The sequence below is a fragment of the Pinus tabuliformis genome, chromosome 3_2 (assembly GCF_031772625.1).
Source record: "Pinus tabuliformis cultivar Carrire ecotype Pingquan chromosome 3_2, CPIR1, whole genome shotgun sequence".
Classification (NCBI taxonomy): Eukaryota; Viridiplantae; Streptophyta; class Pinopsida; order Pinales; family Pinaceae; genus Pinus; species Pinus tabuliformis.
In genome coordinates, this window is record NC_142302.1 from 1,155,071,212 (window position 1) to 1,155,215,390 (window position 144,179).

A 144,179-nucleotide genomic window follows, 5' to 3' on the forward strand; every position below is an offset into this window, starting at 1 on the left:
GTCCAAACTGTTTAATCTTGGCAGACAAGTAGCTTAGGTAGAGAATTAAGGTTCCCAACTGCTTAATCTGGGACCTTGGAAGCAATAAGGGCAGAATTAGATAGAAAATCAAAAGGAAAAAGCCAAAGAAAAGAAAAGGCAAATAAGGGTCTGCAAGTCCAAGTGCACCCTCCAAGAAGAAACAAAAAAATGCTAGGCAAGTAGATGGGTAGGCAGTTGGGGTTGCAGAAATATCATTCCTTGCAAATAAATGTGTGCTGAAATGTCCACAAAGGAAAATCAATGGTTGAGAAGCCTCTCTTCTCCATCAGGTTGCAGCAAAGCAAGGAAGCATGTCTAACTTCCCAAATTTCCCCTTTCACTCTCATTACTAACATCCCTTCATCTATTGAGATTGGTGAGAAGATCTGAGGTTTTATGGTGGTTCTTGTTCCTTTAAAAGCCACATTTCTTGTCTAAAAATCTTTTCATTTTGATCTACTCCCTAAACTAAGTGACTTTCAAATACACTTGATGAAATCACTCCTCATTCACTTTCCTCATTCACATTAACCCCTAACTTCTATTATCTAAATCCCCTAAACTGCCCTTTCCCTACTATTATAACACCATGGTGTATAAACCCCAAACATGGTATAAATATCCCTCCCCTTGGCACTATAGCTAAATAAGTTGTTTAGGGAGACTTCAGTCCACCAGGGGCTGTGGTCAACCCTGTAATGGGATTGTTTCAACCTCTGGTCGGAGCAAGAACCTCCTCCTAAGCCCTCACCTTCCCTCTGCTTATAACGCCATAGAAAACCCCTTTCCCCCTGCTAAACCCACTCCTAACCTCTTTTTCCTTACAAAAACCCTTAACCCTAAGGTTCTCCACCTAAAAGTATTTAATTGAATATTTTAATAGGCCAGCGGGACCCCCCCAACCTGCACGATCCGTCGGAGGACCCGCCAGCCGTCCGATCTCCGCCACCCAGATCTGACGGTGGGCGGTCATTTTCGCTCCCCGACCTACCGACCTTTAGCATCCGGGGAAAGTGGTTTTCCGCCCCGTACAAGGGACGCGTGGCAGGCGGTGGGGTTGTTCGGAGCCCCCCTCCCCGATACCGCCTTTGCCCAAAGGTGGTGCGGGGAACCCGCTTACCACCATCCTGTTACCGCCTCGCCCTTGCGTCATCAATACGTCAGCATGACGTAGCGCCCTCCCCCGCCCCCACGCCGTGTGGCCCTCCACGTAACCCTGCCACCTTATCCACCCGCCACCGTGTCCTGCCACCCTGGCCTACACCTCAGCAGCCACGTCATCCTCTGTACCCGGGCCCACCATGATGTCATGCTGACGTCATCGGCGGAAAGGCGCCAATTACCTATTTTTTTCTGAATTTTGTCGTTAAAGTCACGTTTTGGGCAGTTTTTATGTCATTTTCACGTAAAGGAAGAGATAACCATTGCAGCTGCCAAAGCACCTTCAGGCCTCCAAATTCAAATTGCAACCGTTCCAATTCATCAAGTCAACCTTCAGAGTTCGGCCCGCAGGCTGTTTAAGCGTTCTATCCAGGTATTCACCGTAATTCCCCACTTTCGCCCATGCATACCATTTCTCTGTAAATTGCCATTAAAATACCTGTTGAATTCCATATAAACTCTGCACCTACTACCTAAAGTGAACCAAGCTAACCTGCTTACCCCCAGAACCATAAATTCAGCATTTAAACAGTCAATTCGCGGGCCAAAACTGTGAAATTATCTTCGAGGTGCCCGGCATTGTTCCCTTTTGCCGGGTGTAGACCAACAGCATTTTTCCACTAAAGAAAACCTCATACCCTCTGCAATTTACCTCTAAGCAATTCACACCTCTGTGAATTTACAAAAAACTGCAGAAGCAAGCCTGCTTTCCCATTGCAAAAAACACTTCAGACTTCATGTACAATCGATTTGTCATTCAATCTCTTAGTACCTTTGCAAACCATTGCACTCATCTTACTTCAGCATCAAATCATACCATGGCTGCCCCTGCACCCACAGCTCTCAGTGTTGCTCCATTAAATCCACCCAACAAAGACTTACAGTCCTTGCCTCTTGCTGACAAGGACTACCTTATTGAAGACTGTATGGTAGACAGGGACTTTCTGCAGACCTTCAGGCAGTTGAGAGAGGACTACCTGAATGGTCATGATACATATGGCATATGGGAGTCTAACCTGCCATACTATTGTCTCCCCTCTGTAAATGTGTTTCCTGAAATCATTCGCCTATGTGCTGAAAACTATGATGTACAGCACAGAGCCATCAGCACCCCATCTGGGAGGATCCTCTTCTATATCAATCCTGAGTCCATCAACAAAATGCTACATTTTGATCAGACAGAGCTGCTAATCCCATTCTCCATGAACTATCTGCTGGACACTGGTGCCAAGATGACCAGTGAGGAGATTCAAAGGGTCACCAGGACATTCATGAGACCTGAGTGCCAGCCTGCAGGGTCACCTCCTTATTTGGATGTCTACTTCACTGAAGTAGGCAGATTTCTCCTGGACATGATTGCTTATGTGCTGGGATACAAAACCAGTGAACATGTGGATGAGACAATGCTAGTATTACTAGCTGTTTACAGCCCAGGCCAACCCCCTGCCCGCAAATATAACTTTGCCAAGTTCATTGCTAACAAAATCCACGATCAGTTGAGTGCAGTGGATAGGCAGGGGGTCTTCAAGTACTCGGCCTACATCTATCACCTCTTCATGTACTATCAGTCTGAGGCTTTTCCATGCTATATCAAAAAGCTGGATTATAGAGGGGAAAGAAGGTCTGTTATCTTCTGGACCTCTGTCTACCACAAAGTCACAAACTCACCCTATTCCTATTGTGAGTTTGTTGACCAATTTGTGTATCCAGTATCTTGCCTATTGATGAGGTCCCCGCCTCCCAGGATGTCAACTGAGATACAGAAGGCTCTGCAGCTTTCCAAAAAATGTAAAATAGGTGATTGGTACCTATATGAGGAACACACAGTCATCAGGGTCTATGGCTGTGAGCTCTGTCCTTTCAGACTCCCAAAGTATGTGCCCATGAGGATATTTGCCTTGGAATATTATAGGCAATTGATTCAGTCTGACCTCACCCATTTCCACAGCTCCAGAAAGAAGGCCCACCTCAAGTTCAAAGACCAGTTGGGCCCCTTCATCATGAATAAAAAAGAAGGATGGGAAGATGTTGACCTCATCCTCAAGGACAAATATAAACTATCATATAGTTTCCGGTGGGTCCCCTATGACCCTGAGGGCTTCATTACTGCCAGAAGAAACAAATACAGGCTTCTAGGTTATAGGCATTGTCAATACCCACATATTGAGAGATATGCCAACCAACAAGAATGGCTACAGGGTACTTTAGTTGAAAAGCTAATTGAAGAAGAAATAATGCTAAAGAATATGAAGGAGCTTGAAAAAACCATTGACCTAGACTCTGTGCAGCAGGTACCTTTCAAGCGGCCTTATTCAACAGGAGAAGGGACCTCGGCCACATGGACTGCACCAGTCATACAGGCACCTTCCACATCAGCACCAGTGACAGACAAAGGCAAAGGGATAATGGGTGCAGAGGAGGAAGCAGTGAAAGAAAAGCCTGCCCCTGTGAATGAGCAGCAAACAGAGCAACAGCCAGAACAGCAGCAAGGGAAAACTGTCCTGCCACAAACTGGGCTGCCAGAAGCTCCAACAATGAAAACACCACCACCTCAAACTGAGCCATTGATTGCCCCAATTTTGCAGACCCCAGCACATGAGGAAAGGGGTACAAAAAGAGATAGAGAAGAGTCCACTCCTCTTGGTGGATCCTCCCAGCAACCAGAAGCCAAAAGGCAAAGACTAGACTCCCCAGAGGTGGAAGACATCACTGAAGAATTCCTTGACAGCTCAAGGAAAAACAGGGAGGGCAGCCAGCACACAGGAACAAGCTCCTTTCAGCAGGAGCAAGGTTTACAACTTGGCTTAGAGGTGTCCTCCTCTTCCCAGCAGAGCAAGAAGCCCAAGAGCACTAAGGCTTCTTTCAAACAAATAAAGGCTCAGAATGATCTGCTGAGGGTAGAGGTTTATAAACATTTTCTTGATGCAACCCCAGCCCAACAAGAAAGGCTAATGTCGGTATATGACATTCAGGAGGAAAAATTGCTCCTCAGCCATTTTAAGCCCAAAGGGCCGCAGCCTAAGTCAGCTGCAGATTTTGTGAAGACAAGGGTGGAGGTCCTAGCCAGAGATATACATCCCATGGACCAGATTGAACTCCATAAACAAACTGGGGAGATGGTCTATGCAACCTTGGTAGAGAAGGCCACCATGGCACATGAACTGAATGAATCACTCAAAAATACCAACACTCAGTTGGATTTTGAGAGAATGTCCTCTCTGGCCAAAGACAATAGAATAAAGTCTCTTGAGGAGATCATCGTTGATCTAGGACATGATCCTAGTGATCCAAAGGGTGTGAAGGCCCTTATGAAGAAGAAAGATGATGACCTGAATGAATTAAAGAAAAGGTTGAAGCTGCAGCCCACAGAGCACCCTCAAACCGCAGAGCTTCAAAAGCAAAAATAGGTTGATGACCAATTAGACCTCTTAATGCAGCAAGACCAGAGGATCAGGGATTTGGAGAAGGAGCTGGAAGGAGCATTACTAGATAGACAGGGAGAATCCACTTCCCAAGCTCCTCCAACTACTTCAACAACAGCAACAACTTCAGGGGCAGCAGTGGCCCCCACAACAGAAGCAGCAGGAACAACAACAGCTCCAGAAGCCAGCAAAAGTATAGAGGAATTGACCAAGGCCATCAAGGAAATGGAGCTCCAGGCCAATGAAATAAAGAAGGCCAAGGAAAAATTGGTAGAAATAGATGCCAAATATGACAAGTCGAAGGTAACTGTGGCAGAACAGGGCAGAGAGATAAAGGCCCTCAAGGACAAGATAAAGGCCTTAGAAAAAGAGCTGAATCTAGAAACAGCCATGGCCGACATAAAAAGGATTCTATGGGCCAAAATAGGCCAATCCATCACTCAACAATGGAGATCAATAAAAACAATGCATGAACAGATGGACTTGTTGGGCCAAGCACAAACAGAAATCAATAAGGCCAAAACACTGCTGCAAAACAGACTAGAGCAGGCCAACAGAATGATAGACTTCCTGAACAGGCAGGAAAAGGAGGAACTTGCAGCCATAGGCATTCCCAACAGAACAGAGGCTGTCCTCACTGCCAAGAAGGTGCTAACTCTCAGGAACTATGTACAAACTGTGGAGAGGAAGTGCTATGAGATCACAGCAGATGTGGAGGAATTCAAAGTCAAGTTGGCAGTGCTGCAAGCAAAAGGCCTGCCCAGCCTCCTAACTAGTGCAGGAAAACTAGTCTCCTGGGATCAATTTGCCAACAAAATGGCAACATACATTGAGAATCAGATTACTGCATCTGGCAGTACATCTGAACAAACAGGACCTCCCTCAGGACAGAGCTTGTATGACAAATTGGAAGGCCTGTTCTTTATTGAGAATGAAGTGAATCATCTTTTTGATACTCCTCCTAATTTCTATAGATATACAGAGGCCGATGAGACCTTGATAAAGATTAGGAGGCATCAAATGCCAAAAGAGGATTGGTGGCAAGCAATGCTTCAAATTCTGCCACGGTAGCTTCAGCTGTTCGGTCACTGCCAGCTCCAGGTCACTATAAGACAAACAACATGATAAAGTCAGCAGTAAAAGCATCTGAAATGTGACTCAGCACATAGACAACGACGGCTAGCCCAAGAGATAAAGAAAGGCACAAATTTTGACAACGTCTCCTCAGCCGACTCCAACTGCCACCAAGTCAACAGGCTCTGATTATTTTTTGACAGCTAAGGGAACAAAAGTTATTACAGCATTAACTTTCTCAGCTGCTACACTCCAGCGGTTGGCATGCTATTAATGAAGCATTTACTTTCCATTCAGATATTTTCTTATGTAAACTTTGTATATATACTCCCCTTAGTAACGCATAAGGGGTTGGTAATTTTTCACTCTGAGGCATGTATACTGTTTACTTTCAGAATTGTTTAATACAAAGAGCTAGATCAGCTCAGTGATTTCCTGGAACTATGGTGTCTTGCTGATGATTCACGTGTTGATGCAGAATTCCTGTGCTGTCTGATGAAATAACAAGTTTTTTCCTTAATCTATGTTCTTGTCTTTCTTATGTTTATCAAATCATATGCATGTTACACTAAACTAGCAGTAAAGAAAAAGAATAGTGCAGGATTTGTTTTACTACACCTTGTACTCAATTTTTACTGCTGTGAATGTTTGTCTTCAGAATTAACCATGGACATGAATTCTTAATTGCTAATGTAGCTGTTAATTCTATATGTATCAATGTTACCTAGAAATTATTAATTGCTTCTAGGTCAATATTCTCACTGTCTTTCTCTAGCAGTTTACTGTAAGATTCTTGATTGCCTTGCATAACTGGATACAACCCACCCAATCACTTTATGAACGTTTGTTCCTCAGACACTAACCTTGCTCTGCAGCATCACTACAGCATCACACAGCACCTCAAAACAGCTAAAGGACCACTGACTCCATTGCCCAATGACATATAACATTCTAGTGAGAGCATACATATCTTGACTGAAACATTCTCCAACCAAACACAAAAAACAAAAGTTTGAACAACATAGCTAGCCTAAAATACTATCAGAACAGAGACAAATTATAAAGAGAGAGCCCTCTCTGATTACAGTTTGGCTAGAAGCTGTAATCCAAAGATTGGTTAGTGGTTACCCCGGCCGTATTCCCTTGGGAGTCATAGGGAACAACCTGGGTGTTAACAGGTGGGAGGATGAGCTTATCTCCAAGGAAGGTGGCTCAAATGATGAACTGACATGCCATAGAAGGGAGGGCGACACTTACAAGGCCAACAACCAGGTCTGGAGTCATCTGGAAGGCTGGCTGTTAGAACAAACTCGCCGAAACTGTATCAGCACGGGTGTATAACTGCACTGGAGTGCTGACATCGCATCTGAATAATAGAGAAGGTTATGTCAGCACGACTCAAGACAAACAGAGGATGCGCTGGTCCATGAAATTCGACCAGTGCGGAAAACACGTGTGCTTCGGCGCTGGCAGCGCATTCATTGTACTATGAGGCGCCAGTCAGCGCAGTTATTTTGATAACAGTCGCAATGATGGAAAAAACTTTGGCAAAATGGGTCATTTGGCCAGATTAGAGAGCATGAGCATGTTTAATTTGAATTCATGACACAGTAGGGAGACTGACAGGGAGACAGTGACAAATTATTGTGTAACACTCCCTCTCAAAGGAAATGGTACCAATACCGGTCGCACTGTATCTACCATCATCGCCCATCTCGATGTGCACTCCAAGATCTTTGTCCTCCAGATCAGAGAACAAATCTCTATCTCCCGTCATGTGAAAAGACACACCACTGTCCAAGAACCACACCGATCCCATCACACTTGAAACCAAGCATGCGATCAATGAAAAATCAAGCTCAAACTGTGAGGCTAGAGCCTCTCCTACTGAAGATCTAGCACCCTGCTTGTTCTTCTTCTTCTGCGGACAATTAGTAGCATAGTGTCCGTGCTGGTGACAGTGAAAACACTTCACCTTGGACATATCCTGCTTCTTACCTTTCACACCAGACTGAGAAGCTTTCTTGCTCTTCCCCTTCTTTGCTTTGGCAGCCAAAGCACAATTCTCTTCATCAGCTCCCTTTGACGAGGATCCGTCCCTGGTACTCCGCCTGATCTCCTCCTGCACAAGATCTAACCATAGTCTTTCCCATCCTGGCAATTTCTCCCGACCATTGATAGAGTCCTGATAGGAATGCCAAATCTTCGAAAGACCAAGGAGAGCCAAGCTCACCAAGTCCTCATCATCGATAGTAACCCCCACACTTCCCAGCTCATCTCGACACTAAGTGAACTTCGAGAGATACTTGGGTATACTGTCACCCTTCTCACATTTGATGTTTCTGAGTTTATCTTTGAGCGCCAGCTTCCTCTGATCGCTCTTGCTTTAGAATAATTTTGTTAATGATTTCCACATCAAATATGGATTAGCCTTTCCATGGAGGCTGGACACAATGTGATCCTTCATGCCCTCCAACAGAATCCTTCGACATTTTGCGATCTTCTTTTGCCAAGCATCAGCTTGAGTAGAATCAGTAGGCTTTGGGACATCCATCTCTATGAACTCCTTCAGCCCGTTATCATTCAATACTACCTCCATCCTATCCTTCCATGAAATATAGTTTGAGCTGCCCTCAAGAGCATACTCCAATCGCAATCCGTTGAAAGACATTGCTACGTTGTCACCAAGAAAACACTGCTGCAAATTCGAATTCCACCAGCAACCAACTCAACCACCTCGGATCTAAGATTCATGAGAACACAATATTTCTCGTACATATATTGACTGTATGGGCATTCAACGAATATCTCACCTTCCAAAGGAAGGATGAATCCAGAGGCTACCTGGCCCGCTTACAGACTCTACCTGAAGAAATAGAATGTAAACACTTCCTGAATAGTAGATCTGATGATCAACAGCTCTGATACCATGTAGAAATTTTGAATAATTTAACACATATTCAACAGAGATTATCCTGATCATGTACTATTGCGGAATACATACACAATACATAATCTCCTCTATGTTGATCATCAATATAGCAGCATCAATAACAATAAAACATCAAGAGCATTCACACATTAACACAATATGTAACCCGGGGAAAGCATCTCGCTAAAATCCCCACACTATCTGTATATTAATGATTGAGACCATGTAACATTACAAAGTACAATGCTTATCACACGCAATCCAGTACTAGCTCCACCTATTACCGACAATACAACTCAGACTTGATCTCCAAATCTATTCCACTGCTTGCCTACCTCTCTAGCTCAATACCTGCTCAAGAATGAATGAGAATGGTTTACCAAAATTGTATTTCACCTCCAAAGAATCACTCACACTCTGTAAGACGTGAGCAGAGGCTATAATACTGGGAAAATACATGAGAAAACTCATTGGCATACTCAATCCCTTGATTGTGCAAGATCTGATGCACAACTATAGTCACAACTGATAGCAATCTGATTCTCTAACACCTGTCCCTGCTGAACTGAACATGCACTGACATGCAACTAAGTTAATTGATGTATTCTATAGTTGTATTATGAGTTAATAATTAGTTTAACAACTCATCATTAGTCTATTTGCAGTTAGACTATCTACAACTAGTTTAACCAAGTCAAACTGAACACAACTCCATCAACTCCACAATCAACTCCACCAAACTCAAGTGATTGAGTTCTAACTGAAGTCATGCATGCAACAACTCAACTGACTCATAAGAAAAGTGTACTTCCTTCTGACAGCTGCATGGGCCACATTTGTAGCTCAAACTGAAGTGCTCCAAGAGAATAAGACCAAGTTTATAGTCCAAATATTATTATGAGACAATAATATTTGACTTTTCTATTTTTGACAGCCAGTCTAAAAATAGACTTTGATCACTCACACTATGATCACCCACATTGTGGTCACCCACATTGTGATCACCCACACTGTGATCACCCACACTGTGATCACTCACATTGTGGTCACCCAGACTGTGATCATCCACACTGTGATCATCCCTGCTGGGATCAAAAATAGAACTTGCGCCATAATTTTCCTGCGGGCCCACTTAGTGAAGGTGACTCTTTTCACTAAGCTCCATCATCTTGTTGCAATCTCAACACTCCCTCTCGACAAGATATGGATTATCAGCAACCCCTATCCTGCCTCGGTGGTACTCGAATTTGCTCCTGGTAAGAGCCTTCGTCAGAATATCAGCATCCTGATCCTCCATTGGAATGTATGAAAGCAACATGATCCTCCGCTGCACACAATATTTGATATAATGGAACCTGATGTCAATATGCTTAGATCTATCATGAAATATAGGATTAGCCGAGAGTTTAATGCAAGTCTAGTTATCACAGTAAATCACAATAGGATCCAAATGAGAACCGAACAAACCAACCAAGATCTTCCTCATCCATATAGCCTCGCATGCAGCCAAACTTGCTGCCATATACTCGGCCTCCGCTGAACTGAGTGCCACGAATCTCGGCTTCCTGCTATACCAAGAAACTGCTGTTGATCCAATACTGAAGACCCCTCTTGATGTGCTCTTTTTGTCCATTGGGCTCCCTGCCTAATCTGCATCCGTGAAGCCACATAGCTTCACCTCATCCTCCTGTCTGTATCACAAACCATATCCCGATGTGCCTCTCAAGTAGCGCAATACATGCTTGCCTGCCTTCCAAAAGAGCTTGGTAGGCTTAACCATAGCTTGTGAAAGCTGGTTAACTGCATAGCATATATCGGGTCGTGTATTAACCAAATACATCAGTGACCCCACCAACTGTCGATAAACAGTGGCATCCACTTCTTCTCCCGAAGTGGCATCCTCCTTCCTCCAACCTCCAGGAAGAGGAGTATCAACAGGCTTACAACCATGCATGCTGAACTTCTCCAGTATCTCCCAAGCATACTTGCCCTGAGAAACAAACAGTCCACCACTGCGCTGCCATATTTCCAATCCTAGGAAATAGTGAAGGAGGCCCAAGTCCTTCATCTCAAACTCTGTAGCAAGATCCTTCTTGCATGACAGTATCAACAGCTCATCACCCGTTAGAATCAAATCATCAACATACAATACAATGATAAGCAACTTACCCTCCACCACAATCTGGTATAGGTTAGAATTCGCGTCGCTCTTGGAGAATCCAAGTCCTGTGAAATAGCTGTCTATCCATGTGTACCAAGCACGTGGTGCTTGCTTCAACCCATACAACGCTCTCTTGAGCCTGCACACATGCGACTCACTGCTGAAGACCTCAAAGCCTTCGGGCTACTCAATGTACACCTCCTCCTCAATGACTCCATTGAGGAACGCAGTCTTCACATCCATCTGATGAATGTGCCATCCCATCTGCGCTGAGAGAGCAAGAATCATCCGTATGGAAGAATACCTTGCGACAGGTGCAAAGGTCTCTTCATAATCGATCCCCTCTATTTGTGAAAAGCCTCGGGCAACAAATCTTTCCTTGTACTTCTCCACACTCCCATCAGCTGCTTGCTTGACCTTGTAAATTCATCTCAAACCCACCACTGATTTCCCGTCCAGCCTAGGAACAATCTCCCATGCAATGTTTCTGACAATAGAATCATACTCTTCCACCATGTTGTCTACCCATGCAGGATCCTCCACAACTTCCTCGAAAAAGGATGGCTCAGTCACAACACACTTGCTCATCAGAGCCATGTATCCAGTGTACTAATCAGGTGACTATCTCTGCCTGCGTTGGGCTGTAGGTGGTCCTACAACTTTCTCTGCATCATGAGCCAGTTGCTCAGCTTCTGTCAAGCACTTTCGCCCTCTGATGGTTGGCGCTGCATGAGTGGTCTCTTCCACTCCATGAACCTCATCCTGTGGCTGATACACGTCCTGAAGCTCATCCTTAGGAACTAATAGCTCCTCAATTGCATGCAAGTGTAGCTCCCTCTCAAGCGAACACTTCATGGCTTTCTCCTCTTGAAATTTTATATCCCGTCGCACAACAGTTTTACCACTGTCTGGCAAATACACACGATAGTTGTGGGGCGTATTAGTGTACCCCACAAATATCCCAACCTCTGCGGTCGGTTCCAACTTCTTCCTGGCATCCTTTGTCACATGCATGTAAACGTTAGCACCAAAAATCCTCAGATGAGAAAGATCAGGCTTCTTACCAGAATAAGCCTCCTCGGGTGTACTCTTGCCAAGTATATTATGAGGACAACGGTTCTGCACATAAACTGTTGTATTGCATGCTTCCGCCCAGAAGTGAAGGGGTAGACCCTGATCATGCAACATTGCCCGTGCAGCACCCACAATCGTTCTGTTCTTCCGCTCAGCTACCCCGTTCTGCTGTGGGTTATGGGGAGCTATGAGCTCTCTACGAATCCCTTCTGCCTTGAAGAAATCCTTGAACTCATCCGAGATGTAATCACCACCATTATCGCTCCTAAGAGCCTTCATCTTCTTCCCCGACTCCTTCTCGACCAGTGCTTTGAATTCATAGAACTTTTAATATGTCTCGCTCTTCTTCTGCATGAAGAAGATCCAACACTTATGAGAGAAATCATCAACAAAAATCACATAATACCTGTGTTTTGCTGTCTAAGCAACTGATAAAGGTCCACACATGTCTGTGTGAATTCTCTCAAGGATCGTTGTGGCACGAATATCCTTCTCGTGAAAGGTGGATTTCACAAACTTCCCCAAAGTACACCCATTGAACTGATCTAACTGTGCAAGTGTGCCTTTAGGAAGCCCTGTAGTGATCTGCTGCAGTATCTTCAAGGCTCCATGGTGAAGGTGACCCAATCTCCTGTGCCACAACTCGCCATCACCCCGGCTCACCAATTCTTCTGCCTTGCCCGCCATTGTTGTGCATCCATCTACATGCAACTGATAAAGGTTCCTCACTCGAACCCCTATCTTCCGGGTCTCACCAGTTGTCTTGCTGCACAGGAAAGCCTTTCCCTCGCTGAAAACAACATCATACCCCTTGTCTTCTAACATCACCACTGAGATGATATTCTTCGTCAATCCTAGAACATGCATGAATTCCTTCAATACGAAGGGTTTACCAGACTCCCTCTCAAAGGAAATGGTACCGATATCGGTCACATTGTATCTACTATCATCGCCCATCTCGATGTGCACTCCAAGATCTTTGTCCTCCAGATCAGAGAACAAATCTCTATCTCCCGTCATGTGAAAAGACGCACCACTGTCCAAGAACCACACCGATCCCATCACACTTGAAACCAAGCATGCGATCAATGAAAAATCAAGCTCAAACTGTGAGGCCAAAGCCTCTCCTGCTGAAGATCCAGCACCCTGCTTGTTCTTCTTCTTCTGCAGACAATTAGTGGCATAGTGTCCGTGCTGGTGACAATGAAAACACTTCACCTTGGACATATCCTGCTTCTTACCTTTCGCACCAGATTGAGAAGCTTTCTTTCTCTTCCCCTTCTTTGCTTTGGCAGCCGAAGCACAATTCTCTTCATCAGCTCCCTTTGACGAAGATCTGTCCCTGGTACTCCGCCTGGTCTCCTCCTACACAAGATCTGACAATAGTCTTTGCCATCCTGGCAATTTCTCCCGACCATTGACAGAGTCCTGATAGGAATTCCAACTCTTCGAAAGACCAAGGAGAGCCAAGCTCACTAAGTCCTCATCATCGACATTAACCCCCACACTTCCTAGCTCATCTCGACACTGAGTGAACTTCGTGAGATACTTGGGTATACTGTCACCCTTCTCGCATTTGATGTTTCTAAGTTTATCTTTGAGCGCGAACTTCCTCTGATCGCTCTTGCTTTGGAATAATTCTGTTAATGATTTCCACATCAAATATGGAGTAGCCTTTCCATGGAGGCTGGACACAATGTGATCCTTCACGCCCTCCAACAGAATCCTTCGACATTTTGCGATCTTCTTTTTCCAAGCATCAGCTTGAGTAGCATCAGTAGGCTTTGGGACATCTGTCTCTATGAACTCCTTCAGCCCGTTATCATCCAATACTACCTCCATCCTATCCTTCCATGCAATATAGTTTGAGCTGCCCTCAAGAGCATACTCCAATCGCAATCCGTTGAAAGACATTGCTGTGTTGTCACCAAGAAAACACTGCTGCAAATTCGAATTCCACCAGCAACCAACTCAACCGCCTCGGATCTAAGATTCGTGAGAACACTATATTTCTCGTACAGAGATTGACTATATGGACATTCACTGGATATCTCACCTTCCAAAGGAAGGATGAATCTAGAGGCTACCTGGCCCGATTACAGACTCTGCCTGAAGAAATAGAATGTAAACACTTCCTGAATAGTAGATCTGATGATCAGCAGCTCTGATACCATGTAGAAATTTTGAATAATTTAACACATATTCAACAGAGATTATCCTGATCATGTACTATTGCGGAATATATACACAATACATAAGCTCCTCTACGTTGATCATCAATATAGCAGCATCAATAACAATAAAACATCAAGAGAATTCACACATTAACACAGTATGTAACCCGGGGAAAGCATCTCGCTAAAAACCCCACACTATTTGTATATTAATGATTGAGACCATGTAATATTACAAATTAAAATTCTTATCACAAGCAATCCAGTACCAGCTCCACCTGTTACACACAATACAGCTCAGACCTGATCTCCAAATCTATTCCACTGCTTGCCTGCCTCTCCAGCTCAATACTTGCTCAAGAATGAATGAGAATGGTTTACCAAACTCATATTTCACCTCCAAAGAATCACTCACACTCTATAAGACATGAGGAGAGGCTATAATACTGGGCAAATACATGAGAAAACTCATTGGCATACTCAATCCCTTGATTTTGCAAGATTTGATGCACAACTATAGTCACAACTGGTAGCAATCTGATTCTCTAACACCTGTCCCTGTTGAACTGAACATGCACTGACATGCAACTGAGTTAACTGATGTATTCTATAGTTGTATTATGAGTTAATAATTATTTTAACAACTCATCATTAGTCTATTTCCAGTTAGACTAACTACAACTAGTTTAACCAAGTCGAACTGAACACAACTCCATCAACTCCACAATCAACTCCACCAAACTCAACTGATTGAGTTCTAACTAAAGTCATGCATGCAACAACTCAACTGACTCATAAGAAAAGCGTACTTCCTTCTGACAGCTGCATGGGCCACATCTGTAGCTCAAACTGAAGTGCTCCAAGAGAATAAGATCAAGTTTATAGTCCAAATATTATTATGAGACAATAATATTTGACTTTTCTATTTTTGACAGCCAGTCTAAAAATAGACTTTGATCACTCATACTGTGATCACCCACACTGTGGTCACCCACACTATGGTCACCCACACTGTGATCACCCACACTGTGATCACTCACACTGTGGTCACCCACACTGTGATCATCCACACTGTGATCATCCCTGCTGGGATCAAAAATAGAACTTGCGCCATAATTTGCCTGCGGGCCCACTTAGTGAAGGCGACTCTTTTCACTAAGCTCCATCATCTTGTTGCAATCTCAACAAATGTTATTGCTGTTCCTTTAAGTCTTTAATGTAACATTACTCTTCTTTATAGAATGCTATGGCTGTACAATTGCAGAGTAAACGAGCTGTAATATTCTTAAGTTGGTATTACTGTATTCGTCTATGGTTTATACTTCATACGATTGCTGTTCAATTGATATTGCTATTCCATTATAAATTGTGATCATTATCCTTTCTAACTGAGATCAATATTTGTGGTATCAAACTCGGATTACTTTTTCTCTTAATATCCTCGTGTGTTGTTTGTGTTATTCATTTCAGTACTGTATATTCACAATTTTCTCTAAGATTTGTTCTATATTTCATTGGTAATTGGTTGTTGTTCCATTTCTATTTGCTGTCCAATTTATTCTTTAAGTAGAGATTGTAATATGATTTCTGTAAGATAAGATTACTGTACTTGTTCCTGTAGATTAAGGTGTTTTTGTTCATTAGACTTAGATGCTGTTACATTTTCTAGTTGTTGTTCCATTTCTTAGTTGTTGTTCCATTTCCTGTTATTTGTGTTATTGTTGCTTTGGTGTGCAAAATGATCTGAGACTATAGTGGGCATTGGCATTTGTTGTCTAGACCCTAGATTGATTATTTGTTCCTTGGTTACTTTTAGTTACATCAGTTTCCAAAGGGATGAGTTATTGTTACTGGACCCTTGACTGATAAATTGCTTAGTTTTCCGAGTGCATGATTTAGTTTTTAAAGTATTTTGCTGTAAGTAGATCTTGTTTCAAGCATTCGTTTACTCCTGTATTTTCTTGAGCTATACTACTAGCATTACTCTAGCAAATGACAACCTCAAACTGAGTACACTCTTTGAGATAACAAATAATTCCTGGATTGAAAAGTTAATGTGAGGTAATTAGAGGTGAAAAAGACCCTTTTTATGGCTTGACACTATCCATGGCTATAGGCGTGCTTTTAAGACTTCTCCTTTATGCTGAGCGACATCCACCTGTTCCTTGAGTGCCTTTGCCTCTTGTATCCGTGCAAGACTTTGTGTAAGTGCAACCATCTGCACAATTCATTTTACCTCGTCATACCTCTACTTTAGCTTGTGCGTCTATGTCTCTAGGTGCTCTACATTTGGGTCCTCCAGCAGGGTGGTTAGGACCTTCAATGACTATTCGGAAAGCTGTAGGTAGTCTGCCACTGCACTCTCAATCGCCGCTATTGTTATTGTGATAGCGGTGGTATGCTATTCTCTGACCTCTAGCGGAGTTGAAGGTTGGGTCCTCAACTACGATTTGCAGGTTCAGCTCGAGCTGAACCCTGGCCATCTCTGCTCAAGTGTCGCACATCATTGTGGCTAACTTGTAGATGCACGCCTCAACCGGTTCTTCTACCTAAATGGCCAACTCTGGGACCATCTGGTAGGCTTCCTCCACAAACTACATTATCTTCTTATTCTTCTCTACTGCTTCGTTGCGCTGTAGACCCAACTGCTCAATGTTGATGTGTTGCTCGCTCTTTACCTGTAAAGCGTGACTCTCACTAGCCTGAATTTCCGCGGTGACTCCATCCTACAAGAGGTAGAGTGTCTCCCGAGGTAGCATGGCCATATTTAATCCTACCCCTTTGAGATTGCTGACCATAGGCCTATCAACCTCATTCTCTGTAGTGAGCGCTCCATTTGGTAGCACTATTGTGTTGGTCATCCTTGTGTGCGACATCGCCTCAGCAGCTGAAGTGCCAATCACGATGCTGATGGACACTGTGCCAGCCTATGGAGTGTGAACCTGTAACTCTTGTAGTGCTGTTCAAAGAGCCCCCAATACCAGCTGCTGCTATTCTTCAAATTAGTGGAGGGCCTTTGCAGTGACATCCCTCACTGTTTCTCAAATGTCATGAAAATCCCCCTCAGTGAGGGTGATTGGGTTGAAGGACATCTTGTATGCCTTTGTTTTCTTTCGGGGTACTGCCTTCTCTCGTGGTCGTGGATGCTTGATTTGGGTGGACATCGTCTGTAGGTCCACACCACCTTGTTCTATCTCTATCTCTGGTTTAGTGTCATGCGAAGGTGACTTCTGTCCTTCGCGCTCTTCTTCTCCTATGTTCTACTGTTGTTCAACCAATTTCACAGCATCATGCACTTCCTGGGCCTTAGCCTCCACTTCCTCTTTCCCACGCTTCTTAGCCAGCTGTGCCATCTGGATCTTTGTTTCCTCCTTTTTACACTATGCGGCAGACTTGTCTGTTTCCACCGCAGAGCTAGCTGGAGCGCGCCACTCTGGCGGCCAAGACTCAAGGACTACGAAAATTACATCATCAGTCACCAGGTATGGTAGGTTATGCCATGTCTTTGTAGGGTCCTTCTGCGCCCTGATAAAAACATGGTGGAAATCTGCTTTGAACTCTTTAAAGCTCTACAAACTGGCATAGATTGTGGGTGACAACCGCGGCTTGCAATTGATCCCCATCTAGATATTCATCTCCGTTAATACCAAAAAAAACTTTCTTTCTTTTATTTGTTGCATGTCCTTAGTCTCCCATAGTGAAGCGTACATCGCTACCTCTGGATGGTCCGGTGTGACTGAAGGGAATTGGCTGTCTTCGAATAGCTCCCATGCCACTAGTATGACCGAAAGTAGGACCCATGTGTAGTGAAATGTTTTGCCATGCTCCTGTGCCTCGGGATAGTTCGCAAGGAACTCGCTGCATAGATAATTTGCCCAGTTGAACTGGACTCCTTCAACGCGTTGGGCCACTAGTGCAATCACTAGCGCGGGCACCTCATCCGTGTGGCACTTCAGCATCACCTTCCCTGCTAATATTTATGTCACGACCTTGACTATAGGGTTTTTAATGTTGGAGATGGCATACCCTCGATTCTTCTTCTCCATCTTGAATTTCTTCTTCATCACTTCCACAAGGGCCAAATCGCCACCTTTTCCATCTGAAATATTGGCTAGATCCTCCCCTGAGTAAGGCAGACGTGTAATCTAGTGAATCAGATGGGAGGTGAGGGGGATAGGATCCTCTAGCCATAAACACCCATCATGCACCAAGCATAGCAGCTCCCTCATGAAGAAGATGGTCATTGGGGTGTGATGGTAATGCGTCACCCAGAGTAGGTTAAGAAATCTGGATTTCTCTACACCTCTGAGCCATGTCTGTAGCTCCAATTAAATTGTTCCAGCAACTGCGTCAATCCTTTGGTGCATTAGATGCTGAGTTGCTAAATGTGGGAACTTCTCTTGGTTACGAGGTCCCAATATTCAAATTTTAACAAAGGAACCCACCCCAAGTGCGGTCCCTCAAAAAAATATCGTTTGGGAGCAGCAGAGTTTGCAAAGAGCTCTTGCTCTCATCTATGTCATTCAACACCTTGGCTTTACCCTTGAATGGAGGAACATATTCAGGTAACCAAGTAATAGGGTCCACACCTTAGGTTTCAACTTCCATCTCAGCGTCCTCCTCATCCACTAAGATTTCTTCAAATTATTTCTCTTTGGTCTCTAGATTAATGGCCTTTCCCTTTTCCTACAAGGTGAGTTTATTCCTCTATGGGTTTCTGGGCGAGACACGCACCAAGATCATAGCCTGCTTATCCTTCTTAGTCTTAGTGTTCTGGGTGATTTAGGGACCTCAACTAGGTTGGGTTGTGTTATATTCTTTCCACAACTAGCCCACGTAGTTAACTGGGTGGTTAGAAGGGGGTGGAGCCCCCCCTTCATTGCATCGATTGTGTAGGGGTTTGAGGGGTGCAGGTAACCCCACCCTATGGGGTCTGGGGCAGCGCCCTAGATGATTTTGGTTTTGGACCCTATGTTAGGTTGGGTGGACCTACCTATGGTTTTTGCATGATTTTTCACACATGGTTTTGGACGCGATGGTTTTCGGTCCATGGTTTTGGAAACGATGGTTTTTGGTCCATGGTATTGGATGCTCCAGCATGTATAAATATGTATTGTAACATTGAAAGGAACATAATGAAAAATCAAGCAGGTAGTCCCAATTTTGGGATCCAGGGGAAAATCTCTGTGTATATGTGTTTCATGTGTTATGCTCTGCATTGTTTATTTTATGTGTTTTAGAATTTGTATGCAGGTAATTTATGTACGGGGTTAAAACCTAAATTTGGTATCAAAGCTGTTTTGGCTTCAAGGGGACGCCTTTGTTGCTGAGGGGTTTTACTTGGGCCTGTGGTAGACCCTGTTTAGTGGGAGATCTACGGGATCAATTCTGGTGGCAAAAGTAGATGGTGAGCAGTGGAAAGATAGAGATTGAGAAATTTAATGGTCAGAGATTTGATTTGTGGAAACTCAAGATGGAGGGTCTGTTGGTGGATAAAGATCAATGGATCGCAGTAGATCCAGATACTAAACCAACGTGAGTGTCCAATGAAGAATGGAAGAAGTTGGATCGGAAGGCAAATAGCACAATATGATTGTGTGTCTTAGATTCATTATTGTTGAATGTATCATGGGAAGCTACGTCGAAGGCTTTGTGGGATAAGTTAGGGACTTTGTACCAATCTAAGTCTCTGGTGAATAAACTGTTCCTATGGAAAAAGCTATATAGCCTGAGGATGAAAGATGGAGACTCGGTGACAGAGCATCTGAATGCATTTAATACTGTGGTAAGTCAGTTATCATCTGTTGATATTAAAATTTTATATGAAGATAAGTGCATCAGTTTGTTGTGTTCTCTACCAGATTCGTGGGATAGTCTAGTTATTGCAATAGGTAGCAATACAACTGCCTTGCAGTTTGATGAAATAGTCTCATCCTTACTAATGGAAGAGATGAGACAGAAAAATATGGAGAACCAGAATGGTGATGCCTTGTCTGTACAAGGACGGTCCCAGAACAGAAACAAAAATAAGTCATCGGGTGGGAGATCTAAATCTAGAGGGAAATCTAAATCTCCAGGAAAACCTGTAAAGGTGGTGTGCTGGAAATGCGGAAAGGAAGGGCACTACAAAAGGGACTGTAGATCTAAAGCTCCTGATAAAGGAAAGGGATTTGATGATGCTCATTTTGCAGAGGCAAAAACCACCTCAGATGAAGGTGGGGATGTGTACTTGGCTTCTTCAAGTACACATGTAGATCATGAGGTATCGTTGATTGACTCAGGGGCATCCTTTCACTTCACTCCCCATAGAGAGTGGTTCTGCGAGTATGAGAAATACGATGGTGGTGATGTGTTATTAGGGGATGATAGGAAGGCTAGAATCATTGGTCACAGAAAAGTAAAGTTGAGGTTGCAAGGTGGAAGGGTTATAACACTTCCAAGTGTTCTACATATTCCTGCATTGGCCATAAAACTAATTTCTGTAAGCAAGCTAGATGATGCAGGTGTAAAAACAGTGTTTGAGAAGGATACCTGCAAGATGGTTCAAGGGGCACTGGTATTGATGCGGGGACTTCAGATTTGAAATCTATACAAGCTACAAGGTAGCACTGTTGTTGATGGGTGCAACAGTTTTGTGGTTCCTAAAAGTGGAGCAGAAAATCTAGTGGTCTCTGGAGAGAAGACCATGTTGTGGCATCAAAGGCTTAGACATATTGGAGAGAAGGGCCTTCGAATACTTCATGGTAAAGGTATGGTAGAAGGTATGAGTAATAGCTCTCTGTATTTTGATTTCTGTGAAAATTGTGTTTATGGGAAGCAAAATCGGGTGAGTTTCCGCTCTGGTGGTAAGAGGGCGAAACAAATATTAGAGCTTGTGCACAGTGATGTGTTTAGACCTGTGAAGGTTCCATCATTGGGTAAGTCTATGTACTATGTATCATTTATAGATGACTTCTCAAGGAATACATGGATATATTTCCTTAAGAAGAAATTTGAAGTCTTTGATAGGTTTAAAGAATTTAAGGCTCTGGTGGAAAACCAGACAGAGAAGAAGATAAAGGTGCTGAGGATATATAACGGTGGAGAGTTTTGCAGTAAGGAATTTGAAGAATTCTGTAAGAAGTGTGGTATATCACGTTAGAAGACTACTCCATATACACTTCAACAAAATGGTGTTGTAGGAAGAATGAACAAGACGTTGATGGAAAGGGCAAGAAGCATGCTCAGTGGTGTTGGGTTAGGACAAAAATTCTAGGTAGAGGTGGTGGAGACAACATGTTACCTAGTCAATGGATCACCTTCATCAGTGTTGGAGGATAAGACTCCACAAGAGGTCTAGACTAGTAAGAAACCCTCTCTTTCATATCTGAGGATATTTGGGTGTGATGCATATGTACATGTTCGAAAGGAGAAACAAACCAAGTTGGATAGTAAATCTAAAAAGTGCATCTTTATTGGGTATAAGGATGGTTTAAAGGGTTATAAGCTTTGGAACCCAATAATAAGGAAGGTTGTGTACAGTCGAGATGTGGTGTTCAGAGAGGTGAAAGATGTAATTAAACATGAAGTCCAACAAAAGGAACTTGAGAAGATAGAGTTTGAGCTAAAGGAGGAGGAATCAGAAGATGAAGAGCCACAAACTCTGTGTGTGAGAAGATCAGTTTGAGAAAGAAGGAAACCAGAAAGGTATATTCCATCTGCTTTTTGTTCAAATTTTTCTTTATCTATTACTGATATGATCCCAAAACTATGAAGGAAGCAGTAGATTCAAAGGATGGAAAATTTTGGAAAGAGGCCATGGTTGATGAAATGGCATCTTTGCACAAAAATGAGGGTTGGGATCTGGTGGAGTTGTTAGCTGGAAGGAAACCAATTGGCAGTAAAATGGGTGTTCAAGAAGAAGACAAATGCAGAAGGAAAGGTGGAGAAATACAAAGCTTGGTTGGTAGCAAAAGGTCATTCCTAGGTGCTAGGAATTGATTTTGGTGATATTTTTTCTCCTGTTGCCAAGGTAACTTCTATTAGATTACTTTTATCTGTTGTTGCTGCTTTTGATTTTAAGGTAGAACAAATGGATGTGAAGACAAAGTTTCTTCATGGGGATCTGGAAGAGGAGATCTAGATGAAGCAACCTAAAGGTTTTGCGGTGAAGGGTAAGAAAGAACTAGTATGCAAGTTAAAGAAGTCTCTGTATGGGTTAAAACAGTCACCAAGGATGTGGTATCAGAAATTTGATACATTTATACGGGGACTTGGCTTCACCAGAAGCAAAGTAGATCACTGTGTGTATTTTAAATTAATTGGTGACCGTGTTATTTATCTGGTCTTATATGTGGATGATATGTTTCTGGTTGGAAATGACAAAGAAATTATCCAGGATTTGAGGATCCATTTGTCCTCCAAATTTGACATGAAAGATCTTGGTGTTGCAAACTATTTTTTGGGTATGGAAATTAAAAGAGATCAGACAAAGAGGAAGCTTTGGTTAAACTAGAGGAAGTACGTCGAGACAATATTGCAGAGGTTTAATATGCAGGATAGTAAACTAGCGAAGGTTCCTATTCCTGTAGGTGTAAAGTTATCTGCTGAACAGTGTCCCAAGACACAAGAAGAGGAAGAGGACATGTCTCGTGTTCCATATGCAAGTATAGTCAGTAGCCTAAATGTATGCGATGGTTTGAACTAGACCAGACATTGCACATGCAGTGGGAGTATTGAGCAGGTTTATGTCAAAACTAGGGAAGGAGCACTAGACAAAAGTGAAGCGGGTTTTTCAGGTATTTGCGTGGCACTAGTGATTATGGTTTGTGCTACCAAGGAAGACTAGGATTGGACAGAGTGTTGCATATTCTTGGCTTTGTTGATGCAAACTGGGCTAGAGATCTGGATCAAAGAAGATCTACAAGTGGGTATGTGTTTAACCTATTTGGAGGTGCAGTTAGTTGGATGAGTAAGAAACAATATGTAGTGGCACTATCAACTACAGAAGCATAATACATGGTAGCCACTCATGCAAGCAAGGAAGCAATTTGGTTACAGAGATTGTGTTCAAGTATGGGGTTAGTACAGGGAGCTATAAGGATAGACGGTGACAAACCAAGAGAAATTTTATTGGCAAAGAACCTTGCATATCATTCAAAGACAAAGCACATTGATGTTCGGTATCACTTTGTGAGGGATATGATAGAAGACAAAAAGGTGTTGCTGGTAAAGGTGGACACTTTGAAGAATATTGCAGATGCATTGACAAAATCTGTGAGCTTTGAGATGTTCCCTTGGTGTAGAGAAACAATGGGCATTGCAGGGTTGGATAAATGACTAAGCTCTCTTGTGGCCCCCTATGGAAAGAAAAAAACAAGTGGGAGAATGATGGGTTATGTTATATTCATTTCACGACTAGCCCACATAGTTAACTGGGGGGTTAGAAGGGGGGCGGAGCCACCCCTTCGTTGCATCGATTGCATAGCAGGGGGAGTCACAGGGGGTTTGAGGGGTGCAGGTAACCCCACTGTATAGGGTTTTGGACCCTATGTTAGGTTGGGCGGACCTACCTATGGTTTTGTGCATGATTTTTTGCACATGGTTTTGGATGCGATGGTTTCGGTCCATGGTTTTGGACGCGATGGTTTTTGGTCCATGGTATTTGATGCTTCAGCATGTATAAATATGTATTGTAACATTGAAAGGAACATAATGAAAAATCAAGTTGGTAGTCCTGGTTTTGGGATCCAGGGGAAAATCTCTGTGTATATATGTTTTATGTGTTATGCTCTTGCATTGTTTATTTTCTGTGTTTTAGAATTCGTATGCAGGTAATTTATGTATGGAGTTAAAACCTACAAACTATTATTCTAGCGCCCTCTGGGGCTTCTACTACCACAATTTCCTGCGCAGATTCCTCAGCTGTCACTACTCCTATGTCCATGGCTTCTACGGGTGTTGACATAATTCTATTCCACATTTCTTGTAGTGTCTCTTGTAGTTGCTCAAACAATGAATTCACTTTCAGAGTATCGAATACACTCGGTTCATGTATACTTGAGTGCACAACAACTCAGTTCTCAAAATGCCAAGTGTTTTTCATTGGACAACCACTTGTAATTTATAGGGCCTTTTGAATTTGAATTTGACTGTTCCCCCCACATTCAGCCCATTAATGCTAGATTGGCGGCAAATTTTCAAGAATCTAACCCATAAAGTTCGCCTTCAATGCCTGTGTGCTAGAGAAGCTGTCTTCGTGCTGTCGCAGACCTATGACACTTCACTGCTTCACGCAGTCCTTACATTACATAGATCCCCAACTCGGGTAGTGTATTTTATAGTCCCATGCCTCCTTTCAGCTACTTGGAGCACTAAGATTGTGCTTCTGTCGGATAGTTAGATGGCTGGGCCACCTATGTATGCTTCAAATGACTACCATTCACTTTTCCTGGGAAGGGATCTCCATTCAACTTAACAAGTTGGACCGTGCCACCATCGTTAATCTCCTTAATAACATACGGCCCCAACCAATGCATTCTGAGTTTCCCTGGAAATTTATCAAACTTACTGTCATACAAAAACACCAAGTCATTCACCTTAAAGGTGTGTAGCTTAATATGTTAGTCATGCCACGCTTTTTCACGTTGTCTTTGGACCTACTGGTGAAATCCAACCAAAAATCTCTCTTCTTCCATCTCATCCAACTGTGTGTGCCTCTCTTCCAGGGCTCCATGATCTGTCATACCTGTGAGCACTACTATGCGCAGACTAGGCATGATTTATTCCATAGGCATCACCGCTTTGACCCCGTATACCAGCCTAAAGGGTGTCTATCCCGTTAACTTCTTGCACATTGTCCGATAAGCCCACAATATTGCAGGTATGCATAGGTCCCAATCACTTCTATGAGAATTTCAAACCTTGGTTAGCATAGTTTTGAGCACTTCGTTGAATGCCTCCACTGTCCCATTAGCCTGTGGGTGATAAGGTGTGCTCTTCTGGTGATACACCTGAAATTCCTCTGTTAGTTCGTTGATTGTCTCATTCAGGAAGTGTGTACCGCAATCACTCATCAAGATCTTTGGATATCCAAATCGCATCAATACATGTTCAAATAGAAACTTTGTGGCATTCATGGCCATGCAATCCTTCACCGGCTACGCTTCTGCCCAACGAGTCAAGTACTACGGCGCAGTGATAATGTACCTTGTGCCTATCTTCCCTTGAGGCTGAATAGGTCCTACAAAATCTATTGCCCACGTTTCGAAAGGTTGCAATGCCATTTGTTGATTCAAAGGAATTTCATCCCTTCACTATGGCTTACCTATTCTTTGACATACATCGCACGGCCTGTAATATGATTTTGAATCCTGATGAAGGGTTGGCCACCATAACCTTGGATGTAGAATCTTCTGTGCGGTGGCTCTCCCTGCATAATGTCCCCCCTTGGCACCCCCATGAGCATCTGGGAGGATGCTGATTCGTTCAAACTCAAGTACATACCTTCATAGTATGTCATCATTCCCCATCTTGTATAGATTCCCAACAATGACAGAGAAATTTGTCACGCGAAACACTAATTCCTTCTTTTTCTAGATAGAGTATCCTTTCGGCACAATTCCAGTCATTAGGAAGTGTATTATATCCTTTAAATTCCCATCCACGACGCACACAACAAAAAGCTATGTGTCAGGTAATCCTTCCTCCAAATTATTGGTTTCCCCCCTGTCTCAATGCACGATAGGTGGTTAGGTCCCGCGTTCAATCATCCAGTCTTCACAAAAACTTCAAAATCGTACTTCTGGAACAATAAGAGCCACCTGCAAATTCACCCCCTAACACAGGCTTATTGACTAGGTAGTTTAGCATGGAGTACATATGCATCTGCTCAGGTTGGGGATTTTCTCCATAGGCCTGTGTCCATTTGGCTAGATGTGCGCACAGATCATCCTGCCCATCATACTTGTCTGTCAGTCACATCTTAGGCTTCCTAAATCATGCTCACATCATTCTCCTACATTCACACCAATCATCAAAGCTTCCTTTGTGCATACCCCACCATCTTGCAGGCGTAGCATGCAGTACCCAGTCCAAGGCCTGGAAGCATTGCTTTTCTGGCACCTCCCTTTCAAATGCATCCAAGAAGGTATCTACCTCAGTTAGACCATCATAAGTAGGTATATTTCTTACTTCTGATGACACACAACACAGTGACTAGGTCATCATGTTGCAATTCAATGTAGTTACTTCGTGTAACCGATTCTGTCAGCATTCTATTTCTTCGTTGGAATCCGAAGTGCAGGAACTCTCATGCTCCCATGTAATCCACCCATCTGCGGTGGGATTCACCCAGTCTTGGTCTCGCGCTGTTATCTTATAGATGCAGTCCAGATCATCATCACTCTCATAGTCATGGACTGGTTCCGTATAGCACGATCCTTTAGCAGGATCCAAGGGTATTATTACACATAGTGAATTCTTCTCAAAGATCATACTTCACTTCCTCAGATTGATTACCCAATTCATATCAGTAGCCCAGTCAATTCCCAAGAGCACAGGGTAGGGATTGCTGTCATCAAAAATTTCTATTACTTCAAAATCTACGAGCATGCTCACTCCCTCAATATCCATGGTCACTCCCTGCAGCCGCCCCATGGGTATGATTTTTTGCTGATTCATCATCCTTAGCTGAATCAGAGACCATTGCAGTGCAGGTCACCCCATTCGCTCCCAAGTCTACTTTGGTAGTACATTCACATCTGATCACAAATCTAGAGTGACTTGATCCATTTCATATTCTTTGATCTGCGTGATGAGTCCCATTTCACGTCCCGTCCTTGTCTTATGCTTTCTAATTTTGAAGAATACGTGTGGTTCACCTGGCGTAGTCAAAACACATCTATTGATAAGTTCTTGTAACCCTTTCACAGCCTTACTATTGCACAGTAACTTCATACAAGTTTCAAGGAAAGTTGTCAGCATAGAGGGGTCCATCTCCGACTTCAATTTATCCTTGCTTCTTGAAGTGGAGGCCTTAGCGAAGCTCTTTTTAGCTTCCATGAAGGTTTCTCGAGTGTGCTTCAAATCAAACTCAGCCTCTTTCGTAGGGGCTTTGCAAACCTAGGTACTATCTTCTGGCGGTTTAAACTTGTTATCTCCTGTCGCGATTCAACTTCGAAGCAATATATTTATGTTTGGATCTTCCTCGCACGGCACAAACCTCATCATCTACAGGTTTTGAGTCAGGGGAGGTGGTAGTGCTCCTTTGTCACATATCTTGGCTATCAGTGTAGGACAATCTTCTATTTCATGATCAAACAATGTGCAATACTTGGACGACTGGCGTGTTCGATTAGTGCAATTGCAGGCATAGTGTCCTGGTCCTCCACAATTGTAGCAAATCAAATGCCTACGACCTCTACTAGGTCCTCCTCCGCCTTGGCCTCGTCTGCCCCCCTGGAATCCTATCTGTGCCATCCCTGTATCTTGGTCAAGGGGCTGTGTTTTATCCTAAACCTTATAGGTGGGAGTTCTATCCATCATCAATTCATAGCTCCTCTAAGTATGCTCATCATTTCCTACCGATCTACAAAAGTTGCAAAACAACTGTTGTAGAGTTTGTGTATACTTTTGTAACAAGTGGTAGTTATTCGTGGCATGTTTTCTAGCTATTTGACAGATAGCACACCACAAAGCAGGCTCCGCGCTAGGTCCTGCTTGAGCTTTCGGCCTTAGAGGCATCAGCCCTCCTCCTGCAAGGTAATTTGTCAAGATTGTGCAATGGTCTTTATCATGACCTTGACTCTTGCATTTTAAGCACCATAACTCTTCAAATTCCTCGGGTCAAACCGTCTTGTCCTGCTTCAGACTTTGCATCTCAAGACACATATTCTTCAGTTGCGCATGGATCAGAGTCTTGTGTAGTCTCATGGAAATCTCCAGGGCCTTTGCCTAAGTTGTTAACTTCTGCTGCAACAACACACTCCTTAAATGTGGTAGTAGTGAAGCCACAAACCACTCAGAATGTTGTCCATCTGTCAAATTCATGTTGGCTTCATGGATCGTACATTTCAGCTTTTGATCTAGTTCCTAGTAGTCTTTATTGGTAGCATCGTCATCTCTTTGAATCCCACAATTGACCGCGCTTCCAATTTAGGCATACTAAATTCCCTGTTCAGTGCTTCTTAGCTTTCCGCTACTTTAGCATTCGGGTTATCGCTGGAGTACATAATATACCAGGTTAGCACGTGATCTTGTAGAGCACTAACCAGTGTTGCTTTCTTTATATGATAATCTATAACACCTTGAGATTCCCATACAACCCTCACTACGGACTAGAATTGGTCCGGGTCTTGATTTGCCAAGCCTTTGAACAAAGGAACTTCACTGTGTTCGCCATACTGAATCGCGGTGGAGGTGTTACGGGTGAAGTTGGAGGTGATAGCGGTGAAGATGGAGGTGGTGTGGGTAGAGGTGGTATTCATGGAAATCCTTGTCTTATCAAATGAATAACACTTCATGTAGAGACCTTTGGTATCCCTTCTTCATCCCTTCGCGGTGGTGAAATAAAGGGGCAATACTCCAGTCCCTTATTTCCTTCATTTCTGTAACTTTTTCCACTTCACGTAGTCCCAAACATCAAGGTAGCTGCATAACCCATTTTTCACACAACAACATTTTAATCCAAGTATTCAAATATTTTATGTACTTACCTCACGGTCCTTTGAAAAAGCGTCACTCTGCCTTGCTATAGCTGGCTGAGGTATCGATTGCAAACTCAGTAACAAATCCTCCTATAATGCGATCAAGCCAATAATCGACGGCACATGTGATCTTATCCTTTGATGCTTCCAACCTTCGCACTAGCTCTGGGGTCCACACAATAGGACTGTCAATTTTCCACCTTCCTTGGCTATCTGCTAGCTTCACGATCCACTCATATAGCTCAGTAGGGAAGGAGGAAAAAAATATTTTGTGGATCTCTGTATACAGGCATTTGTTCAACCACTATTCTTTTGACAATCGCGGGTTTCTGTTCTCCTGTGGTACAAACTCGTGAATCCTTCTATCCAACCAGCCTTCAATTTCTTTCTTAGTTGGATTCTAGTGATACAACATCACACATCTCTCATGTAGATTCGAGTCCCAGCAACATAACCATTTTTTGGCTTGAGGGGGATTGATCCAGGTTTAGCGTTAGTTAGCCAAACAAATCCCTACACTACTGGCCCTTTCGGTATCAGCCCATGAAGCGCGCACTGAAGTCTCACCTGAAGCAGTATGGGGGGATGCTGGAACCAAGATTTTACACCCTTGAGATGGTTGTGACATCCATTTATTCCAACTATACTTGTCTGCGCGCAGGTTGCATAACCCTCTGCTCATCCTTAAACACCTTCAAGAAATGGTCCAATCAGCTTTTGCGCAGCCCTAACTTGGGGTTGATATGCTTCTGCACTGCTAGGGCAGCGAAATGTGATATTTCCCAAACTACACTAAGTATCTTACTTGATTTATTAACAGATCTTAGTTAGCTTCGCATAAATGAATGTTCTTATTTGCGTTCACTTAACCAATACATTTACATACATTTGTGTATCATATAAGCATTATAAGTGAAATTTATACCCAATATAACAAATGCATAAACAAGAAATAAAGACACAGAACCTGTAGAATACTTCTCTTTATTGATAATTCTGGACTGTTACAGACTCAACCTGCCCTGCGCACTCAGCTGCAGGGGTCTGCGCACTCAGCTTTGTACTTCTAGGCCTCTGCGTACTCAGCTACAGAGCCTCTACCTACGCTATGACCCAAAAATTAGACTTCTACTTCAGAGCTATCTCTCATACATGTTCGATCATTGATTCCATTCTCATCATTCCTTTAAGTACTTAGAGCTTAGCTCTATTTATACAATCCATGGTTTGCGGACCATGGGTAAATCTTCTACAACAAACATTACATTTTCAAAATAAAGGTGGACAACCCTATGACTCTTTAACAACTACGCGCTCTATGACCACAAAATGCGGAGTATTTACACTTGGATTACAAAATTGGACCAAAATATTGGTTTTAAGCCCCAAAAATTCCCTTGGGGGATCCTGCGCCCAACATGTAGCACATGTCTTCATCAGAGATGTAGTGAGGTTGCATGGTGTTTTGAAGAAGATTGTGTTAGATAGGGATGCTAAGTTCACTTCTGAGTTCTGGAAAGAGTTATTTGTAGGTTTGGGCACAATGTTGGCCTTCAACAAATCTTATCATATGCAGATAGATGGACAGACAAAGAGGTTCAACAAGATTTGGAGGACATGTTGAGAATGTACATAATGCATCAAAAATGAAAGTGTGAAGAGTTTCTTCCACTGGTTGAGTTTGCTTACAACAATGCACTAGTAAAAGATAACTAATCAATTACTAAAAAATGACTAAAATTTGCATATACACAATCACTTTTTAGTCGATGACCAATAGTGGCCAATTTATAATATCTTATTACGCGACCAACTTTTAGTCATATTTAGTTTAATCATTAATTGTTTGTCTCAATTTTATCATCTAGTAGTATGTTTAGTAATAAATTTGGTCATAAATTTAGTCATTAATTGGCACAATTAATGACCAAATACACAACAAAATATACTACTACATGATCACCTGATAAAACCAATTAATGACCGAAGAAATATGACCAAATTTTGGTTGCATTATAAGATACTATAAATTAGCTACTAATAGTCACACATATATAAATTGTAGTCATCATTTGAAACCAATTAATGACCAAAGAAATATCACCGAATTTCAGTAATGTAATAAGATACTGTAAATTAGCTACTAATAGTCGTATATATGCAAAATTTAGTCGTGATTTGTAATCACAAATTTATCATTCATAGTAGTCAGTTATCTTTTTTTTTGTAGTTTCATATTCATTATATAAACGACTAATTTAATAGTTTATACTAATTTCAATTATTTTCATTAATAACAATGATAAACGACTAATTTAGTAGCTATATATTCATTTTATTTTTGTTCATTATTAATCAACATAAGTTAATTAGTATGATTTTGCGACTCAATTAAAAAAATGTCATACAATGTGCATGTTCATCTAATATGAAAATCACAAAGTTACATATGTTAATTACAATACTAAATAATATCAAGTACAACTATAAATAATTTCAACCACATAAATTATATTATATAAAATTTCAAGTATTACAAATGTGAGTTTCCAACTTAATATTGGTTGGACTACAATTTACACATGAAATATTGTTTCATCACTTCATAACATTATCATTGTGTTGCCAAGGCATTACAGGTGAATTCACCAACTCTAAACACTTGACCATCAATTTGTATTTGTGTGTCTCATGTGGGATATTGGTTTAAGGGTATCACTAGAAATTCTCTCTTCTCTCTCTATTTTTACATTTGTTGCTCCAATGTTATTGTTCTCATCTTTCTTCAATTCCCGCTTCTCACCATCAATATTGAGTTCCTCTTCTGAAAATGAAAAAAGATAAAATGTAGAGTATAAGACATGAAAAATGATGCATACTGGAATATAAAGTAGAATATAAAGAATTTATATGACATATACCTCAACATCAACAATTCCAGTGCCATCTTTCCCTAGAAAAGAAAGAAACTTTTACAAGATTTCTTCAGTTGGGTGATAGTTTTCTCTAATTGTTTGTTTTATGAAATTTCAAAATCTGTACAACTACCACTTTCACAATTTGCATTGTTGCCACTATTGGGATCACTTGTGGATCTGGTGCATGGATTTTTTTCCCAGTGGGAAGCACCTAGTTATTTTTTATTGAATCACCTCCAGGTCCAGGTAAAACATAACAACCCTCTAAAGCTTGCTTTAATCCCTCAAGTTCATTATCAACCACAACTAGCCTCAAACACTCATAAAGAAATCCAAGGAGAGTGCGAAGCGTCTCTTGATCAACTGAACGAAACCTTGTCTTTTCTAGATACTCAATCCAAGGCTTCTTTCATCCAAATCCAAGAAATGAACCAATTTTCTCTGCAACATTGAAAACTTGACCTCTCTTGTTTGGGTTTCTGTCAACAAATGAAAAGATGCCCCCCTAGGAAGCTTTTGTTATATTCTTTAACAACTATACATAACTTAGGATTCCACTGTCATTACTTTTGTAAATATATTCTATATTTTGGTATACTGCTTCTGCAAGAATCCCTAACAAAGAATATATTTCATCCTCAGGTCTATCTAGGATAGCTATGTTAACTAGAGTAGCTACAAGTTCCATTGCAGAAGGTGGATGTCCAATAACATGTAGGCCATAGGGTAACAATCGATATTCTATCTCCATGATCTTACTATATACTCTACCCACTACAAAATCCCTCTCTTCAGCTAATCGTTCTCTACCTTCCTTAGGCAGGGCAACATCTTTGTCAAGGTTGCTTTGTTTACCAGTACTAATGATACTGTTGACTATCTATGTGACTCTTCCACTATCCTTTGGTGGCTACTATGAAGTTATGATTTCAATTAGCCACTTTAAATCTTTGTATAAGCCAAGATATCTGCTGGAGGTGTCATGTAACCTTTGAATTGACATAATTGTAGTGTTTGGGTATAGTGGCTTCAGAAGGATTGTTTGCAACATAGTAGTATATGATGGGGATATTTCCTATCAAACTGTCTGGGTACACACATCACTCATCCCCACTTCCCTTCCAAGCATAAATTCCAGGGATCCATGAGTTCAAAAATTCAATACAATATCAACCTTAAAGATTTTATCCAAAAATGAGTAATAAGTAGCAAATCCATGGTGTGGACTTGTTGATTTTGTGAAAAGAAGCCTCATTTGATTTCCTTCATATTTGAAAGTTGGTTGCACTCCAATGAAAATATTTCCAAATTGTTTTCCATATAAAAGTAGGTTCTCCCCATTATAATAAGGTTCCTTGAAGACTTGCCCCAATTTTCTTCCAAAGCCTTAGAATAAGGTGTGAACTATTGATACTGTCTCACATTCATTCTGTAAGCAACATTAAGATTTGGGTTGTTGAACTTAGGTTCTTTGTGATGAATTATGTCTTTAATCAATGTTTTAGAAGTATCCTATAAACCTTCTACATTATATCCATCTTTCTTTAGTTCCTGTAATACATTGAAAAATTGAAGAGAATACATTGAGGTAAGCTATAGTGCCACATTGCCTTTGTTAGGTGGGAAGCTAAATACAATTATGTCCATTTTCCTGTCCTCCTGCAGAAAGTAATACTATATTGCATTAGTGAAAACATTTGTTATAGCTAACTTCATTTATCTCAATCAGGTTGTAACATGCAAAACAAATTAAAATGGCATTTTGACATGATCACCTTTTCTATTCACTTTAGTTGAGCCCACTTGATAGCCATTGTACAAAGTTGTTCAACACACTGATGAAGCATATGGGACTCTCCTATACATCAATATAAAGAAGTTAGAGACAATTTTTTACATCCAATTCAAAAGAACCCTACAATGGCTCGAGATAAATTTTGATCCTACATATTTGTATGGTACCATGGCCCAATTTTGGTATTCTAACATCGATGTAATGATAAAAAGAGTTTCAGAACAAGGTTAACAATTTTACATAGATTATATTGTTAACATATTATCTAATTGATGAACTAGCTAAAACAATGTTTAGAAAAACAATAAAACCTACCCATTCTTACATCACGTCCCAAGAAAGCAATCAGCTCCAAACCACCATCAAGCTCAGGAAGAGAAACCTACAATGCAACTTGAATCCTGCCTCTTGGCTTCTGCCTATTGTGATTGTGATTATACCGGACCCGATGGGATTATAAAATCCATTCCATAAATCCCTATGTCTGGAGCTATCGCATTTTCCAAAGTCCATACTCCTGCCGAACGTCGATAGTGATATGTGATAAGGCCCAGACCCACCAGGATTATTCACTGCAATTTATATTAATATCGCGTCTGGGGCTTATATGGAAATCACAAAGTTCTAAAAATCATGCCTCATTCTAATGCCAATTGCAATATGATCCTGATTTCTGATTGTGATATGATGTCAGCAGTGACGTTAGTTCCACGTCACTTGTCACTTACAATGTCACTCGCCATGTCATCTGCCACGTCACCCTGGGACCCTGCAAACACAAGTTTCATAGGGAAACGAATTATAACAATTCCTTGGACCCCAGCCGATTTGGGATTGGAATAGTTGGACCCGACGAGATTATTCACTCCAACTTATAAATCTCCCACATCCGCACAATCGTAAGAATCACAGTCTCAATCCTTCCGATGCCAATTGCAATTTATGATAAGCCCCAAACCCGATAAGAATTACATGTCAATTGATTAAAATATCACGTCCATGGCTATCACAAAATTCATGGAACTTAATCCATTCCTGCCTTCTCCACCCATTCTGATTGTGATTGCAATGTAATTTAAGAAGGATCCCTTTGGATTTTATTTGGAATACTCCCGGTCTAATCTGATTGCGATTTTTCTGAGTTTTGCCACTGACTATAATCCAATTACAATTGTTTTATGATCTGTCCCAAACTCTGATTTCCGATTGTGATAAGTCGTAAAGTCCACCTCCTCACTCTGCATTCATCTCCATGATGTCTATGTCGGGATTTATTGCACTCTACATTTTTCCTGATTTCCTGCAAAACATGATTTGTTTCAAATAAAACTTGCTTAACAGTTTCTTTTATTTCTAGCTTATCGATTTCTGTTTTTCTTGTTTAAGTTCGTGATAGAAGAGGACAGCTGTGCTGAAAAGCAACAATTCATCTCAAACATGCAGATAAGCATCCAGATAATTCGATGGAACTGAACAAAGCTGATAAAGACAACAAATCACATTAAGAAATTTCCACTAAAAAAGCTGTTTTTCGTTAAGCGTTGTTGAAGGGATCTGTTTAAATGCCCTCAATGCTCTACATAATAGATTCAGTTGTTTTCTGCTATTTAAGCTTACTTGTTGTATCAAGTAATGGTATGGGAAGTTTATGAAGAAAGGCTTACGAAAGCTCACACTATTTTACTTTCATCCTTTTCTCAATAAAACAACTAGAACATTTTGAGGAATTTTCATAAAGAATTTTGAGAAGTTGCACTGTTGTACTCCTGGAATCATATTTGTGAGAAAGACTAAACTGCTTCTATTTCTTTTATGAGTTGAGCAACATGCATTTGGTATTTCTATCTTTGTGCTTATGTTTTTTTCATAAATAAATAGTGAATTTATCTTTTCAGATTGCTTATTACATGGTATTTCTACTCTTCTCTGCAATTCACGAATTCTTGAAGGCACTATTGTATAAAGGATTTAGAGTTGTGGGATACAGGAGGAAACTCAGATCTGAAGGATTATTGAGGATTTTTATTTTGCACTTTGAATTATGTTTTGATGAGAAGAGTTCATACTATTACAACTCTAATTTTAAAAGAAAAAGTTCAAGCATAGTAAAACACTGTTGGAGACTAGAGCCTGAGAAATGTATTTAATAAATTGGTATTTTTAACACTATTGTTTTAAATAATAGTTTCATTTTATAATGGCAAGAATGTGTTATTTTATTCATATTTTTGCACTATTTTCGGTATGAGTAATTTGTCTCAATCATATGTTATTATTTATCTCTGCTCTTATGTGTTGAATTTTGATTTCTGAGTAACTATTTACTCATAAATCAGTCTTTTAATATCGATTTGAAAAATAGTGATATGCTATGAACTATTTCCTCATATTCTTGTTTAATTATTCAAATTATTGATTTAACAATCAATATCATTTTGTGAACTACTTCCTAAATGTTATCAGTTGATTATTTCAATTAAGAGGTGTCTGAATATAATATGTTCTGTTATTCATAATGTCAGTTAATTGAACTATTTTGTTAGCTTGAAATTCATTATAAACCAAACATATTTAAATCCCAAATCATTTAAATATCTTGCTCTTGGTTGGGTTAGATCTATATCTTCCTAATTGAGATAGGATTAGGATTTTAGTTCCTTTTTCTTGCATTTTAGAATTAATTTGCATTTATATTGATTTACATTTCTACAAGTCCTCTTTTGAGGCAAAAAATTAGATTGGTTTGGTTGTTCCACAAAAACAAGTTAAGGATCATTCTTCTTACCTGATCAGATCGAAGTATTGATCTGATGGCCCTAACTATTAGTAATTAGAGATATATTTAAAGATGATAGAGGTTGGGAGAAGGTAACTGGACCTAATTGAACTAGTTGGAGTCACTACCCAAAATGGAAAAGGAGTTGTATTAAGGTCCAGAATGGGTGGTTATCCCCAATGTTGTTGCAATTATTTCTGAGGCCTCAACAGTTCCTAACAAGCTTAAGCATTCTTTCCTCAAAGCTAGCTGACTTCTTTCTTTTAAACATTTGAAAGAAATGGCTTTTGGATTGGCCTAACTGAGATATACTAAAAGAACCTAGTTTATTTAGTCTCATTACCTCTAGCATTGAAGGGAAAACCAAGACAACTTCTAGCATTATATTTTTGTCTCCATTTCAGCCTTTATCTTTAGTTCTGTCTACTCTTCACATAGCCAAATTAGCATTTAAAACAATTATATTTCCAACAAAATCTCTTGCATTGTTAAAACTCAGGTTTCTACATTTGGGCTCAACCAGTGACGATTTATCACCTTCATTTCTGCCACCAAAATACCCATCATTCAGATCATGGTCATGATCCTTTTTTTTGGGTCCCTTTAGATTTATATGTAGCCACGCTACCATCAACCAAGCCGAGAGATTGATTGTCCACATTCCAAATACTAATTGCTTCTTCTAAAATCCTTGGAGTCACAACAAGGTCCTCTGCACAACATTATTGTTTTTGAGTTTCCTCATATTTGAAATCATCCTTGATGAAAGAGAAGCTTCCTTTAGCATTGGTCTTCCCCAAATCTTGGAAGCCAACCTACTTGTGTAACTCAACAAAATCAGATGCCAAATGCTTTTTGCATGAACATGCTTTTGGCATTCCAGTTCTAAAAAGGGATATGACTTTTGAAATGGTTCTCAATGAAATATTGTGATTCATGTCAAAAAGAGTAACAGACTCTGCCTCTTTGATATCTACCAACCCCTTCATACCTATAGAAATAGTTGAATATCCATCCACAAATACAAATTTAGCTGTCTCTCTTAAGGATTTTTATGCAATGATATGTGTTGATCTTGTCCCATTTCTTCTTGCATAAGCTTTATTTTTCATTCCGATACGAGCAATATTGGAGTCCTATGATCTTTTATGAGGGTCAACCTGATTTCAATCCACCTACGGTTCCTGTCACATTTGACCGCATTCACTCCCAAAAGTTTCAGTATCCCCTGCAACAAGTAGCAGACTACCTCCTAAGTTTGATCTCTTGCCCAAAAAAGACCCAACCCTTCCACAATCATATCCAAATTTTCCATTTGGCAAGGAATTTGTAGCAATTCTACCTTTAGCTTCACTATCGAGGCATCATTAAACAAACTCTCTGTTACACAGTAATTTGTCATTGTCTTCCTTCCAATCCTTCTATTGTGTCATGTGTCCAAGTCAAACATACTCACATTAGACAAATGCTCTCTGATGCTGCCAAATGAACCACTTTTCCTAAGTTATCTGCCTCATTGTGGCTATGGGCTAAATAAATGCACTGAAGAGCACTCCTAAACAATCCAAATGCACTGTCAGCGCGGAAGTACACCTGATTGCCATGATGGTCTGATTTCATGACCCAACGCGAGGTTGTTTGTAGTCTTTAGCAATGACCTAACTATCTGTGCTACTTAATAGTGATGTCAGCGTTGAAGATTAGTTATGCCCCGACGATGATCCAGATTAGGTGAATTTGTTCCAACAGTCGGCCTTCCAGATGACTCCAGACCTAGTTGTTGGCATAGTTTGTATCGCCCTCCCTTCTCTGGCATGGTTGTTCCGTCATTTGTGTTACCTTCCTTGAAGATAAGCTCACTCTTCCACCTTTAATGGACTCCTTATCCTATTTAAACTCTCACCATTGCCATGCATTGCTAGTTTTTGGATAGTTTCTGATAGTTGGTTAGTTGAGCAGTGCTGTTAGTGTTTGTGAGTTTGCTAGATAGCTGGTGTGAGTGTGACAAGTGTGGGATTGTTGATAGATTGTGGAAGGTTGTGAAGTGTCTTTAATCTTGTGTAAACTTATGAGTGAGAGACTTGCATGGGAGATCCACTTTCAAAGAGTGAATGCTTGAAGAACATGCTGGTTGGACCCTTCTGAGAAGGCTTGTGATGTCAAGACTTTGGTTGTAAGCTTACTCTTATTTCATTTTAATGCAATCAATGATGTTTTCCTATGTCTCGTATGTAATGCACTTGATAGCTCATGACTTCTTGACTTTGTGAGTAAATAGGTCATTATTGTTTCTGGTTACGTGCTTTGTTGCATTTCCTTTGCTTTGTTTAAGGTTGATTACTCATTGAGGAGAAGGAAGCGAAAGTTGGAGTAGCGCAATGGAAATCCATCGACCACCGGTTGAGGTAGGCCTCCAACTATGACTGTTTAAGGAAAGCTATTGTTGATCTGTCCTTGTTTGTGACTAGACCCACTCTAGGGCTAGAGGGGTTGCTTCTGTCCGCAGAGGGAACACTTTCCTGCATCACAAATTGGTGACTCCGCTGGGGAGAGTTGGCCTTTGTTCTTTTCTTGTTTACTCTTGTCTTGATTTTTTGATTTGGTCTCTTTTGAAGTTTGGGGATTAGTTATCAGTTTCCTGAGTTTCCTGGGTTGATCTAGGAAATGCCCCTATTTGACTGAAGGATTGTCTATTTTTGATTTGGGAGTTTTGGTTCTCCTGTCACTGTTTTGAACATCATCGCGATTTTAATTTTAACAGTCGCGCTGTCATCACGCTCACCCTTTTGTAATATCCTATTCATCGTGTAATTACACCTAACAGTTGCGACGGTTCTGAAAATCCGACCATCGTGGGAAAGGCATGTAATTCCGTGCTGACATCGCTCTGTTGTTGCGACATGTTCTTTATCAGCACTTGTTGCTTGTGTATTACCCGCGCTGATTGCTGTAGAATTGATTTTCTCAATTCTGCCTCTTGAGTCCATCAGTCCTGCTAGTCCCTTGCTTTTCTCACTTGTTTGATAACCTGTTTTTCATTTTTTATGTTTGAGGCACTCTTTTCTAAGCTTTGTTGAATGAATCTTGTTTTCTTGCTTTTGTGACCTAGTTTCATTATTTCAAGTCTCTTGGATCAGTTTCGCTTGGTTGCTTGTTTGCTCGAATATTCGTTTGCAGCTTGCTGTTAGTTTGATGGAGCCTTCCCCTTTGCTTGTTCTTGGTTGATTGCTTAGTGACTATTATTGAACCAACCTTTGGCATTGATTCGATTTCTTTCGCTACCAAACATAGATTACAATTGTTTGGATCAACCGTTTTTCACACTTGCTTGTTGCCTACTTGTTTCTTCTAGATTAAAGACATCAAAATCAAAAAGATTTCATTCATTTAGTATACAAAAGTGAAAGTGAATTTTCATTTCAAAGTTTGCATATTGGAAAGTGAATGTTTGAATCTCTCATTAGTAGTATCCGTGCACTTTAGGAATTGATGTCTGTATGCATTGAGTGACTGCCTTGTTGTCTTGGTTTTATTGGTTTGGGAATGATCTCTCTACCCTCCCGTAGGTAGGTGTTCATCAAAGAAAAAGGATATTTTTCATTCATTCTAGCTACATCCTAGGATTTGTTATATACATACAGTAAGGCCTGAAAAATGAAACATAATCCAAGATCAACTCTAAAATGAACTGAATAAATATAACAATGCATTGGAACATAACGCACACTATTTAGAGGTCTAGGCTAGAGATGTGCTCCGGCGTCGTTAAACATAGTCACTTTTGTTTCCACTCAAGGTTGGGTGATTCCTCCTTTTGTGACTCAATAGTGGTCTAGCACGGAATTGCGCTCCCATGTACCGTCAAGTATAGGCTAGGAGACTCCACTAGGTTATCATCCTTTATCCATAGGAAGCCATGTCTGCTGCCTTACAAGCCGTAACACACTGAACACAGCATTCGGGAAGATTGACTGTCATACGGAAGTCCTTGGTTTTCATATGACTACCAAGGTGTATATGCAGTTTTACGGAATTGTCTGGTAAACCTTTTGCCTAGTTCTCCAGAGCAGTCACTTTCATTCCTTTTTGGAATCCCTAAAAGAAAAGGTTCATCTGCGCACTTGTCACTTCAGGCTCATTAAATATTCGAAGGTGACTAGAGTCATCTTTTTGTCCTTTTCTCGACTCTTTAAAGATGAAAAGGGCAAGTTCTGTTCCTGTGTCTTAAAATTTATTTGGCCACGATTCACACTTCCCTTGTTAGATCTTGTTTGCGTTAGCTTGAGTAGGGTTCTTTCTCGTTCTTGATGGCAACATTCCCTGAATCTACTGGCCAAGGTTTTCCCCCAGATGGAAATCCTGGTCCGTTTCCCTCATTTGGAAATGCCGGTGCTCCATTTATGGCAACATTGTCTTTGCCTGGGTTAACCATCGGTTTGCTTGTATGGTTGTTTTCAACCTCGGTGGTCCTGAGTGTCATGAATCCTGCTCCACCATCTCCTTCGTCCGAACCACAACATGTTGATTCCAAGGTTGAGCCTACACCTTCTTCCCCTGTTTCTTCCTCCTCCTCTCCTCCTTCACCTGGTGAAAGTTTCACATCTAGTAACCAGGAGACTAAGAAGAAGAAGAAGAAGAAGAAGAAGACGAAGAAGATGGAGAAGTCCGATAAATGCAAGGCCACCTATGCAATTATTTCTCTGAATACATCTCAGGTCGAACCACCTTCTGCTCCTCCACTAAAGGTTAAGTTTCCTTGCAAATTTTGCAAGGTGACCATATTATTCATGATTGACCTCGCATTCCAAGGATCCTAGAAGTATGGTCTCATGATTTGGCTCATCCCTCATCGTCCTCTGAAGCTCAAGGTGATGCTATCCTCTCAACTGGTCAATAGTAAGAAGGAAGGGAAGATTCGATTCCCCTGTAGACTGTGTGAAAGAAACCATCCCCTTCACCTTTGTTCGCTCATGGATAAAGCTTCCACCATTTTGGAAAGTCTTACACCTTCTTCTCCCCAAATTCCCATTGGTTATCAGAGGCTCTTCAGACCCTCCCTCCATCAACAAAGATATTGACTTAGATTCTTGTCTTGTATGTCCTCCTCCTTCCGAGCCTGGCTATGCTAAGCCTGTTCCACGCTAACCATTGGCCAGGGAGAGTGTCAACTTAGGTTCACCACTTGTTGATCACTCTGTTTCAGAAGAGTGTCATGCTCATGTTCTTCTTGTCTCGTCAGATTCTCTTGAGTCTGAGAACGACCCTCCTATCCCTGTTGATCACGAGAGTCCTTCTTCGGTTCCTGTAGAGCAGGGGGGCAATCATACGATTCCCCCACCAAGTAGTTCGGTCGTTTCCTTCGACTGCATTCCGAATTCCATCCTATGTGCCTTTCCAGATTACAGTACATTCCTATGATAAGGTAGTACCTGGCACTGTCTTGGATGAGGGTGCATCTATGAGTCTTATGCCTTCCACTACTTGGCAAGCTTTGGGCTCCCCACAGCTTGTGCCGATCAAGCAGGATCTATTGGCGTTTGACAGAGGAACCAGTCAACCTTTAGGGATCCTCCCAAAGCTTCCTGTTACTTTGGGGGGCAAAACTATCTATATAGAAATCATGGTTGTCCAAGGTGCTTTAGATTTTAGTCTTCTCCTTGGCCGTGACTATGTTTATGCCATGGGGGCCCTCATCTCTTCACTTTTCCGTGTCATTTGTTTTCCACATGATGGAAGAGTGGTGACCATAGATAAATTATCGTTCTTTAGTCCCCTGGTGCCTTCTGTGCAACCGTCATCCCCTCTCTGTTCTTGCTCGCAAGTAGCTCCTTCCTTGCCACAGGTCAATTATGTGGCTACCCGTTCTGTCCCCGCCTCTGCTGCTGATCATGTAGATGGTCTCATACATCATGTACTGGGGGCATTGGAACCCGATCTGTCATTGGTGCATCATGACATGTATTCCTCCCAGAGTGCATTTCTTTCATCTCGCGAAGACCTCTTGGGAGCCATGTTCTTGTATGGCCCATGAACAGGAGTCTTGAGGAAGGTTCTTGATCTTGTGTCAACCTTGTTAAAAAATGAAACAAGGAGTCCCGAGGATGGTTCGTTTCTTGTGTCAACCTCGTTAAAAAATGAAACAACGATTATGAGATAGTTATTTTACCGTGTCAACCTCATTAAAAAATGAAACAACTCCCCTTTCTAAATCGAGTCTTTGAGTAAGATCTCGTAAAATCCAAATCGAGTCTTTCCAGGGTCTCACACGTGAACCTTCATTCCATCCACCTCATTGAATGCAATGAAGCTTGGGGGTCATGTACCTCGATTTGCGTCATTATGCTGGGGGCATGTGAACTTATAACAAGCATAGTTTTTTGTTTCAAGCTTGTGTAAACATGAAACCGAATCCAAGCAGAGTTCTCCATGGTTCAAGCTTGTGTAAAAATGAACCCATACCTGATTTACACCTCGTGATTGTCATTTTTATCTGCTAAATTCTACTAGATGAGCCTTGTTTGTTTCATTCCATCGCCACCATCTCTTTGGCTGATCATATGCTTTCAATTGATTGTTTATCCTTTCCTCAGGAACCACAACGATGAGTGGTTTTATTAGCTAGCCTCTTGACCATTACATGTTTTGAGCAGTTCCACCATTTCCAGAACCAGTTGCTTCCCTTTATACCACTCGTTCCTCTAGGACGAGTCTAGTTTAAGATCTTTTCTGACTCGTAAAAGATGAAAAGATAGCCGAGTATTTTTCCCTTTTTGACTCGTTAAAGAAAATAAAAATGAAGGTCTACTTTCAGCTCCTTTCCAACCGTTTAAAGACGAAAAGATTGCCGAGTTTTCCCTCTTGACTCATTAAAAGAAATAAGAGGCGGTTGCCTTTAAGCTCTTTTCCGACTGTGTAAACACGAAAATATTGCCGGGCCTTTGTCGTTTCAAGCTTGTTTTTGGTTACGAAACAACGTGATTTCAACCACTTTTCTACTTTTTCGGGTTGAAGTCACTAGTTGCGAAAAGTATTCCTTGATCGTAATGGTCTAGCAGTTCTTTCAAGTATCGTTTTATACTTTTTCGGGCTCGAGAGACACAAATCTACGAAAAGGGACCCCCCTGGATTTTTCATTTCCGTGTCTTTTTCAAACTCCCTAAACATGAAAAAGAATCCAAGTTTTACCTATGTCGGACTCGTTAAACCTTGACAACATTGGACTCGTCACCATGACGAGACCCGAGCTTCTCCTTCCTAGGGCTCGTTAAACTATTACTAGGTTGGATTCAACAACAGGTTTATCATTGATTGTCTATGGCAACTAGTTACTCTTGAACATCGACACTTTTGCTTATTGTCGGGTTGAGATATCCACACATCGTCATTTGGCCTTCCGTGGGTTTGGGTTATCATTCAACCTCATTCCATCTGATTCATGCTGTTTCCATCAAGCCCCTAATCCCTTAGTTCTTGAATGCTGCCCTCCGGAGTTGTGTCGCTGACATGTTCAAGAGTATAATCCTTTTGCTGTTTACACCCTCGCCTTCTCCTCTGATACTCTGTTCCACCATCTACCGCTTGTTCCTTATCTCGTGTCATTGATGGGGGAAACATTATGGCCCTCCTGCGACGGGTCGTCTCCTGTCGACATCATCTCATTATCTAGGAGATTGATCTAGAGATCCCCTTTGGTACCTTAGAGATTGCATGCCTCAATGGAAAGTTCTTCGCACCTGACGGTTGAATTTCATCATTGGTCATCGATTGGGTGATTCCACGAGTGTTCGACTTCAGCTCCTTCTTCTCACTTTGTGGACCATTGGCATTATTGGTGGTTTCTCTCACACTTGTTAATGGTTTTCATCATTGGCTGGTAATCAAGCGATTTTCTATCATGCTCGACCCCAGCATATCTATTCGCATGTTAGGATTTGTACAATGATCGGATGGTTTCATGACCCCGAACTCAGATTACACATGTTCGAGCTATGTGGATTGGTTTATGATTACATGACTCATTGATGGATGGCTGCGACCATACCTGAGTCCTCATGGATGGCTGCAACCATACCTTTATTATTAACATGGTCTTGCTAGCTGGATGGCTATGTCCATACCACAGACCTATCTCGTATGTCTTTTGGTTGGCTGCGCCCATGACTAGACTACATGTAATTCATTATCAAAGATATTAGTTGTACTTGCATACAGGTTCTTCCAGATGGTGTTCTAGCTCAGTCAGTTTCGTAAAGCATTTCACCCCTCCAACTCTCTCGGGCTTCATACTTTAGGGGGCATTTGTTACACAGTAATTTGTCACTGTCTTCCTTCTAGTCCTTCTACTGTGTCATGTGTCCAAGTCAAACGTGCTCACATTAGACAAATGCTCTCTGATGCTGCCAAATGACCCATTTTTCCTAAGTTATCTACCTCATCGCGGCTATGGGCTAAATAAACGTGCTAAAGAGCGCTCCTAAACAATCCAAATGCACTGTCAGCGTGGAAGTACACATGATTCCTGCGATGATCCGATTTCATGACCCAACGCGAGGTTGTTTCTAGTCTTTAGCGATGACTTGACTATCTACACCACTTAATAGTGATGTCAACTTTGAAGATCAGTTATGCCCCCGTGATGATCCAGATTGGGTGAATTTGTTCCAACAGTCGACCTTCCAGATGACTCCATAACTGGTTGTTGGCATAGTTTGTATCGCCCTCCCTTCTCTGGCATGGTTGTTCCATCATTTGTGTTACCTTCCTTGAAGATAAGCTCACTCTTCCACCTTTCATGGAGACTCCTTCTCCTATTTAAACTCTCACCATTACCATGCACTGCTAGTTTTTGGATAGTTTCTGATAGTTGGCTAGTTGAGCAGTGTTGTTAGTGTTTGTGAGTTTGCTAGATAGCTGGTGTGAGTGTGACAAGTGTGGGATTGTTGTTAGCTTGTGGAAGGTTGTGAAGTTCCTTAATCTTCTGTAAAACTTATGAGTGAGAGAGACTTGCATGTTGGGAGATCCACTTTCAAAGAGTGAATGCTTGAAGAACATGTTGGCTGGTCCCTTCTGAGAAGGCTTGTGACATCAAGACTTTGGTTGTAAGCTTACTCTTATTTCATTTTAATGCAATCAATGATGTTTTCCTATGTCTCGTATGTAATGTACTTGATAGCTCATGTCTTCTTGACTTTGTGAGTAAATAGGTCATTGTTGTTTCCGGTTACGTGCTTTGTTGCATTTCCTTTGCTTTGTTTCAGGTTGATTACTCATTGAGGAGAAGGAAGCAAAAGCTGGAGCAGCGCAACGGAACTCCATCGACCATCGGTTGAGGTAGGCCTCCAACTATGACTGTTTAAGGAAAGCTATTGTTGTTCTGTCCTTGTTTGTGATTAGACCCACTCTAGGGCTAGAGGGGTTGCCTCTGTCCATAGAGGGAACACTTTCCCGCATCACACTCTCAACCTTTGGGATCATCAACACATGTTTGGAACTTTGGAGAGAGAGATCTCTGATAACAACTAGTAAATAGAATTCAAATAACTGTACAAAATAAAACACATGAAAATAAAAAAATATGATTGTAATCATTGATTTAAAACTTATAAAAATTTTCTCAACTAATGGATCCATTGGTGAGGTAAAATGAATACCAATATCAGAATTTTCAGTGAGTGTAAAATATAAGGGATTTCCACCCTACATGGGTAAATAAAAATAAGCCATTATATAATCAATAAATGTCATAATTATTCACAATTATTTTGGTACCTGTGGATGCATTGTAGAGGAAACACTATTAAATACTTCTCTTTATTACCTTCTTCAGAAATTCCAGCTCCCTTCTCCAATATTCATGTATAACAAATTCTTTCATGAGTTAATAACTCCCCCATATTAGAAACAAGATCACCAAATTCTTACCAAAATGTTCTAAGTTCTAAGAATAGTGCAGGAATCAAACGATTGCTACCTGAACTTAGATTAGGCTTTCTCAATGGCTACGCAGTGTGGAGAAGGTTCCTTGTTAATAACCACTCCAACATTCAGACCTTTTTTCATGGAAACTTGCTCTGCATTGACTGAGAAATTAAACCCCAGGTTAAGTCTAGGGTGTTTCCTTTCTAGTACACTTTAGATTCCTGTGGCCTTGGAAGACATAATTGTATCGAAAAACTAGATCACCAGTTAGAGACCATAATAGCCATCAAATAAGTATAACTAAATTTCATCACCTTGATAAATGATCTAATATTGTAGCTTTAAAAGAAGGGTTACCGCAAAGGGAACCTATCAAATTTAATATATGGAACATTACTTCCCTTGCATCCCATCAGTCCACCATATTGTTGACATTTTAGTAAAAGGGTAGGGTCCTAAAAAGTTTAAGCATGCTTTCCTCAAAGCCCACTAAATTATTCTTTCTTTTAAACATTTGAAAAAAATGTCTTTTGGATTGGCCCAACTGAGAGATACTAAAAGAACCCAACTTATTTAGTCTAATTACCTCTGGCATTGAAGGGAAAACCAAGACAACATCTAGTCTTCTCTTTCAGTCTCCATTGAAGCCTTTACCTTTAGTTATGTCTTCCATTCACATCAATCAAATTAGCATTTAAAAAAATTAAATTGTCAACAAAATATCTTGTATTGTTATAACTTGGGTTACTGCCTTTGGGCTCAACCAAGGACGATTTCTCACCTTCATTTCTTCCACCAGAATGCCCATCATTTATATCATGGTCATGATCCTTTTCTGTTGTCCCTTTAGATTTATTTTTATCCACACTACCATCAACTAGACCCAGAGCTTAATATTCCACATTCCCAGTTCCAACAACTGCTTCTAAAATCCTTGGAGCCACAACAGAGTCCTCTGCATGAAATTCTTGTTTTTGAGTTTGCTCATATTCGACATCATCCCTGATGAAAGAGAAGTTTCCTTCAACATTGGCCTTCTCCAAATATTGAAAGCCAAGCTTCCTATGCAACTCAAAAGAATCAGATTCCAAATGTTCTTTGTATGAAGATACTTTTGGAATTCCCTTTCTATAAAGGGATATGGATTTTGTAATGGTTATCAATGAAATATTGTGATTCCTATCAGCAAGAGTAACTGAATTTGCCCCTTTGACATATACTAGCACCCTCATACCTGTTATAGCACCATTTACCACTCTTGGTAGATTTGATGCTCTGGTTATGGCCTAGGGCAACCCTTCCTTTCTAGACTTGGTCCAAATTCTAAAAAACAATGTTTTACTTCCCATATGCTATTTTTCCCTGTATAAAAAGTGTGTACACGTGGGTCAACCTATACCCAACTCATGTGTATGTGTTAAAAATCTAAAAAATAAATAATCTCCTTAAATTGGGGTGGATTTTATGGGTTTTACCTGTTACTTACCTACTATAGCTTGTGGCCCAACTGTTTCCCAACTAAAAAAACTAATTTGGAGAAGCATAAATAAAATTCCATGGGAAGGCCTAAGAGGAGGAGAGATGAGATATTGATATTATAGTTGATTACATCCCTGATCAAGTCTAAAGAAATCCCTGTGCCTCCTGCACTCCCAAGTTATAGGAAACCTTTGTTTCCTTCTTTGAGATGTCCTTCATCCCTTTTATGACATCCTTGTGTATATCGATGGAGGAAGATTGCTGAGGCCTGGGCAAGATGAATTTGGAGGATGGTTCTGCTTGGATCTGGAGAAAGACTTAGGTTTTAATTTTCCACATTTCATTTAGCTTACATCAATAAAGAAATGTTGTTATGTTCCTAATATTTATTGTGTTTATGAATTAATCTATGTTATGATTTACATATGAAATCTTATGTTAATGCTAATTTGCTCACTTGCTTATATGATTTAACACCTATATCATGAACATGATTTCTATTACTGCTGTTGTATATGCTTTTCTTGGATAAGTTATAGGTTCTAAAGGCATTGGAAGGAGCAGAGCATTTGGACCCTGTGGGATCGACCTCGAATGTAGGACCTCTGGGTAATACCTCTTCTTCCTACTTCAGTATTTTAAGCATTTATATTGTTTGTATGTGTGTTTCTTTGAGCTGTATGCCCTCCTCTCTGTTGGGATTTTCAACCCAAGACCTTAGGGTGTTTCCACTCACAACAATACCTGTAGAAAGAGTTTAAAATACATCGACTTCCAAATTTATCTGTCTTTGTTAAATATGTCTGTGCATTGGTATGTGTTTATTTCGACCTGTTTCTTCTTGCATAATCTTGATTTTTCATTACTATATGAACAACAATGGAATCCTATAATACTCTTTGAGGGTCAACCTATTCCATTTGACTGCATTCACTCCCCAAAGTTTCAGTATCTCCTGCCACAAGTCGTAGACTACCTCCTGCGTTCGATCCCCTACCCAAAAAAGATCCATCCCTTCCACAACCATTTATATATTTTCCATTTGGCAAGGCAGTTGTACCAATCTTGCCTTTAGCTTCACTATCAACTTTCAGGTCATCATTAAACAAACTCTCAAAATTTGGTATCATCAACACATGTTTGGAACTTTGGAGAGAGAGATCTCCGATAATAACTAGTAAATATCATTCAAACAACTGTACAAAATAATAACACATGAAAAAAATAAAATTAAAAAACTATGGTTGTAATCATGGATTTAGGCCTTGTAAAAATTTTCTCAGTGAATGTATCCGTTGGTGAGAGAAAATGAATACCAATAGCAGAAGTGTCACCAAGTGTAAAATCTAAGGGATTTCCACCTTGCATGGGTAAATAAAAATAATCCATTCTAGAATCAATAAATGTCATATTTATTGAAATAATTTTGGTACCTATGGATGCATTGTAGAGGAAATACTATCAAATAATTATCTTTATTAACTTCTCCAGAAATTCCATCTCCCTTCTTTGATCTTCACAGAAAAAAACTTCCTACTCGAGTTAATAACTCCCCCAGATTAGAAACAAGATCACCAAATTCTTACCAAAACGTTTCAAGTTCTAAGAATGGTGCATGAATCAAATGATTTCTACCTAATGCAGGAGGTTGATCAAAATACGATGGTAGTCTTCCTTTTTAGATCATGTTCAGTCCGGTTGTTCTTATCCCATATCCCATGTGAGAGGAGTCTTAGGAATGTGATGAAGAGTCAGATGTTTGTGCGATCTGCGATATTGCAATGCATTTCTGTGAAGGAAACTTCGGCCACAGGAATGAGATCACTACACTTTGATCAACAGTGGATAGTGATATCAGATGAGTTACTTGCGCAATGTTTAACCGCCCTTATGGAGCCAATAAAGAATATAAACCCTTGATCTATAAACGTTCGGGTCTATTTTTGGAATTAAAGTCTGAGAAATTGATGACCTGATATCCGTTGGATAACAGAGGCCATCAAATCCTATGGCTTGCGAGTCTTCAACTAGTGCACGAGTTAAAAACATGCCTAACCCCCGCAGTTGACTGTGACCTAAAAGTTTGAAATTGAGATTGACGACTAGGAGTGAGTGCGGGGCTTCAACCATGATCAAGAAATTCAATACTCTCCTACCCTCGTAGTTGACTGATCATCGTCGATCTACCAAATTTGTCGATCTGACGATCTAGAGCTATTCCTCCACCCTTCTTCTTCCGCCATTAATACTAAATGACCGTGATTAACACATAAACATTGAGATTTACAATTAAAGTATGAAAATAGAGAAAATACCCGATTAAGTTTCAGAAAGTAGATTCACCGAGGTAAACGAGAGTCTTCACCAGGATTAACTCACAATTACTCACTAAATCAATTTCTTCAATATAATAGTAGTTACAGAGTCTTGGCCCTCTCGGCTCAATTACAACAATTTATCTAACCTCTATCTCAATATCAAAACCATATCTATCACTCAACTCTTGCCTTTCACTCAAATCTCAATCATCTCAGCTAATCCCTTTCCATTACATTTTCTTCTCTTTTATGAGTCAAATCCTATTCTAGTTGTACTAATAACTCGTTCTCTATTTTAATTAGTCTAACAATAAAATCTCTCTTTTTAAGCTCTATTACACACCTATGTTAACAACTTATCCCTTAGTCTAAAATAAGATAATTTTCTAATTATTACAATAATGAAGTAAAGATCATTTTCGAGAGATCCAGTCCTCTCTACCAAAACTGACTTTTGACCACACAGGTCAGTTAAATTCAACTCACTTATCCACAACATGTGAAAAAACCATCACATTGCTGGCTAAGTCCAGATGCTCCTGCATCAGACTCCCAGGGAAGAAAAGAATCATCCCTCAGACTTTCAGGGTTTACTCCATACTTCTGCAACTCTGCTGTTGTCAACCAAATAGAATCCTCCACTGGTCGTCCTTTCCATTTGACTAGATATTGAAAATAATCTTATCCTCTGGTTCTTTTGGATACTCTTTTCTCCAAAACAACTTCCACCTCTTTCTTAACTATCTTTGGCATTTTTTCTTCCCATTTCAAAGTTTTAACTTCATCTTCTGTAGTTCCCTCCTGTAGCTCTGTCTCTGTCTCTTTGTATGGATACAAATCTGCAACATTGAAGATAGGTGATATTCCAATCCCTTCTGGCAATTCAATCTCATAAGCATTAGTTGAAAACTTTCTTACAATTCTATGTTGTCCTATCTTTTTCATTTTTAGTTTATTGTAAGTCTTAGAAGGAAATCTTTATTTTCTCAAATACACCATCACTAATTCTTCCACTTGGAATTCTTTCTCTCTTCTTTTCATATCTACTCTCTATTTGTATTTGCCACTGCTTTCCTGCAATCTACCTTTGACATCTTCTTGTAGTATCTGCATCTGCTTTGAAAACTCTTCAGCTTTTGCACTTCTTGTCTCCTGTTTACCCAAATTTCTGAGCTCATACACACCCCTTGGATTCATCCCAAAAACAATTTAAAATGGACTCATTTGAGTACTTCGGTTTGGAGTGTCATTATAAGCAAACTCAGCCAGAGCTAGTGCTAAATCCGATTGCTTAGGATTTTGATACACTAAACTTCTCAATATGTTTCCCAAGCTTATGTTTACCACTTCAGTCTGTCCATCTATTTGAGGATGGTATGCTGAATTGAAACTGAGGTTAGCACCTAGTTTCTTCCAAAGAGTTCTCTAGAAATGCCCAAAAAACTTTGTATCTCTATCAGACACAATACTTATAGGCAATCCATGTAATCTTACAATTTCTGAAAAAAATAGATTAGCAATATGTGTTGCATCACTAGTCTTCTTACATGCAATGAAATGTGTCATCTTGGAAAATCTATATACCACAACATGAATGGAATCATTCTCCCTTTGAGTTTTAGGTAACCCCAAAACAAAATCCATGCTAATTGCATCCCGTGGTCGTTCTGGTATTGGTAATGGATAGTACAATTCTGTATTCTGGCTTCTCCCTTTAGCAGGCTGACATATCCTACACTTCTCAACAAATATCTTAACATGAGTCTACATCTTTGGCCAATAGTAAAAAGTATTTACCTAAGCAAAGGTTTTTTCTTGTCCAAAGTGACCAGATAATCCTCCACTGTGTTTATCCTTTATTATGTTTTCCATCATAGAACATTTGGGAATGCACAAATTGTTGCCTTTAAACAATAAACCTCCTTGGATAAGATAATCTAACCACTGACTTCTGTTATGAACTATTGGATTTTGTATTGCTGCATAAATATCTTTGAAATCTGCATCATCTTTATACATTTCAACCATTTCTTCAAATCCTACAACACCAACTTTCATTTCTTGCACAATGAAATTTACCTTGCTTAAAGCATCAACAACTTTGTTCAACTTACCACTTATGTGTTTTATCACAAAAGTAAAGCTCTATAAAAACTCTACCCACTTGGCATGTTTCTAGTTCAATTTTGGTTGGTTGTTTATGAACTGTAATGCATGATTGTCAGAATATAATATAAACTCCTTTGGTAGCAAATAATGTCTCCATTTTTTAAGGCTTGTACAATAGCATAAAATTATTTATCATAAGAAGAATACTTCTTCTTATCTCATTTAATTTCTCACTGAAGTATGCTATTGGTCTCTGTTCTTGACTCAAAACCACTCCAATTGCAACTCCACTAGCATCTGCTTCAACATGAAATACTTTTTCAAAATCAAGTAAATCTTAAACTGGTTTCTCTGTGATTTTCCTCTTCAGTAACTTAAAATTCTTGTCTGCTGCTTCTGTTCACTTGAATGGTTGATTAGTCTCCTTGATTGTTTCAAGAATTGGTGCACAAATCTGACTAAAACCTCTAATAAATTTTGTATAAAAACTTGCAAGACCATGAAAAATTCTTACCTCAAATATATTCCTTGGAATAGGCCAATTCCAAATTGCTTGGAATTTCTCTAGAACCATTTTCAACCCTTCTTTAGAAACTACAAATCCCAAGTAAATTAATTCTTCTTTCATGAAACTACATTTCTTCAGATTTATCAGTAGTTTCTCTTTCCGCAGAGTTCTTAAAACCAATTTAAGATGCTCTAGATGTTCTTCTTTACTTCTACTAAAAACTAGAATATCATCAAGATAAACAATAACAAACTTGCCTACATATTCCTTCAAGACTTCATTCATCAATCTCATGAACGTGCTAGGTACATTAGTGAGTCCAAAAGGCATCACTAACCACTCATACAACCCACTGTTTGTTTTAAATGCAGTCTTCCATTCATCTCCTTCTCTAATTCTTATTTGATGATATCCACTCTTCAGATCTATTTTAGTAAAATACTTTGACCCACTCAAACAATCCATCAAATCATCCATGCGTGGTAAAGGAAACCTATACCTGTTAGTGATCTTGTCCATGGCTCTGGAATCTATACACATACGCCATCCACCTTCTTTCTTTGGACTGATTACTATTGGTACAACACATGGACTAAGACTCTCTCTGATTAGTCCCTTATCCATTAGTTCTTGCACTTGTTTTCCAACTTCTGCATTCTCTTGAGGAGTTAATCTGTATGCTGCTTTGTTTGGAAAACTTGCTTCTAGTATTAGATCAATATGATGACTAATACTCCTGATTGGTGGCAATGCATTTGGAAACTCATCCACAATAATATCAGCAAAATCATTCAACAGAGTTTTGATTTCTTTAGGTAAATCATATAAGTTTGTAGAAGTCAAAATTACCTTAGGTCTCCCTATGACAACAAAATGCATTTTTTCACCTTTTCCAACCTCTTGCAACAACTCCTTTCCACTCATCAGCATAACACTATTTCCAGGTGCTCCTTTGTCAGCTTCATCCTTCAATAGTAGCATTGTATGTTTATTTCCATCCTTCTCTAGAGTATAATTATTTTTCCTCCCATCATGAATAGCTTTCTGATCAAACTGCCAAGGTCTTCCCAGCAATACATGGCATAAATCCATTGGCATTACATCACAAAATATCACATCTTTATAAGTACCAATCTGTATCTCTACCTTGCACTGTTTTGTCACAATAATCTGATGTCCTTTCTGCAACCATGACACTTTGTAAGGAGTAGGGTGTACTGTCTTCACTAATCCTAGCTTTTCCACCATCTCTGTAGAAACAAGGTTATCAGTGCTTCCACTGTCAATTATCACTTTACAACATTTACCTTTGGATTTGTATGTAGTTCTGGATAAACTCTTCCTCTGAGCTGGTTCTCTAGTCTCTTTCTCTGCCTTAAGCAATGCCATTTTCAACAACAGGGATTCTACTACTTCAGGGGATTCTTCCTTTTCTATAATTTGAGATGTTTCTTGCTTTGCCTCATCCACATTCACATTCCTTTGACTTGTTGTTCTATTGTGACGACAATCCCATGATCCATGTCCCCATTCTCCACATGTGTAACACCAAATATTTCTTCCTCGACCTCTTCCTTCGGGTGAAAATATTCCTCTATTAAAATCTCCCCTCTGTGGTGGTCCACTACTTGAACTTCCTGTTTCATTCTGATGTTGCTAAAACCTTGGTCTAGTAGTTCCTCTAACCCTTACTAAACATTTCCCTCTATTCCTCTAATTTTGTTTTCTCAACATCTTCTCTTTTGCCTTCAATCTTGCTTGATAGGAATATTCAATGGTCTTTAGACTCAACAATTTGATCTGATCTTGTATGTCATATCTTAAGCCATTGATATATCTGACGACCTTCTCCATGTCATCCTTTGCATGTCCTGCTCTAATACTCAATTTATAAAACTCTTCTGTATATTCTTTAACAGACATTCCTTTTTTCCTTAAATTCTATAATTGTTTGAAAAGATTTAACTGATAATCTTTTGGCATACATTTAGCTTTCATTTTACTCGCCATTTTGTCCCATTGCTTGATCTTGGACTTTCCTTTTCTTGTTCTAGATGTTTGTAGTTCATCCCACCAAATAGCCGCATGACCCTTCAATATGGTAACTACAAATTTCACCTTCTTTTTGTCATCAACCTCCTCATAGTCAAAACATTTGTCCAATGAACTGATCCAATCCATTAGCTCTTCTGCATTGAGACTCCCTTCATACTCAGGAATTTCCACCCTTGGTTTTCTACCTACTTTAGCCAGCATCTTGATAACTTTGGTAGTTTCATTTTCCTCCTATTCTTCTTCCTAAAAAGATTCTTTTGTAGCATTGCAACTCCTACATAAGGTGTTCTCCTCTGAGCAATATCCATTTTGTCCATCCTTGTACGCAGACTCCAAATCTCCTCCACCGGAACTGCATTTGCTTCAGGTCTTCCTCGACCTATGCCAGCTCCCCTCCTTGACAGCATGTTTACTACAGTCAACTCAATCTCTGTGCTCTGATACCAAAAATGACGCAGGAGGTTGATCAAAATAAGGTGGTTGTCTTCCTTTTTATATTGCATTTTGTCTAGTTGTGCTTATCACATATCGCATGCGAGAGGAGTCGTCTTAGGAATGCGATGAAGAGTCACATGTTGGTATGATCTGCGATATTGCGATGGATTTTTGTGAAGGAAACTTCGGCCACGGGAATGAGATCATTGCACATTGATCAATGGTGGATAGTGATATTGGACGACCTACTTGCACAATGTTTAACTGCCCTTACGAAGCCGATAAGGAACATAAACCCTTGATTTATAAAATTTCGGGTCCATTTTTGGAATTAAAGTCCAAGCACTTGATGAACCAATATCCGTTGGATAACAGAGGCCATCAAATCCTACAGCTTGCATGTCCTCAACTAGCGCACAGGTTAAGAACAGGCCTAACCCCCGCAGTTGACTATGACCTAAAAATTTGAAATTGAGATCGAAGGCTAGGAGTGAGTGTTGGGCTTCAACCACAATCAAGAAATTTTGTACTCTCCTACACCCACAGTTGACTGATCATTGTCGATCTACTAGATCTTTCAATTTGACGATCCAAATCTATTCCTCTGCCCTTCTTCTTCGGCCATAAATACTAAATGACCGCGATTAACACATAAACACTGAGATTTACAATTAAATTATGAAAATAGAGAAAACACCTGATTAAGTTTCATAATGCAGATTCACAGAGGTCAACGAGAGTATTCACAAGGATTAACACACAGTTACACACTGAATCAATTTCTTCAATATAATAGTAGTTATAGAGTCTTGGCCCTCTCAGCTCAGTTACAACAATTTATCTGACCTCTGTCTCAATCTCAAAACCCTATCTATCACTCAACTCTCACCTCTCACTCAAATCTCAATCATCTTAGCTAATCCCTTTCAATTACATTTTCTTCTCTTTTATGAATCAAATCCTATTCTAACTGTACTAACAACTCAATCTCTTTTTTAGTCTGTCTAACAATCAAATCTCTCTTTTTAAGCTCTATTACACACATATGCTAAAAAATTATCGCTTAATATAAAATAAGACAATTTTCTAATCATTACAATAATGAAGTAAAGATCATTTCGAGATATCCAAACCTCTCTACCAAAATTAAATTTTGACCACTCAGGTCAGTGAAATTCAACTCATTTAGCCACATCATGTGAAAAAACCATCACATTGCTGGCTAAGTCCAGATGCTCCTACATCACTACCTAAGCTAAGCTTGCATTTTTTCAATTACTGCAGAATGTGGAGAAGGTTCCTTTTCCATAACTACTCCAACATTCACACCTATGCCCATGGAACCTTACTTTGCATTGACTGAGAAATTAAACCCTGGGTCAAGTCCAATCCATGTCCTTTCTAGTACACTATCGATTCTTGTGACCTTGGAAGACATAATTGTATCAACAAACTAGACCATTAGTTAGAGACCATAATAACCATAAAATAAGTACAACTAAATTTCATCACCTTAATAAGCGGTAGAATATTGTAGCTTTAAAAGAAGGGTTACCACAAAGGGAGCCTATCAAATTTAATATATGGAATATTACTTCCCTTGCATCCCACCAATCCACCATATTGTTGACATTTTAGTAAAATGGTAGGGTCCTAACAAGCTTAAGCATGCTTCCCTCAAAGCCTACTGACTTCTTTCTTTTAAGCATTTGAAAGAAATGGATTTTGCATTGGCCCAACTAAGACATACTAAAAGAACCCCGTTTATTTAGTCTCATTACCTCTGATAGTTAAGGGAAAACCAAGACAACATCTACTCTTCTCTTTCAATCTCCATTGCAACCTTTACCATTAGTTATGTTTGCCCTTCAAATCAGCAGAATTAGTATTTGAAACAATTAAATCGCCAACATAATCTCTTATATAGTTAGAACTTGGGTTACTGTCTTTGGGCTATACCAATGATTATTTATCACCTTCATTTCTGCCACTAGAATACCCATCATTTAGATCATGGTCATGATCCTTTTCTATGGTCCCTTTAGATTTATTTGTAGCCACACTACCATCAACTAGGCTGAACGCTTGATTTTCCACATCACTAGTTCTAACTGCTACTTATAAAATCCATGGAGTCACAATAGGGACCTCTGCATGACATTCGTGTTTTTGAGTTTGCTCAATTTGTACATTATCCTTGATGAAAGAACATTTTCCTTCAACAATGGTCTTCCTAAAATATTGATAGCTAACCTACCTGTGCAACTCAATAGAATCATATTCCAACTATTCTTTGCATGAAGATTCTTTTGGCATTCTAGTTCTATAAAGGGATATGGCTTTTACAATGGTTATCAAAGAAATAGTGTGATTCCTATAAGCAAGAGTCACTGACTCTGCCTCTTTGACATCTACCATCCCCCTTGTACCTGTAGAAACATTTTAATATCCATCCATAGTTCCAAATTTATCTGTCTCTCTTAAATATGTTTGTGCATTGATATGTGTTGATCCTCACCTGTTTCCTCTCACATAAGCTTGATTTTTCATTCCTATAAGAAAAAAACTGGAGTCCTCTGATATTTTATGAGGGTCAACATGATTTCCATCCACCTATGGTGCATGTTCCATTTGAATTCATTAACTCTCCAAATTTTCAATATCCCTTGCCACAAGTAGCAGACTACCTTATGACTTTGATCCCCTGCCCAAAATAGACCCAACCATTGGGCATGGCCCAACTTGGTCCAAATTTTGGGTAAAAGACCCCGTGAAATAAGGAGAGGACTGCGTAGAGTTGGGGAAGATATATTCATCATGCAGAATTTTAGGGCTTTTGGGATGGGATAAAGCCCTTATTTTGTAACGAGTATTGGGTAGTAGTCCTTGTTTTATGGATCCATGGTATGTGGACCATGGTTTTTGTATAGATGAATTGTATAAAAGGATATCTAATACCTTAGTGAAAGGAAATGGAGAGAAGAAATTAATGAAATATCATAAGTGAATCTCTATTTTCATGTCTGTAGTCTATATTTTTAGAGAAGGCTCCACAACCGAGTGCGCAGAGACCTTGAAGAGTTTGCAACAGAGTGTGCAGACCACCTGCAACTAGGTGTGCATGTTAGAGAAGTGAATGCAATTGAAAATATGTTTAATAAAGAAGAAATTTTGGAGAAGTATTATATATCTATTTATGTTAATTTTATACTTTTATGTATCTTATTATGTATGATTTTCACTGAATTATGCAAAGATCTGTAAGATATACTGTTATGTGTTAGAGTTTATGCATTTCTATAAACTAGTCATCTTTGCAAAGTTCTTATGCATGGGTAGCTATAAGATTCACATATAATAGAAGTAAATACATGGCGCCACTTCACGGGTATCCCTTTGATTGTGAAAACCTGGTTTTGCAACCGCTCGTAACTACTTTGGGTGAGGTTGCGACTTGCTTGTGGGTTGTTGCGGAAAGGGCCAGTAGTTGAGGGTTTTGTTGGCGTGCAACACACTCTGAACCTGGGTCAAGCCCCCTTAAACCAAAAAGTGGTTCCGTTGCTAGAACCAAGATATACTTAAAGGGATATGATTTGGAATCCATCAAAGAGAGAAATCTAGGAGTGGGTCAAACAAGAAGAAATAGAAATTTTAGAAAATGAGAACAAAGCCCCCCGTTTATCACTTGGTTGTAGAGATATATATTTGAAGATCAATATGAGATTTTCTTTGGTTCGTTCCACATTGAATTGCTCGAGTGGATATCTAATTTAGATGAGCATAAGAACTATTTCAAAGGTGACGAACCTATGAAGTAGAATGGTGATTTGATACAAAGGCTCAAGAGAATCGATACAAGTATCTCAAGGGTTGTTGATTTTTGGATCGATAGAATTTTTGGAGGATTTATCATTGAGTTCTAGATTGACCAAATCGTGTCCTATAGCAGAGTTGAACAAAGATTCTTCAAAGGACCACAAGGAAAGTTTTTGAATTCTCTAAAGCTCTAGATGAAAATGTTATTGCATGAAAAAGGGATTTTGTGGATGGAGTGAGATTAATGTTTGGAAAAAGAAGAACTAAGATGGAATTAGGAGCTACACGAAGTGGAAAATGATATAGAATAGATCCAAAGAATTTTATTGAGGCTGAATATAGCTCTTTGTTGGAATCTGAGAATGAATAAGAAATAAGTAACCCTACAACCTTGCGATACTCCCCCACCAATCCTGAATGCGCGTCGAAATTAGGGGCTGAATGAATCGGGGCATCTTTTGGATTCCCCATCCATCCACCCCAGTCACAACCCATACCCTCTCCATACTTTCCCTACACCACCACCTCCACTTCCCTCTCCACCAAGTCCCTCGAGAAGAAGAATGGCTGATGACATTAAGCTACATATCTTTAGAGAACTGGGAATAGAGGACCTTGACTAGTTTTGGTTAGTAATTGATGTAGTATGGATGGAAAGATATATTAATAATGTGATGTAAATAAGGTGCAACTAATCACGTCGTTGAGGGAGATAGAACTAACATAGTATGTGAAATAATTTGTGAGTAAGTCGAATGCTACATTTGATGAAATCAAGAAGGCCTTGGCAGCAGAGTTCAAGAAGCCAAAATTAGAATCCCAGTGTATCATAGAGATGAAAGAGATCAAGCAAGAAATGACTGAATCTGTGTGGGTACTAGATTAACGATTCAAGGTTTTAATGGGTCAAGTGAGCTTTGAGATACCCCCACAACAACATAAGGAATGCTTCATAGCCATGCTTCTTTAAGATATTAGGTTACGATTGATAGAGCAGAAGATCAGGACACAAGCTGAAGCATTGGAGGTTGTGATGAAGTTGGAAGCCTCGCCAGTTGGAGATACTCATGAAGGAGTACAACAGATACAAAACCAGCTAGCTACATTGACCCTGGAATTGTAGGATCTGAAGAAAGGTAAAGAATTCACACCAGAAAGATCAGAAATATGGTGTATGAAGTGCAAAGTGGAAGGTCACTATAAGGATCAATGCCCATTATTCATAGATTATATTGCAAGTGGAGTGCCTAATCCAGTAAATCTGGGTTTGTGGTGTGAAATTTGTAGGACGTGAGGTCAGCATCGCTTTAAGACCTCTATCTATTATAGAAATATATATAGACCTGAAGAAATTATTTTGTAATTTCTGTAGATTAGTAGGCCATAATGAGAAAAAATGTTGAAGTTATGACTTAATGATGGAGCACACTACTGATAGTTATAGACTGCAAACTGAAGGACACACATGTGAAGAGCAAGGCTAACATGCTGGACGAAGAGAATTTCAAGGAGGAGGAGGAGGAGGAGGAAGAGGAGCTGGTTGAGGGGGAGGCCAGATTATCTGCTATAACTGTGGATAGGCAGGACACTTCGTGAGAGACTGCCAGAACCCGACGAAAACTTGCCATTACCATAAGGCTTTTAATCATGTCATAGAAGAATGTCCTATCCTCATTGCAAATATGCATGAGAAAATAAACTAGCAGCTTGTAGCAAATGTCCAAATGATGACCATTGAGCCAAGAGAATTTAAACCATGCATCAAAATTGTAACAAGAAGTGGAGCCACGACTAGGATTTGATAAGGCTAAGGGAAAAAAGGAAGTTGAAGCCACATGGATAAGGAAAACCACCAAAAAGGCTCCTGTATTTGATATCTTGATGGAAAAGAAAGAATTGATGGAGGTGAGGTGAAGCTTTATGGATGATGAGGCCTCGACCTCTACCACCCAGTCAACTCTGAAGGATAACCACAAAATAATACCGGTTGCGACACATGAGGTGGATCCAAATGTTTTGAAATCTTTTCTACAGACTTGCATCAAGCTTTTGAGGAAGCAGAAGGATGTGGAGGGATTATAGGAAGTAATAGACTCTTGTACTTCTAGGGAGATACCACAGAGGGAGATGTGCATAGTGAATGATTTGCATAGACACAATATATAACATGGAAAGAAATGAGGCTTACAATGCAGATTGGAGAGTATGACATGGATCATGTTATCTTAGATCTGGGATCTAATGCCAATGTATTGCCAAGGCAGAGTTGGGAATCGTTGGGTAAGTCAAAGTTGCAATGGTCTATTATTCAGCTGAAGATGGAAAATCAACAGAAAATCTTACCACTAGGAAGGTTGTCTAATGTCATAGAGGACATTGACGGTGTTGGGTAGCGGAGGTCCCGCGTAACAGTTTTGAGGTAGAAAGCCTAGAAATTAGGATTAAATTATTGTAAAAACTCCAAAGTATGTGGAGCGTGAAATGTAAAAGGTCGAGTCAAAGGGTTGTCAACCCAAGAAGTAATGTAAAATAATAGGAAGTAAGTCAGTCCGCGGACAATAGGAAGGTATAAATAGAGTGCAACTCTATGAGGAAAAGGCAGTTCTTGTTGGGCATGATCTTGAATCTAAATTGTAATGGGTTGCTGAGGGAAGCACTCTTAAAGAATTTGTAAGTCCGAGTCAAGGGTCTAGGTAGAGGATAGAGGTTGTGCAGCTGTGTGCACAAAGGCCTGGAAGGAGGATCTAATTCTCCGGGTGAGAAGTGGAAATAAAGCTAAGTTCATTCTCATAATTATTTTTGATCTCTGAGTTATCACGAATTTGGCATTTTGTATGGTTAATAAAACTGTTTTGATTTATGCATACTACTTAATGAATACTTGCGAATCTCGATTTAAATATTAATTTGCAAACCGAATAAAAGTGTTAAATGTTGCTTAAAGACCACTTTAAAGTAGATCTGGGTCGCAGTACTTCCTCCTATAGATTAGATCTGTAGATTGTGTATTAATAGATAGTAAATGGTATTCTAGATTTGCACGAATACAGTGCAGCGTGAAGCCTCCAAACCACATCTAGACATCCCAAGGGTGCGGAAACCTGGTTCCAACACCCTCCTCAGCTACCTTGTGTGAGACCTCAGCCCGTGCTTCGTGGGCTATTGCCGAAAGGGCCAGTAGATGCGGGATTTTCTTGGCTAAATAATTCTTCCAAACCTGGGTCAGGCCCATATAAGCCAATAAATGGTTCCATTGCCAGGAATGGGATTTACCTAAGGGGTGTCTGGTGTGAAACATGGGGACTCTATAGAGAAAAGAACTAAAGGAGCGAAGGGACCAAGAACAGTAGTAGTTCAAGAGTAACAATGATGAGTGTGATCTAGTTACCAATATTCAAAGGAGCAGGAAGCGAAGACCCAAAACAATTCTGGTTCGTGTTAACATCCGTATGGAACACGTAGCGAATTGTGGATGATAATATTAGAAAGGCTACCTTAGTTAGTGCACTGCAGGATCGAGAACTGACATGGTACATAAAGTACTTGAATGATCACCCAATGACGAGGACAACAAAAATCCAGACCGATTTGAAGAAGGAGTTTAGCCGGCCAAAGTCAGAAACACAGGCATAGGGTTCAAAGAGATTGCGATGATGCCTAGTGAAACCCCATGGGATTTGGACCAAAGACTGAAAAGTACTATTCGAGAATCTAACATGAAATTGACGGATGTGCAACACTGTGCTTGGTTTATGGCATCCTTAACACCACATCTGAGGACGGCTTTTTCACAACAAAAGATCTCAACCCAGGCCGAAGCGCTAGAGACAACAATGAGGTTACACAAAACTCCCTTACAAGACCCGGGGTTGGGAATTTAGAAAATCCAAGTGCAGATCCAAAATTTGTGTTTGGAAATAAAGAAGTTAAAACAAGAATAGGTACCACAATCGGAAGTTCGGGATGAAGTATGGTGCATAAAGTGCAGAAGCCAGGGACACAAAAAAGATCATTGCCCGGTCTTAGTGAATTTTGTGGCAACAGGGGGACCAACCCTATTGTGACCAGAGGCACAGGCAGGACCAAGCACCACAACCCCACTTTGGTGCACAATCTTTCAGGTGGGAGGAAAGCACAACACGAATAACTTTCATCCATTACCAAAATACAACCAGACCCCCCAACAGATATTTTGCAACTTTTGCAGGTCGGTGGGCCACGAGGAAAGAGACTGCCATAGCTACCAATTGTTAATGGACCAATCACTTTCTTACAGAATGAAGACTGAGGCATGAGGTCAGGATCCAGCCGTAGTGATCGCGTGTGGTGGGTTCCAGGGCCGAGGCCAAGGACGAGATGGAATGGGGCCAGGCAGGGGTCATGGGCAGCTAATCTACTACAACTCGGGGGACTAGGACATTACGCGTGGGATTGTACCAACCCAACTATAATTTCATGTAGTTACTGTGAGAAATTCAACATGAGCTAATAGATTGTCCTACGGTGATAGAACAAGTTCGCGAAAAAAGGACAGCGCAACCAACAATGACCCAAAATGTGTAGATGATGAGGTCCAAACCCCACAAGGAAGATCCCAAAGTCAACATGGTACTGAGAAGTGGCATGGCCACAGGAGCGGATGAAAGGAACTTAGGGACCGGTATGGAGACATATCTGGAAGCTCGGGGGAGGTTCGCGGAGGTCTCTACTCCAAGTAGTAGGGAGCAGCCAGAGGCAGATAAGGATCCCTCAATGATAACTACCTTTCTAGAGACATGTATAAAATTACTTCGTGACAACAAGGTAGTTAAAGGCTTGCAGGAGTTGATAAATTGATGCGCAAGATGGAGTGAACCTCACGTCGTTTGAAAGTTGGGAAGACATGCATCACGGACTGGGAGGGAAATGCGACTAACAACATAGATCGATGAGTATGAAATGGATCAGGTCATTTTAGATCTAGGTTCAGATGCCAACGTACTGCCTAAATAGACTTGGGAGTGCATGGGTAAGCCTACGCTACAATGGTCCCCTATCCAACTGCAGATGGAAAATCAGTAGAAGGTACTGCCCATGGGAAGGCTGCAAGGAGTTATGGTAGACCTTGACGGCACAAGTACTCGGAAAAAATTTGAATTTATTGAGCTCATGGATGAAAGTACACCCTATCCTGCGTTGTTATGGATAGACTAGGCCACCAACATGAACGAGATTATTAATTTAAAGAAGCAAATAATGGTATTTGAAACAAATTCGCTATGCATGGTCATTCCACTAGATCCGGCTGAAGGACTGCACTACATTGAACCTGTGCATGACAGAGAAAGCGACAACAATGCAGATTGTAGTTACAGAATGGTTGTGCAAAGGCAAGAAGGGGTCAAGACAGTGGAGGATAGAAGAATATCTTGAGGCTATGAAGAGTCCTTCACTTCCAAGTCAGATGAGGAAGATGAGTAGTGGCACAACAGGTTGAGTGGAGTGACCACACTACATTGCAACATGGTGACTATATCTCTGTACTGCGTGAAGGCCTAGGATCACAAAATGCCAATGTATGATGGGCTGAAAATAATAGATGAATTCTTGACTAAATTTGAAGTCGTAGTACCAGAGCACCAATGGTTTGATATGATGAGGTGGTCGTTGCATGCGATGCCTGCGTGATGGTGGGGAAAAAATGAAAAGGCGTTCAAAGATTGGTGCACCTGCAGACGTATGATGAAGATCAGATTTGGGAAGCCGGAATTATGCCTAATGGAGAAACACAATGGATGTGATTACCCGTGCATGCACCTTACTAGATGGATCAAAGCCTACGACGAAGAACCTTAGCCAGAATGGGTGCACTTATTTTATCACACCCTTGACGTCATTCCTAGAAACTGGTATATTGAAGCAGAGCTCTGGCACGACACAGGTGAGTGGGATATCTTGCGTGAAGGGCTTTTGTCAACATTTCTCTTTGAAGATCAATGGATGGACCCCATGGATGATGCATTACAGCTGGTAAAGGCCGCCATTTTCAAGATGCCACTAGAACCAAAAGAAACTGTGCAGCCCGACTGGTTGCGACAATTGAGCAAGGCTCTCAAATGCTACAATGTCCAGGCAGAGGATGATGAGGATGATCCATGAAATTTCAACATTCAGGAATCAGAGGGGAGTCGTGAGGTGCGTGGACCCAAAATCGAAGATCCAGATATCACAGCTCCGTTGAAAATGTGACAAGTCAATATCAGAACAGACAACGAGTTGAAGTATGCAACACTTGGGGACTATTGGGACGACGCCAAAGTGGAGAAGGTCATCAAATTGCTTTATGAATATCAAGATTTATTCCCAAAAAATATCGCAGAGCTAAAAGGGATTTTAGGAGACCTGGGAATGATGAAGATAACATTGAAGCTAGACATGAAACCAGTTAAGCAGCGACCCTACCGATTGAACCCAAAATATAAAGCGAAGGTCCATGAAGAACTGGACAAGATGCTGGCAGCAGGAATCATTGAACCAATTGAGGAGTCCGATTGGTTAAGTCTGATGGTTGTGCAGGAGAAGAAACAGAAGGGTGAGATTCGTATCTGCGTAGATCTCAAGAAGCTCAATGATGACTAAGTTAACAATCCATTTCCAACTCCGTTTACAGATAAGGTATTAGAAAATGTGGGAGGGTAGGAAGCCTACTCCTTCACGAATGGATTCTCAGGATACCACTAGATCGAGATCACGCCAGAGGATAGGAGTAAAATGATGTTCGCTACTGAATGGGGTTTCTTTCAGTACACGATGATTCCCTTTGGACTGAAGAATGCACCGATGATATTTTCACGAATACTAGTAGCAGCATTGAAAGAATTTATACACAAGTTCTTAGAGGTCTATCTTGATGATTGGACCGTGTTTGGACTGGTTAAGAAGCATGTATCGAGCTTATGGTTGATGCTAGATATTGGTCGTCGACACTAGATTGCACTAAACTTAAAGAAGTGTACTTTCCTTGTCCCATTCGGGAACCTGTTGGGCCATGTGGTCTATAAACAAGGCCTGATGGTGGATCTGGCAAAGATCGCTATCATACTCAATCTACAAGTGCCACGAAGTGTCAAACAACTCCGCGCCACACTTGGACATATGGGCTACTATCGAAAGTTCATCAAAAGCTATGCCCAGATCACAGCTCCGATGGAACAATTGTTGAAGAAGGAGGCTACTTATTACTGGAATGAGGAATGCAACAAAAGTCTAGAGACGCTCAAGGAAAATATGGCATCATCTCGTATATTGGTCTTTTGAAAATGGGACATCAAGTTTCATGTGCATGTCAATGCGTCATGTATCACACTGGGGGTGGTACTTACTCAACCAGAAGCGGAGGGAATTGACCATCTAATTGCGTTCGCAAGTCGCCGATTGTCAAAAGTTGGGAAGAATTACTCCACTACCAAGCGCGAGGGAGTACCAATGGTATATGCGCTTCAAAAATACCGCTACTATCTACTTAGAGGCCACTTTAAGAAGTATACTGATTATTTGGTGTTAAAATACCCAGTGAACAAGCCTGTGTTGGGGGGGTGCATTTGTAGATGGTTACTGTTATTCCAGGAGTATGACTTTGAGGTTGTTGTAAAGCTGAGATGTCTAAATGTAGGGCGTGATCACCTGTCCCGAATTGAGATTGGTGACGAACCCACAAATGTAGAGGATGGACTCTCGGATGCACAGCTATATGAGGTGCACGTAGCAGATGGCCACTTTGAAGATATAATCCACTTTTTAACAACAGGAACCATGCCGTAGGGATATTCTATTAAGCAAAAGAAGGAATTGGTAATATGCATAGCGGACTTCATCGTGATTGCAGGACAACTCTACAAAATGGGCAACGACGAAATATTACATAGATATGTCCTGGAGTTCGAGCGAGGACAGATCTTGGCCGAAGCACATGAGGGGATTACTGGCGGACATTATGTAGGTCACGCCATAGCCCAGAAGATTCTTCACGCAGGATTATGGTGGCCCACCCTGCATCAAGATTTGAAAGCATACTGTCATGCCTGCGATGTATGTCAACGGACGGGGAAACCATCCTGGAGGGATGAAATGCCACTCCAGCCACAAATGACGCTATAGCCATTTGAGAAATGGGCCATTGACTTCGTCGGGCCTATTGAACCGTGAGGAAAGATGGGTGCATGCTATATCATCACTGCAACTGAATACTTGACCCGATGGGCAGAGGCACTACCGGTAAAGGATTGCATAGCTGCGACAGTAGCGAAGTTCTTGTTCGAGAACGTATTAACAAGGTTTGGATGTCCCAAAATTCTCATGAGTGATAAGGGAACGCATTTCTTGAATGAAACGATCAGTGCACTCACTATGGAATTCCAAATATATCACCAACAGAGTACGCCATACCACCTGCAAGCATATGGGACCATTGAGGCATTCAACAAAATTTTGGAGACTATGTTGACTAAGGTCTATAATGCACGAAGAAATTACTGGGACTTGTGCATTGTGCCATGCTTTGGGCGTACCAAACCACGTGCAAGAAGTTGACAGGCCAGACACCTTTTCGGTTTGTCTATGGCAAGGAAGTCGTTATGCCTATGGAATATATTGTGCCTAGTCTACGGATCGTAGCAATCACAGGTATGGCAGACTGCGGGGAGTTGGAAGAAAGGCTTGTGTAGCTAGAAGAATTGGAGGAGGAATGATTTTTGGCAGGATTCCATTAGTAGGTGTAGAAACAACATGAGAAAGCATGGCATGACCGCTATATCAAGGTGCACACTTTCAAGGAAAACGATCTAGTATTACTATATGATAGTAAGTTTGAGAAGTTATTAGGCAAAATCCGCATGCATTGGTTGGGACCCTATGTCGTCAAAGAAATTACCGATGGGGGTTCAGTTCAGCTTACCAAACTCAATGGAGACCCCTTCCCGAGAAGAGTGAATGGTAGTCGCCTGAAGCTCTACACGGGCAGTTCGACTACTTGACTAACCATTCATAGGGTAGTCTCACCGCTCTAACCAGTTGAAAGAGAGCGCGAGACGATAAAGCAGTTTGGGGGACTAATGCACGAATACCAAGGTGCACGTCCATTTGGCCAAACACGAGGGTCGCGGTTGCGCAAGCCGAATCACGCGGATGCACCGGTAAGAGGAACGATGATCGTTGATAGCACTATTCATGACAAGATGTCTACATTATGGCAAAGGAGAGCGGGCGACGAGCAATTAAGTGGAACAATACGAGCCAGATATGGAACGAGCTGCCACAGATTTTACATGAGGATGATAGAATAGGTGGGAATCGGTAAATTTGAACTTTGCAGGCCTTATAAATCACTAAGGAGCATCCATCGGGTGACCTACGCTTCTGGAAAACATATACTGGGTATCAATATGGTGCTCTTCATTCTCTCTGCACAAGGAGTAAGCCCGAGGGTGGTGATATGGCTGCTGAAGAAGCCAGAATCTCTAAGGGGTATGGTGTTGACAGCTGCGGGCACCTTGCAGACTGTCGCATGAACAATAGAGGATGTACCGGAAAAGGGGAGACACAAAGCAGACTTGGTTCAAATGCCATCACCCTGCCCAGGGGCAGGGTGGCGAACTATAGCAAACAAGCAAAAGGATCGATAGATGGAGACCACCAGTAGATATGCAGTTAATAAGTTGGCTCTGCGGCTCCTTAAAAATGGGGATTTTGTGGACAGAAGCAAGGGTCTTTCAAAATTGAAACACAAATTGTAGCAGGTCGTACGAAGAAAAGATGCGAAGGTCGAAAGTAGCTGTGGTGGTACCAGGGCGTCCCATATGCGGCTCCCCCGCTCGCGCTAGAATTGTAGAAATTTGAATAATATAAGACTTATTCACAAAGATTATCTTGATTAAACACTATTTTCAAAATGCATGCATAATACATAACCTCCTCTACTATTGATCATCAATTTGCGGAATTAAAAAAGCAATCGCATGCGCACATTGAAACATCAATCACACATATCAACACAGTATGTAATGGGGAAAGAATACAGCTGAAAACCCCCAACTATCTGTATAGTATAATGATAGAGAACATGTAACAATACATAGTACAATACTCCTCACAAGTACTCAGTACTATCTCCACATGCTACACACAAACTAGCTCAGATTTGAACAAGTCACGGGTTCAAATCTCCTCCACTGTTTTCCCGCCTCCACTGCGCAATCCAAGTTGAGAATAGATCGGATCCAAGTTCGAATTCCCTTGGCTTGTACTGTGTAATCCTCATTGGCAATCTCAATCAATGATTGTGCAAATCTCATGAACAGCTATAGTCACAACTGATAGTAGACTCACCCTTTCACCCACCTCTAACACTTGTCTCCACTGAACTATCCATGCACTAAGTTAACAGATGTATTCTTTAGCTAATTTATGAGTTAATAATTAGTGAATTAATTAATAATTAATTCACATCACTCATCACTAGTGTATTTGGCAGTTAGACTAAATACAACTAGTTCAACTAAGTCAAACTGAACACAACTCCATCAACTCCTCAATCAACTCCACCAAACTCAATCACTTGAGTTCTAACTGAAGTCCATCATGCAATAGCTCAACTAACCCATAGGAAAAGCGTATTTCCTTTTGGCAGTTGCATGTGCCACATCCGTAGCTTGAACTAAAGTGCTGCAAGAGGATAAGATAATGTTTATAGTCCAAATATTATTAAGAGCTAATAATATTTGACTGTTCTATTTTTTGACTGGCAATCTAAAAATAGACTCCGCCCATATGTCTAAAAATAGAGGTCCATATATTTTTACCAACATGACCGATCATCCATAAATAGCATCTTGCAACTCATAGACCATGATCCATATGTCTAAAAATAGACATAGTCTAAAAATAGACTTTGCGCCAACAATAGCCTATGGGCCCACTTAGTGAAGGCGACTTCTTTTCACTAAGCTCCATCATCTTGTTGCATTTTCAACACACCCTCTCAACAAGATATGGATTATCTGCAACCCCTATCCTACCTCTGTGGTATTCGAATTTTCTCCTGGTGAGCACCTTCATCAAGATATCAACATCCGGATCCTCCATAGGATTGTATGAAAGTAACATGATTCTTCGCTGCACACAATCTCTGATATGATGGTACCTAATGTCGAAGTGCTCGGATCTATCATGAAATACTGGATTAGTCGAGAGTTTAATGCAAATCTGGTTATCAGAATAAATCATAGTAGGCTCCAAGTGTGACCCGAACAACTTGACCAGGATCTTCCTCATCCATATAGCCTCGCATGCAGCCAAACTTGTTGCCATATACTCAGCCTCTGTTGAACTGAGTGCCATGGATCTCTACTTCCTACTGTACCAAGAAACTTCTATCGACCCGATACTGAAGATCCCTCTAGATGTGCTCTTTCTGTCCGTTGGGCTCCCTGCCCAATTTGTATCCATGAAGCCACATAACTTCACCTCATCCTCCTATCTGTACCACAATCCATATCCCAATGTGCCTCTGAGATAACGCAATACATGCTTGCCTGCCTTCCAGAAGAGCTTGGTTGGCTTAACCATAGCTTGTGAAAGCTGGTTAACAGTATAGCATATATCGGGTCGTGTATTGACCAGATACATAAGCGACCCCACCAACTATCGATAAACAGTGGCATCCACTACCTCCGTTGAAGTAGCATCCTCCTTCCTCCAACCTCCAGAAAGAGGAGTATCAACAGGCTTGCAGCCATTCATGTTGAACTTCTTCAGTATCTCCCGGGCATACTTACCCTGAGAAACAAATAGTCCATCACTGCGCTGCCAAATTTCCAATCCCAGGAAATAATGAAGGAGGCCCAAGTCCTTCATCTCAAACTCTCTAGAAAGATCCTCCTTGCATGAAAGTATCAATAGCTCATCTCCCATCAAAATCAAATCATCTACATAAAGTACAATGATCAACAACTTACCCTCCACCACAATCTGGTATAGGTTAGGATCCGCCTCACTCTTGGAGAATCCAAGTGCGGTGAAATAACTATCTATCTATGTGTACCAAGCACAAGTTGCTTATTTCAACCCATACAACACTCTCTTGAGCCTACACACATGCGACTCGCTATTGAAAGTACTGAAACCTTTGGGCTACTCTATATACACCTCCTCCTCAATGACTCCGTTGAGGAACGCAGTCTTCACATCCATCTGATGGATGTGCCACCCCATCTGCGCTGAGAGCAAGAATTGTCTGTATGGAAGAATACCTTGTGACAGGTGTAAAGGTGTCCTCATAATCGATCCCCTCTATCTGTGAGAAGCCTCGGGCAACAAATCTTGCCTTGTACTTCTCCACACTCTCGTCAGCTGCCTGCTTCACTTTGTAGATCCATCTCAAACCCACCACTGATTTCCCCTCGGGTCTTGGGACAATCTCCCATGCACTGTTTTTGACAATCGAATCATACTCTTCCACCATGGCATCTACCCATGCGGGATCCTCCACAGCTTCCTAGAAAGAGGATGGCTTAGTCACGACACATTTGCTCATAGGAGCCATGTATCCAATGTACCGATCAGGTGACTGTCTCTGTCTGCACTGTGCTGTAGGTGGTCCTACAACCTTCTCTGCATCTTGAGCCAGTTGCTCAGCTTCTGTAGTGCGCTTTTGCCCTCTGATGGTTTGCACTGCATGAGTGGTCTCTTCCACTCCATGAACTTCATCTTGTGGCTGATCCACATCCTGAAGCTCATCCTTAGGAACTAATAGCTCCTCATCTACATGCAAGTGTGGCTCCCTCTCAAGCGAACACTTCATGGCTTTCTCCTCCTGAAATTTGATATCCCTTCACACAACAGTCTTGCGACTATTTGGAAAATACACATGATAGTTGTGGGGCATATCAGTGTACCCCACAAATATCCCAACCTCTGTAGTCGGCTCCAGCTTCTTCTTGGCATCCTTCGTCACATGCATGTAAACAGGAGAACCAAAAATCCTCAAATGGGAAATATTAGGCCTCTTACCAGAATAAGACTCCTCAAGTGTACTCATGCCAAGTATCATCTGAGGACAATGGTTCTACACATATACTGCAGTATTGCATGCCTCCACCCACAAGTGAAGGGGTAGGCTGTGATCATGCAACATCACCCGTGCAACACCCACGATTTTTTTATTCTTCTGCTCAGCAAACCCGTTCTGCTGTGGGTTATGGGGAGCTATGAGCTCTCTTCGAATCCCTTCTGCACTGCAGAAGTCCTTGAACTTGCCAAAGATGAATTCACCACCATTGTAGCTCCTAAGAGCCTTCACCTTCTTCCCCAATTCCTTCTCGACTAGTGCTTTGAACTCACAAAACTTTGAGTATGTCTCACTCTTCTTCTGCATGAAGAAGATCCAATGCTTTCAAGAGAAATCATCAACAAAGATCACATAGTACTTGTGCTTTGTTGTCGAAGCTACTGAGAAAGGTCCACACACGTCTGTGTGAATTCTCTCAAGGATCTTCGTGGCGCCACTATCCTTCTCGTGAAAGGTGGATTTCACAAATTTTCCCAAAGTACACCCCTTGCACTGATCTGACTGCACAATAGTGCCTTTAGGAAGCCCAGTAGAAATCTACTGCAGTATCTTCAAGGCTCCATGGTGAAGGTGGCCCAATCTCTGGTGCCACAGCTCGCCATCATACCGGCTCACCAATCCTTCTACCTTGCATGCCATTGTTGCGTAACCATCTACATGCAATTGATAAAGGTTCTTGACTCAAACCCCTATCTTCCAGGTTCTCTAGTTGTCTTACTGCGCAGGAAAGCCTTTCCCTTGTTGAAGACAACATCATATCCCTTGCCTTGTAACATCGCCACAGAGATAAGATTCTTCCTCAATCCTGGAACACGCATCACTTCCTTCAATACGAAGGGTTTACTAGACTCCCTCTCAAAGGAAATGGTACCGATATCGGTCGCACTGTATCTACCATCATCGCCCATCTCGATGTGCACTCCAAGATCTTTCTCATCCAGATCAGAAAACAAATCTTGATCTACTGTCATGTGAAAAGACGCACCACTGTCCAAGAACCATACCAATCCCATCACACTTGATACCAAGCATGTGATCAGTGAAAAATCCAGCTCAAACTGCGAGGCTAAGGCCTCTCCCACTGCAGATCCAGCAACTTGCTTATTTTTCTTCTTCTGCGGATAATTTGTGGCATAATGTCCGTGTTGATGATAGTGAAAGCACTTCACCTTGGACATGTCCTGCTTCTTGCCTTTCACACCAAAATGAGAATATTTCTTGTTCTTCCCCTTCTTTGCTTTGGCAGCGAAAGTGTAATTTTATTCATCAGATGCCTTTGATGAAGATCCGTCTCTAGTATTCCGCCTGATCTCCTCTTGCACAAGATCAGACCAAAGTCTCTCCCATCCTGGCAATTTATCCTGACCATTGACAGAGTCCTGATAGGAATGCCAACTCTTTGGAAGACCAAGGAGATCCAAGCTCACCAAGTCCTCATCATCGACAGTCACCCCCACACTTCCCAGCTCATCCCAGCATTGGGTGAACTTCGTGAGATACTTGGGCATACTGTCTCCTTTCTCACACTTAATGTTTCTGAGTTTATCCTTAAGCGCCAACTTCCTCTGGTCGCTCTTGCTTTGGAATAAATCTTTCAATGCTTTCCACGTCAAGTAGGGAGAAGCCTTTCCATGCAGGCTGGATACAATGTGATCGTTCATGCCCTCTAACAGAATCCTTCGACACTTTTCTGCCTTCTTTTGCCAAGCCTCAACTTGAGCAGCATCAGTAGGCTTTGGGACCTCAGCATCTATGAACTCCTTCAACCCATTGTCATCTAACACCACCTCCATCCTGTCTTTCCATGCAATATAATTCGATCTGCCTTCAAGGGCATACTCCAATCGCAATCCGTTGAAAGACATTTCAACTTTGACACTAAGAAAACATTGCTGCAAATTTGAATTCCACCAGCTCAAAACTCAACTGCTTCTGATCTAAAATTCGTGAGAACAAAGTATTTCTCGTACAGAGGTTGACTGTATGGGAATTTACCGGATATCTCACCTTCCAAAATAAGGATGAATCCAGAGGCTACCTGGCCCAATTACAGACTCTGCCTGAGGAAATAAAATGTAATCACTTTCTGAATAATAGATCTGATGATCAACTTCGCTCTGATACCATGTAGAAATTTGAATAATATAACACTTATTCACAGAGATTATCCTGATTATACACTATTTGCGGAATGCATGCATAATACATAACCTCCTCTACCATTGATCATCAATTTGCGGAATTAAAAAACAATTGCATGCGCACATTGAAACATCAATCGCACATATCAAAACAGTATGTAATGGGGAAAGCATACAGCTGAAAACCCCCAAATATCTGTATATTATAATGATAGAGAACATGTAACAATACATAGTACAATACTCCTCACAAGTACTCAGTACTATCTCCACATGCTACACACAAACTAGCTCAAATCTGAACAAGTCACAAGTTCAAATCTCCTCCACTGTTTGCCTGCCTCTACTGCACAATCCAAGTTGAGAATAGATCAGATCCAAGTTCAAATTACCTTTGCTTGTACTGTGCAATCCTCATTTGCAATCTCAATCAATGATTGTGCAAATCTCATGCACAGTTATAGTCACAACTAATAGTAGACTCACCCTTTCACCCACCTCTAACACTTGTCTCCACTGAACTGTCCATGCATTGAGTTAACTGATGTATTATTTAGTTCATTTATGAGTTAATAATTAGTGAATTAATTAATAATTAATTCACATCACTCATCACTAGTGTATTTGGCAGTTAGACTAAATACAACTAGTTCAACTAAGTCAAACTGAACACAACTCCATCAACTCCTCAATCAACTCCACCAAACTCAATCACTTGAGTTCTAACTGAAGTCTATCAAGCAATAGCTCAACTAACCCATAGGAAAAGCATATTTCCTTATGGAAGTTGCATGTGCCACATCCGTAGCTCAAACTGAAGTGATGCAAGAGGATAAGATAATGTTTATAGTCCAAATATTATTAAGAACTAATAATATTCGGCTATTCTATTTTTTGACTGGGAGTCTAAAAATAGACTCCGCCCATATGTCTAAAAATAGAGGTCCATCTATTTTTAGCAGCATGACCAATCATCCATAAATAGCATCTTGCAACTCATAGACCATGATCCATATGTCTAAAAATAGACATAGTCTAAAAATAGACTTTGTGCCAAAAATAGCCTACGGGCCCACTTATTGAAGGCGACTTCTTTTCACTAAGCTCCATCATCTTGTTGCATTTTCAACTTCAATCTTCTGAGGGGGTGTTCTGTGTTAATTGAGCAGAGCATCATGAGCATTATCGTTTGCGAGAAGTGGGAGAAACAACGAAGCCAAAGCCGGACGAAGTGTTGCAGGAGACAATGAAGGAGCAACAAGATGATGAGCGTCACTCAAAGGGAGGCAAACCGCAAAGCCAAGGTAGAGCATCTAGCTACGTCAGTGAGTGACTCAAGACGAGTCACAATGATTGTGTTGGGGGACTGTTGGGTAGCAGAGGTCCCGCGTAACAGTTTTGGGGCAAAAAGCCTAGAAATTAGGATTAAATTATTGTAAAAACTACGAAGTATGCAGAGTGCGAAATGTAAAAGGTCGAGTCAAAGGGTTGTCTGCCCAAGAAATAATGTAAAATAATAGGAAGTAAGTCAGTCCGCAGACCATAGGAAGGTATAAATAGAGCACAACTCTATGAGGAAAATGCATTTCTTGTTGGGCATGATCTTGGATCTAAATTGTAATGGGTTGTTGAGGGAAGCACTCTGAAAGCGTCTGTAAGTCTAAGTTGAGGGTTTGGGTAGAGGATAGAGGATCTATAGCTGTGTGTGCAGAGGCTTGGAAGAGTCCACAATTGTGTGTGTAGACCCCTGCAGCTGAGTGCGTAGGGTGGATCTGATTGTCTGGGTGAGAAGTGGAAATAAAGATAAGTTCATTCTGAGAATTATTTGTGATCTCTGAATTATCGCGAATCTAGCATTTTGTATGGTTAATAAGACTATTCTGATTTATTCGCACTGCTTAATGAATGCTTGTGAATCTGGTTCGAAATCTTAATCTGCAAATTGAATAAAAGTGTTAAATGTTTTCTTAAAGACCACTTTAAAGTAGATCCGGGTCACAATACTTCCTCCTATAGATTAGATTTGTAGAATGTGTGTTAATAGACAGTAAAAGGTATTTCAGATTTGCACAAATACAACGCAGTGCGAAGCCTCCAAACCACATCTAGACATCCCAAGGGTGCGGAAACCTGGTTCCAACACCCTCCCCTGCTACCTCAGGTGAGACCTCAGTCTGCGCTTCGCGAGTTGTTGCTGAAAGGGCCAGTAGCTGCAGGATTTTGTTGGCTAAATAATTCTTTCGAACCTACGTCAGGCCCATATAAGCCAACAGATGGAGTGCATACTACCACTAACTTTGAAGAGATTAAGATAGTATATGATAGTAATCCTTACCCAGTGTTGCTTAGATTGGATTGGTCATTTGAAAACATGGCTATAATTAATCTGAAGAAAAGTCAAATGATATTCGAAAGCAATAATATGAGGGTTATTTTCCATTGGATCCATCAGAAGGGATGAGGTATACAGAGCCTGTCAAAGAGGAATATAGCACAGATGAAATTGATAATATTTATCAGATCACAACAAAGGAAGAAGAATGGATTAATCCCACTTCATATGGAAAGATGAATTGGGAGTGTTAGGGCCTAAATCTACCTCAGGCTGAGAAAGGCAGGATCTAGGGTAACATCAAACCACGCTTAACCTGGTAGCTAGCCCTACCAGGTCAAGAGAGGGCTCTCTCCTTGTCAATCTCTAAATAATATGGTTATTAAGGCTTGAGATGACCGATGTAAAGACTAATTTTAGGCTAGGTATATGCTCAGAGGAGTTTGATTGAATTTAATTTTGTTTTGCTGGCTCAAATGTGAAAGGTAGATCTGCGTCCAGGGAATGGACATAGTCTTGTAGAGATCTCTATGGGGTGAGGTAGGAAAATGGTTTACTACTTCAAATTGAGTGAGATGGAGAGCTTTTAGACTGGTCAGGAGTTGGAGAGGGTATGAATGTCTCAGGGATCCTCTTCAAACAGCTAAAAACATAAATAACTAAAAAAACCCTAGGTAGAGCACTACAACATCACTGAATTCTACCTTTATCCTTGATTTATTTAGTTAAGCTTAATAGAAAGAGATGATGGCATACATAAAAACATGTAAACTTGCATTACAGAAGGAAAAACAATACCAAATCAACTTGCCACAAGAATCCCACAAAGTGCTGCAAACCCTAGTCTATTCCTTTGCCAAACTGCAGAGATGAATGTACAATAATGCTCAAAGCATTCACAAGAGTCCAACCTTTACCAATGAATGAAAAAATACTAGATATAGACAACAAAAAACTCATGCTAGGCTTTAGGGGTCGAATTCATGAGCTTAGGAGCTATTTCAACAAGATCTAAACTAAGAACTGAAAAGTAGGCAGTGGAATAGCTTGCCTCTAAAACCTAAGAAATTGATTCATTTAGTTGCAAACTACCTTTTCATGATGTATCTACCTACATGAGTGAAATTTTAGCATATTTACATCAAATTCCATTAATTTACATCAAATTACATCATGATTTTGACTATTAGAGAGATAAAAGTCAAACTGAGAAGAAACTAGTCGAAAAATAGAGTTTTTTGGCCAAAATGACAAAATTTCATCCTATGCGTCGTGCTCCTATCCCTGTGCACTACACTATTTTGGAGCTGGTTTTGGAGGCCTTCCCATGCACCAAATTTTATCTGCGTGAGCTTTTTGGAAAGGTCTACCTATCTACTTTCTAGAACAGGTGGAATTTCTGAATTTGGTGTCCATTTGCTCCTCCAAAAATGAGTTCTCCCAACATTGCTTCCTGTGTGGCCAAAAAGGGGCAGAAAGGGCATTTTTGAGGTGTTTTTGACCCTTTTTGAAGCTCAAAACTTGTCAAAATTTCTTGGCCATGTGAGGGAATTCATATTTTTTCATGGGGAATCCAAAAATTTTGAGTTTTCCTCCAAAGGAGGTCCCTAGCAAAAACACGCACCAGGTGGCATGACGCACCAAGCAGAAAAACCTATTTTTTAGTCCAAAAATTCAAAATTTGCAAAAATGTTTCCCAAATTTATTGAAATTTGGGCTGATTTTCCTTTATCAAGTGATTTGTTGGGCTAAGGAATCCTCAACCAAAATCTAGAGTCTATCTTGCTCCGTTATGTTCCTCAATACTTTCCTCAACTTGGCCTTTAAAGTCCTAATTCTCGCTTTGCAAGCTTTGTTTCTCGCCAAGTAGTGGTAGGCCATGTGCCTCAACATATTTGTCTCTTTTTTGGCCTTATCCAACATCTTTTCCAAGTGCATGTTTGTCCTCTCAAGCCAAGATTCACGATCAACTTGAATTTCTTGCTCAAGTGGTGTCAACTTGGTTTTCCTCCTCTTGGCAGCTTGCCAGTTTTCCCTTATGTTTTGGAGCTCCATAATGGTTTTCTGATACTCTAATTGTTTGTTCCTCTACTCCAGATAGTTGATTATCCACTTGGCTCTTTCCAAGTTGAGAGACAAGTCATTAATGTCATCTCGTTGCTCCCGAATTATCTCCTTGAGCTTTGAGCTCAAATCAGTGTCATCATCTTGAATGAGAATGAAATCTGCCTCTTGAACTCCTAAAGGTCCCTCATCATGCAATGGATGCTTACCCTAGTCCTGTACCTACTCTTGGAGGAAACGAGACTCCTTCTGCCTCGGGTGGAGATAATACTCGTTTTGTTGTTGCAAACAATCTTCTAGTGCCCTTTTGGTAAGTGACAAACACTGGCACACTAGTGGTTTGTGTCTCATGCACCTCTTGCTGATGCGAAGGCTCTCCTGCCTCATCAAAAATTGATGGGGGCACTTAAGGACACTAAAAACCTCATGTGAAATGAAATCCTCCCATGAAACTTTTAGTAAACTGAGATGATGCAAAACCACAATTTTGATTAGTGCAAAGTGATAGATGTTGTTATACTGTTGATGAGGAGGCTTCCTTTGCACCAATGTGGTCATCTTCTCAATATTCCGGCAAATGAAATAGGGGAGGTTCATCATCCTCACCATAGTTCAATGCATCAACAATCTGATATGATAGGTGTATAAGCGAGAAAATCTTGCCTCACAACTGAAATATTTGATTATGAGTTTGATAAGGGGAGCATATGTGTCCTATAGGTACCTAAAATGGAAGACCCTATTGACATGCCTCTGAAAACCAGCCTTTATATAAGGCTCATAATGATCTTTGTCCACCAGCTACCCCTTATTCCACTACTCACCTACATTCGGAATACTGGTTGCTTGAGCTATAGTCTCAGGTGTCAAGGTAAATGTCACACCTACCAAATTGACTTGGCCATTGTGATGATGGAGCACAAATAGTCTGGCTAGCTCATGGTGTTATTTGACTCTTTCCACCATCTCACAAACTTGATAACAAGATTGATGTTGGAAGCATGTGATACCAAGAGGGAAAGTCAACAGCTCAGCAAGTGAAGTAGGCTCCTCCTGGTTATGTTTTCCACTCTTGTGAGGTCTCCTTGGTGCATGAATTTCTTTGGAGGAGTTACTGACTGTTTCCTCATTTCTCTCATAAGAAGAATCTGACTCCATATTTTCCAATGCTTGAGTTTTCTTAGATGAGTATGAAGAGATTTTAGATTGACAATAGGTATTTGCTGCTAAAAGATAGGGATTGATGACAAAGACTGTGAAGGGACTGTATATGAGGGGTTGGGGATGCTGCTGGTTGATTTTTTGGGGAATAGAAGGGTTTACGGAATAATATTTATGGTTTAGGGTAGTTGATTAGGGTTTGGGATAAGTGAAGGTAGGGATTAGGTTAGTAGTTTTATGGATATGGGGAATAGGGAATAGGTAAGTATGAACGAAAAGGGAGAAAATAGGTGAATGAAATGTATTGAGGGAGTGAAAATGGTAGGGGTAGGATTTAGCAGGAAAAAACATTGATTTTTAAACCCTAGGTAGTTTTCTCAACAAACTGTGCAAGGAGCTAGGGTTTAAATTTTTCCCTATTAAATCACCATAAATACTGAAGCAAACTCATGCATTGGGCATATGGGAGCGTTGACTTACTTGTGCAATGAGGAATTTACGATTTTGGGAGCTTTGGAGGAAGATTTGAATGATTTCGGGCCTTGAAGATGTTGGCATTATGGCACAGGATTGGAGCTATGGCACAGGTGTTGTCCTTGATGGCAACTCACTTTGGTGACAGATCTCAGTACAGGCTCTCAGAATGAAAGAAAAAGATATATACGCAGGTTCACCTAGACGAAAGCGCGTATACACGCGGGTTAGACGTTACAAAGGCGCGTATGCGTATACACGCACTTTCACGCAAGGAAAAGCGCGTATATGTTGGTGAACTTACTTTTGGTCCGTGGTAGTTAGTCCTTGGTATTTGAACCTATGATTTTGGACCATGATATCTCGTTAGAAGTGTTGATCCCAAGTATTGGGTCCATGGTATTGTTTTATTATGGTTTTGGACCATGGTATTATGAAAGGCCTAAGACTATAAAAGACGAAGGAGATCATTTGGCAAAGATCATCTGAATGAATTGAATATCTAATAAGTGCTAGATCTGAAATATTGGTGATTGAGGTTATGGTGCAGATATGGATCTAAAAGAAGGACGAACCTTAGTGCAAAGAGAAGGATAAGTTCTATTGATGGGTCATAATCTTTAGGCTTGAATGATAATATATTTGCATTATTTTGATCTGTTATATGTGGCGCATGCTTGATCTATAAATCTGGTAATCTGGGTTAACTAATGTTCTGGGTACAGCTGTCAAAGAGGTGTTTATTTTGATTCAGTTTTGATTGGTGAAAAAGTGATTGGTTGCTGCAGAAATTCTTGATGTTTGATTGATGTGGATCCAGTCTGAAAATTTATGAAACATGGTCCCTGGAAGAAAGAGAAGGTTGTAGCCTTCTGTAGGCCAGCACCTACGTACTAGTATCTTGGCTATGCAAGAGCTAAGGGGGTTGTAGCTCCCTTCCAGGAGAAGCTGGAGAAAGAGAGAGGGTTGTAGCTCTCTGCAGGTTGCAGCCTGCGTACTGGTAAAGGGCTGCACCAGTACACTGTAAAAAGAAGTTTCTAATTAAAAGAAGATAGAGATGAATTGCAGCAGGTGGTTTTCACCCACATTGGGTTTCCACCTTATATCTTGTGTTCTTGTGTGTGATTGTCTTCTGCTCTGTTTCACTGTTTTTGGTTATTGGTTATTTGATTCCGATACACAGATTAACAATCAATATCTGAAAGATAAAGTAATTTATAAGTTTGCATTGTATACGCGGGTTTCCTTATACATACTTGCGTATATACGTGGGTTTAATTAACTGAAGTAGCGTATATTATCTGGATTTGAAAAAGGGAATATTTGAGTTGATAATACTGATTCACCCCCCCCCCCTCCCAGTATTATTTACAAAAATTGGTATCAGAGCAGGTCCTTCTGAAGAATCTTGATTGGTTGAAGGAATATCCATCATCATGAGCAACTACAAGAGAGAAGCATCTATCAGGCCACCAATTTTTGATGGGACAAACTTTTTATATTGGAAGGTAAGAGTTACTGCCTATCTTCAATCTCTTGGTACAGAAGTCTGGGATATCATAGATACAGGGTACACTTTTCCATCAGCAACTCCTACAGATCCAGCTGAGAAGAAGAAATATGAAACAAATGCAAAGGCTTTCAGTACTCTATTAGGATGTCTATCTCAATCAGAATTCAAGAAGGTTATGCAATATAAATCCGCAAAAGAAATATGGGACAAGATTGTTCTGAGCTATGAAGGAGATGAACAGGTAAAACGAGAAAAACTTCAAACCCTCAGAATTCAGTATGAAAATCTCAGAATGCACAATGATTAAAGTGTGGCTAACTATTTCCTTCGTGTAGATGAGATTGTTAATTGTATGAAAATTTTGGGTGAAGAAATAAAAGAGGCTGTTGTGGTTGAAAAGGTTCTAAGATCTTTGTCCCCTAGGTTTGAATCTAAAGTTTCTACAATAGAAGAAAAAGAGAATCTACGAAACCTTACCATGTCACAGCTGCACGGAATTCTGACTGCTTATGAAATGAGGAAAGGAGGACCATCAGACAGGAGAGAAGCTGCCTTCAAGGCTTCAGGCAAAGGGGATTACTATGAGTCAGGACACGTGTCAGAAGAAGAAGAAGAATCAAATTTTGTCATAAACCTCCAACGGGGTGCTGGACGATTCTGAGGTAAGTTACCTTTCAAATGCTTTGCTTGTGGAAGAGTCGGTCAATATGCTGCCAAATGTCCTCATAAGGATTAGATTGACAAGGGGAAGGAACCTGTTAGATGGAAGAAGAACATAATGCAAATAGGAAAAACCTATTACACTCATGAAGATAGTGATGGACTTTCAAATACTGACGAAGATGAACAAGGTAACAAATATAAACTCTTAATGGATTTTGAAGATGATGATTTTGTGGATGCTATAGATGAAGAATGTCTTTATGAAGAGATTTCTAGACTCAAAATTTGTTTAGAAGAGAAGAATGTGATCATAGATACTCTACAATTCCATCTTGCTGAAAAGGAAAAACATCATGAAAAGTTAGAATGTGAAATTGTGGGACTAAGAAAAGAGATTGAGAAAACAAAAGCTCTTAATCTTATATTTGTTAAAGGATCTGACACGCTAGATGAGATTATCAAAGTGCAACGCTCTCCACTAATCAAGATAGGTCTGGGACATAATGAAGAAACAACTCAAGCTCAGATACCATCTACCTCCAAGAGTTATCTTGATGCTGCAAGGAGAAGTGAACAAAGACCCAATGGAAATCACCAGGTAAATCAGGGACAATTTACCTCAAGAATGAACAAAGACTACTAGGTAAATCGGGGGCAATCTACTTTAAGGACAAACAGAAGCTACAACCAGCCACAGGTAAAACCCTATCAATTTTCCTCAAGAATGGATGTCAATAGGAACTACAATCAATTGGCTGGTAGATTTGATAATCACAGGAGTTTCTTCAATGGCCAATGTTTTTCTTGTCATAACTTTGGTCACAAAGCAGCTCAATGTGTTTCCTATAAGACAATCATGACTAGAGAAGCTCATAAACAGAGGAGTATGACTGGGATCATGAAAAGGACTTACAACAACTTCTCTGCTCTTGAAAATGAAATAGAATGTTCTATTTGTAACAATTTCGGTCATGAAGATTCTGAATGCAAGAGCAGGTTTCGGCAGACAACTCAGAAGGAGCAAGCCTCAAGTGCCAAATCATGGAGAATAAAAGAACCCCAACCAGAAAGATGTGGTATATCCTTATATGCAGAACTGCAGGAAAATCAATGGTACATCGACAGTGGATGTTCGAAACATATGACAAGTGATAAAGAAAAACTTCAGTCATATAGTGCCTTAGAGAAGGAGAAGAAAGTTTCCTTTGGAAATGACACCCTTGCTCTCATAAAAGGTAAAGGTTCTGTTCAGTTGAAAGAAAGAGTCAAAGCTGGAAATGTCATGTATGTTGATGGCTTAAAGCATAATCTATTAAGTGTCAGCCAAATGTGTGATCAAGGAACCGAGGTAATATTTCGATCAAATGGATGTAGTGTTCATGATCTTGATACAGGAAAACCAGTGATCAAAGGCGTAAGGACTCCAAATAATTTATACATATTCAAAGAAGGACAACATCAATGCTATCTGAGCAAGAATGATGAAAACTGGATATGGCACAGAAGATTGGGGCATCTTAGTTTCTCACAGATAAGGAAAGCATGCAAATACCAGGAAGTTCGTGGTCTTCCAGACATCAGAAACCCAAATAATACAATATGTAAATCATGTCAGTTAGGTAAGCAAACCAGAACTAACTTCCCTGAGAAGGAAGGATCAGCCAATAGGTCGCTTGAACTTGTCCATACTGATGTATGTGGACCAACTAGGAAAAGGTCACCTCGAGGAGAAGAATACTTTATATTATTCATCGATGACTATTCCAGGATGTGTTGAATAGGACTTATGAAGCACAAAGATGAAGCCTTTGAAAAATTCAAATCATTCAAAGCCTTGGTGGAGAATGAATAAGATCTCAGAATCAAATGCCTCAGGTCTGATCGAGGAGGAGAATTTACCTCGAATGAATTTTTTGATTTTTGTGAAGAACATGGAATAAGAAGGGAATTATCTACAGCTAGGAATCTTCAGCAAAATGGAGTAGTGGAAAGGATGAACAAAACGGTTCAAAAAATGGCTCGTGCAATGCTTGATGAGTCTGGAACTCCCGCAACTTTCTGGGGTGAAGCTGCATTTGCTGCAGTTTTTATTCGCAACAAGACAAATGTCTAGGTGAACAACACTCAAACTCCTCATGAGCTCTAGTATGGTGAGACTCCTTCGGTAAAACCTTTTAAAATTTTTGGAAGCAAATGCTATATTAAAAATAACGATGAAAATCTTGGCAAGTTTGAACCTAGAGTAGATGAAGGCATTCTCCTTGGTTATTCTCCTCACAGCAGGGCATATAAGTGTTACAAAAAAAGACTTGGAAGAATTGTTGACAGCATTGATGTAGTGGTTGATGAAGAAGGAAACATTCCTAGGTAAGTGAATTCTGAAGATTTCGAAGATGATGAGGACTATCCTTCAACATCAAATCAGAACTGTGATGGAGAAGAAGCTCAAGGGGCACCAAAAGAATAGATAAGAATAGAAGAAAAGACTCCATCCAGGTACGTTCAGAAGAATCATCTAGAATCTCAAATTTTGGGGCAGAAAGAGGCAGGTATACAAACAAGAAGAACAATTGCAGAAGCCTCAAGCTATTTGGCCTTGCTCTCCTCCACTGAACCACAAAATGTAAAAGAAGCATGCAAGGATGAATGTTGGGTCAAGGTAATGGATGAAGAACTTGAGCAGATCGAAAAGAATAACACTTGGGAGTTGGTTCCTAGACCAAAAGATAATAATGTCATAGGGACAAAATGGATCTTCAAAAATAAGTTGAATGAAAATGGGGAAGTGATTAGAAACAAGGCGAGACTTGTCTGTAAAGGGTATGCTCAATAAGAAGGAACAGACTTTGAAGAAATTTTTGCTCTCGTTGCTAGACTTGAGGCCATCAGAATGTTCCTTGCTCTCTCTAGCTTTCAGAAGTTCAAAGTATTTCAAATGGATGTGAAATCAGCCTTTCTGAATGGAGACTTAGAAGAAGAAGTGTACATTGAGCAACCAGATGGTTTCATTCTTGGGAATGATCCAAATCTTGTATGCAGACTAAAAAAGGCTCTCTATGGTCTTAAACAGGCTCCTAGGGCTTGGTACTACCGTTTGGACAAATATCTTCATCAACAAGGTTTTTCAAAAGGATCAGCAGATAGCAATCTTTATATAAAAATTGAAAATGACAAATTGCTAATACTTGTTGTGTATGTAGATGATATTATCTTTGGCAGCAATGAAGAAGCTATGAGTCAAAGCTTTGCCTTGGTGATGCAGAAAGAATTCGAAATGTCTTTTCTTGGAGAACTGACATATTTTCTTGGATTGCAAATCCAACAAAACGAAGGCGGTATCGTTTTATCTCAAACCAAGTATCTCAAGCAGATCTTGAAGAAATATGGCATGGAAGATGCAAAACTAGTATGTATCCCCATGGTTACAGGATGCAGCCTTAGTGCAAATGATGAATCAGCAGCAGTGCATCAACCAACCTATAGATCTATGATTGGAAGTATACTTTATTTGACAGGTACCCGACCAGACATCATGCATGCAGTGGGAATAGTTGGAAGATTTCAGGCAAATCCAAAGGAAACTCATCTTCAGGTAGTGAAGAGAATTTTCAAGTATCTTCAAGGAACTCAAAACTATGGCTTATGGTATCCTAGAGATACAAATCTGAATCTTCATGCTTATACAGATGCAGATTGGGCTGGAAGCGTGGATGACAGAAAGAGCACAAGTGGTGGTGCATTCTTTATGGGTTCTAGATTAGTATCTTGGTTCAGCAAGAAACAGAGTTCGATTGCTTTATCTACAGCTGAAGCAGAATATGTGGCTGTTTCATCTTGCTGCGCTCAACTCCTTTGGATGATGCAAACCTTACAGGAATTTCATATCACTTGTACACCACCTATCTCCATCTTATGTGATAATACAAGTGCAATCAGAATTTCAAAGAACCCAATTATGCATTCAAAGACCAAGCACATACCGATCAAGTATCACTTTCTCCGGGAACAAGTATTGGAACAAAAGGTCAAATTGGAGTATGTTCCTTCTAAGGAACAAGTTGCTGACATTCTCACCAAACCACTGACCACGAAAACTTTTGAATACCTCAGATAAAAGCTGGGAGTAGTTGATGCATCATCTTGCTGTTAAAACTTGTCTGTTTTAGAGAAAAATGGGTGTATGCGAGTTTCCTGAGGAGGATCCATGTACATACGCCGGTTTGTGCAGAGACAGTTACGTATATGGAGGCTTGATGGATATCAATAGGGATAGGCTCTGGTTGAATATAGTCTGATATGGGTCTGACAGAGACCATATGGAACAGGTTCAGCGGGAGCAGATAAACTTCTAATGATGCATTGTTGGCATTATCTTAAAAGCTTTTGGTTCTAGTTCACAGTTGTTGTTGGTTTCAGGTGGAACAAATGCAGAGGGAAAATAGAAGGAAATCATGGTTGCTGATCTGAATAGGTGATTGACAAATGCTGCTTATATTAGTTATTGGTGAATTTCATAAGTCTTGCTCTAGATATTTCATCTCTATGTCATGTATCTCTTTTATGGTGTCAAGGTCATGTAACGGCCTATTTTGGTTTCCCCACTATGCCTAGGATGAAAATGTAATGTACTTGGTTGTCATATGTAAATTTCTGATGTATCCCCACTTGGTTGGGTGGATGATATCCACTTGATTGGATGATGGATGTATGTATTGAGTCTTTTGGTGATAGGAAGGTCCTTTATGATGTATGGTTCTTCTTGAAGAACATCTTTTTGCAGATCTTGCCTACAGCCAGGGGGAGCATGGTCAGCACAGTAGGGCAGAGATTTCAGCATGTACTCAGGGGGAGCACAACCCTTTTCCCTTGATGACAAGGGGGAGAATGACTTTGAGGATCTTGGGGTTGCCATCAAGTCCAAAGGGGGAGATTGTTGGCATTATGGCATAGGATTGGAGCTATGGCACAGGTGTTGTCCTTGATGGCAACTCACTTTGGTGACAGATCTCAGTACAGGCTCTCAGAATGAAAGAAAAAGATATATACGCAGGTTCACCTAGATGAAAGCGCATATACACGCGGGTTAGATGTTACAAAAGGCGCGTATGCATATACACGCACTTTCACGCAAGGAAAAGCGCATATATGTTGGAGAACTTACTTTTGGTCCGTGGTAGTTAGTTTTTGGTATTTGAACCTATGATTTTGGACCATGATATCTTGTTAGAAGTGTTGATCCTAAGTATTGGGTCCATGGTATTGTTTTATTATGGTTTTGGACCATGGTATTGTGAAAGGCCTAAGACTATAAAAGAGGAAGGAGATCATTTGGCAAAGATCATCTGAATGAATTGAATATCTAATAAGTGCTAGATCTGAAATATTGGTGATTGAGGTTATGGTGCAGATCTGGATCTAAATGAAGGAGGAACCTTAGTGCAAAGAGAAGGATAAGTTCTATTGATGGGTCATAATCTTTAGGCTTGAATGATAATATATTTGCATGATTTTGATCTGTTATATGTGGCGCATGCTTGATCTATAAATCTGGTAATCTGGGTTAACTAATGTCTGAATATTTGAAAAGAATGAATTATCCTTTATAGATCTATACGCAGGTTCAGTGAAATGAAGGCGCGTATACACGCTGTTTTTGTGAGGGAAATATGCGTATACGTAGGTTGGCTTTGACACAGAAGCGAATACACATAGGTTTCTGAACAGTGAAGCAGCGTACATCTCTCGATTTATGTTCTAGCTACTTCTGTTTATTGCTGTAGTGTTCTAGGTTCAGAATTGGTGTGTGGTTACAGTTACTGTGTTCTGGGTACAGCTGTCAGAGAGGTGTTTATTTTGATTCAATTTTGATTGGTGAAAAAGTGATTGGTTGATGCAGAAATTCTTGATGTTTGATTGATGTGGATCCAGTCTAAAAATTTATGAAACGTGGTCCCTGGAAGAAAGAGAAGGTTGTAGCCTTCTGTAGGCTAGCACCTATGTACTAGTATCTTGGCTAGTGCAAGAGCTAAGGGGGTTGTAGCTCCCTTCTAGGAGAAGCTGGAGAACGAGAGAGGGTTGTAGCTCTCTGCAGGTTGCTACCTGCGTACTGGTAAAGGACTGCACTAGTACACTGTAAAAAGAAGTTTCTAATTAAAAGAAGATAGAGACGAATTGCAGCAGGTGGTTTTCACCCACATTGGGTTTCCACCTTATATCTTGTGTTCTTGTGTGTAATTGTCTTCTGCTCTGTTTCACTGTTTCTGGTTATTGGTTATTTGATTCTGATACACATATTAACAATCAACATCTGAAAGATAAAGTAAGTTATAAGTTTGCATTGTATACACGGGTTTCCTTATAGATAGTTGCGTATATGCGCAGGTTTAATTAACTGAAGTAGCTTATATTATCTGGATTTGAAAAAGGGAATATTTGACTTGATAATACTGATTCACCCATCCTCTCAGTATTATTTCCAACAGAAGACTGGTGCACCGTGCCTACTCACAAGTGCACCGTGCCTCTCTAGTGCATCATGCCAGTTATAAATTTGAATTCAAATATTTCTCTGTGTGCGCTGCGTAGGCCAGGTGTGCCACGCCTTGACCCAGGTGCACCGCGCCTGTAATTTTCACTGTTTTGGTACAAAATCGCTCCCTTGGCTATAAAAACGCAAATTGCACTTGCTCTCTTCTCCTTTTGACACAAATGAGCCTCTTTGACATGAAAAATACTTTATATACCAATGGTTTTAATTTTTGACTTATGAAAACCCACTTTTCTAATGTTTGCTTTTCACTTGTTTTTGTAAACTCTATTTTGGGTAGTTTGTCTTACTTTTTGCCTTTGATGGACTAAATGCTTTGACATTTTGTTTCTTTTGCAGGAACTAGAGTGGCAGAGGCTTGGCAAGGTGACCAGGGCTGCCTCTTGAAATTATTACATATGGAAAAATAAAATTACATGAGATTTGTACATAAAACATAAAAAAACTTTGTTTTTCCTCAAAACAGGGTTTTAAGGAAAAATCAATCACTGAGCATGTGATTATTGAAATTATTGTTGTTGAGACTTTATTTGACCTCCTCATGCACCTGCTGACCATTATTGAGCATTTTCAAGACCTTATTGATGAAACCCTAGACCTAATGAGACCTAAAACACTAAAAATGACTTTTGCAGATTTAAGGACAAAAAAGACTACAAATGACCTACATGTATGAAAATGGACCAGAAAGTAAAGAACATGAGGGAAAAATTCATAATATGCCACCACCATCATATTGTCCATGACCCTAATGGAATGCAGCTGATTAGATGAGACACCTATCATGTAATGCAACAAGAGAATTTGATCACTGATAGAGGGATGAAGATACCAACACTAACATTGGCTCCAATGGGGATGGTAGCTCCTTGGAGGTGCCAAGAACTACAGACCTATGGAAAGTAGACAATGCCTTCTTCCATTAGGCTATGGAGTCAATAAATTTGACAAACCAAAACCAATATCTATGAAACTTTGACTCAAGGCTCATAGTTGAACTGACTAATTCAAAACTGATACAAGACTCTCAAAAGCTGAAACTGGACAATTAGATGAAACTATCTTTAAACTAACTGAAACAAAAAATGACTCAAGACTGACTTAACTGAAACAAGTACTTACAAAGCTTTTAAATGGTAGTAGACCATCAATATTTGAGGGCTTCAAATCATGATGACAACCACCTGACTACTGATTAAATATGTACAATCATGTGAAGTGGGCCTTCCAATGTAACCAATCTAGTAGATGGCTACATACTGAAATTCTGCTCTCACTTTCCCTGAGCAGGTAGAACGATGTACATGTAGGCAACTCACAATAAGAACTGAAATCGAGGCTTATGCTAACAATCCAGGCAATATTCATCTTCTCTGGTTCTTGGAAAAGAATGCCGAAAGGATCTTGAAAATCCTGAAGCACTAGCTTGTCTTGAGATCCAGCAACAAAAATACAAGTACTCCCTTCATTCTGATCTGAAAGAACAACTGGTTGTTGAGTGATAGGAAGGCACATAGAGGTATAAGATTCTGCCATCTGAGTGTTAGCTGTAAATTCCTTGACCATGAGAAATTCTGGCATATTGTCTCTCTCAAGCTCATATTCCTCAACTTCATGGTCTAGGTCATTCTTAAACAGAAAACAATCTTCAAGATTATCAAACATGATAGTCTTATCATTTTCATGAAGGAAAACATTATCTTTTTGCTGATCAATAAAGCTAATTTCAAGACTATCATTATTTTCAAAAGTGGAAGAAGTTTCACCAACACTTTCTTGACCATGTGCACACTGCAGACGTGCATTAGTTTGGGCTGTAACCTGACCTTTCAGGATTTGATCTATCTCATCTTCAGACAGAGGAGATACTACTTTTTGTTTTCTTTTACTCAAGTGATTATTTTCTTCTTGAAATAACATTTCAAAACATGAAAAACTTGAATGGCAGTCATCATTTCCCTGATCTTATGAAATTTGAAAACATTGTTGATCATCTTCATATGACATGGCAATCAAATTATCATTTACCACTAAGTTATCGAAAGAAGACTTTTCACTTATTTGAACAAAGATCTCATTTTATTTTTCATAAAATGACTAGATTACCTCCTCATGAAGGCTTTGTTCTAATGAAATGAGAACGCTTGGGTCAATAACTCTATCTTATTCATTCCAGATGATCTCAACAACAGAGCTCTCCTTCATGGGATTCAAACCAAGGTACTCTTGGTCATCACGATCTGAATCTAGATCTGAAATAGCTAACTTGACTTTATCACATTCTAAAATTGAAACTTGACTTTCCTAGATACTCTCTTCTTCTATGGACAGATCTGAAATAAAACCTTCTCTTTCATCATTTTCCATTGTACTCAGATCTTGATCCAGTTGCAAATTTTCGTACACATCTTGATAAGTATCCTCTTTTTGCTACTGAAATGGATTTTCATGCAGGGCTTCCATGATATCATCATCCATGAAGTTATCATCTTCATAAATTCTCTCAAGATTTTCAATAAAAATATAAACATGTTTGCAACAGTTCTGAACTAAATTTAATGATGGATAAGATTCTTTATACCTTTCAAAGAACATGGCATGAAAATCCTTCAGACAGTAAATACAAGCAGGTGGAAAAATTTCATACCAAGATCAGGCTTCACCTTCCAGAGTGGCCATGAATATCTTCAACAAGCAATCTTCAGGAAAATCAACCTTCAACTTGCGAATATGCATGTGAAATCTAACCAGATGTAAAGTAGCATCATTCCTATCATCATCTTTAAACATAGGAAAATTCCTTTGCCAATTTACCTTCAGAATTTTATTTGGAAAACCTGGAATGTGATCTCGGCTCATGGGAGCATGCCTTCGATCCAACGAAACCATTTTGATAACAATGAATTCGCCAGGAAATTCTTTAGGCTACTGGTTCTTGAAGAGTAGAGTCACCATAAAAAGTCTGAACCTTGGGATTTTCGACACTGGAGTTTCTAGGTGCATGATTTCAGCTTTTCGATGTCTGATCGTTGTCCACCATCAAAAATCAGATCTGAACTTGATTACATTTTACTGAGGAAACCAGATGTTCAGTTCATAAACTAGACTGAAGATTGACTAAAGCAGCATTCATCTACTTTCGCTAATGCAAAGCAAGAGAATTTTGAAGGCTACCTGGCTAAATTCAGGCTCCATCTGTAACTCTACAAAGCAAAAAAATGATAATAAAATTTTCTTCCCCAGTGGAGTTGCCAATATGTTAGGACCTAAATCTACCTCAGGCTGAGAAAGGCAGGATCTAGGGTAACATCAAACCATGCTTAACCTGGTATCTAGCCCTACCAGGTCGGGAGAGGGCTTTCTCCTTGTCAATCTCTGAGGAATATGGTCAATAAGGATTGAGATGACTGATGTAAATACTGATATTAGGCTAGGTATATGCTCGGAGGAGTTTGATTGAATTTAATTTTGTTTTGCTGGCTCAAATGTGAAAGGAAGATTTGTGTCCGAGGAATGGACACAGTCTTGTAGATATCTCTATGGGGCGAGGTAGGAAAATGGTTTAGTACTTCAAATTGAGTGAGAAGGAGAGATTTTAGACCGGTGAGGATTTTGAGAGGGCATGAAAGTCTCAGGGATCCTCTTCAAACAACTGAAAACATAAATAGCTAAACAAACCCTAGGTAGAGCACTACAACATAAATGAATTCTACCTTTATCCTTGATTCATTTAGTTAAGCTAAACAGAAAGAGATGATGGCATACATAAACACATGTAAACTTGCATTACAAAAGGAAAAACCTGTTTTTTAGTCCAAAAATTCAAAATTTGCAAAAAGTTTCCCAAATTTCTTGAAATTTGGGCTAAGTCTCCTTGATCAAGCGCTATGTTGGGCTAAGGAAGCCATAGCCAAGATCTGGAGTCTATCTTGCTCCTTTCTCTTCCTCAATGCTTTCCTCAACTTGGCCTTCAAAGTCCTAATTCTCACTTTGCAAGCTTTGTTTCTCGCCAAGTAGTGGTAGGCCATGTGCCTCAACATATTTTTCTCTTTGTTGGCCTTCTCCAACATCTTTTCCAAGTGCATGTTTTTCCTCTCAAGCCAAGATTCATGATCAGCTTGAATTTCTTGCTCAAGTGGTGTCAACTTGGTTTTCCTCCTCTTGCCAGCTTGCTGGTTTTGTAAGTTTTAACGCCATACAGAAATTACCTGTATACAAATTCTAAAACACAGAAAATAAACAATGTGAGAGAATAACACATAAAACACATATACACAAAGATTTTCCCCTGGATCCCAAAACCGGGACTACCAGCTTGATTTTTCATTATGTTCATTTCAATGTTATAATACATATTTATACATGCTGAAGCATCCAATACCATGGACCAAAAAACCATCGCGTCCAATACCATGGACATAAAAACCATCGCGTCTAAAAAAACATGTGCGAAAATCATGCTCAAAACCATAGGTGGGTCTGCCCAACCTAACATAGGGTCCAAAACCAAAATTTTTCTGGGTGCTGCCCCAGACCCCATAAAGTGGGGTTACGGGTACACCTCAAACCCCCAGTGACCCCCCTTCACTACACAATCGGTGCATCGAAGGGGGTGCTCTGGCCCCCCGCTAACCCCCCAGTTAACTACGTGGGCTAGTCGTGGAAAGAATATAACACAACCCAACATTCTCCCACTTGTTGTTTTCTTTCCACAAGAGGCCACAAGAGAGCTTAGTCATTTTTCCAGCCCTGAAATGGCCATTGTTTCTCTACACCAAGAGAAATTATCAAAGCTCACAGACTTTGTCAATGCATCTGTAGTATTCTTCAAAGTGTCCACCTTTACCAACAACACCTTTTTGTCTTCTATCATATCCCTCACAATGTGATACTAAACATCAATGTGCTTTGTCTTTGAATGATACGCGGGATTCTTTGCCAAGAAAATTGCACTTTGGCTGTCACAGTCTATCCTTATAGCTTCTTGTACTAACCCCATACTTGAACACAATATCTGGAACCAAACTACTTCCTTGCTTGCATGAGTGGCTGCCATGTATTCTTCCTTTGTAGTTGATAGTGCCACTATAAATTGTTTCTTACTCATCCAACTGACTGCACCTCCAAATAGGTTAAACACATACCCACTTGTAGATCTTCTTTAATCCAAAACTCTATCCCAGTCTGCATCAACAAAGCCATGAATATCCAACACTTTGTCCAATCTTGGTCTTCCTTGGTAGCACAAACCATAATCACTAGTGCCATGCAAATACCCGAAAACCTGCTTCACTGCTGTCTACTGCTCCTTCCTTGGTTTTGACATAAGCATGCTCAATACTCCCACTACATGTGCAATGTCTGGTCTAGTACAAACCATTTCATACATCAAGCTATCGACTACACTTGCATATGTAACACAGGACATGTCCTCTTCCTCTTCTTGTGTCTTGGGACATTGTCCAGCAGATAATCTCACACCTACAGGAATAGGAACCTTCATCGGTTTACTATCCTGCATATTAAACCTCTGTAGTATTATCTCGACATACTTCCTGATTGAAGGGAAAGTACCCCTAGGGTCCTTTGGGCTAAGACTCTACCAGACTGAAAATTGCTTATTCAAAGAAACACACACACAACCATCATTTTTACTTTTAAGCAAATTCTAATGTTTAGGGTACGTACCTAAGGTCCTACGTTCGAGAAGGCCTTTAGGGTCCAAACCCTTCTTGGAGTTCCCTTCTTCTTTCTTTAACCTGCAAGACAAACAAATCAAAGAACACAACAGTACATGTACAGATACTTATGTATAAACCATCTTTATGCTATAAAGTTAGTTATAAAAATCTTTAAGTAACCACTTGCATAAAAATTCAAGACAAGAATCTCATAAGCATAAAGAAAGATTGTTTCGGGAACAAAGACGTGTTTCTTTATATATAAAGGCAAATAAAGTACATATATCGGAAAGATATCACCTGAACACCTTCAGCAGGCTCCAAGCAAAGCTTCCTCCCGGATTCGTTCCAGCCTCAAGCCTCCAACAAGAGCTCCTTCCAAGTCCTACTCAATGATGATATCAAGGATGAATGATCACCAATACACATGGAAACAAGGGTTTCCTATGCAAAATGGGGGAAGTGCAGAAAGCACCAAGGACTTCAGACCTGGTCTAAGGGAAAAATCTCAGCATAATAATCTTGCTCTCTTCTCTCTCTCCCCTTGGCCTTCCCTTTGATGTCTTTTTATACCCTCTCCAAAGTAGTTTTTTAGTTAGGAGTTGGTTGGGAACAGTTGGGCCATGGGTAATAACAAGTGATCCAGCAGGTAAAACCCGCGATCTCCGCCTGAAAAAGAGGAATTTATTATTTTTTAAGTGTTTTAATAGATACACGCGGGTTGGGTATAACATACCCGCGTGTACATGCGTTTAACTCAGGGCAATGTCGCGTATAGGGAATAAAACACTGTTTTTTAAATTTTTGAACCAGGTCTGGAAGGAGGGGTTGCCCTAGGCCATGAGTGCAGCATCACAAACCATAAGAGTGAGATTTGGAGCTATAACAGATGCCCCCTAATGTATGAGGTCAGAAGGGGAACATGATGGCCGAAATATATTAAGTAAGTACAAGGAAAGGAACTCTGCCGAAAAACCGAGGAGGACTTCACCAGAATTCAGCCTGCCAAGCCACCGAAAGGAGATCAGAAAGAAACACTGTCTGAGGCGGGCATACCCATGCTCAGGAAAAGTAAATCATGTCCGCATATCAAGTACAAGCGGATCCACTAAGTATACAAGTATAAATGACTGGAAAATACATAATGGATCATCTGATCATAATGAGTAAGTACATGTCTGAATATCACATATAAGACTGTCAATGATGCTGAAAGATGCAACGGATCACTGAAATCAAAGACTGATCCCATAAGGTACCAACTGAACATGATGGAATAGGATGGTACTACACTGCAAACTCAGGTGCCAGCATATAGAATGTCGCCATGACTGACTGCAACATATAAAGTGGAGTGGTATCAACGAGCAGTAACAGGAGCAACTGTCAAGTGAACCAATGAATGCTGATACAACCTGAGGTCTTCACCGACCGCCGTGGTACATTTCTACATCATGGGAATAAATGATCTGAAGTCGACCATGTGAGAAATCGTTTGATTACCGGTCATTGATGTATACCATTAACAAACGCGAGACTACTCACCGATAATGATAATGAGCGTCAAGGTACCCAGTACAATCTAACAAGTGTGAATAGATGAGCTGAAGTCGAACACCTGTAAGAATCTATCAATCAGGAGACAATGATGGTTTCCCACTGTCGATAGCGAGGAATCTGCCACTAATGACTGCAAACCCCAAGGTACTGCCAAATGGACTCTAGATCTTTGCCCCAGAGCAATGAGTCGGAGTCGATAGGGAAAGATCCGCTAGAAGGAAGGCATTAAGGCATCCTTCATCAATCTAGCGCGAGTGTAACCCGTAGGCCAATAATGTGGAAGGAATCGGACGAAAAAAGATGTAGTAACCCAACCGAAGTACGTTTCCGGCGTACACAAGATGTGGCTAGCGCACGGTAGAAACCCTCTGAACCAACCAATAATGAAAGCCGACACAGAGGCGAGGTATCCACCAATAGGGTCAAATGGAAACCAAGGTACTGCACGAATCCCAATGTCTGATAATGTATGCTGATGTCGAACACAAGGGAAACCACTCAGTCAAAGACCCATGATACTGATCGATGCTGAGCACAAGGTGACCTATCAATAATGAAAATAGGGCCAGGGTGCGGCTCTAGGCCTGTCCTCAGAGCAATGTGTCGTCGTCGATAAGGACAAGACCCGCCAGCAAGAAGTCAATGGGGACCTTCTCAAACCGGCACGAGTAAAGGACCAATATAACTGATGTGATGATAGACATGACACTGACAACCAGGGATGGCCGACTGAAAAATGAGTCAAGAGACACTGCAGAAAGGCCGACTCAGGCTAACTTCCCTTGAACAAAAGCACGACTCAATGTGACTATGTGGCAGCATATGATGAATCTGTACAAGTTCGTCATGCAGGAGGCATGAACGAACCCTCCATATGATTGGAAGAGGTAACCAATCGGGGGAGAACTAACTCGATAACAAGGTTATGGCGTACCTAAGTCAAACTAAATCCCACCCATGCGGAGGAGACTTTGTTTTGAGTGCTTTGTTCAAGGGCGACACGACTGACTCTAGCTGCCAACAATAAATGGAAATAATGTCCCTGTTCCCGCTCTTTTTGGAATATTTAATTTTTTTGTCTTTTTCTGATAAGCCGGAAAAAGAATAAAAGAATGCTATGGTACAGTGGAAAGAACGAGTGTCGGTGAAACAGATGATCTAGTTCCTGGGAAAGGAACGTTCCTATGCTCAATGCAGGGAGGTGAAAAACTGGTCAGTGACACTCAGAGGTAAGTTCCTTCCACGGATCTGGGTATGTCAAGCTGCAGAAGTCAAGGGTATGCAAGGTTGATTTTGCAGATGTCATGGTCAAAAGTTGGCTTAAACACGAGTCCAAATGAAGCCGGCTATAGGCCAAAAGGTGCAAATAGTCAACATGCAATGCAGAAGTACAACTCAACACACATAGGAGCCTCTAGGGTATAAGGCCAGAACGAAGCGAAGAAGCACATAGGAATGAGTCTTCAACGCATAAGTCATGGCGGGACTACAGAGGACTCCCGAGCCTACTCAAAACGAAGCAGCATGGGCAACAAATGTCAGTGAGGTGCTAACTAGGATGCCCATGTAAAAGGATGGCTTTACCATCATGTCATGATTTAAAGAATCGGCGAGTGAAAATGGCTTACGAATCATAACATGATGGGGTCGACCCTACGGCAGATGTATCGGTCAAATGGAGGCTAGTATGCATAATGCAACGGAAAAATGGTGTCCCTAACCTATATGCCAGCGAGAACACGATACCTGCCATGACGGGTCAGCAGTCATGGAACCGTCTCGAACCGTCGAAAAATGTCCAAAATATCCTGAAAAACAACTCAATCTCGACATTCCAAGCTCCCAAGTTAAAAGTGACATGAAACCAAACAAAATAAAATTTTGAAAAAATTTTGCATTTTCAAAACTTATAAAAAGAAATTTTGGACTTACCATTTTCACCGTTTGACTTGGAGAGCAAAAATTGTGGAGCACAAGGAGCAAACTTCCCCGTGACTTATTCAACCGTTCAAACTTGCCGAAAACTTCCAGGTAAGCACTAAACTTGTCTTGCAATTGATTGTGATAGTTTTTAGGAAGTTTAATTAATGTTTCACCATTAGACTTTTGCAAAAAATTGCTCTGCGGCGTACACGCGGGTTGGCTGTATAGAAATCGCGTATACGACGGCCCTACACGCGACTGTATACAAGTGAACCCGCGTGTGCGCAGCAAACTAATTTTATACAAAAAACTAACGGATGAAAATGATTTTTTCTTCCAGGATGACTATCACATGGCGTGAAAGAGAGCACTCAGCTGTAGATAATGAAGTTATGAACAATGATGAGGCATTAGACGCCCTGCGGGGATGCAGATTGTTAAAATTCTTCAAGTTGCCAAATATGAAAGCAAACGTGCGTCTGCTCGAGAGACTCATTGATTATTGGGATGTCGAGGAAGAAGCTTTTGTGATTGATCAGATGCCACTCAGGGTAGAAGTGGAAGATATATATTTCATCACGGGCCTTTCCCGGAGGGGAGAGGTAGTACACTCCCAGGGCAGGACCCGGAATAGCCTCAGTGTAGACGACTATGTTCAAATTTACTGTCCATGTCATCGGAAGGTCGGGAGCTAGATTTCTATCCCAGACGTGGCGAGTTTGTCACTGCGGATAATCTTGTTCACCATAGCTCGAGTGAACGGATCATCCTCACTACATCAGGCATCACGGGTAAACATGAGCGTAGCAGTGGACTGTCTCACCACGGTGTTTGACTGGTGTACTCCTTTACTTGCCAATATGAAGGAACAGCTTGCTTCTATCAGGAGGGGACGGACCAAGAACTTTGGGTACGTAACTATTTTATGCACTTTCTTCTTTGAGAAGGTTCCCGCACTCCGCCCCAGGGTAGCAGTTCCCATCAGTAGTCCACGTGATCCACGCATGGGCCGGTGGGCTGACTTGATGAAACGTCTGGGGGGTGGGGAAGTGCCTAGGAATGCATTCGACGATGACTTTTTTGCTTGGTGGGAGCAACAGATCATCGCCATAGATGACTACCCCTATGCTAGGCTGGATTTCCGAGGAGATCCTGATCTAGTGTTACCACCGGATGCAGCATGGGGCGAGATTGGTAAGTTTTTTGATTTTTATGATTTTATGATTTTTTTGGATTCTTCAAATATAATGATAAATTTTGAAAAATATTTTTTGATGAGATTCAAATGACTAATATGATGATCATGTTCCAGACATTGGGCCTGTGTGACCAGATGGATTCCCGCGGCATGGACGGCGTGGCCGAGGAGCCGAAGAGGCGGCTGCAGATGCGGAAAGGACCCTCAACAACGTCCAGCGACACTTGGCGAGACTGAGCTACCAAGTACCGATGGCCGAGATAGAGGACCTTCCTCCAGATATGCAGCGTCATGTGGTTGGGATGCCACGTGACTGGGTTCGCGTCTTTTGGCGCGTGGCCAATGCTATAGTTACTTATTTAGCTGCTCATCCAGAGCCGAGGCGTTAGATATGCCTGACATGATTATGGGCATTTGAGTCCCAATTTTGTATATTTTTGGACACACATATGTACACTCGAGACGCTTTGCGATATATATATATATATATACAGTTTGACTTTTTGATGCATGATTTTATGATGATGAATGATTGATATGCCAGTCTAATGCTTGATTAGCGATAGAATCAGCTAACCAATTTTGAGATCTTGGAATGTGCAAATAATTAATGTAAATAAATGATCTTTGCAACAACCTCACCCTTAAATATTGGCGATATAATAATGGATCTCTAACCCGATAAATGTTATTTAACTGAGACACTATCAATTGAGAATCAAGATATACTACCAACGAGTCGATCCCATAAGAGATTGCCTCGGATAATAAATTGATAACAGCTGTATACTCGGCCATATTGTTTGAAGCAGGACCGATACACACGCCTCTCGATATCATCAACTGACCAGTTGGGTAATAAAGTACCCAAGCTGCGGAAGCAAGATTCCGAGTGTGCCGACTAGCACCATCGGCGAATCCAAAATAAACCAAATCATCCATCAGCACCTGCCAAGGCAGACCAAAAAGTGCTGATATCAGAAAACGCTCGACAATATATGTACAAATACACATAAAATACAAAGAAGCCATTGCCTGGTAAAACTAAGCAAAATACTTCTTTAAATAGAGCCCATTTCGGGGCTCCGCCAGCTTGTTTCCTTCGAAATCAATTAACTCATACGATCCTTTTTCTAAGACTCGTTTGATAATGAAAGGACCGTACCACATAGGCTTGAATTTGCCTGCCCCCAAGGCGTCCTTATCTTGGTCATAGACCAAGACAAGGTCACCTTCAGAAAAGACACGAGGACGGACAGACTTATCATACTGAGTTTTGACCCTTTTCTTATGGGCCTCATTCATCGTGGCAGCATCTCGACGCTGCTCATCGAGATGTTCCAGGTGAACTAGGTGCTCCTCAAGACTCAAAGTCTCAGGAAGAAGCTCGACAGCCAATTTCAGAGATGGAATTTCACATTCGACCGGAAAGATAGATTCCATCCCGTAAACTAACTGAAAAGGAGTAAAACCAGTAGCCGTTTTGACGGAGGTTCGGTATGCCCAAAGAGCCGGATATAACATAATGTGCCAATTGGATCGATTTTTATCGATTGTCTGTTGGAGTATTGTCTTAAGAGTTTTATTGACCGCCTCTACCTGTCCATTGGCCTGAGGATAGTAAGGGGATGAATGCTCCTGACGGAAACCTAATTTAAAAGCCAATTCGGACATTAGCTAATTTTGGAAATGACTGCCATGGTCAGTGACAATCTCTCTTGGGATACCGAATCTTGAGATAACTTGATTGAAAAGAAACAAAGCTGCCGTGTCACTGTCGTTCTTATAAGTAGGCATGGCCTCGGCCCACTTCGTGAAGTAGTCTAAAGCCACGATAATGTACTTGTGATTCGCCGCTGAAGGCGGATTACAAGTCGTAAAATCAATACCCCACTTAGTGAAGGGACCGACGGTGACAACGGGAAAAAGGGGAGCTGGATGCGCGCGCATCTTGCGAGTAAAAATTTGACACGGGTGACAGCGTTTGACCGCTTCCACACAGTCCTTAAAGAGTGAAGGCCAAAAGTAGCCGGCACGTAAGATGCGTTGGGCTGTAGCAAGCCCGGATAGATGACCACCACAAGCTCCACTGTGGCAATCATTAAGAACAGACTCCGCTTCCTCTAAGGTTAAACAACGTCGAAGAATTGAATCAACCCCTCGACGGTATAATGTGTCACCAATGATAACATAGTTTTTAGCCAGGTGACGTAACTTGCGACATTCATCCTTGGAGAAAGTAGAGGGAAACTTCGAAGTCTGGAGATAAACAATGATATCTCCATACCAAGGGTCTTGTGAAGAGATGAGGAATATATGCTCGTCGGGTAAACTTTCCTCATAAACAATATCCTCTCCACAAGGAAGCTCAGAAATTAGCTCCGCAAAAACCATAGATTTCTTAGACTTGGCGGACAAGAACTCGAGGTCGAATTCTTGTAAAATAACTATCCATCTATTATATTTGCCCCCAATCACTCGCCTACGAATGGATTGACCGCCGCTAGGACAAAAGTTTTGCGTAGCAAAATATAATGACGGAGCCTCTGGATAGCATGGACAGCTGCCAAGGCCAACTTCTCAACCAGAAAATAGCGAAGTTCAGGGCCTATTAAGCCTCGGCTCAAATAATAAATCACGTGCTCGACGAGAGCATCGTCTTCCTGAACTAGAACCATACCAATGGTAGATTCTGCTGCAGTGAGATATAAAAGGAGGTCTCTACCATAATCCGGTGGACTCAAAAGCGGGGCAGAGACTAATGCCTTTTTCAAAGCATCAAACGACCGCTGCGCAAAGTCGTCCCATACAAATGGAACTCCTTTCCGTAGCAAACGCATGAACCCTTTAGTGATCTCGGCGTAGTTTGCTATAAACCGTCTCAAGAAATTGGCCTTCCCTTGAAGACTTTGAAGTTGACGGATTCAGGACGGGGGAGGCAACTGAACTATTGCCTCAACCTTGAAGGGATCAACTCGAATCCCTTCATTGGACACTATAAACCCTAACAACCGACCGGATGTAACCACGAAAACGCACTTATTGGGATTCAACCGGATTTTATAGAAACGACATCGCTCAAAGACCAATCGAAGATGACTAGGGTGATCTGTTCTCTTTCGAGAACGAGCAGCGAGATCATCTAAGTATGCTTCGATGACATGTTTGATGTCGTGGAAAGCGTAGGACATGGCCCGCTGAAATGTGGCTCCAGCGTTTTTAAGACCAAAGGGCATCTTTCGATATGCAAAGGTACCCCAGGGACATATGAAGGCAGTCTTATGCTGATCCTCAGGACGAATAGAGATTTGATTATAACCTGAGAAACCATCCATAAAGGAGAAAATCTCATTACCCGCACACTCGTCGATAATCTGATCAATGAATGGCGTGGGGTAATTGTCTTTTGGACAAGCCTTGTTTAAGTCCCTAAAATCGATGCATACGCGGATTGTTCCTTGCTTTTTGTCCACAGGGACTGGATTTGAAACCCAATTCGTAAGAGGAATAGGGTATATAAAACCCGCCCTTAGCAGCTTCTCAACCTCAGCTTTGATAGCCGCTGCTTTCCTAGGGTTAACCGGCCGAAGCCTTTGACGAATCGGTTTTGCATTTTCGTACGTCTTGATCTCATGTTGGACGATAGAAGGATCAATGTCAGGCATTTCCTCATAAGACCAAGCAAATACATCCCGATATTCCTTGAATAGGTCGGTATAAATTTGAATTTCTTCAGGGGAACACTCAATTCCGATGAAGATATTCTCGACGATGTTAGGATCCTTAGAGATGTTTATAGGTATCGTTTTTGAGATTACCGACATATTACCTTCGGCACGTACGTGTGTTGGAGACAAAGGGTTTGACACCATACAAACATCACTATCAACGAGCTCGGAGAATTTAGATTCCACTTCCTGCAATGGAGGAAGAAAATATGAACGATGGTGTAAGTCTTCCCAAGGTCGATCTATACCCATCATTACTTCGAGGATTGCTTCTTCAAAAGGTAGAACCGAATCTAAGCAGTCCAAGGCAGAGTTAGAATCAAAGCTCCAAGCGGGGGCCACATGACCATCTAATTCCTCTTCGAAAAAAGGAGTAGAATGGTTATCTGCAGAGTCTACGATAGACTGATATCTAAGCTCAGCTGCAGATATAGGAAACGCCATTCCATTCACTTGTCCTTCAACTAATGTGGTCGTAGGTGAAGGCAAGGTCCAAGGGTCAGAAAAATAATGAGTTCGGAAGAACTCTTCTCGAGAAGACTCCTTGGATGATGAAATAGCATTGATTCTTGCAAAAGGAGAGGGAAGATCAAACGTACCCATCAATGAGGAATACATCCCTACTCCTAAATTCTCAGTCGGTGGGTGAGGGTTATCCACCAAAGGAACAGTAGAGTCGGAGGTTGCTTGAGGATCGATTGGAGAATAGTACAATTGATCAACCTTAACGATTTTCCCCTCATGAGGAAAGCAAATGACACGAAACAGAGTCGATACAACGGCTTCCATCTCGTACACCCAGTTCCTTCCTAATAGGAGATTATAATCTAGGTTAGCATCTACGACTTCCACTTCGATATTAACGACCTTCCCTCCAACACATATAGGAAAGGTCGGGATAATCCCATGCGGCTTGTGAGAATGGCCATCAAATGCAGTTAAGACGGTTGGTGAAGGAACGGCCGAAGGTGAACCAATAGCCTTCCAACATGACATGGACATGACACATGTGGAAGCTCCTTCATCAATAACGGTGCAAAAAATATTAATTTTCCGGTATGTTGACTTTACCTGAAAAGCCATATGATGAGGGAGTCTCTTTTTGACATTTGACATGTCAAAAGAGAGCACTAATGAGTTAGCTGGATCGACTGCTCCAATGGCAGAGAGTAAAGCACTTCTCTGAGACGGACACGATTGGAGAACTTCCAAAGCAGACATAGCACACGGGCTTTGAGCCAAATCCTCCACAATGGAGTAATTTTGGGCGGCCCTAGCATTAGGGTTAATCGTCGCGCGTTTGGCGGAACCTTTCGGTATCCTAGGCATAGTCTCAACAAGAGGTCACTCAATATGAAGGTCATTACTTCCGGGAACCGTTTTATCCTTAGATGTTTCGGCTTCACCATAATCACGTGACCGATTAGTCACGTTAACGTTTGAACCCATCATAAAAACATTTGAAGCTTTTTCCCCTTCCTGGTTGCCCCCTGAGGAGGTCCCAGGATTCGAATTCGCGCCAGCAAGAAGTTGCTGCCCCTGGGGAAATGGGTTAGTTAACACAGCTTGTGAGCTAGAAGTCCCTTGCTATCCTAACAAGCGCTGAGCGTCTTCAATTCTAGGGCAAAGATGAGTTAGATGGTCCCCACTGCATAACTTGCAGGGGAACTTAACTTTCTTTCTCGACTCAACTTTACCACCACCAGCGTTGTTGCCGGATTTATTTGCATCGGGCTTCCCATCCGAATTCTTCTTTTTACCACGTCCTTTCTTTTTCCCATTGGAATTTTGTTTTCCTTTGGGGTTATCAGATTGGACGGCGTTAATGGAAGAATTTTGGGAAGCTTGAGGATTAGACATTGTGACTTGGTTTTTAGGAGCAGTTTGTAATGACAACTGCTGCAATTGATTCAACAAGTTCACTGTAGTCGAGTCTACTGACCCCACAATACCATCCACGTGCGGACCTGGCTTTGGCTTAGCTAAATCAACCTTAGATCCAGGAGCATCTAGCAAGTACTTTTGGAGGATCCCAGACTGAGAGTAAATCAGTTCTAACTGCTGGGCCCTGAAAATGGCTTGCTCCTCAGAATAGACCCCAGACATGGAGACATCTTTGGAGATCTCAGGTTGCAAAGACTTCAAAAACCACTCTAGACGGTACTCCAGAGGGATTTCGGCTTTGGTGAGCCTCTTTCTCCGTCTCCATTCCTGAATGTGATCAGAAATGTGGGTTGCATTATCCTGACGAAAGGTAGCCAGAAGTTCAGTTCCGGCATCATAGCGGACAGGCAACTGGAAGTGATTCAAGAAGATATTAGCTAAGTCTGCGAATGATGTAAAGCTGCCCCCTGGCAACTCTATATACCATTTAGCCGCATTACCAGTCAAAGTGTGCTGAAAGAGTCTCAACCTAATCGAATCCTCGATGAGGGAGTTGGATGAGCACCACAAATGGAATGTGGTTACATGATCGCCCGGATCTTCACAACTCTTCCCTTCGAATTTTGGAATGTCCAAAGGGAGTTTGGTTGGGACCGGAGGCCAGGCCGGATTGTATCTGATAGGGTCGTTTGTTAGCTTAGTGAGATCTGGCAAGTTTAACGTTGCCAGAAACGGAAGCCTAGGAGGACCTAGGGGATTCCACCCGGACTGGGCAGAACTCCCAAAGTTCTGAAAAGATTGTCCTGGGATTTGGGAGGCACCAGGCTGCCCGAAGTGACTAGTAGAACCGGCTGAACCAAAAGGCAAGCCTTGTGGTCCAGCAAAATTCGGAGTTTGACCAACTCCTACCGTATAACCTCCATAGCCTGCAAAGTTTCCTCCTAAAGAATGGTAAGGGGTTGATAACCCCTGATATGGGTTCCAAGCCGAAGCAAGGGGAGGAATGCTTTGAAACATGCTAACCGTGGAATACGGCCTACTTCCTTGTTGGCCGATAAATGGATTCGCAGTTCCTGTGCTACTAACCCCAGGGTTATTCCAACCTTGGAAAGGATTGCTGCTTTGTCCTATTGAAGAAAAAGGCATGGATCCTACCGTTGGGTTGGAATGTGGGATATGACCACTTCCAAAAGGAAAACCCTGGAATGAAGCCGATCCGCCCATCATGGACGTAGCGGCATTGAACGGAACCGATGGAATACCCTGTGATTGGGTGCCAAAAAGGAAGGAACCAGTACTAAAAGCATTGGTTTGGGCATTTCCACTCGTGGACGGAATGGAGGTAGACCCTACCAAAGATGTGCTAGCAAACGATCCGAACAAGGAAGCGGAGGGAATGGAAATGGTTCCTCCCCCCTGCACCGATGTTGGGGTTTGCATAGTCGCAGCACTCGTAGAAGCCATGCTTCCAGTAGTGATCATAAATGGTAAGCGCGTAGCGTAACCTGGACTCGCTGGTCTATGCGACGGAGTCCCAACGTATTGCAATACGTCCGGATAACTAGATGGTAGTGGAGAATTTGGAATCACTAATGATTCTGAAAGTTCTTCTACCTCTACGTTATTCTCCGCTTGAAAGCGAACTCGAGAAGGGACTGGAGTGTCCCTCTCTTGCTCAGAAGTGCCAGGCCTTGCTTGGCCACTAATATCCCCGAGAGGAGGATCAATCCCCGATGCGTCAACCGGCGTGGGACGGGCCCTACCGGTAGTATCCCCTTTGCGCCTTCTAGGAGAAGGCTCTAAACTAGGTGGCGAGAGACCACGAAGTCTTCGAGACCGTCTTGGAGACCGGTCAGCCACTTTGAATTTTTTGTTATGATCTAACTATAGACTCAAAAAATTAAAAGCTAAGCCGACTAGGAGCACAGAGCACACACTATAAAGTTCCTAAAGATACAGCTAGTCAAACAACTTTCAAGTATTTCCGCTCCAGGTGATTAGGACCGGACACCAAAATACGAGAAAGTGAATCAAAGGGCCTTCCGAAGATAGTCTGGGATGATGAGGGCCCAGTCCTATCAGCGAAGGTATCAGAGGAAGTTACGTTGACCTCCTAACAACAGCCTGCGCCGGTGCAAGCCCCCAAGCTTCGCAAGGGTGCCCTCCAGTAGTACTGTCGAGAGTGATACAACGTCAACCTCAGGTGCCACGGGATTCCCCTCCGCAACCACCTATGCAGATCCCTAGGAGAGGCAACTATGGGTACCAACTCGTCGCAGAAGCCAGGCGGAACAGTCGTGAGGTAAGTTCGGACAAGTAGGAGAGGGGGTATCTCTCTTCCCTATCTTCACAGACCCTCGTGCTTAACTCCCAGATCTGGAGCTTTCCTGGTCTTCCTAACACTATTTGATTTACTCTCGTTAATCAGACTCTTATGTTTGACGTTTTATGTGGCCTTGGAGAGTTAACTCTCCACTCGCCTATTCCAAGGCCCTAAAATCCTAGACTTGTTGGTGTAAGAACTAAAACAAAAAGTTCTAGTGGATTTTAATTAAGCGCTTGATTTTATTAGGCTGTTCTTTAAGTCACAAGGTAATGGAGATGAAACTTGTGGTGTTTTTATGGACGCAAAAGAAATTAATAAAACTTAGCTACATGCACATGCACTTTTGTTTTCGATGAAGAGCAATTTCTATGAGGTTCAGAGGTACTTGTAATATAAACAAATTTTCTTTTTCTTTTCAGACTCCACACTCACAAAAACTAACAAAACTAAATATGCCTAAAAAGAGATTCAAATCTTACCCTAATGCAAGAACTATATGTGGATGCAAGATTCAAAGACTACTCTAAAAACAAAGAAGGAAAGTTGCTGCTTTACCAAAATTTGTCTTGCCACTAAAATGCTTAGATAGAAGATGATGTGTTACCAATCATTTCGTCCAAACAATAAAAACAAGTTCTAAGATAAAAACAAAGCACTTTCACTTCGCAAAAAAGGAAATCAAATGAGAAGCAAGTTTAAGAAAGCGAAACTCAAAAACTTTCAAAAGATTTTCTTTCAATCAAACCAAAAAGTCTTTTTCAAAGGAAAGCTCTCAAAAATACCGACACCAATGATTGATAAATGGGCAACCAAACACTTTTGTGAATCGACCCTTTCAAATGATGAAAACTCAACAAAAATAAATGTGTTTGAAATCGCTTTTGACTATCAAAAGCAGCAATGAAAGTCCCAAAAGATCAAAAGACAAGTTTCAAGAAAATGATAACAAACAACTTTTCCCGAAACGAAGGAGCAAATGGTCATAAAAATGATTTCGTTAAGCAAACAAAAAGTGTCATGAAAGAAAAAATGGACACAAAGGTTGAACCCAATCTTCCCACTCTACCGAAACAGAGCAATCAAGATTCTTAAACAGAAATCTTGTGTGTCAAAAATCAATGACGCTTGCAATCAACAAAAACAAGACTAATACTCCTTATGACTAGAGAGAGTTCAGAACAAGATGCCCCCTGTCAAACAGAGAACTGTTACTGGAAAAGTGACTGCTTGACACTGACCCAAACCACCAGACAAATATTCAGCAAAAAAGAAAATTTATAAATCTTGAAATTTATGTGATATACGCGCCTGCAATTAAGTGCAGAATGCGTGTATACACGACTGTAACTAAGGAAACCTGCGTATACGCGGGTTCACTTAGTGCAACTTGCGTATATACGCTTCTGTAATCCAGGAAAAGAGCGTATCTGAAGTCTTTCAAGAAAAACAAAAAAACACAGACTGAAAAACTGGAAAAGCTTGGAGTTCAAGAAAAGATCAGACAGTCAGAGCCAACAAACAGAGGGGCTGAGCCTTGATTGGCTTGAAGACTACCCAAACTAGGAACAACAAGAGTGTTGTCCCCAGTGGAGTCGCCAATTTTGATTGAAGGGAAAGTACCCCTAGGGTCCTTTGGGCTAAGACTCTACTAGACTGAAAATTGCTTATTCAAAGAAACACACACACAGCCATCATTTTTACTTTTAAGCAAATTCTAATGTTTAGGGTACGTACCTAAGGTCCTAAGTTCGAGAAGGCCTTTAGGGTCCAAACCCTTCTTGGAGTTCCCTTCTTCTTTCTTTAACCTGCAAGACAAACAAATCAAAGAACACAACAGTACATGTACAGATACTTATGTATAAACCATCTTTATGCTATAAAGTTAGTTATAAAAATCTTTAAGTAACCACTTGCATAAAAATTCAAGACAAGAATCTCATAAGCATAAAGAAAGATTGTTTCGGGAACAAAGACGTGTTTCTTTATATATAAAGGCAAATAAAGTACATATATCGGAAAGATATCACCTGAACACCTTCAGCAGGCTCCAAGCAAAGCTTCCTCCCGGATTCGTTCCAGCCTCAAGCCTCCAACAAGAGCTCCTTCCAAGTCCTACTCAATGATGATATCAAGGATGAATGATCACCAATACACATGGAAACAAGGGTTTCCTATGCAAAATGGGGGAAGTGCAGAAAGCACCAAGGACTTCAGACCTAGTCTAAGGGAAAAATCTCAGCATAATAATCTTGCTCTCTTCTCTCTCTCCCCTTGGCCTTCCCTTTGATGTCTTTTTATACCCTCTCCAAAGTAGTTTTTTAGTTAGGAGTTGGTTGGGAACAGTTGGGCCACGGGCAATAACAGGTGATCCAGCAGGTAAAACCCGCGATCTCCGCCCGAAAAAGAGGAATTTATTATTTTTTAAGTGTTTTAATAGATACACGCGGGTTGGGTATAACAGACCCGCGTGTACACGCGTTTAACTCAGGGCAATGTCGCGTATAGGGAATAAAACACTGTTTTTTAAATTTTTGGACCAGGTCTGGAAGGAGGGGTTGCCCTAGGCCATGAGTGCAGCATCACAAACCATAAGAGTGAGATTTGGAGCTATAACACTTCCTTTGGTTTAACCAGAGCTTCCTCTTTGTACGATCTCTTTTAATTTCCATGCCCAAAATATAGTTTGCAACACCAAGATATTTCATGTCAAATTTGGAGGACAATTGGGTCTTCAAATCCTGGATAAGCCAAGTCCCCATATAAATGTATCAAATTTCTGATACCGCATCCTTGGTGACTGTTTTAACCCATATAGAGACTTATTTAACTTACACACCAGTTCTTTCTTACCCTTCACTGTAAAGCCTTTAGGTTGCTTCATGTAGATCTCCTCTTCCAGATCCCCATGAAGAAATTTTGTCTTCACATCCATCTGTTCTACCTCAAAATCGAAAGCAGTAGTAACAGATAAAAGTAATCTAATAGAACTTACCTTGGAAACAGGAGAAAAAATATCACCAAAATCAATTCCCAGCACCTGGGAATAACCTTTTGCTACCAATCGAACTTTGTATTTCTCCACTTTTCCTTTTACATTTGTCTTCTTTTTGAACAACCATTTGCTGCTAATGGGTTTCCTTCTAGCTGGCAACTCCACCAGATCCTAAGCCTTATTTTTGTGCAAAGATGCCATTTCATCAACCATGGCCTCTTTCCAGTGTTTTCCATCCTATGAATCCACTGCTTCCTTCACAGTTCTGGGATCATCATCAGTAACAGACAAAGAAAAATTTGAATAGAAAGTAGATGGACTATACCTTTTTGGCTGCCTTCTTTCTCGAACTGATCTTCTCATAGCCGGAGTTTGTGGCTCTTCATCTTCTGATTCCTCCTTTGCTGTAGAGTCTGATTCTTCCTCCTTTAGCTCAAACTCTATCTTCTCAGGTTCCTTTGGTTGGACTTCATGTTTAATAACATCTTTTACCTCTCTGAACACCACATCTCGGCTGTACACAACCTTTTGTGTGATTGGGTTCCAAAGCTTATAACCCTTTAAATCATCCTTATATCCAATAAAGATGCACTTTTCAGATTTACTATCCAACTTGGTTTGTTTCTCCTTTGGAATATGTATATATGCATCACATCACAGATGTGAAAGAGAGGGTTTCTTACCAGCCCATACCTCTTGTGGAGTATTATCCTCCAACGCTAACAAAGGTGACCTATTGACTAGGTAACATGCAGTATCCACCGCCTCTGCCCAGAATTCTTGTCCTAACCTGGCACCACTGATCATGCTTCTTGCCCTTTCCATCAATGTCTTGTTCATTCTTTCTACAACTCCATTTTGCTGAGGTGTATATGGAGTAGTCTTCTTCTGTGCTATACCACACTTCTTGAAGAATTCTTCAAATTCCTTACTGCAAAACTCTCCACCATTATTTGTCCTCAGCACCTTTATCTTCTTCTCTGTCTGGTTTTCCACTAGAGCCTTAAATTCTTTAAACCTGTCAAAGACTTCAGATTTCTTCTTAAGGAAATATATCCATGTATTCCTTGAGAAGTCATCTATAAATGATACATAATACGTATACTTACCTAGTGATGGAACCTTCACAGGTCCAAACACATCACTGTGTACAAGCTCTAATATATGTTTCGCCCTCTTACCACCAGAGGGGAAACTCCCCTGATTCTACTTCCCATATACGCAATTTTCACAGAAATCAAAATCCAGAGAGCTATTACTCATACTTTCTACCATACCTTTACCATGAAGTATTCAAAGGCCCTTCTCTCCAATATGTCCAAGCCTTTGATGCCACAACATGGTATTCCCTCCAGAGACCACTAGATTTTCTACTCCACTTTCAAGAACCATATAACTATTGCACCCATCAATAACAGTGCTACCTTGCAGCTTGTATAGAGTTCCAATCCGAACTCCCCGCATCAATACTAGTGCTCCCCGAACCATTTTGTAGGTATCCTTCTCAAACATTGTTTTTACACCTGCATCATCCAACTTGCTTACAAAAATCAGATTTCTGGCTAATGCAGAAATATATAGAACACCTGGAAGCGTTCTAACCCTTCCACCTTGCAACTTCAACTTTACTTTTCCATGACCAATGATTCTAGCCTTCCTGTCATCCCCCAAGAAGACATCACCACCATCATATTTCTCATACTCGCAAAACCACTCTCTATGGGGAGTGAAGTGAAAGGATGCACCTGAGTCAATCAACCATGCCTCATGATCTACATGTGTACTTGAAGAAGCCAAGTACACATCCCCACCTTCATCTGAGGTGGTTTTCGCCTCTGCAGAAGAAGACTCATCAGATCCCCTTCCTTTGTCAGGAGCTTTAGATTTACTGTCCCTTTTGAAGTGGCCTTCCTTTCCACATTTCCAGCACACCACCTTTATAGGTTTTCCTTGAGATTTAGATCTCCCTCTAGATTTAGATCTCCCACTCGATGACTTATTTTTGTTTTTGTTCTGGGACCATCCTTGTATAGACAAGGCATCACCATTTTGGCTCTCCATATTTTTCCATCTCATCTCCTCTGTCAGCAAGGTTGAGACTATTTCATCAAACTGCAAGGCCAAAATCCAAGGATGGTCCCAGAAGGGGGTGCTCCGCCCCCCATCTAACCCCCCGGTTAACTACGTGGGCTAGTCATGGAAAGAATATAACACAACCCAACAAATTTTCCCTTACGTTTTGGAGTTCCATAATGGTTTGCTGATCCTCTAATTGTTTGTTCTTCTACTCCAGATAGTTGATTATCAACTTGGCTCTTTCCAGGTTGAGAGACAAGTCATAAATGTCATCTTGCTACTCCCGAATGATCTCCTTGAGCTTTGAGCTCAAATCAGTGTCATCATCCTGAATGAGAATGAAATCTACCTCTTGACCTTCTGAAGGTCCCTCATCATGTAATGGTTGCTTACCCTTGTCCTGTACCTGCTCTACTGTTGGAGGAAACGAGACCCCTTCCACCCCGGGTGGAGATAATACTCGTTTTGCTGCTGCAAACAATCTTCTAGTGCCCTTTTGGTAAGTGACAAACACTAGCACACTAGTGGTTTGTGTCTCATGCACCTCTTGCTGATGTGAAGGCTCTCCTGCCTCATGAAAAACTGATGGGGGCACTTGAGGACCAGTAAAGACCTCATGTGAAATGAAATCCTCCCATGAAACATTCAGTAAACTGAGCTGATGCAAAACCACAATTTTGATTAGTGCAAAGTGATAGATGTTGTTATACTGCTGATGAGGAGGCTTCCTTTGCACCAATGTCGTCATCTTCTTAATATTCCAGCAAATGAAATAGGGGGGTTCATCATCCTCACCCTAGTGAAATGCATCAACAATCTGATATGATAGGTGTATAAGCGAGAAAATTTTCCCTCACAGCTGAAATATTTGATTATGAGTTTCATAAGGGGAACATATGTGTCCTGTAGGTACCTGAAAGGGAAGACCCTACTGACATGCCTCTGAAAAACAGCCTTTATATAAGGCTCATAATGATCTCTGTCCACTAGCTGCCCCTTATTCCACTGCTCACCTACATTTGGAATACCAGTTGCTTGAGCTATAGTCTCAGGTGTCAAAGTGAATGTCACACCTACCAAATTGACTTGGCCATTGTGAAGATGGAGCAAAAACAGTCTAGCTAGCTCATGGTGGTATTTGACTCTTTCCACCATCTCACAAAATTGATAACAAGATTGTTGTTGGAAGCATGTGATAGCAAGAGGGCAAGCTAACAGCTCAGAAAGTGAAGTAGGCTCCTCCTGGTTATGTTTTCCACTCTTGTGAGGTCTCCTTGGTGCATGAATTTCTTTTGAGGAGTCACTGACTGTTTCCTCATTTTTGTCATAAGAAGAATCTGACTCCATGTTTTCCAATTCTTGAGTTTTCTTAGATGAGTATGAAGAGATTTTATATTGACAATAGTTATTTGCTGCTGAAAGATAAGGATTGATGATAAGGACTGTGAAGGGATTGTATATGAGGGGTTGGGGATGCTGCTGGTTGAGTTTTTGGGGAATAGAAGGGTTTAGGGAATAATATTTATGGTTTAGGGTTGTTGATTATGGTTTGGGATAAGTGAAGGTAGGGATTAGGGTTAGTAGTTTTAGGGATATGAGGAATAGGGAATAGGTAAGTATGAATGAAAAGGGAGGGAGAAAATAGGTGAATGAAATGTAGTGAGGGAGTGAAAATGGTAGGGGTAGGATTTAGCAGCAAAAAATAGTGATTTGTAAACCCTAGGCAGTTTTCTCAACAAACTATGCAAGGAGCTAGGGTTTAAATTTTTCCCTATTGAATCACCATAAATACTGAAGCAAACTCATGCATTGGGCATATGGGAGTGTTGACTTACTTGTGCAATGAGGAATTTACGATTTTGAGAGCTTTGGAGGAAGATTTGAATGATTTCAGGCCTTGAAGATTGGTGTGCCATGCCCACTCATAGGTGCACCATGCCTCTCTCGTACATCACGCTAGTTATAAATTTGAATGCAAACAGTGCTCTATGTGCGCCGCACAGGCCAGGTGCGCCGCGCCTGCAATTTTCATTGTTTTGGTACAAAATCGCTCCCTTGGCTACGAAAACAAAAATTTCACTTACTCTCTTCTCCTTTTGACACAAATGAACCTCTTTGACATGAAAAATACTTTATATACCAATGGTTTTAATTTTTGACTTATGAAAACCCTCTTTGCTAATGTTTGATTTTCACTTGTTTTTGTAAACTCTGTTTTGGGCAGTTTGTCTTACTTTTTGGCTTTGATGGACTAAATGCTTTGAAATTTTGTTTCTTTTATAGGCACTAGAGTGGCAGAGGCTTGGCAAGGTGACCAGGGCTGCCTCTTGAAGTTATTACATATAGAAAAATAAAATTACATGAGATTTATACATAAAACATAAAAATCTTTGTTTTTCCTCAAAACAGGTTTTTGAAGAGAAATCAATCACTGAGCATGTGATTATTGAAATTATTGTTTCTGAGACTTTATTTGACCTCCTCATGCACCTGTTGACCATTATTGAGTGTTTTCAAGACCTTATTGACGAAACCCTAGACCTAATGAGACCTAAAACCCTAAAAATGACTTTTGTAGATTTAAGGACAAAAAAGACTGCAAATGACCTAAATGTATGAAAATGGGCCAGCAGGTAAATAACATGAGGGAAAATTTTATAATATGCCACCACCATCAGATGATCCATGACCCTAATGGAATGCAGCTGATCAGATTAGACACCTAACATGTAATGCAACAAGAGAATTTGATCACTTATGGAGGGATGAAGATATTGACACTAACAGGGAGTAAGATGGTTCCTATACCTCAGATTCAGAAGAAGAATTGTAGAACTGGCAGAACATATTACATGAAGTGTCTACAAGGTGATGTGCAAGGATCACCAAAGTAGTGTGCTACATGACAGATAAGGTACATGATTTACCTTTATATGATGGTATGGGTTATGTAACTACTTTCTTTAAAGATTATGAAAGACAAGCACTAGAATGTTAGAGACTGTTAGCATTGGATCAAGCGTTAAGGGCTACACCTTCTATATGGTGGGGTTCGCATAAGAAGAATATAGGAGATTAGAAGAAATATAGAAGTTTGATGTGGGTAAGATTTGGAAAAGTAGAAACAGAGCTTGTAGATAAGTATGATGGCTAGAATGATCCTGTATTTGATATATTGATGGAAAAGCAAGAATTCATGGAGGTGAGGTGAAGCTTTATGGACAATGAGGCCTCAACCTCTACTACCTAGTTGACTCAGAAGGATAACCACGAAATAATACTGATTATGACACATGAGGTGGATCCAAATGTTTTGAAGTCTTTCCTATAGACCTGTATGAAGCTTTTGAGGAAGTAGAAGGCTATGGAGGGATTATAGGAAGTAATCGACTCTTGTACTTCTAGGGAGATACCATAGAGGGAGATGTGTGTAGTGAATGATCTACATAGACACAAAAATATAACATGGAAATAAATGAGGCTTACAACGCAGATTTGAGAGAGTATGACATGGATCATGTTATCTTAGATCTGGGATCTTATGCCAATGTCTTGCCAAGGCAGACTTGGGAATCGTTGGGTAAGCTAAAGTTGCAATGGTGTATTATTCAGCTGAAGATGGAAAGTCAACAGAAAATATTACCACTAGGAAGGTTGTCTAATGTCATAGTGGACATCGACGAAGTGCATATTACCACTAACTTTGAAGTGATTAAGATAGTAGATGATAGTAATCCTTACCCCGCGTTGCTTAGATTGGATTGGTCATTTGAAAACATGTCCATAATTAATCTGAAGAAAAGTCAAATGATATTCGAAAACAATAATATGAGGGTTACTTTCCATTAGATCCATCAGAAGGGATGAGGTATATAGAGCCTATCAAAGAGGAATATAGCATAGATGATGTTGATAATATTTATCAGATCACAACGAAGGAAGAAGAATGGATCAATCCCACTTCATATGGAAATATGAATTGGGAGTAAGATGGTTCCTGTACCTTAGATTCAGAAGAAGAATTGTAGAACTAGCAGAACAGATTACATGAAGTGTCTACAAGGCGATGTGTAAGGATCACCAAAGTAGTGCGCTGCATGACAAATAAGGTACATGATTTACCTTTATATGATGGTATGGGTGATGTAACTACTTTCTTTAAATATTATGAAATACAAGCACCAAAATGTTAGAGACTGTTAGCATTGGATCAAGCGTTGAGGGCTACACCTTCTATATGGTGGGGTATGCATAAGAAGAATATATGGATTGGCAGAAATGTAGAATTTTGATGTGGGTAAGATTTTGAAAAGTAGAAACAGAGCTTGTAGACAAGTATGATGGCTAGAATGATCCTAGAGAACATATACAACTTTGTATGGTAGCTTGGAGAGAAATTCCATGAGAAGAATGGGTGCATGGTTTCATCCATACCTTGGAAACGATATCACATAACTAGTATTTGGAAACTAAAATTCGACATGGCCCTACTAGCTGGGCAGAAATGGTGGATGGATTTGTGATGACATTCAAATTTGATTATGACTGTCCACATATAGATGCGGCGCTAAATATAGCTAAGAAGAATATTTTTGAATATGAAGTTCCAGTTATTTGGCAACCTAATGGGGCTGCACAGATCCGAAATGTGGTGGAATGTTGTAACCTCACTGCAGAAGGGGACGAAGATCCTCACAACATTGATATCAAAGAGTAAGAAGGAAATTGTGAAGTGAATGGACCTAAGATAGAGATGCTAGATATAACATAACCACTAAAAATGAAGAAAGTAAATATAGGGATAGAAGTTGAACCAAAGTATGTGACCATGGGAGATTACTGAGATGACGACATTGTCAATAAGATAATAGATTTATTGCATGAATACGAGGAAATGTTTCCCTCTAAATTTTTAGATATGAAAGGCATCCTAGGGGATTTCAGAGTTATGAGGATTCCTTTGAAGACTGATGCGAAGCATGTTAAGCAGAGGCCTTATAGATTGAATCCAAAATATAAGGAAAAGGTAAAATAAGAATTGGACAAAATGTTATCCACGGGGACAATTGAACCTATCGAAGAGTCTCAATGGGTAAGTCCCATGGTAGTTCAGGAGAAGAAGGTGAAAGGGTAAATTAGAATATGTGTGGACTTGATAAAGTTAAATGATGCATCCCTGCATGACCCTTTTCGCACCCCATTTACAAACAAAGTGTTGGATAATGTAGAAGGACAATAGGCTTACTCTTTTACAGATGGCTTCTCAGGGTATCACCAGATCAAAATTGCACCAGAAGACAGACATAAGACAACGTTTGCCACATAATAGGGGTCCTATCAGTACACAATGATACCTTTTGGGTTGAAGAACATACCTGCCATTTTTTCCAGAGTTGTAATTGCAACTTTCAAAGAATACATACACAAATTTCTGGAAGTTTATTTCGACGATTGCACAATATTTGGGCTATTAAAGAAGCATGCCGTGAGCTTGAGGTTGATGATGGATACATTTAAGCAGTATCAAATATTGTTGAACATAAAGAAGTTCATATTTTTTGCACCATTTGGAATATTGTTGGGACATGTGGTTTGTAAACAAGGCTTGATGGTAGATCCGACAAAGATCATAGTCATTGTGAACCTACCAGCACCAAAAACAGTAAGAAAAATGCATACTACGCTAGGACACACTGGTTAATACAATAAGTTTATAAAATGATATGTGTAGATAACTGTGCCAATGGAAAAGTTGCTAAATAAGGATGTGACCTTCCAGTGGGATGAAGAATATTAGAAGAGCTTGGATGCATTGAAAGAAAAAATGGTAACTACACCAATTCTAGTTTTTCCGGACTGGAAGAAAGAATTTCATGTGCATGTTGATGCATATTGCATAGCTTTAGGAGTAGTACTAATGTAGTTGGGAGCAGGGGATATTGATCATCCCACTGCATTTGCAAGCAGGAATCTCTCTTAGGCAAAAAAGAATTACAAGATGACAAAAAGGGAGGGATTAGCTATGGTGTATGCACTACAAAAGTTCAGACATTACTTGTTGGGAGGACACTTTAAGATGTTCACAGATCACTCCATGCTGAAATATTTGGTAAATATACCTGTCTTAGGAGGAAAGACTTGTCAATGGTTGTTATTATTCCAAGAATATGACTTCGAAGTTATAGTGAAGTCATGAAGATTGAATGCTATGCTGGATCATCTATCTAGGATAGAAACAGGTGAAGAACTTACAAGTCTTGAAGATCACCTAACCGATGCACAATTGTTTGAAATTACAGTCATAGATGGTCACTTCATGGATATTATTCATTTTTTTTCCACGAGAATGGTGTCTTCAAAGTACACTACAAAGCAAAAGAAGGAATTGGTGGTTCAAGCAGCAGGAGGGACCTCAGCAGGTCCACGAAAGTGAAGAAGAAGTTGAGTTTCACAGGAAGGAGAAGTAGGATGTGGAGACTCCCTTTGTGCTCCCAACGTACATGCCATTGATAAAACCAGGTGCATAGCTTGTTAAGGAGACAAATGAAGGGAAATTTTCTACTTATATGTCGTTGTTTCCAAAAGAGGTGCCTTTTGAAGGAGAAGTGTTGGGGAATATTCCTGAACTCAAATTGGAATACAGTGATTTCAATGACAGAAGCACATTCGCGCATTTTGAGCCTAGTAGGTACCTAAAGAAATTCCAATATTTGAAGAGCGGAGTTATAAGATTGGAGCCACAACAACGAGTTACAGGAGTGCAGAGAGTAGGACCTTTTAACATGCTAAATGTGCCACACTTCGGTTGAAGCCCATTCAGTACAATCTATGTGTAATAGATCCTCGTACTAGTGCATAATGATTTCATTTGGTTAGGGACGAGGATCTTGATTGATGAGATTCTCATAATAAAAATAACAATGTTTCCATATCAAGGAAAGGACCCTGCATATGAATTCATGGGTAAAAAGAAAAGACAAGGAGATGGCCCAGATGATGAAAGAAAAGTTTAGCTCAGTAAAGAAATACCATAGGTAGAAGATAAAATCCATCGAGGATCAAATTGTGTGCTTTTCTGCACATATCTTAGTGGGGAAAATCATGAGGAAGTGTAGGGCCAATGAAATGTCTGTAGCAATAGTGTCATTACCAAAAACGTGTAGCCCAGGGGTCCAATTCAACTAGCCTTCCTATCTATGTAAGGAGTTTTTAACAGATTGCAGGGAAGCACAGGAAGAAGGCAAGGCCTTCCATTATGCTTGGTTCTTAATTCTTATTGCACTTATTGCATGGAAGGAACCCGAAGATTCTCAATTTATGACTATTGAGGTGGATGTATGCGAAGCAGTGAGGTATTCTTCACTATGGTTTACAAAGGAGCCTATGTGTGCAACAAAGAACAAGATGTTCTTTGTAGTCATGGTGATGGATTTGCATATGGTGGTGAATCATATCCCAGACTGTCACCGAGCCTGTACAAACAATATTGTCATATAGCAGAGTTTAAGGTAGACTTTCACAGGGTGTATGTGAAAGAAATGAAGGAACCAACAAAGACATGGCATCCATTGCCATACTTGGTAATGGAATATGATCTCCTCATGGTAGTGCAGGATTGGCTGGAGGAATGGATGACTCCACCTGATGGAGTGGTTGGAGGAGAGGGAGCAGAAAAATTTACCTCGTAGGGTGTGGGTACAAGTAAGGCAAATGTCGATGAGGAAACAAAAGAAACAAGGGGAGGTCAGGAACAAAAAGAACACCACAACGCTATGGAGGTATTAGAAGAGTCACCCCTTTTAATAAAAATGTGTCCAAGAAAGAAGAATAAGGTAGATAAGAGTAAGGGCGTAGTGCTGCTTTCCCTCACTGATGGCAACATCGATGAGATAGGAGAGAAAATCAAGGGGATTAACACAGAGACCTGGGATAAGATTGATGATCGCTGCAAAGCAATCTTGGTTGAGGTACAACAGGGCATCGTGTCACTGAAGGCATTACCACAAGCAGTGAAGCAACCAGAGAAGGCAACCCAACCATCGCAGCAAGAAGAGAGACTGGAAACGAGATTTGGAATGAGGATGTTACATGTGCCAGCTGGGGCATTGAAGTTTGAAGCAACAACAGATAAAGAGTGAGCCAAGGCATGGTGCAGTGTCTAGATGAATGTCGTTGCACTACCCCTCCAAGTGCTGCATGAATTTAATCAAGGAATCATCACATAGATGTAGGAACGAGGGCAACATATGTCGTTGTTGAAAGAAAAAGTGGAGTTAGGAAAAGAAATGATGCAAAAAGAGCTGAGGCAAGTGTCCATGGAAAGGAAGGAAGCAAGGAATCAATGAGAACAATTGGAGAAGGCCATTTCTAATACTTGCAACATAGTGCCAGACATGAAGGTTCATGAGGTTGAAGCACCCACAAAAAGGGTCGCGAAGCTTACCCTCATGATCAAGGACTCAAATAATGCTAAATCCAAGATGAAATTTGATTACGAAGTGAAGATATTAGAGCTACAAATAAGGTTGCAGCCAAGTATTCCAATAGGGGTTCAGGAGCAGAGACAAAGGGACCTCATCGCAACATTGAAAGGCATAGCTGATACAGTGGCATATTGTGAGAAGTTTCTCAATGACACGATACATATTTGGACCTAACTGCAGGAGGATCCAAACATCTTGAAGTTTGAGGAATAAATGCAGGACAAGCAAAAGTGGCACAATGAAATCCTAGCAGCTGTGAAGACCTTACTAGTATTGTAGAGGCTTTCCAACATTTCTGAAGGAAATAACCTCCATATGCAAGTAGAGGACCTGCGAAGGAAAGCATAGATCTTGTAGGAGAGGAATTAGTTGTGGCAGGAGGGATCCCTAGAAATTTCATAGGCATTGGATGAACGGTTGAAGGAATTGAAGAAAAGGGAAGCAAAGCTATTACGGAAGACCATTGGCCCTAGTATAGAAGTTTTGCTAAATGAGACACAAAAGGAAGAAAAGTTGATGGCTGAAACACTCATACATTACAAGACAGTATACAACGAGATTGCAACAAAGATCAAGGGCATTGAATCTGAGTGACTTGGGACGAGTCACAGGTGAGTGTTGGGGGAATGTTGGGCATGGACCAACTTGGTCCAAATCTTGGGTAAAAGACCCCGCGAAAGTAGCGTACCACGTGGAGCTGGCGAAGATATATTCATCGCACAGAATTTTAGGGCTTTTGGGAGGGGATAAAGCCGTTATTTTGTAATGAATATCAGGTAGTAGTCCTTATTTTATGGATCCATGGTATGTGGACCATGGTTTTTGTATAGATTAATTGTATAAAAGGATATGTAATACCTTAGAAAAAGGAAATGGAGAGAAGCAAGTAATGAAATATCATAACTGAATCTATGTTTTCATGTCTATAGTTTGTAGTTTTGGAGAAGGCTCTACAACTGAGTGTGTGAAGACCTTGAAGAGTCTGCAACTGAGTGCGTAGACCACCTGCAACTAGGGGCACAAGTCATAGAAGTGAATGTAATTAAAGATCTGTTTAATAAAGAAGAAATTTGGCACAATATTGTATCTCTGTTTATGTTAATTATCTATTGTTATGTATATGATTATGTATGCTTTTCGCTGAATTATATGAAGATCTATAAGATATACTGTTATGTGTTAGAGTTTATGCATTTATGTAAACTAGTCATTTGCACGAATTTCTTGTGCATGCAAAGTTATAAGATTGATGTACAATAGAAGTAAATACATGGTGTCACTTTGCAGATATCCCTATGGTTGCAGAAACTTGGTTCTGCAACCTCCAATAACTGCTTCGGGTGAGACTATGACCTGCTTGCTGGTTGTTGTCAAAAGGGCCAGTAGTTGAGGGTTTTGTTGGTGTGAAACACACTCTGAACTTCGGTCAAGCCCCCTCAAACCAACAACAACCCTTCCACAATCATCTGTAGATTTTCCATTTGGCAACGAAGCTGTACCAATCTTGCCTTTAGCTTCACTGTCAAGGCACCATTAAACATAATCTCAACCATTTGGATCATCAACACATGTTTGGAAATTTGGAGAGAGAGATCTCCTATAATAACTAGTTAAGAGAATTCAAATAACTATACAAAAGAATAACACATGAAAAAAAAACTATGATTGTAATCATGGATTTAAACCTTGTAAAAATTTTCTCAACCAATGGATCCATTGGTGAGAGAAAATTAATATCAATAGAAGAAGTGTCACTGAGTGTAAAATCTAAGGGATTTCCACCTTGCATGGGTAAATAAAAATAATGCATTGTAGAATTTATAATTATCATAATTATTGAAATGTTTTTGGTACCTGTGGATGCATTGTAGAGGTAACACTACTAAATACTTCTCTTTATTACCTTCTCTACAAATTCCAGCTCCCTTCTCTGATCTTCACGGGCAACAACTTCCTTCTTTGAGTACAGGATTGAAGGACCTAATGATAAGACTCATTCCTTTATTTTAGATTTGTAGAGGGTTAACAGTAGATGGTTTGACTAGGATAAGGAAATCACGTGAATTCAATTATTTCAGGGAAACTGAAAGGAAACCCTTTTATTAAAGCCATGGTGTTTGGGTGGATGAGTCTCAATAATACCCTAGCACATAAAGGCATATAGACTTGAACATACAAGACTTTTAAATGGTTGTTGCATAACCTAAAAGGCAACTTTCATGTAATTTCAAGATAGGTAAGACCTTATGGAACTGGATTTATGTAGACTATCACATTCTATTTGTTACTCATGTTCATTGGAATTTGGCCATTTAATAGAAACAAATATTGAGGAAGCTTTACAACCTTTCATGGAAAATGGGGAGGTAAAGAAGACTCATCACTCTACCTAAATTTTTCCTTTGGGAAATATTGCTGACAAGAAATGCAACCCTCTTCCAAGACAAATCTGTCACACTAGCCATGGTCTTCTATAAAGTTTAGGCAACATACAAGTACTACTTACAGGTGAAAAAACAAAGACAGGAAAGAGATATTTTTGATGTGGATATTGATTAATCTATAACTTGTGGCTTTTTCAATGGGGCCTCTCAAGAAAATCCAAGCCCTAGTGAAGCAGAAGGTGTTCTATAGTTATAAGAGTATCACAAACTCCTTTTTGGGTATGGTACAAGAAGGGGTGCTATATTCTAATAATGATGCTAAGGTAAGGGATGCCAAATTTCTGATGACATTAACACTAGAAGAAGGTTTGAGTTAGTTGCAAATTTTTAGGGATTACAAACCAATTATCAATTGGTTGGAGTGATCTGAAAATGGGGTCTATAGGCTTCTTGTCAAGCTTACAAGAACCTCTCCCACTTCCAAAGCTTAAACATTCCCAAGATATTATGATTAACCAATTGCAGAATTAATAATGCTTGAAAATAGGTGTATGCTTGTGTTTATTTTTAACTGTTAATGTGCTTTAAGTTTATTTGCTTGAACTGATATAAAAACATATAACAAAAAATAAAGCAGCAATGCAATGCAACAACAAAGAAAACACACATAACAACAATATAATATGGAGTTCACCCAAAACTCTTGGGCTACGTCTCCTTGAGCTCTAGTCAACTCGACTAGGCTCTCTAGGATTATGGCAAAGTCCTTTTACAAGCTCCACGCTCAACTCCACTGTATTACACAGAAACAATCAGTTTAGAACACCATCTCATCCCTGGCTCTGAAGCTCTCAGGCTTTCTGGCTCTGGCTTTGGCTCTAGATCTCGGATCTGGCTCTAGCTCTGGCTCTAGCTCTAGCTCTGGCTCTGGCTCTTAGGTTTGGCTCATGGCTCTGGATCTGGCGTTGGCTCTGGCTCTGGCTCTTGGTTCTTGGCTTTGGCTTATCTGAGCTCTCTCTCGGCCTCTGCGTGCCTCTATAATCCGCTTGACCTCCAAGCGACTCTCTCAGCAACCTTCAGCTCTTTGGTTCACTCACTCGGCCTCCAAGCGATCCCAAAGACTCCCTCAACTGCCTGCACTGCTTTGCCTGCTCTCTGTAGCTCTGCCTCGTAAATTGAGTTCTCTGGCTTCTTTTAGGAATTCTTTTGGCTCTGCAGCTTCCTGTCCATTTCTCTGCGTATAATCATTCCTTTGTTTCTTCATCTGGCCCTTCCCCTTCAAGCTCGTGTTTCAAAAATAATTGGGGTACTCACCAGAAATGGTGGGGGAAAATTTTGGAAGTATTCCATTGGTTGTATTAATTATTACGACAGCTTGTCACTCTCGAACATCGACACTCCTTCTTCTTCATGCTGGGTTGGGATATCCTCACTTTATTGTTGGCCTTCTATGTTTTGGGTTATCCATTTTGCCTCATTCCATCTAATCCTTGCTGCATCATCATTACCTTTGATCCCTTGGTACCATAATGCTGCTAAACTCTGAGTCGTGTCACCGATATGTTCAAGAGATTGATCCTTCTGCAGTTTGTATCCTTACACACCTTCCTTAGATTCTCTGTCTTATCCACATTCATCTTGTTCCTTTGTCTCACGTCAATGATGTGGGAAACATTATGGCCCTCCTTTGACCGAACGCTTCATGTCAAATTCAGCTCATTATCCAGGAAGTTGATCTAGAGACTCCTTTTTGGTACCTTGGAGCTTGCATGCCTTAATGGCAAGTTCTTCGCATTCGACGACAGGCTTTCATTATTGGCCTTCGATCAGGTGATTTCACGGGTGTTTGACTTCAGATCATTCTTCACACTTCATGGATTGTACTAGCAGTACCTTGAGAACCATTGACATTACTAGTGGTCTCTCTCGTGCTTGTTAATGGTTTACATCATTGACCGGTAATCAAGCAATTTTCTAGTATGCTCGACTTCAGCACATCTATTCGCATATTAGAATTTGTACCATGATCGGGTTGGGATTCAAGACCCTGGGCTCAGATTACACAAGTCCAGGTTGCATGGATTGATTCATGATTGTATACATGACTCTTTTGTATGGTACTTCTGATTGGATGGCTGCGCCCATGCCTTATGCACATGTATTTCCTTTTACTATGTACTCATTGTAGAAATTTTGAATAATTTAACACATATTCACAGAGATTATCCTGATCATACAATTATAAGCGGAACATGTATAATACATAATCTTATCTACATTGATCATCAATTTACAGAAGCAGAAACATTCACAGGCACACATAGAAGCATCAATCAAACTCATAAACATAGTATGTATCCCGGGGAAAGCATCTCGCTAAAAACCCCACACTATCTATATATTATATTGATTGAATCATGTAACATTACAAAGTACAATGCTTATCACAAGCAATCCATTACCAACTCCACCTGTTACACACAATACAGCTCAGATTTGATCTCCAAATCTATTCCACTGCTTGCTTGCCTCTCCAGCTCAATACCTGCTCAAGAACTGTTGAGAATGGTCTACCAAACTCATATTTCACCTCCAAAGAATCACTCACAATGTATAAGACGTGAGCTGAAGCTACAAACTAGGAAAATACATGAGCAAACTCATTGGCATACTCAAATCCCTTGATTGTGCAAGATCTGATGCACAACTATAGTCACAACTGATAGCAATCTGATTCTCTAAAACCTGTCCCTGCTGAACTAAACATGCACTAACATGCAACTGAGTTAACTGATTTATTATATAGTTGTATCATGAGTTAATAATTATTTTAACAACTCATCATTAGTCTATTTGCAGTTAGACTAACTACAACTAGTTTAACCAAGTCAAACTGAACACAACTCCATCAACTCCACAATCAATTCCACCAAACTCAACTGATTGAGTTCTAACTGAAGTCATGCATGTAACAACTCAACTGACTCATAATAAAAGTGTACTTCCTTCTGACAGCTGCATGGGCCACATCTGTAGCTCAAACTGAAGTGCTCCAAGAGAATAAGATCAAGTTTATAGTCCAAATATTATTATGAGACAATAATATTTGACTTTTCTATTTTTGACAGCCAGTCTAAAAATAGACATTGATCACCCACACTGTGGTCACTCACACTGTTATCTCAAAATCAAGCCCTGGAAGGCTGCAAACCATGAAGACTTCAAGTAACTATTTCAAACCAATATTTAGACTAAGGCTTAGCCTCCCTAGCCTGAGAGGGCTCTCTCAAAGGGTTATTGATTTTGACTAATAATAAGATGGCTAAGTCTTGTGGAATAACATTGACAAATATGAAGGTTGGACAAGTATTAAACTAATTTCCATTGGGCCTATGGAGTCAATCATACTTCAGTAAATAATGATACTGCCTTTACATAGAAGTCAGGGCATTTAGCATTTAGATGTTCAGAACACAACTCATATAAAACCACAGTTCATACATGCATACAGGAAGTCAGAGCACAATCAGTGAATTCTGAGTGATTATACATATATGCAACTGTAAAAGACATTAGGGAAAGAATAAAATCACACATTCTAAACATGGAAATCCCTCATGAATCCTGAGAAGAAAAACAGCCAACTTATATTACTGAATTCTGTCTTTACATAAGCCAAAACAGTCCTCTGTTATAAAATTTTCCAACCCTTGTTACATTACTGTTTCAGCTATATATAGAATCCTTATTCTAACTAATTCGAGCTTCCTCCTCCAGCATGAGGGGAGTCGATAACTACCTCTACTGACACCTATCAGCTATTGAACTAACTAATAAATACAACTAAAGTGCGGACTGGAGTTTTTAAAGAGTTCTAAATTAACTATGACTCTAACTCTATTTTCCATGCATACGACTTCTCCTTGTTCTTTGACACCTGGTCCTCTTTCGATTTGGCTGAGCTGGATATTTAATACTCCATATTGACCTTGAACGCTGAATCTTTAACTGCTCAGTAGTGTTAGGAGATGTCCCTTGCTTCTCGGTTCCAGTTTTCCTCAAATTGCTCGAATGTACAGCAGCATGTCTTCTAGCCTTTAATGACCCAAAATATGGAACACTACCACGTTTTTGATGTGTTGTAGGCTGCATCGATGAGCAGGTGTGCAGGCAAAAGTTCCTTGTATGCAAATCATTAAATACCCTTTGAACGGTGATAAAGGGGCTCTACAACAGAAATTTGAACTTGGGTTAAAATATTCCACCTTTTTAATCGTACACCTGTCTTGATCTGAATGGCTATGGTAGCTCCATCTGATGTCTTACATATCCTTTAGGTGTCTCCTTTTCAAAATTCCCGCTCATAATACCAAACTGCCTATCTGTGTTAAAATCATCACCTACAGCAGTTTCATAGCGCGCTACGAAACTGCTGAGTTTTTTTTTTAAAACATTGCCCGGGATATCAGGGACAGCTTGCAATGCAAGCCACTTATTGATCACCAAGGCATCTTCTTTCCACTTTTGATAGAAATCAGAAAAAACTTCATCTCGTACATCTCCGGCATTTTGGGCAATAGCACCCAAAGCTGCAAATTGTTCAGTCATATTTGTAGCTGATTTGTACTCATGTAATACAAGCTCTGTCATTTCTGGCTCATTCAATGAGGCAAGGTAAGCAAGGGCCGTATTTTTCAAAGCACGTCTTGCCATGCTCTCGTGATTAGGATCATATTCCTCTAAGCTTCGGTTAGTTTCAACAGCTCTACAAAACTCTGCACGCAATTCAGATGCGAGTTGTTTTCTAACAAAACAACGAACTCCGTGAACAACATCTGGATCTGCAACTTCCATGAGGTCCATGATTTCTCCCTCTCCAGGTAAAGTGATTGCCTTTGCTATGAACTCTTTGTCCAAACTCGAATCAGAAAGAATACTTCTTAGTCCATTGACAAATTTTGGGTCCACACTCAATGGTTGATTCTGTTGTGCCTTATCTACGAGAGAGAGCATGAGTTTTCTTGCCAATGTCTAGCCAGCCTCCCACCGGTTAAACTCATCTGAATCATGTGCAAGTAGAAAGTACAAATCATCATCAGTGATATCTGAAACAATACGCACAGGAGCACTATAATTGCGTAGTACAGAGGGAATTGATCTTTCAGGAATGTCAACACAGACAAACTCTTCTTCCTCCTTTTCAATACGGAGGATTACTGTTGAAACGGAATGACCTTTAGTTGTAAAGGACTGCAGAGATCCTCGATTATAGACTGATGAAAGAGGTAGATCTTTTCCATTGGAATCCAGCAACCCAACGGCCACAGGTATAAACATCGGTTCTTTCACTGATTGACCTGGAGTAGGAGGAATTTCTTGCCTGAACTTAAGTGTATAAGTATTTCCCTCAGAGTTGTAGGATGATTACATTTTTAGAACAGGAGTTCCCGCTTGTGAATACCATAACAAGAAATTTGAAAGATCTGCATTATTGGCATCACGCATAGCAGCAAAGAAATCATCACAAGTTACTGCTTGCCCATCATGTCTTTGAAAATAAAGATCCATTCCCTTACGAAACCCTGATTGCCCTAACATGGTCTTGTACATCCTGACAACTTCTGCTCCCTTCTCATACACCGTTACAGTATAGAAATTGTCCATCTTGATATATGAATGTGGACGCACAGGGTGAGCCATGGGACCAGCATCCTGAGGAAATTGATAATTACGCAGCTTCACCACATCTCCAATTCGCTTAACAGCACGACTGCCCATGTCAGATGAGAATTCCTGATCTCTGAAAACTGTAAGTCCTTCCTTTAAACTTAATTGAAACCAATCCCGGCATGTTACCCTGTTACCAGTCCAGTTGTGGAAATACTCATGACCAATAACACCCAAGATAGCAGCATAGTCTGCATCCGTTGCAGTTTGTGGGGATGCCAAAACAAGCCTTGAATTAAATATATTAAGGCTCTTGTTCTCCATCGTTCCCATGTTAAAATCAGGTACTGCCACGATGTTGAATAGATCAAGGTCATATTCCAGACCAAAGACATCCTCATCCCATTTCATGGCCGCCTTAAGGGAATACATGGCATGAGCAGTCTTTGATATATCATCTGCAGGAGTCCAAATGCGAAGTGAAACTTGGCGTCCTGATCGTGTAATGAATGTATCATTTCTACTGACTAATTGGCCAGCAACCAAAGCAAATAGATAACACGGCTTCTTGAAAGGATCTTCCCAGACAGCATAGTGTCTACCATCCTTCAGATCCCCCTGCTCTATTAGATTTCCATTATAATAGAGGAGACTGACTGAGAAAGGGCCTTCAATGTCCTCACAAAAGTTGCTTCCTGAGAAGGATCCCCAGCTTCAATATTATTAAGGTCTTGAAGGAGTTGATTATAACATGTTGCATCCCCCTGTGAGATGGAGATTAGAGCCTGGCGTATCCACAATCTGGCAACAGAAAGCACCTCTTTGTCAGTTGCAGTGCTCGTGCCCATCCCTATCAATCGATTAACGTCCGGGGCTTCGACCTGCATACCCATCAAATGGCAGCGGCAATAACTATTGAAATTGCTTCTAAATTATTGGGGATTAGCGGCTAGAACCACAAATTTGCTACTGTTATACCGCTCTATATTTTTTAATTTCCGAATTTCTTCGAGCCCGAGATGAAAAATCCCTTCAAACACCTACTAGATTGGACCGTGAATATGTCAATCTAGAAAACTGATGTTAAAACGGAATGGAGTTTTAGCGCGTTGCTTGAAGTCATTCAATGGAACTAATTTCAGCTGGCAAGCTATCGGGATGACAGCTGGGGTGAGATTTGCCATGGATCAGCATGAATTCCCGATTTCATAGCGCAGTTAGTGCAAAATCAGTGTTTTGCGCTACGAAATCACCTAGACGGAGGTTTCTGCGCTGTGAACTTTGAAATAGGATTTTCATATGGATCTTAGGTGTGGTGTGAGACCATTGATGGACTAAAACAGAGAATTGACCCCATTTGACACACTAGCAAGACTCTTATCAAGACTCTGAAACAAGATGAAAAGACTGGGCCAAAACTGACACCAACCCTTTGACAGATAATCGAACTGAGGTGAACAATTTAAAATTTTTTCTTGAGTGATAACAGTGGCTCCACTTGGGATAGTGTGCTCCTGTAGTACACTAAGAACTTGTAGGTCCAGTGCTTTATCTTTTTTATTACAAACGGAAATCTGCTTGACAAACATCCCCTTCAAGCTTCTTGGGCCTTCGCCTCGGGCTTAAGCTTGATGATCACTGTAGGAGAAAGAAATCTACATCTACTGAAAAATGCTCAGTCAACCTTGAGCTTATTTGCATTGTCCTACCTACCTACCCTATCAATTTCAAACTTCTTTCAGCTCAATCAATGTGAAATTTCCAATGTAGCCAATCATTTGTCTTATCTGATATTTGAGTTCTTTGACTGCATCGAAGTTCAGAGCCACTATGATATTGCGATGACCACTGCCACTGAAATTGCCTCTGATCTTCATAGAAAAGCTGAAACGCTGGAGAGTAAAACTCTTCCATGTATTTAGCTATAGGATCCCAGAATACATGATCAGCTTGATGATTCTTGTAACTTTCTGGTTGTGCAAACTGATCTTCAACAACAGTGTACAGTTCCTCAATAGTGAAAGAGAAAGGAAACAACATTCTCTCCTTGTGTTCTTCCATGGAAAGCTTCTGAAAATAATGATCATGATTATGAAGACTATATGCCTGAATTTGACCTTGTAAACCTTCAATGTCTTTCTCAATGTCCTTAGCAACTTCATCCAAAAATTTCATCTTATCTTTTGTCTGGCAGTTAAATGATTTTAGATAAGAGGACAAGGACAAAGAAAAATTTTCAACTATTTCTTCATTAATATGATGATCATTATTCCATTGTTTGAAACCTTGAATTGAAGGAGAGTTTGCCACTGCATCTGATCTATCTATCCATTCCTCCAAAAACATAAGCCAAAAGTCTTTAAAGGACTTGATGGATTTGGCAGGAAAACTTTCAATCCACCGTTTACATTTCCCTTGAAGTGAATCATAGAACAACATAATGCAAACATCCTCATGTTTAACTCTAAGAAGCTCACTAAAATCACAGAAATCAGATAGATGCTTCAAAGTTAAACTCAAATCTTCTCTGTTGAATTTTGGACCATTCCTTAGACAATATGCATCCTTGGGAAAATGATTTGGGAAACCATGAATTCCTGAAAAATTTATGCATGCATACCTTGAGATAAGAATGGTAGCATCTGGGTCCTTCATAACTCCAGTGGAATCACCATGAATCTATGAATTTTGAATTCTTCAACAATGGAGTCGCCAAGGTAGAATGCAGCCTCGAAAACCTTTCTGAACTCCTGCTACCTTCAGAAGTTCAGCTTCACAATTTCGGGAATGAGTAATCTTCAGGCTCCCGGCAGACGCACCAAAATGTTATCTCAAAATCAAGCCCTGGAAGGCTGCAAACCAGGAAGACTTCAAGTAACTATTTCAAACCAATCTTTAGACTAAGGCTTAGCCTCCCTAGCCTGAGAGGGCTCTCTCAAAGGGTTATTGATTTTGACTAATAATAAGATGGCTAACTCTTGTGGAATAACATTGACAAATATGAAGGTTGGACAAATATTAAACTAATTTCCATTGGGCCTATGGAGTCAATCATACTTCAGTAAATAATGATACTGCCTTTACATAGAAGTCAGGGCATTTAGCATTTAGATGTTCAGAACACAACTCATATAAAACCACAGTTCATACATGCATACAGGAAGTCAGAGCACAATCAGTGAATTCTGAGTGATTATACATATATGCAACTGTAAAAGACATTAAGGAAAGAATAAAATCACACATTCTAAACATGGAAATCCCTCATGAATCCTGAGAAGAAAAACAGCCAACTTATATTACTGAATTCTGTCTTTACATAAGCCAAAACAGTCCTCTGTTATAAAATTTTCCAACCCTTGTTACATTGCTGTTTCAGCTATATATAGAATCCTTATTCTAACTAATTCGAGCTTCCTCCTCCAGCATGAGGGGAGACGATAACTACCTCTACTGACACCTATCAGCTATTGAACTAAGTAATAAATACAACTAAAGTGTTGACTGGAGTTTTTAAAGAGTTCTAAATTAACTATGACTCTAACTCTATTTTCCATGCATACGACTTCTCCTTGTTCTTTGACACCTGGTCCTCTTTCGATTTGGCTGAGCTGGATATTTAATACTCCATATTGACCTTGAACGCTGAATCTTTAACTGCTCAGTAGTGTTAGGAGATGTCCCTTGCTTCTCGGTTCCAGTTTTCCTCAAATTGCTCGAATGTACAGCAGCATGTCTTCTAGCCTTTAATGACCCAAAATATGGAACACTGCCATGTTTTTGATGTGTTGTAGGCTGCATCGATGAGCAGGTGTGCAGGCAAAAGTTCCTTGTATGCAAATCATTAAATACCCTTTGAACGGTGATAAAGGGGCTTTACAACAGAAATTTGAACTTGGGTTAAAATATTCCACCTTTTTAAACGTACACCTGTCTTGATCTGAATGGCTATGGTAGCTCCATCTGATGTCTTACATATCCTTTAGGTGTCTCCTTTTCAAAATTCCCGCTCATAATACCAAACTGCCTGTCTGTGTTAAAATCATCACCTACAGCAGTTTCGTAGCGCGCTACGAAACTGCTGAGTTTTTTTTTTAAAACATTGCCCGGGATATCAGGGACAGCTTGCAATGCAAGCCACTTATTGATCACCAAGGCATCTTCTTTCCACTTTTGATAGAAATCAGACAAAACTTCATCTCATACATCTCCGGCATTTTGGGCAATAGCACCCAAAGCTGCAAATTGTTCAGTCATATTTGTAGCTGATTTGTACTCATGTAATACAAGCTCTGTCATTTCTGGCTCATTCAATGAGGCAAGGTAAGCAAGGGCCGTATTTTTCAAAGCACGTCTTGCCATGCTCTCGTGATTAGGATCATATTCCTCTAAGCTTCAGTTAGTTTCAACAGCTCTACAAAACTCTGCATGCAATTCAGATGCGAGTTGTTTTCTAACAAAACGACGAACTCCGTGAACAGCATCTAGATCTGCAACTTCCATGAGGTCCATGATTTCTCCCTCTCCAGGTAAAGTGATTGCCTTTGCTATGAACTCTTTGTCCAAACTTGAATCACAAAGAATACTTCTTAGTCCATTGACAAATTTTGGGTCCACACTCAATGGTTGATTCTGTTGTGCCTTATCTACGAGAGAGAGCATGAGTTTTCTTGCCAATGTCTGGCCAGCCTCCCACCGGTTAAACTCATCTGAATCATGTGCAAGTAGAAAGTACAAATCATCATCAGTGATATCTGAAACAATACGCACAGGAGCACTATAATTGCATAGTACAGAGGGAATTGATCTTTCAGGAATGTCAACAAAGACAAACTCTTCTTCCTCCTTTTCAATACGGAGGATTACTGTTGAAACGGAATGACCTTCAGTAGTAAAGGACTGCAGAGATCCTCGATTATAGACTGATGAAAGAGGCAGATCTTTTCCGTTGGAATCCAGCAACCCAACGGCCACAGGTATAAACATCGGTTCTTTCACTGATTGACCTGGAGTAGGAGGAATTTCTTGCCTGAACTTAAGTGTATAAGTATTTCCCTCAGAGTTGTAGGATGATTGCATTTTTAGAACAGGAGTTCCCGCTTGTGAATACCATAACAAGAAATTTGAAAGATCTGCATTATTGGCATCACGCATAGCAGCAAAGAAATCATCACAAGTTACTGCTTGCCCATCATGTCTTTGAAAATAAAGATCCATTCCCTTACGAAACCCTGATTGCCCTAACATGGTCTTGTACATCCTGACAACTTCTGCTCCCTTCTCATACACCGTTACAGTATAGAAATTGTCCATCTTGATATATGAATGTGGACACACATGGTGAGCCATGGGACCAGCATCCTGAGGAAATTGATAATTACGCAGCTTCACCACATCTCCAATTCACTTAACAGCACGACTGCCCATGTCAGATGAGAATTCCTGATCTCTGAAAACTGTAAGTCCTTCCTTTAAACTTAATTGAAACCAATCCCGACATGTTACCCTGTTACCAGTCCAGTTGTGGAAATACTCATGACCAATAACACCCAAGATAGCATCATAGTCTGCATCCGTTGCAGTTTGTGGGGATGCCAAAACAAGCCTTGAATTAAATATATTAAGGCTCTTGTTCTCCATCGTTCCCACGTTAAAATCAGGTACTGCCACGATGTTGAATAGATCAAGGTCATATTCCAGACCAAAGACATCCTCATCCCATTTCATGGCCGCCTTAAGGGAATACATGGCATGAGCAGTCTTTGATATATCATCTGCAGGAGTCCAAATGCGAAGTGAAACTTGTCGTCCTGATCGTGTAATGAATGTATCATTTCTACTGACTAATTGGCCAGCAACCAAAGCAAATAGATAACACGGCTTCTTGAAAGGATCTTCCCAGACAGCATAGTGTCTGCCATCCTTCAAATCCCCCTGCTCTATTAGATTTCCATTATAATAGAGGAGATTGACTGAGAAAGGGCCTTCAATGTCATCACAAAAGCTGCTTCCTGAGAAGGATCCCCAGCTTCAATGTTATTAAGGTCTTGAAGGAGTTGATTATAACATGTTGCATCCCCCTGTGAGACGGAGATTAGAGCCTGACGTATCCACAATCTGGCAACAGAAAGCACCTCTTTGTCAGTTGCAGTGCTCGTGCCCATCCCTGTCAATCGATTAACGTCCGGGGCTTCGACCTGCATACCCATCAAATGGCGGCGGCAATAACTATTGAAATTGCTTCTAAATTATTGGGGATTAGCGGCTAGAACCGCAAATTTGCTACTGTTCTACCGCTCTATATTTTTTAATTGCCGAATTTCTTCGAGCCCGAGATGAAAAATCCCTTCAAACACCTACTAGATTGGACCGTGAATATGTCAATCTAGAAAACTGATGTTAAAACGCAATGGAGTTTTAGCGCGTTGCTTGAAGTCATTCAATGGAACTAATGTCGGCTGGCAAGCTATCGGGATGACAGCTGGGGTGAGATTTGCTATGGATCAGCATGAATTCCCGATTTCATAGCGCAGTTAGTGCAAAATCAGTGTTTTGCGCTACGAAATCACCTAGACAGAGGTTTCTGCGCTGTGAACTTTGAAATAGGATTGTCATATGGAGCTTAGGTGTGGTGTGAGACCATTGATGGACTAAAACAGAGAATTGACCCCATTTGACACACTAGCAAGACTCTTATCAAGACTTTGAAACAAGATGAAAAGACTGGGCCCAAAACTGACACCAACCCTTTGACAGATAATCGAACTGAGGTGAACAATTTAAAATTTTTTCTTGAGTGATAACACACACTTTGGTCACCCACATTGTGATCACTCACATTGTGGTCACCCACACTGTGATCAAAAATAGAACTTGCGCCATAATTTTCCTGCGGGCCCACTTAGTGAAGGTGACTCTTTTCACTAAGCTCCATCATCTGTTGCAATCTCAACACTCCCTCTCGACAAGATATGGATTATCAGCAACCCCTATCCTGCCTCAGTGGTACTCGAATTTTCTCCTGGTGAGAGCCTTCATTAGAATATCAGCATCTTGATCCTCCGTTGGAATGTATGAAAGCAACATGATCCTCCGCTGCACACAATCTCTGATATGATGGTACCTGATGTCAAGATGCTTAGATCTATCATGAAATACAGGATTAGCTGAGAGTTTAATGAAACTCTGGTTATCATAGTAAATCATAGTAGGATCCAAATGAGAACCGAACAAACCAACCAAGATCTTCCTCATCCATATAGCCTCGCATGCAGCCAAACTTGCTGCCATATACTCGACCTCCGCTGAACTGTGTGCCACGGATCTCTGCTTCTTGCTGTACCAAGAAACTGTTGTCGATCCAATACTGAAGACCCCTCCTGATGTGCTCTTTCTGTCCGTTGGGCTCCCTGCCCAATCTGCATCCATGAAGCCACATAGCTTCACCTCATCCTCTTGTCTGTACCACAAACCATATCCCGATGTGCCTCTCAAGTAGCGCAATACATGCTTGCCCGCCTTCCAGAAGAGCTTGGTAGGCTTAAACATAGCTTTTGAAAGCTGGTTAACTCCATAACATATATCAGGTCGTGTATTGACCAAATACATCAGCGACCCCACCAAATGTCGATAAACAGTGGCATCCACTTCTTCTCCCGAAGTGGCATCCTCCTTCCTCCAACCTCCAGGAAGAAGAGTATCAACAGGCTTGCAGCCATGCATGTTGAACTTCTCCAGTATCACCCGAGCATACTTGCCCTGAGAAACAAACAGTCCACCACTGCACTGTCATATTTCCAATCCTAGGAAATAGTGAAGGAGGCCCAAGTCCTTCATCTCAAACTCTGTAGCAAGATCCTTCTTGCATGACAGTATCAACAGCTCATCACCCGTTAGAATCAAATCATCAACATACAATACAATGATAAGCAACTTACCCTCCACCACAATCTGGTATAGGTTAGGATCCGCCTCGCTCTTGGAGAATCCAAGTCCTGTGAAATAGCTGTCTATCCGTGTGTACCAAGCACGTGGTGCTTGCTTCAACCCATACAACACTCTCTTGAGCCTGCACACATGCGACTCACTACTGAAGACCTAAAAGCCTTCGGGCTGCTCAATGTACACCTCCTCAATGACTCCATTGAGGAACGCAGTCTTCACATCCATCTGATGAATGTGCCATCCCATCTACACTGAGAGAGCAAGAATCATCCGTATGGAAGAATACCTTGTGACAGGTGCAAAGGTCTCCTCATAATCGATCCCCTCTATTTGTGAAAAGCCTTGGGCAACAAATCTTGCCTTGTACTTCTCCAAACTCCCGTCAGCTACCTGCTTGACCTTGTAGATCCATCTCAAACCCACCACTGATTTCCCTTCCGGTCTAGGAACAATCTGCCATGCACTGTTTTTGACAATATAATCATACTCTTCCACCATGGCGTCTACCCATGTGGGATCCTCCACAGCTTCCTTGATAGAGGATGGCTCAGTCACAACACACTTGCTCATCAGAGCCATGTATCCAGTGTACTGATCAGGTGACTGTCTCTACCTGCGTTGGGCTGTAGGTGGTCCTACAACTTTCTCTGCATCTTGAGCCAGTCGCTCAGCTTCTGTCAAGTGCTTTTGCCCTCTGATGGTTGGCGCTGCATGAGTGGTCTCTTCCACTCCATGAACCTCATCCTGTGGCTGATCCACGTCCTAAAGCTCATCCTTAGGAACTAATAGCTCCTCATCTGCATGCAAGTGTAGCTCCCTCTCAAGCGAACACTTCATGGCTTTCTCCTCCTGAAATTTTATATCCCGTCGCACAACAGTTTTACCACTATCTGGAAAATACACATGATAGTTATGGGGCGTATCAGTGTACCCCACAAATATCCCAACCTCTGCGGTTGGTTCCAACTTCTTCCTGGCATCCTTCGTCACATGCATGTAAACGTTAGCACCTGTTACACTAAAATATCATCACCATGATTATTTGCAGTCAGTATAGGTCTATCATCACTTGTACTGTCCTCCTAAGCAAGTCTAAGACCTCAGCTCTTCAAATCAAGCTTTGGAAGTGGGAGAAAGACATTAAAAATCAATGTAACTCTGGTTCCGCACTTTCTCTCATGGTCACCTGCGGTCCCTCACCTTCTGTGTACAAAATATGCGTACCTACGTGCTCTGTCCCTAACGGTGTAGGTGCGGACCCTTGTGAAAGTCAAAAGGCGTAAGTTTTATCTTAAAAAACTCACTTTGGGTTAATTCTAGAGTTTTCTAGAAGGAATTTTGACGTGGATTGTTTGCTTTGAGGTGGTTCATGCATCCCAAAAGAGAAGGAGCTAATCCCTTGACTAAAGGAGCTATCCCTTTGAAGGAGGGCTTTATCCCTTTGAAGGAGGACCTAGTAACTTCCCTCCATTGCACTGTAAATACAGGCATTGGGGTGAGGACTAGAGAGGTTAGAAGCTGAACATTTTGAGGGTAAATGCTGGTGAAATTAAGACTCTTTGGTTGAGCTTGAGAGGAAAGATAACATACCTCTTGGTTCCATTGGAGAGTGAGTGAAACTTGTCAAAGTAGAGGAGACATCTTGTTGGACCCTGGGAGGAGCTTGTACAGCGTCAAGGCAAAGGTTGTAAAGTTCTTCTTTTGAATTAATACAATCAAACTCATTTTTCTCAACAAGTATCTTATGTTATTTGTTTCATGGACTCCTTGACTTTCATGTTAAATATGTTTTATACAATTGGTTTTTCAGGTGCTATTTAATTTGTTTTCCTTGTTTGTGTTTGCAGATTCGCGAAAAGGATCTCATTTGGATCAAAAGAGCGAAGGCATCCACAAGCTTGCGTTGGACCAAAGGTAGGCCCTAAAAACACTTGTTTGCTATTGTTTATTGAAGCATATTTAGAGAAAGATAGTGTCTGTTTGGTTTGCTTGTCGTTAGGTCTTCTTTAGATTCTAGGAAGGTCTATCTTGTCCGCAAGATCGACTCATTCCGTGCGACAAAATGGCGACTCGGCTGGGGACTTGATTGTTTTCCTTGTCTATACTTTGACCTGAAAAACTGTATTTTCTGTTTCTGTTTTTGACTTGATGATTGTGGGATTGGGTGAATTTAGTTAATTTTGAGTTAGTTTTCATTTTTCATAGTTTTGGGAGAGGTATGCACCCTCTGAGTTAAGCACAGTACGTACCTGTACGCACTTTTGCTTTGTGCACAGAGCGTGGACGCACCTGTGTAAACAGGTTGCCTGCGTACCCTGTCAAAAATTTGAAAAATTTTAAATTTTTCTCTTTTTTATCAGTTTAGAATTTGTTTATAGGTTTTAGCCATTGCCTAGACCTGCTTGTTCCCTGTCAAAAACTTTCCTTGGTTTAATTTCATTAGCATTAGGGTTTTAGGTGGAATTCCTAGGAATTTTGCTTGTCGGGTTTGTTTTTCGTTTTTGGTTGTGTAGTGGCTCTGAGCTTAGAAGCCGTAGGGACCTCAGATTACCTTGGTGTCTACCAGTCTTCTTATGAGTCTAACCATTTATGAAATCTCCCCTTGTTGAGGAATCCGCTTTGAGTTTTCTCATTTCAAAATTTCGAAAAGCTTGTAGTTGAAAGTTTGGAATTTTCATTTTAAAAAAAGAAAACGAAAGATTGGTTGTTTCTTGACTAATTGTGATTCTGCATAAATTAGTCCTTAGCTCACATTTAGCTAAGTAAAACATCCTCAAAAAGACTTTTAGTAGGCTTTGACTTCAAGTAGCTTTTTATAGTTTGTAGCTCTCAAAGTTAGTCATTTTCATTAGTTTTGAGTGTTTTATTTACAAAATATAAAAAATAAAATCTCTTTTGGAAAATTTTGTTTTTGTAGTGATTGAGCGCTTTGAAAAGAAAAGCGAAAATTGTGTGAAATAGCTAGTTGTCTCGTTTTGAGTGCTTTGGAAAGGAAAAGTTCTTCTTTTAATTTGTTTAATTGAGAAAGATTTGTGTTTACAAAGTATTTGCATTCTCAAACTCTTTCTTAGTTTAGAAGTTCATCGAAGAGAAAAGATTGTTTAAATCATCTTAGGTGCATCTTTTTAGTGATTTTGAGTCGAGTCTTTACACCACGAGTTTCATCTCCGCCACCTCTTGACTTAAACAACAACCACTAAAATTAACGCTTAAAGTAAAATTCGCCTAGTAACATTTTATTTCTAGGGCTCTGATACACCAACTTAGCTTAGGCTAGTGTCTTGGAGTAGGAGAGTAATTAACTCTCCAAGACAGTAAAAACAAACAAGTAGCTGTATCTTGTGGTAGGAAGAAATCCAATTGTTGCATTTATGCTCTGGGAAAGCTCCTCTTAAAGGAGAAGCACGAGATCGTGTCTGAACCAGTGTGGGAATCAATCCTTCCTCATTGGGAACGACGCCAGATATTCACGTATTAAAAATGGTAAACCTCGAATTAACCATTGTCGAGGAGCCTGGGGTCACTTGTTGGTAAACCTTGGATTATGTCAAGGAGCCTTCAAGGGGATTGAGCTTGCTACTCTGCGCTTGCGTGCGTATCAGATCGTAGACTGTTCCCCCAAGTGTATTTGTCTCAGTTGGTAACCTTAGTGGCCATATTCTTTAGGATTCTTCCCAAGGTGACAGTGGTGGGAAGATCCCACTGTACCTAGAGCAGACATCGGCTAGACTCACTTGGATTTTTTGGGGGTTTCACTTCATTCGAGATGGTTAAGTGGAGGAACTTGGTCCAGTCTATTCATTAAGCAGGTTGCCGGGGTAACTGTTCCAACTGCCATTTCTGTACTGAATTCTGCGACGTTGGATTTCATCACCAACTAGTGTTTTCGGTCCGGGAAGTTACTGTTTGTGTGTGTTTGATCTCTAGATTCTTTAGGCGTGTGATTCAAATTTGTTTGGTTCTTTAGAGGCTTTAGGTGTTTTTTCATTGAGATTTTACTTTGTTTGCGTGTGAAGTAGTTAAAACTTTTTAACTGTGGCTGAATTACCAAGACAGTCCCGTAGACTTCGGGGCTAGTCTCCTGAGTTTGTAACCGTGGCTGATTTATTGAGGAAGTCCCGTAGACTTCGGGGCAAACCTCCTGAAGAAGTCCCGAGCCATCTTGAAGGCTTGAAAGTCCTCGTAACTCCTAGTGGCAGTAAATTTGGGTCACCTGAAGAAGGAGAGTCTTCGTTGGTTGTACATCATGATTACCAAACTCTAGTAACAGGTTATAATCCTGAATCTATTTCGGTTTCCGAACTTACTGGTAGCTTTTCATCTACTAGTGATATAGGTGAAGAACCTGAGATATCTGAACCTGTTACTCCAACATCGGGGTTTGTCTCTCCAACTTCTAGTGGTCCTAATTCACCTAGGGTAGAAAGAGTAATCACCGAAAATCTTCCTTCTGGTTTGATAGCTATTGAAGAACTTGCTCCAGAAGAAGAAGTAGGCATCCCTATCCCTGAAAATCAACCTGTTATTGATCTAAGGGAGCGTGAATCAATTTTTTACAGTCCACCTAGAAGTACTACTTGGTATCTTTCTTTGACTAATTATTTGCAAAACCCAGCGTTAAGTTTTTCACCACCTCGTGCTCCTTATCATCCTAGAGGTTTTTATACTCCCGTAAATATGTCAAGTCAGTCGTCCATGTTTACTCAATTGCCTGAATCTTTTTTGTACGGCAGTCCTTCTGTTCCCTCTGGGTATCAGTCACTTTTTGGTACTTTTTCGGGAGCATCTCCTCAACCTATTGAACAAGGGTTATTCACTGGAAGCAATGGTGCAAAGTCGTTGAGCGTAGAAGACATTCTTACGATGTCAGGTTCTATTCCCAATTCTCAACCCCAAGGTGGCCTGTTACCGCCTGGGGGGCAGCCTCAATTAACACCTGGGGGGCAACCTCAAGGTACACAATTTGCATCTGGGGGGCAACCTCAAGGACAATATGTACCTATGGTACAATATGTTCCTCAAGGTCAACCCCAGACTCAATATGTACCCCAAGGTCAACCCCAGTATCAATTTATACCTCAAGGTCAACCCCAGTATCAGTACGTGCCTCAGGGGTATCTACCCCAAGGTCAGTACTCGAACCAAGCTTTCCAACCACCCCAAGGTCAATCTTATGTTCAAGGAACGGGAAATGTACCTTTCAATTATCAATCCTACCCTCAACTTGGTTATGGTCCTCAATATTCTCAACCTGTTATGGGTCAGTACCCCGGAATGAACATAGTGTGGGATCCATCGCAAACTCAATAGGTGTTGCAGCCAAGTGTACAGTTGTCATCTCAAACTGGACAACCCTTAGTTTCTAGTTCACTCCAGCAACCAGTCCAGTCTAACATTCAAACTTCTGTACCTTCGGTAGTTTCTCAGTCTGGGCCTACTGCGCCTCGTACTCCATCTCAAACGACTGCTGCAACTGCCGCAACATCTGTTCAATATACCCCACCTACTTCTGGAGTATCGACAGCTCTGGTTTCTACTGTTCCTGTATCTACTCCTCATACATCTTTACCACTGTCTAGATCCACGATTCAAACTATGGTTCAGATGCCTGTAGGACAACCTGGTTTAAGTACAGTTGTTACAAGTCAACCTCAATTCACCTATCAACCATACCAGGGACAGTACCAATTCGGTCCTGCTGTCTAGCAGCTAGTTTATCAGTATCAACCGTATCCTGGGTACACTTATCAACAACCTCAACAACCCCAGTACGGTCCGGTTAATCTTGGTTTTCCGGGAGGATACAATATCCCGAACGTGATTCCTATTCCTAGTTATCCCGGATATCCTCCTCCTGGGGCTGGTCTCATGACCCAGAGTTTTAGGGATCCTAATCGGCAGTTACCATTTATCACAACTTTGGACTTACCTGATTTGTCGCGCCTAACGAACGATCTGATTAATTATCTTTTGTTTTGGCTGCCAATGCCGAATAAGTTGCCCAGTGACATTCCCAAGTTCGAAGGTAAATCTGGAGAGGACCCATCGAACCATGTGATGACTTACCACCTCTGGTGTGCGTCTAACTCCATCACAGATGATTCGATCCGTCTTAGACTTTTCCAGCGCACTCTAATTGGTCTCGCGGCCAAGTGGTACATTGAGTTACCGCGAGGCACTTTTTATAATTTTAGTCAGTTAGCTACCTTGTTTTTAACTCATTTTCAGTTGCCAGTCAGATATGACAATGGCACGGAATTGTTAACTTCGCTAAAACAATCGACATCCACGTACATTTCAGATCATATTCATGAGTGGAGACGTCGACAACATTGATTGAAGGTATTTATTCCGGATCAAATCTTGGCTGAGTGGTTTGTAAAATATTTGTTGCCAAGGATCACTGAAGATGTTGCTAAAGCCAGAGTTGTTACTGAGGAGCAAGTGATTGCTCAAGAACAGTACCTTGACTTGGTCTATACTCAGTCAGGTACGTTACACGAAAAGATCCCTGATCTTCCCAAGTCTAATCAAATCACTGCAGCTCCTTCGGGATCTCATGCCGCTGACGGTATGATTGGTACGGTTAACACTAAAAGTAAGAAGAAGTCTTCCAAGAATTCTTCTCCTATCATAACCTTGCCTGATTCCCCGACAGGAGATTCTTCTGCAGAGTTTTGTGCCGATATTCACGTTGTAGAGTCATCTACAGCTAAATCAAAATCCGGTGGGAAGAATAAAGGAAAGAAGAAGAATAAAACGGACAAAAGTTCAAAAGAGAAATCTGAAAAGGCGGAATCCAATGATGAAAAGCGCAAACCTCGTTATCCATGTCTCATTTGTGAAGAAGAACATTTTACAAGAGACTGCCCTCATCGAGGAGAGGTTGTGAAGATCGTCAAAGGTTCCCAAACTCCTGTTGTTTTAAAGGATCCATTTCCAAGTCAAGACAGCAAGATGATAGGTTCTTCCTCGAGTGCCAATGAAGAACCCATATTGATGATGTCCCATGTAAGGATTGCGACTCGATCGCAAGATTATGGCAGTAAAAGTCCTATTGATGGTAAAGAAGCAGAATCTTCTCATTCTAATCCATCAACCTCAGCTCCCGGTTCTGATCCACTACAGATCGAGAGACCTAATCCAGACTTAGTAATCAAACCGCCCGCCAAGGGCATACTTCGAAAGTCAGCTTTCAATCCACATGCGAGAGCGGCTCAGAATTATAACATTGTTGAGGATTTAGCTGTTTCACCCTCAGCAATGTCAGCTTTGGAAGTGCTGCAATCATGACCAGCACAACGTAAATTACTTTTGTTGGCTATAGGAGCTGTTGATGTTCAGGACCTGAACCTAATAATCTTTGATCTAGAAAATAGTACACCGCGTTTGCCTCATCAAATGGCTTTCCAGATCCCAATGATAGTAAAAACAGGCCTATTCATCGGACTGTAGTTGATGAAGGAGATTCAACGTGTATTATGTCGATACAGTGTTGGAGATTGC

The 144,179-nt window shown here is 40.7% G+C and overlaps 3 pseudogenes; all 3 read right to left on the reverse strand.

Moving 5' to 3' along the window:
* Positions 1 to 31,709: 31,709 nt before the first annotated feature.
* LOC149184817 (magnesium-chelatase subunit ChlH, chloroplastic-like) lies at positions 31,710 to 117,577 on the reverse strand (annotated as a pseudogene).
* A 9,784-nt stretch (positions 117,578 to 127,361) lies between these two features.
* On the reverse strand, positions 127,362 to 129,577 carry LOC149184818 (puromycin-sensitive aminopeptidase pseudogene; annotated as a pseudogene).
* Positions 129,578 to 129,590: 13 nt separating this feature from the next.
* The window catches only part of LOC149184819 (puromycin-sensitive aminopeptidase-like), a 188,161-nt pseudogene continuing 173,572 nt past the window's right edge, over positions 129,591 to 144,179 (reverse strand).